General features: G+C 51.7%; 2 protein-coding genes, 2 long non-coding RNA genes and 1 other non-coding gene across 7 annotated transcripts; 1 reads left to right on the plus strand and 4 right to left on the minus strand.

Moving 5' to 3' along the window:
* Window positions 1-1,508: 1,508 nt before the first annotated feature.
* USP2 (ubiquitin specific peptidase 2) lies at window positions 1,509-63,521 on the minus strand. 2 transcript variants are annotated; one of them, XM_077305616.1, is made up of 16 exons: window positions 63,382-63,521; window positions 59,914-60,045; window positions 59,161-59,259; window positions 54,889-54,972; window positions 41,627-42,402; window positions 17,239-17,289; window positions 13,394-13,517; window positions 10,776-10,887; window positions 9,627-9,737; window positions 8,201-8,265; window positions 7,558-7,661; window positions 6,691-6,771; window positions 5,616-5,694; window positions 4,933-5,040; window positions 4,493-4,613; window positions 1,509-3,886 (listed from the first exon to the last, which is right to left on the minus strand). In XM_077305616.1, the coding sequence occupies exons 5-16, from the start codon at window positions 42,359-42,361 to the stop codon at window positions 3,799-3,801; spliced, it is 1,779 nt and encodes a 592-aa protein (XP_077161731.1). In that variant the 5' UTR covers window positions 42,362-42,402; window positions 54,889-54,972; window positions 59,161-59,259; window positions 59,914-60,045; window positions 63,382-63,521; the 3' UTR covers window positions 1,509-3,798. The 2 variants fall into 2 exon arrangements, with proteins under 2 accessions (XP_077161731.1, XP_077161732.1); XM_077305617.1 differs by lacking the exons at window positions 41,627-42,402; window positions 54,889-54,972; window positions 59,161-59,259; window positions 59,914-60,045; window positions 63,382-63,521 and adding an exon at window positions 24,375-24,793.
* LOC143821528 (uncharacterized) lies at window positions 45,099-47,456 on the plus strand. Its single transcript, XR_013225831.1, has 2 exons — window positions 45,099-45,780; window positions 46,610-47,456. It is a non-coding gene; the product is annotated as an uncharacterized LOC143821528 (long non-coding RNA).
* Window positions 63,522-65,265: 1,744 nt separating the features above from the next.
* THY1 (Thy-1 cell surface antigen) lies at window positions 65,266-77,300 on the minus strand. Of its 2 annotated transcripts, XR_013225790.1 has the most exons (5): window positions 77,151-77,300; window positions 71,493-71,576; window positions 70,349-70,687; window positions 65,750-69,042; window positions 65,266-65,627 (listed from the first exon to the last, which is right to left on the minus strand). XR_013225790.1 is itself a non-coding variant. In XM_077305299.1 (4 exons), the coding sequence occupies exons 2-4, from the start codon at window positions 71,527-71,529 to the stop codon at window positions 68,930-68,932; spliced, it is 489 nt and encodes a 162-aa protein (XP_077161414.1). In that variant the 5' UTR covers window positions 71,530-71,576; window positions 77,151-77,299; the 3' UTR covers window positions 66,311-68,929. The 2 variants fall into 2 exon arrangements, 1 of the variants encoding a protein (XP_077161414.1); XM_077305299.1 differs by lacking the exon at window positions 65,266-65,627 and having other exon boundaries at window positions 66,311-69,042; window positions 77,151-77,299.
* A 2,233-nt stretch (window positions 77,301-79,533) lies between these two features.
* Window positions 79,534-105,292, minus strand: LOC143821871 (uncharacterized). The gene is made up of 4 exons (XR_013225945.1): window positions 105,203-105,292; window positions 105,064-105,118; window positions 104,629-104,774; window positions 79,534-79,643 (listed from the first exon to the last, which is right to left on the minus strand). It is a non-coding gene; the product is annotated as an uncharacterized LOC143821871 (long non-coding RNA).
* A 448-nt stretch (window positions 105,293-105,740) lies between these two features.
* On the minus strand, window positions 105,741-105,844 carry LOC143822253 (U6 spliceosomal RNA). The gene has a single exon (XR_013226107.1). It is a non-coding gene; the product is annotated as a U6 spliceosomal RNA (small nuclear RNA).
* Between the last annotated feature and the right edge of the window lie 34,743 nt (window positions 105,845-140,587).

The raw sequence follows: 140,587 nt of genomic DNA on the forward strand, positions 1-140,587 counted from the left end.
CTGGGAGAGGTTTTGGAGGGATTATTTGGGAGATCCGTGGCTCGTTCCCTCGGGGTCTGAGGAACTGCCCTGCACTTGGGCTAAAGGACCACCTATTAGTAGGGTCGCCAGAACAAAGCTAAAGAGGGAGCTCTCAGAGAAAGTATCGGCAACACCGACTATAAAATGCAAAATACTGAGAGTAAATATAGTTGTGGTGAGCATGCTTTAATATGACTCTCGTGCAAGGCTCAAGTGTGTTGGGAAGAACACATCTCTATGTAGCTTCCCTGTGACTAATAGAAAAAGAAACTAGGTGCTGACTTTTTTTTCAGGGGTGTCTGTCACCAGGGGCAGGTCAAACTTGGGCTGAATAGAATGCTTCCGTTCTACCACAGGGCCAGGTGGACCTTTCTTGTAAGGGTTATGCTCAAGCATCCGTCCTACAGTGCAACTCCATGTCCCGAGCATTTCAGCACATCTATGCTCTTTGTAGAGCCTCTTGTGGCGCAGAGTGGTAAGGCAGCAGACATGCAGTCTGAAAGCTCTGCCCATGAGGCTGGGAGTTCAATCCCAGCAGCCGGCTCAAGGTTGACTCAGCCTTCCATCCTTCCGAGGTCGGTAAAATGAGTACCCAGCTTGCTGGGGGGTAAATGGTAATGACTGGGGAAGGCACTGGCAAACCACCCCGTATTGAGTCTGCCATGAAAACGCTAGAGGGCGTCATCTCAAGGGTCAGACATGACTCGGTGCTTGCACAGGGGATACCTTTACCTTTTATGCTCTTTGTACTGCTCCTCTTCTAATATTGATTCCCTTTATGGAACCAGGAATGACTGCCTGTTGAGAGCACCTTTTATATAATGGCATTATTGTGGAGTTCATGCTATTATTGTATTGATTCTAGTATGTTATTGATATTTGTGTCATCCTTAATTACCACATACATGGAATCGATGGCAAAAGAAAGGAGAAAAGAACTTATCTGAAGAACTAAGTTCTGACTCACAAAACCTTGCGCAAAAATAAATTTTGTTCGTCTTTAAGGTGTCTGTCTCTGGACTTCTATTTTATTATTACCATTGGCCGAAATGGCCACGTTTGCCCATCTCCCCCTCAACTTCTGTTCTGCCCCTGTGTGGGTGTTTACACCTGCCATGTGGGGCTAGCACTTCTTGCATTTGACAAAGTGAGAATTCACTGACTATGGAGGATTCTTTCTACAACTTGTGGGCCAATAAAACCACGCATCCCTTATCTCAGGGGTAGTCAACCTGTGGTCTTCCAGATGTCCATGGACTACAATCCCCATGAGCCCCTGCCTGATATTTTAACAAGGATCATTTGAAGTCCACTTTCCTTGGGGGAACGCACTCAAGAGGGATATCTTGTCTTCTATCTGAAATAAATGGGCATGTATCTTGTCATCTAACTCTATTTCTGTATTTCCCCCCCTTTATTTCTGAAAATAAATGTTCAGCAGTGCTTCGAAGGCACGTAACACAGGAACGCAAGTGGTACCCAGCGAGTTTGTGGAGCTATTTTATTTATGTACAAGTCTCCCTTCTGAACATCAGGAGTCTCTCCCCAATCCTTGCTTACACAGTAAACAAGCCCTTCAAATCAAAGGGGAAAAGCCCACCGAGACGGGCCCCCTCTCCTCTCGCAAACCCTGGACATCTTGCACGACCCTCTCTGTTCACCCTGGGAGGGGGGAGGTTCTCTCTAGCCCCCCCCTCCCCAGCTACCCTGAAAGTGGAGTGGAAGCAGGGAAGTCTGGCCAAAAGGAGCTGTTCCCTTTGACGTCACTTCCCGTGGGTGGGTTTCGTAGGGAAAGGACACAGGAGGGGATGGGGCCTTTAATTTATGGGGAATATATGGGAGGGGTGGACAAGGAAGATGGCCAGGAACAAGCGGATCCAAAGTTGCCCCTATGGGCAACCTGCGGAGGGGAAGCAAGCACTGGCTCAGGTTTTTGCGTCCTTTCCCATTCTGGAGGACTTTTGCAGTCACCGCAGGTAGCGACCATAGTCGAACAGTACGCTCACTGAGGCGTCCGCCTTTTTTGAGACTGAGGGGGTCATTTTGCCTCCTTGGTTTCCAGAGTGGGACTCTGCGTGGTCAGCAGTTTCATAACGGGGTGGGGGATTATTTGCCCTTGCGGATCGTTCCCCCTTCCTGCTTCCATCTCAGTTCAGGGAAATGTAGCAATGAGGAAAACGTCCACATCCGGTGAACTACTGCCTGTCACAAGAGAGTTTGTGGTCCTGTACGGGGTTTCGGCCTGCCAAGTCACAGCCCGGACAGGCGCCCTAAGGCTCTACCATGTCTGCAGGATGGAAGCTGCTGGGAGGCAAAGGGGAAATAAGGCAATGGACGTTCATCAGCTGACTGGGAGTGAGACGGCTCCTTCTCCTCCGCCCTGGGCGTGGGGATGGCAGGAGAAGTCACTGCCACCCCTACCCCACGTGGCCTGGAGATGGGGTGACCCCTTGGCCCACCACCGACCACTGGACACTTTGCGGAAGGGTCTGGCCCTGCCCCCCCCCCAGCAGCGAGGGACACCTGAACGCCGGTCTGTGAGGGAAGTGGGAAATGCATTTGCAAGCTTGCACTTCAGCCCTCCTTCAAAGCACAATTTTGCCCATTTCGAAAAACATGTTCTTCAGAGGGTTTAAGGCACGGTTGTGAAAGGAGGCAGTTAAAATATCCACCCAACCCCCCCTCCCCCCCTCCCCAATGTCCGCTTCATCAGAGTCCCTCAATCCCCGTCAGAAGTTGTCATGGTTTAGGACAAAGTTAGTTGAAAACCAAAACCCAAACAGGAAATGTCCCTTCAAACACAAAAGGGCCACGTGAGAACTGTCCTTCTGGATCCTGTTTCAGTCAGAAGTCACACAGGTGCACCCTTGGGTGGGTTCATGACGCAGGGACAAAGCTGCCCTCGAAGCTGCTTTCTGGGAGACGCATGCCAGCCCCGCAGGCAAGGACAGCCAAAGCCGAGACTGTGTCCTCTTGCTCTCCGGGTGCCCACGCAGCAGTCTGTGCAGAAATGCTGACCCAGAATCAGTAGTGCAATTTTTTTCCTTCCAGTTTCAAAGCTGCCGAGGTTAGCGGCCCCCTGCAGGCGGCCTCGCTGGAGGCGGAGAAAAAAAGATGGCTGTCCAAAATCGGGAAGAAGGCGACTCCCATTTCACGGAAGCGCAGCTCCAACCCCTTCTTGACAGGCCTGTGGCCAGGGGGCAGTTTTTGGAAGAGTAAGGGTTGTGCCGATAAAACGGGACAGACAGGTTCCTGCCCCGGAAGAGCGGCTGTTCATGGTTTATTACACGCTAAAAGGAAGGAGAGTTTTAAATAAAGAATGCGCGCGCAAGAGAATGAAACGACACAGGATAAGAGAGAAAGAGAGAGGGAGAAAGAAAGGAAAAAAAACAAAACAATGCAAAGCTCTCCCCCCAACAGCCGTAGGAGATTTGGGGGAGCCGAGAGCTGCCCTGTCGGTGGATCCGTCTCCCCGGAGTCTGCAAAGCCACGCTGCCGGACGGAGCGACTCTTCGGCCTAAGCCCTAAGGAGGAGAAAGGCCTTCCCGTAAAAGTCGGCATCATAAGTCAATGCTTTATTAGGACTCTCTTTCTCCCCCTTTTTCCCCCTGGTTTTTGTTTTTGTAGTTTTTTTTTTAAGAAAAAAAAAAAGAAGAAAAAAACCCAGCTTAGAAAAATCCATCAAGAATCGCCATTGTCCCGGGTGTCTCCTTCAAAGAGCTGCTGCCCTGCTCCCTTCCCTCCGCCGGGACAGGGTGGAGGGAGGGTGTGCGGAAGCTACATGCGTGAAGACGGGCTGGCCAGCTCGTAGAAAAGCAGGTAGGCATCGCTGCTCCGGACGTGGCTGGAAGACAGCGGCGTGACTCTGCCGGGAGAAGAGAGAGGTTGTTGGAGAGGCCTGTTCTGGCAGTGACAGCAAGGGTGCCAACTCCAGGTTGAGAAAATCCTGGAGAATGGGGGGGGGGGCTGCTGAGGGCAGAGTTTGGGGAGAGAAGCGATGCACAATATCTGGCATGGGCATGTTAAGCTAGCACTGTGTGTGCAGGATCCTTAAGCCAGAGATGCCGGGCCTGGAACCAGGGACCTTCTGCCTACCAAGCAAGGGCTCTAGCAGTGGGCCATGCAGAAGGTCCCCGGTTCACTCCCTGGCATCTCCAGCTTGAAAGGACCTGGCAGCAGGGGATGATGTGAAAGACCTCTCCCTGCCTGGGACCCTGGAGAGCAGCTGCCAGTCTGAGCAAGCAATATTGACTTCGATGGACCAAAGTCCACTGAAAGGCATATTCATGCGTTCCTATATTCAGGCTACTGCCCCTGAACATGGAGGATCTATTTAATCCAACTGTCACCGGTAGACCCATCCTTTGTGAAGCTGTCTAGTCCCCCTTCTAAAGCCACCATGGCCACCCCATCCTGCACATGGTCCATCGCTCCTGGATGGAAAAGGTTCTTCCTCCCCGACCAGCCTTACCGGGAGTCGTTGAACGCGTGCCATTCCCCGGACACGGGGTTCTTGCAGTAGGCGGTGTAGTGGCCCCCCATGGTGGTCCCGCTGTGGTTGGAGACAGCGTACAGGTTGTAAATTGCGTGATCTGCAAAGGAAGGGGGTGAGAAGGTATCAGATGCATCCTGTCCCTGTCTGATGTCTGGACTCACTTGGTTTGTTTTTCATGCCACAAAAGAAACAGGAGCAGATTGCTGTTTTTCAGCAAAGTGAAGTTGGGTCAGTTGCCTCCAAATTTCCAACTGTTCCTGGGAGGGGGCCCATGTGGTTGCTCATGCAGCAAAAGGAGCCACACCAGTTGTGCTCCACTAAGGCCCTGTGAATCCTTAAATGGGCTTTGGTGCTCTGAGCCCCGCAAATCCTTAAACTGGGACTGCTCCCACGGCACACCATCTGGGAACACTCACTGCAGCTTTGGGAAGCAAACTCCCTCAGGTCTAGATCCTTGAGCGGGAAGTTTACGAAAGTGGTGAGCTTGCTGGATCGCATCCTGGCTTCGGAGAAACGCTTCAAATCTGAGGAATGAAGTTAAGGAAGACGGGGAGCTACAAGGGCAGGCGCATGGGATGGAAAACAGACATTCGGAGGCTCATCTTGACTTTTTCTCTCTCTGTGGCAGCCAAAGTCTGTTCCTGATTTCTGCTCTGCCAAAACGGTTCACTTTGCTTTGTGGAAATGGGCTGGTCTACCAGCTCTGGACAGAGGTCCAGCTGCACATTAAATCAAAATGCCAAGAAAAGCCGCCCTGCGTAAATGATCCACGCAAAGTCAATTTGCTTCTTTTGAATAAAATCTGCTAAACTCTGGGCAAGGATTCCCCACCTGCCACCCCATTCCCAGACTCTGGCTCACATACTTTGGCGCCTCCTTGATTCGGTGTGGACTAGAAACTTGCTTATCTGTATAAAAGAAATGCCTTCGGAATAACAGGCCATTTGGCAATATCTGTTTCTGTGCTTCAGGGGTGCTTGGGCGGAAGGCCAGAATACATTTATTTATTTATTTATTTTATTTATTTATTTAGATTTATATACATGCCTCCCTGCCTGCTATTCCTGAGAACGAGGCCAGAGGGTGGGCCAAAGGATACGCAGCACGAGGATCTTGGGGAACCGCTGGATGCTGAACTTCTTCGTGCACTTCGTCCTGGCCTTGCAGCGGCAGCAGGTCTGGAGAGAGAAACAGGGTCACCATCAGGGGGAAGGTGCCGTACATACGGATGGTGGGAAGAGACACTAGCTGTGGGACTGCCTCTACCCAGATGTTCCCCCCCTGCGAGAGTTTTCAGATCTGTCCACCAAAATCTGTGCAGGATCCTTGGTCCCCGAGGAGAACAAACTGCCTCAACCAGGGCCAGGGACTTTTTCGGCCCCAGCTCCTGTTTGGTGGGACGCAACGCAGAATGAGATCAGAGCCCTGCGGGACTGTAAATAATTCCAGAAGGCCTGTGGTTGAGGCCGATAGAACATCTGGAAGCACTGGCCTCCCTGCCATGAATCCACCAAATGAAATGCAAACCAAATTTCATCAGCCGAAATGTCTCATGACCCTCCCTCTGCCCTTCCCTGCACGAGAGAGAAAAGCAGGCAACTGGGAGTCGCTGATTTTAATAGTTTAATGGTTTACACTAATTAATTTAAGAAGAAGAGTTGGTTTTCATACCCGGCTTTTCACTACTCTAAGGAGTTTCAAAAGCAGCTTCCAATCGCCTTCCCTTCCTTTCCCCACAACAGACACCCTGTGAGGTAGGTGGGGCTGAGAGAGCCCTGACAGCTCTGCGAGAGCTCTGTGAGAACAGTTCTATCAGGGCTGTGATTAGCCCAAGGTCACCCAGCTGGCTGCATGTGGAGTGGGGAATCAAACCCGGCTCACCAAATTAGAAGCCGCCACTCTTAACCCTGACACCAATACAGGATGTGGCCCCTTCCTGCTCTTGCCGTCCAGATGTTGATTTTTGAGGGTTACCAACTCCAGAATGGGATTTCCTGGAGGTTTTGGCAGCATGGGGTGGGAGCTCAGTGGAGTATAATGCCATGTAATTGATGGTCCCAGAGCAGCCATTTTTCCTGGGGGAACCAATCTCTAGCCTGAACATCAGTTGCAACTCCAGGAGACTTCCAGGTCCCACCTGGAGGTTGGCAGCCCCACCTCAAGCCATTCCTTACCGGCTTCTCATCTCCGTCCAGCACGTCCTCCTTGGTGAAGAGCCTCATGCAGTCAATCAAGTTCACCTCCCCGTAGCTCTTCTGCGAAACAAGAAAGCCGGGCTTAGAGAGGTGCTGAGAGGGAGATCTGGGGGTGAGAAGTGCAGGAACTCAGAAGGCACCAGGGCTAGTCAAGAGCCAGAAGGAGCTTCCAGGGCCTCCTCAGGGGTGGCCAAACTGTGGCTCTCCAAACACCCAAGGACTACAATTCCCATGAGCCCCTGCCTGTGCTGGCAGGGGCTAATGGGAATTGTAGTCCTTGGGCGTCTGGAGAGCCACAGTTTGGCTACCCTGACTTAGTCCAACCCCCTGCCCAATGCAGGAAATCCAGAACTCAAGCATTCCTGAAAGACACCCATGAAGGATCAACTGAAATGCCTCCTGCTTACCCACCCCTAGGGAGCTGGTTTTCCTACTGAACCACTCCTACCATTAGACAATTCCTCCGGCCGGTCATCTGGAAACTATGCTCCTGTGACTTACGCCTGACAGACCTTTGCCCTCTCCTACTCAACAGACCTTCAAGTAGTCCAAGAGTGTGGCCACCTGTCCTCTCTCCTCTTCTCCAGGCTAAACATAACCGTTCCTTCAAACCTTTTCAATAGGACTTATTTCCCAGCATCCCGCCCTTCTTAAACAGCTCTCTTTGGAAACCCTCCCAACCTGCCTACGTCTTACTCAACAGATGGGCACCCGAAATGACACAGGACTCCAGAGGAGGTCCACCCAGCACAGAATAAGGCAGAACTTTCTTCCTCTCGTGGCCCAGGAGATGACGCTTCTGCCTAACAGCGCAACCTAACTTTGGAGTGTCCTAGGGGGGATTACCTTGGCGATGGGCAACGAGAGGTCCCAGAAGGGGTCAAAGGCCGTAGAGCAGTATCGGCAGGCCCCGCAGGTCAGAGAGCTCTTCAGCTGCCCCACAAAGAGATCTGGGGAGGGAAAGAGAACAATGAGGAGGAAACCAGGCCCAGCCATTCGATTCATAGACAGTCCCAAGGAGCTGTTGAAATCCAACCTCTTTCCCCTTAAACGGAAGCAACAACCAAGTTTTGGATCTACGCCAGCGATGGTCTCCTGGCACCCTTCAGGCCGAATCCATCCCAGAAAGCAATCATAGCTGGCTGCATGAGGAGGAGGAGGAGGAGCGGGGAATCAAACCCGGTTCTCCAGATTAGAGAACCACGACACCACGCTGGCTCTCACTACATTGGTCCCAGTCTGTCCAGTTCCATTTTGAACTCATACCCAAGGCAGCTGACTTCTAAGGACTATAGTGAGGGTTCATTCTCCTCAACTGGTGTAATTACTTGGAAGGAGCGTCTTCTCTGAGCAGGGTCCCTTCTGGGGAGGAGGCTTTCAAAGGCCTCTGAACTCCTTCAGGTCCCCCACTCTCTGTGTCTTGGCCCCTGCCCCCCACCATCCCAAATCTCCTATCTATTGTTGTTGTGTCTTCCTGGCAGGCACTCACCCCCAATCCGGCTGTCTTCTCTGTCCAGGTATTTCATCCACATCTGCCTCCCTTTTTCATCATCGCTGCAAGAAAGGCAGAGATTGGAAGAAGATCAGACACTGGCCCCTTGGCCCCTTTCCAGGACTGCAGGGCGCCCCTGATTCTGATTTCTCAGCCTCACAGATTTCTGTCTCCCCTCCCTGTTGGGTGGCCACTGAAGATGCAAACACAATTATGAGGGCATTCTGCAATGAAACTTAGCAGAGAGCCACAACACTTTAAGTTCTAATATGCACTGACTATATTTCCCCCCAATAAGAGCCTCTTGTGGCGCAGAGTGGTAAGGCAGCCGTCTGAAAGCTTTGCCCATAAGGCTGGGAGTTCAATCCCAGAAGCCGGCTCAAGGTTGACTCAGCCTTCCATCCTTCCGAGGTCGGTAAAATGAGTACCCAGCTTGCTTGCTGGGGGGTAAACGGTACTGACTGGGGAAGGCACTGGCAAACCACCTCGTATTGAGTCTGCCATGAAAACGCTAGAGGGCGTCACCCCAAGGGTCAGACATGACTCGGTGCTTGCACAGGGGATACCTTTACCTTTACCTTTATATTTCCCCCCAAAAGTCTTAAACTCAGATACAAGTTATCTATGGCAGGAAAAAAAAATCTTTGGGTGTAACACGGGGAAATCTCTTCTTTTCTGTCCTTTGCTACTTGTGTTATGATACAGAGGTGGAAACTCTTCTAGCCTGTCTACACCGTCGATTTATATTCCTCTTTATGATTATGATTTTAACAGACATGGATCATTCCCTGCCCCAAGAAACTGGAGCACTGGAATCTGGCACAATCCTAAGAGGAAATCAATGTCCAACCAGATTAAGTCTGTGGTGTGACTCTCCGGGAACCGGTGTCCTTGCAAGAAAGATGACCCGCGCAAACATTTTCGGCAAAGAGTGCAATGAAGCACAGTCATATAATTTCAAACTGTACCATGGAGCGCGGATCAATAAACCCACAAAATAGATGCAGGGACTGGAAGGGATGATTTCTCGGCAAACCTGCAGGAAACCCCAGGTTTGCAGAAAAATGTAAAATCTAAAAGGAAAAGAGAAGAAAAAGAAAAGCACAACTGGGCCAATGTGCAACTGGGCCCCATAAGGCCAGCAGGTGGCAGGCACTGTCCAGCCAGCCAGAAGGAGGGAAAACTGATGAGGGGGGACCAGATAAAGGAGGGTGGCTGGGGAGTGGGAAGGAAAGAAGGAAGTGGAAGAAGAGGACACACTATGGCAGATGCCAGGGAAGGGAAATAGGAAATAGTGCGGGGGAAGATGCAGGGGGAAATTAGATGCCTCTTTGCAAGTCCATGCAGGCACCCTGCTTGCTATGGCCTTTCCCCTTTGCCTGCCTTGGTTTGCCCTGGTTTGCCGCATTCTGCCACAACTCACGGGAGATGGTCCAGGTTGTCGGTGCTGGCCTTGGGGCGCACCAAGACCCGGTTCACTTCGTTGTGGAGTCCGTCGAGGAGGAACCGCAAGAATTCCTGAGCATCTTGCTGGCTACAAAGAGCAGAAAGGGCAGGGGTCAGGATCCACGTGTCTCCTGAGAGACAATCAGGTCCCACCAATGGGCTGGCGGGAAAATGCACTCAGGCAGCAAATGATGCGTGTGAAAATCCCGCGTCTTTCCGCCACTCTTATATTAGCCACCCACTCGCCATCACCCCTGTGGTTATGCTGGGCTTGCGTCTTCCCTATGACTGAGGGGCTCATGGTAATTGTAACCATGTTTTCTCACTTGTCCCTTGTACTGAATCAGATCACTGGTCTATCAGAGTGGGCTAGGACAGGGTGGAATAAAAGTCTAAAGCAGGGGTAGTCAAACTATGGCCCTCCATATGTCCTTGGACTACAATTTCCATGAGCCCCTGCCAGCGGTCGCTGGCAGGGGCTCATGGAATTTGTAGTCCAGGGACATCTGGAGGGCCGCAGTTTGACTACCTCTGGTCTAAAGAATACACAAACGAACGAACAAGGATGTGCACTGTTTACTCAGACTGGCAGCAGCTCTTTAGGGTCTCAGACAGAGTTCTTTCCCATAACCAACCAGATGATCTTTTTAACTGGAAATGCCGTGGCTTGAACCTGGGACCTTCTGCATGCCAAGCCCCTGAGCCACAGCTCCTCCCCCAAATATTGGCTAGGTGGGGTATTTAGGATTGAGAAAACAACAGGGTGGGGAAAGCTAGCCTTTGCCTCCACCCTACAAGTGGTTCTGATCCAAATTAGGGTATCCCGTAAGTAATGCATACAAAGGGAACGCATGCAGGAGACCCAACTGGGAATCTTCCAAGCACCTGATCTTCTTTGATCGCTTACGCTGCAATCCTAAATAGACTTTTTCTGACAGTATATTCCACTGAATAGACCTGAGTGGCAATTTGAGTAGACCTACTTAGAATTTCAGTCTTAGTCACTGTGGAAGGACACGCTGCAGCTCCTGTTTATGGCTGATGCCCTGATGGCTCCTCCCCTCCTCAAATTGGATCCCAGCCATGTGGGGAGGGGGACAATGGACTAGACGCGAAGACCACCTACTTGTAGCCAACAAAGCGAGGGGCGTATCTCTGGATCTGGGTCTTGAATTCGGAAGGACTCACAGATTCGTTCGGAGAGGACGTCCACAACATTTGGATGAGCTTGGCAAATTCTGCAGCGCAATGGGGAAGAAGGAAAGAATTCATTTCTCGTAGGGTCATTTTGTTAGGAGAGACCAATTATTTTTCCTGACCCTGTTAAAAAATGTATATTATTTTATAGGCTGCCTTTCTCACTGGGAACCAGGGCAACTAATTCAGTGAGTTCATCTAATCAACAGCTCTAGGTTATTGATAAACAATCCGAAATGATTACGGAGTGCCTCTTCTTTTATCCTCCCCCAAGGGCATTAAGACTGAGTCAGCAATATTTGCTCAGGGACCCAGGAGCCAGGGAAATTAAACCGGCCTCAACCAAGAGCAGGGCCTTCTTGGCCCTTGCCCCAGCCTGGGGGAACCAAGAGAGATCAGAACCCTGCAGGACCACGGACAGTTCCGCAGGGCTTGCCAATTACAGCTGTTCCCCCAGGCCTAGCGTTGAGGCCTAATAAGCCACCAAGCAAAACTGCCTCCCTGTCAAAGCCAAATTCACTCCACCTGGGCCCATAAAACGTCTCTGCCTTCTCCCCCTCCTGCCACTGAAAGACCAGGCACAGGGAATGAAAGGCGGGTGGGCCTTTACACAGCTCTGCTTCCCAGCCATATTCTGCACAACTGCACAACTTCAGGGGTTTCTCTAAACCTGAAGAATGTTTCCGGGGTTTCTCAAGGGTAAAAAAGTTGAGAGAGGCTGCTTTAAGGATATATCTCAAGAGACTACATGTCCTCTTTTTAGAGGACACGTCCCTCTTTGTTTGGTGCTCTCCTTTTAAAAAATGATGAAAAATCTGGGTTTGGAAGGTGAGGAATATTAGTAGGGGGATTTCAAATGAGATTTGTCCTACTGATCATTTGTTTGAAGTAGTCAGCTGGGAAATAGATCCTCTTTTTTTGCTTTTCCAAAACCCTCACTTTAGAAAAACCACAAAAACCTCCTATACTTTCCGTTCATTGCACGTTAAATTCGCCTTGGAAATTTTCACAGGTCAGCTTGAAATCCAGGGACAAAACAACATGTGACATTCAGATTGGGGGGCCATATTGGAAGGGGGGCCAGCTAACCCTTCCTTCCCCCATGTTTTTTCAAGTGAAACTGATGCGTCCTGCTATTATTGAATTTGGAAAGAAAGAAAGAAAGAAAGAAAGAAAGAAAGAAAGAAAGAAAGAAAGAAAGAAAGAAAGAAAGAAAGAAAGAAAGAAAGAAAGAAAGAAAGAAAGAAAGATCCCTTTTCCCCTATCAGGGTTAGCAACACCTTGGTGCCACTAGTTTCAATTAACAAAAGCAGCAGGGAGCAGAACTAGGCTTGCCAACCTCCAGGTGACACCTGGAAATCTCCAGTTATTAAGTGTTGATCTCCAGGTGACACTTTTCCTCTGGAGAAAATGGCTGCTTTTGAGGGTGGACTCTGTAGCATTTTAATTCTGCTGAAGCCCCCCCCTCCTAAAGACCTCCTCCCCAGGCTCCACCCCCAAAATCTCCACATATTTCCCAACCCAGAGCTGGCAACCCTTGATGGAACATTAATCCCCCCCCACTGTCTCTGCAGCCCAGCCCACCCGGGGGGCCTGCATGCTTACAATGCCTCTTTAATCGCTGCTGGGGAAATTCATCCGCAGACCCCCTAGTGTCCCTGTTGGGGAAGAGGGGGGCTCCAAGGAATCCCACCCCGCTAAGGGGAGAAAGCTGGCTTTTCTCCTTGCCCCACCAAACAAAAATGCCTTCCGATAGGACTCTAGCGTGCAGAGTAACCTGCCCCAGCTGTGTGCAGAAGAGAGACCTCTTTGGCAGTCCTACACGAGCCGCAAATGCCCAGAGGTTTAGGAAGCTCCTGGCGAGCGACCAGGCATGGATGGTGGAGGCCGTTCTGCCTGGTGGGCCGCAGCTTGGGTGGGCTGCTTGCCACAAAGGAAGCAGCTGTGGCAACCAAGGAAAATGCCCTTTCCACTTCATTGTCTCTGAAGCAGTGTTTGTGCGCACAAAGGCTCATACCTTGAATGAAACTTTTGGGGCCTTAAAGATTCCATGGGACCCACGCTTTCTTTGTTTGCTCTGCGAGGGACCCAAACGGGAATGCCTCATGCTCCTGTCAGCCCTCACTTGGGTGACTTCTGGAGAGATGGAGACAGGGCCCTGGACGGTGGAAGTTGGGGAGGGGAAGGAAGCCCGGTGGGCTTGCAACCTTCTAAAACTCCCTTTTCCTGCAGCGCAAGTGATTTCGGTACTACCTGCCATTTCCCTTGTGTCGTTAAATCTGCCCCTGCAAATGCCAGCAAGAGGGCACGGCAGATTAGGGTGGCCAAGTTTGATTTGGGAATTGAACCTGGAGGTTTTGAGAGTGGAGCCCGGGGAAGGAGACGGGACAGACCTCATGGGCAGGTAAGGCCGCCCTCCGACACAGCGGTTTTCTCCAAGAGAACTGATCTCTGGAGATCCCCTGTGATTCTGGAGATCGGCTGTCATCCCAAGAGATCTCCAGGGCCCTCCTGGAGGCTGGAAAACCCAGGTGGGCAAACCCTTACCTGCCATGAGAGCCATCTGCATGCGGCTGTTGTTATTAAGGTCTCGGAGGTGCTGGTTTTGCAGGCAATAATCCCGAAGCTCTTTGGTGTTGCTCAGACACTGAAGGATTGAGTTCATAAAACACTGCCGGAGGGGGAGAAAGAGAGTTAAGCACAGCCCTTGCAAGTCCCAGACCAGAAAGAAGAAGAAGAGTTGTGTCCCCCCCCCGCCTTTCACTGCCCAAGGGAGTCTCAAAGCGGCTTACAATATCCTTCCTTTCCTCTCCCCACAACAGACACCCGTGAGGCAGGTGGGGCTGAGAGAGCTCTGGCAGGACTGCTCTGTGAGAACAGCACTATCAAGGCTGTGATGAGCCCAAGGCCACCCAGCCACTTGCATGTGGGGGAGCGGGGAATCAAAGCCGGCTTGCCAGATTAGAAGCTGCCTCTCGTAACCACTACACCACACTGGGGACAATGGTGTGCACATGGGTCAAAGCTGCCCCCCAAGAGATGAACCTCTTTGTCCCCCCTATGAGTTAACAGCCATATTTTTACTCAGTTTGGGAAAAACTGGAGAACATGAGCATGAGCAGACAGCCTTCCCTTTAATGCAAAGATACAAATGTTATTTTCAAGCAGTCCTGTCTTTGTCAGTGGCTCTGCAGGGGGGGTAATGCAGAAAGACCCCCCCTAAGCTGAGTTCCCAGAGATCTCTGTAACAGGAGGCACAGGGAACTGAGCCCTGACCTGGACAGCCCAGGCTAGCCTGCTCTCATCAAGATCTTGGCAGCTAAGCAGGGTCGTATTTGGATGGGAGACCTCGGAGGAAATGCGGGGATGCTGCACAGAGACAGGCAGTGGAAAAGCACCTCTGCTCCTCTCTTGCCACGAACATCCATCTGCGCTCCCTGACTCACGACACACGTTCTTCTTTCCTGCCCCCTCCCTCTCCAGCGTGTGTGCCTGCACGCATCTCCCTCGACTCCTTCCTGTTGAGCATCGGCTGCAGGGGAAGATCCGAGCCAGAAGCTATTTTTGAAACTTTAAACGCAATTCCTCTTGACTTGCCCACCTCCTCAGCTAGTCTCAGGCAAAGGACAGCTCATCTGGCCCGGGGCGGTGGAGCCTGGCCCCCACGTAGTGTTGCCGGGAGCAGGAGGAGCGCCTCGCCCTCAGGTGGGCTCAAAGCTGGCTGGGCCACAATTCGAGACAGGTATGTCCGAAGCGTTTTGAGAGCGCGTGAGTCGGCCCCCGTGGGCCGACTTCTGAGAGGCGTTCGAGGGAGGTGGGAAAAGCACACGTCATCTAATGGTGAGTAATGGACAGAGTGAACCAAACACGGATCACATGACAACTCTCTCCCCCCCCCCCCTTATTGACTGGCCTGATCATTCCAGCCAGTAGAGGGTCATGTTCACACGTCAGATGAGGATGTGGGAAATCCATGTCTAAATCCCTACTTTGTGCCATAGAACAGGGGTAGTCAACCTGTGGTCCTCCAGATGTTCATGGACTACAATTCCCATGAGCCCCTGCCAGCAACGCTGGCAGGGGCTCATGGGAATCGTAGTCCATGAACATCTGGAGGACCACAGGTTGACTACCCCTGCCATAGAAGCTTGCTGGACATCCTTGGGCCAGACGTACGCTCCCGGCATGACCTCCCTCACAGGCTTGTTGTGAGGATAAAACGGGGGAGAGGAAACATAAAAGAAAACCTAGATTTGAATCTGGAAAACCTAGATTCGAATCTACATTTTGCTATGGAGGTTTGGGCAGGGTGACCTTGGGCCATTGACACCTCAACCCAACCTACCCTGCAGGGTGGTTGTGAGGATGAAATGGAGAAGAGAATAACGTAACATTACAACTTGTTTGCCTAAATAATTCTCCGTTACCTCACCAAATGACAACCTGCAGCGTTAAAATACCAAACCAGTGAGTAGGGTCAGAGACAGAACCCTGATCACAATGTGGGGTTAACATCAGACCATTGTCTTCCTTCTCCGCTTTGCCAGGCTCAAAACACCCGGTTTGTTGAAAACATGCAGAACAGACAGGTAGCATACCTGACAGGTAGCATACCTGACAGGTTGGCATCCTTATGCCACCAGAGTTCAACTGATATAAAACAGACAAAGGTTTGCAGAAAAAAGCCCACAGGGTTGAGAAAAAGTTCAGGTTTCACTAGGGATGTGGGATGCCGGATGTGAGATAAAACCACCCACGCCTCAAGCGCAACGGTGCACCGCAGATTTTGCATTCCATGCTCTGTGAGTCCAGCCCACCATCCCCACCTTGCAAGGGTAACGATGAGCAGTATATGAGAACACCACCACAACGTGGCATGCGATTTTTGCTTATGTCTCTCTGCTCTGTGCTCCATCCCCTCTGTGGAGGATGTCCCTCATGCGCAGCCCCCGACACCCTTTAGCCACCACATGGAGGTCCGACATGCTCCTCAGGGACCTGACAGACTTGGCCTAAGCCTCTCTGTCAGTGCAGACTTGTCTTCCGGGAGGGCAGAAGTGGAACTGGGTGGTGGTGGGTGAGAAGGGAGGCTCCCTCACCACTGTTTCCTGAGGCGGTTTCACAACCCCCTCCAGCACTTAGCGTGTACTGAGGCAGGGGATTCCCAGAACGAAAGAGGAACTCAGAGGCTGAGGAAAGACCTGTCAAAATTTCCTCAGCATGCATCACAAAGCCACTGGGCAGAGGAAGGCCCACAGATCCTTTGCCATTGCCCGGACTTGTTTGTGAGAAAACTGGAACACAATGATTCTAATTTCTTCACATCCTTTAATGCTGGTAAACAAGTAGAAGACTTGCCAGAGCGTCCCCCGGTTCTAGAAACGCTCTCAGAAAACAATTTCATCAGAGACAAGGATTACCTCAAAAGGAGCTGCAGTCCTAGTGCAAATTATTCTGTCCTTTAGGAAACGTCAGCTCTAGCCACGATCCACGGCCTTCCACGTTTTTGTTCTACCTTTATGGAAACTTTTGTCCTTTGTTTCAAGGACAGAACAATTTGCACCAGGATTGTGGCTCCTTTTGAGGGCTGTTATAAAAGGGATCCTTGTCGCTGAAGAAAATGTTTTCTGAAAGTGTTTCTAGAACCGGGAAACACTCTGGCAAGTCCTCTTACCTTTTTACTAGCATTAAAGGACATGAAGAAATTCTACCAGTACAGTTTTTTTTCTCTAATCAGTGTAGCTTCTATGCTGGACAGTCTCCCTTTGTGTAACTGGGCTAACTGGGCCATGACCCTCAGGGACTTACGTGGCTCGGCCACAGTTGGTGAATGGGGAGGGGAATTATCCATAATACACACATCTTGTCACCCAGGATCTCCAGAAAGGTGACCGGAGAGCACCTGAGGTGTTTTATTCACATCAACCGTCTCTTCAAGATGGCCGCCGTCTCGCCTAAAGGGCTAACTGGAAGGTCCTGGAAACCAAACCCAGTGGCCCGCAAGAGAAGGCTTGACAGGCAAATGCCAACTATGCTTTGTTTTGTACCTCTTTAATGGCCACAGCTGCCCGCAGGGTATCCTGGGACCTGTAGTCCCGTGAGCATATAGAAGATCTCCTTTAGCCCGCCCTCCTATGTAGCAATACAACACCCAGAGTTTGCTGCCTGATGGTTAATCCAATTTGAAGTTCATATCCTAGATCAGGGGTAGTCAAACTGCGGCCCTCCAGATGTCCATGGACCACAATTCCCAGAAGCCCCTGCCAGCGAATGCTGGCAGGGGCTTCTGGGAATTGTAGTCCATGGACATCTGGAGGGCCGCAGTTTGACTACCCCTGTCCTAGATACACTCAAGCGGTGTGGCGGGAGAGGAAGGACCAGAAGGGACTCACCGTGTTGCCGAGGTTACGGAGGCCGGTCAGACCCTGAACTGCCTTGGAATTCTGCAAGGAAAGAAGAACTGGGGTGAGAATTACAGCTCTTGGCTCTGAGGTGCAAACAAATTCAAGGGCGAGGCGGGACCTCCACCATTCCCTTTTTACACTTTTAGCTCAAGTCTGCTCAGACCACCTTCCAAACCAAAGTTTGCGGGGCTGGAAGCAAGCGAGGGATTTTGCACCTTCCCCCCCTTACAGCCTCCCTTTCAATATCCTGTTTAGTCCCAACCCAATTTTGCAGTGACAATTTAAAGGTTGCCAACTCCAGGTTCGGGATTCCCTGGGGAGTGGAGGGCAGAGTGGAGCCTGTGAGAACAGGGAGGGACCTTGTCCTGCCATGAAGTCGCTCTTCCAGAGCGGCCATTTCCCCCAAGAAAAGTGGAGACATGTTTTAAATACATACATACAAGCATACAGAAACGCACAAGTGATAAACGTCATCTGGAGACCAGTCAGCAACTCTGACGTCAAAATTGGCAAACTTGGGATGGGCACCAAACAGGAAATGCAAAGCTAAGTTTCACCATGACGGCAGATAAATTGGTTTCTGGACTCTCCAGGATTGGAGATTGCTGCAGGGTGATGGTCAGGTTTACCAGCAGGAGTTCTGTGGCAAATTAAAGCTACTTACAGAACTGGGGGAACTCAGCCTCTTCAGGCTTTGCACCCCAGAATTTGTATGCAATGCCAGGATCAAGAAGGCACGGAAACCAAAGAGTTCTTCCTCTAGAAGAGCAAGGAAAGGCAATCTGACCCAGGAGGAGGAAGTAGAGTTGGTTCTCATATGCCGCATTTCTCTACCCAAAGGAGTCTCAAAGGGGCTTACAGTCGCCTTCCCTTTCCCCTCCCCACAACAAACCCCCTTGTGAGGGAAGGGAGGCTGAGAGAGCCCTGATATTACTGAAGAAGGGGGGGAGACTAAGGATTTCCAGGCAGGCCTGTACCCCAGCACCTCTTCTTGGAGAAACCAAGACCTCTTGGAAGGAAAAGATGCTTCTTACAAGAAGCATACTAAGTGCTTTCGTTAACTGGCTTGGGAACCCCTGGCTTGGGAACCCCACTCAGGAACCAGAGTAGCACAATGGCCACAAAATTACGCTGTCTGGGGTTCTGATCTCACCCCTGCTGCAAACTCACCCAGCGGCCTTAGACAAGCTCGGACAGGGCCCTTAGCTCATTCCACCAGACAGGGGCTAGGCCAGAAAGGCCCTGGCTCATGTCTTGGCCAAATTCCTGTGGGCCCGGGATCTGTTCTCTCAGTTCTACAATGCCAGTTCCCTTTGCCGCCTTCTGTAAAGTTGCTTTTCCAGTAACTGTTCTTTGCTGCCCTTAATCTGTCACTTTTTCCTCCATGCGGCAGGCAGTTCAAAAAGCCCCAAGCAATCAAGAAACTAAGCCGTCAAAGGGAGCAAGAGGGAGAGAGATCAAAAGCAAGAAGGCAAGAAGACAATGGTCCCCCCCCCAGAAGCCTGCAGCTGGCTAAACAAATTCCTCCAAAGCCGGCTCCAGGGGCCTTGTAGCTTCTCAGATAAGCTACCTGGGAAAGCCACTGGACAAGAATTCCCACCCCTTCCAGGTCTCCTTGGGGAGAGCTGCAAAGTACAGTCTGTTCCCAAAGGGCTTTATTAACTCTTTGTTCTGCTGAAGCAAAGTACAAGAATCCCGGGAAAGACCTGAGGGGAGGCAAAGTCCGATTTCCCAATGCACGTGCCGGTCCAGGGCTCAGCCGCCTCGGGAAACCGAATCCAGCAAGCCCCCGGCGGCCAGCGTGCAAAAAGCACAGTCTCGACCAGCCAGCTCTAGGGATGAACCCAGCTGACAGCTGCCCAAGGAGCGAAGGTCCGGGTGGCCTTGCCCAGTCTGCTGGGGAGAGGTGGGAGGGGACCGGGAAGGTGACGGCCCAGCTACAACCCAGCGCTTCATCCAGAAGGAATCTGGGACTTTGCATCTTGGGCAATCGGGATGAACTCCTCTGGGCAAGCTTCCAAGTGTGCCAGCGGTGAGCCTGACATTGCCTTGCTGAGTTTCTGCTTGGCACGTGGCTTTAAGGGCCCTGGCATCAGAAGCTGGAAGCAGCTCTGAGCGTTGGCAGGCCAGCTTGGTTCGGAAGCATCTGTTGGGGGCTGTCTGTAGAAAGTTCAGTCTCTGGCAGCCACCTTTCAAAGGATCTCACGCAACACACAACAGAGCGGGAGGAGGCTGCTTCACTAGGTTTCTGCCCAGGGTCTGTAGCTCAGCCATTTACGGGCAGAAGGGTCGAGGGTTGACCCCGAGACTCTCCGGTTAAAAGGAGACGTTTCCATGGGTGGGAAAAGTCACTCTACAGCAAGATGCGGATGCTTGTTAGTGATCAGAAACGTACTGAACAAGCAGAGGCTTTACGGAGCGACTGGGGCCTGCTGGCAGAGCATCTGCTTGGCATGCAGAAGGTCCTCAGTTCAGAACCAGAATCACACAATCAGAAACACAATTAGAACAATAGCAGCACCCAAAACGGGAAACAGCAAACCCCCAGCATCTCCTGTTAAAGGGATCAGACAGGAGGTGATGGGAAAGACCTCTGTGCCCAAGACTCTGAAAAGTTACTGCAAATCTGGCTCCGTAGAAGGCAGCTCCATGTTCTGGTGCGTGCCAGCTTATTTCTGGGTGGGCTGCAAGCAGCCGGCAGTGAAAGCCCCCAGTGGGCTAAAGGGCCAGGTGTTTCCATACTAACCCACCCATCTTCTAAAGCAGGGGTGGTCAACCTGTGGTCCTCCAGATGTCCATTCCCACGAGCCCCTGCCAGCATTCGCTGGACATCTGGAGGACCACAGGTTGACGACCCCTGTTCTAAAGTCTAACACAGCGGTTTGCCCTGCATGCCTCTACCTTTAGAGTACCAGCAAAGGCAATCCTTTCTCTCTCTCTCTCTTTCCCCCCACTGTGAGTGAATAAAATGGGGAATCTGCCGCCAGGTTTTTGCCTCTATTTACCTTCCTGCTGGGGTCACAATAAAGAGCTGAAACCAACAATGAGCCCACGGATCCAAGAGCCACGGCCACTAACCAAGCCTCCGATTCTTGCAGGCTGGGGTGGTCTCTCTCTACTCGTCACCCTCCCAGGCTGGCCGGCGGGGAAGGCAGAACCTCGACCGAGGAGGTCTAACTCAGCACAGGCAGGTCTTTGAGCCTAGGGGAGGCAGCCTTCTGGACGGGGGGATGAGGCTGGGCTATGCCGTTCACTGCCTGCTGTTGGTCAACTGCTTTTGTAAGCTATTAGCCACCCCTGGCGCCCCGGAAAGTGAGGGGGGGGGCCTGCCTTGCTATGCCAGTGGTTCCAAAATAGCAGCACTTGGCGTGCCTGTGTAGGAGGAAGGCAGCGCTCCCTCCTGTTCCTGACAACAGCTCAAAATAGACGGACTCCAACGGCACACGCCTTGCTCTGACAACAGAAGGCCACAGCACATGGGGAAGGAGCAAGTGAACCCCGGCCCTCAGCCTCCGCACAAGGGGACGGCAGGGTGGAACGGGTGAGCAGACAGGCCGTGGCCCCTGAGCGGGGCGGGGATGATGTTTTTACTCCGAAACCTCTCTGGAGAGCATCCGGTGCTCTTGACACTTGAAGCAGCGTTCGGGAGAGCTTGTCATTCTAACAACTCGATTCCAGCCCGGTGGCCCCTTAGCGGCCATCAAGATTTCTTTCGTTTTTGGGGGGGGGGCGGGGGCATGACCTTCCAAGAGTCAAAGTCGGACTGAGGGCCGGGCCACCTCTTCCTTTAACCTGCCCAGGCGAGCCCTGCCCTCCTCGAGATGCACCTTTCCCGGGAGATCGTCCAAGGAAGGAAGAGGACAAGGAACCGAGAGTGTCGGAGGGAACTGCCCGTCACAGGGCCGGGCAGGACGAGCCGGCCCACATTCCTCCCCGCTTGGCAGGGCTACTCACTCGGATCTGGCGAAAGAGGGCTAGGCTGATGGAAAGTCACCTCCTTCCCTAGAAAAAGGAGGGCCTCTGCCTTGCCCTGAAGGAGCCATATCTCGTCCTAGGAATGAGTGATGGGAGCAGCTAGGAAATCCTTCACGGTCCGACCTCTTGCGCAGCGCAGAAACTCTTGCACAGAGAGAAACGGGCGCAAAGAATGCAGGAGGTATTCCTCACAAGGCAGAGCTTCACGCCTGATTCCCCCCCCCCCCCCCCGGTCCATTTAGAGCAGGGGTAGTCAAACTGCGGCCCTCCGGATGTCCATGGACTACAATTCCCAGGAGCCCCCTGCCAGCGTTCGCTGGCAGGGGGCTCCTGGGAATTGTAGTCCATGGACATCCGGAGGGCTGCAGTTTGACTACCCCTGATTTAGAGCGTGCACTGTACAACCTGACAGCCATCTCTTCTCATCCCAGGAAGGAGGGAGGTGACTGAGGGAAAGGGATTTCTGTGCATGCTCAGAGGCATGCTTTTTCATTCCATGGTATGCCTGCATGGCTACCACCAGAATGGCTGGGGAAGGATGCATGCACAGCCAATATGGTGCAGTGGCAGACGTGTTGGGCCAGGATGTGGGAGGCCTGGGTTCGAATGCCACACTTTGCTACGGGTGACCTCGCGCCAGTCCCTGTTTCTCTCAGCCTAACGTGCCTCACAGGGCTGTTGTGAGGATAAAATGGGGGAGGCAAGAATTATATCAGTCGCCTTGGGCCCCTGTGGTGGAAAAAGGCAGGGTGTCAAAGAAGCAAATACAAGAAAGAAAGAAATAAAATACAGATGCCTTGCTCATGTGGATCGGGTAGACAGTGAGAGATTCTGACTCTTCAGATGGTGCGGCACACCCTGCTTTGGGACTCCCCGGCTCAGTCAGCAATGTGGATGGATTTGTTTTGCAAGGCGATGTTTGATCCTGCATATGGTTCCTTGTGTCACAAGCAGTTTGCTACATGCCACCAAATCCTTTAGCAAGGTCCATCCAGGAGCTGGATACAGGCAATTGGGGGGCGGGGGGGGGGGCTAGAGACACAAAGGGCCAGCACATGTCCTTTTACAAGACCACCCCCCAGTCTTATTCCTGGACAGAGGAAACCTTCTCCTTTATGAACTTGCCTGGCCACTACTGTCACCTGCAGAAGGTCCTGATTCGGGGCCTTCTAGGGAGAGGGCCTTTTTGGTCGTGGCACCAAAGCTCTGGCACTCTTTCCCTAGGGAGATTTGTCCGCACACTTTGTTTTGTTCCACTTGCCTTTCCCGCAGGGCTCCTTCCTTCCTACCTAACCTTTCCAGTGCAATTTTTTAATGTTTTGGAAGTATTTTAATTCTGCTTTCGAATCATTTTAATAATGCGCATCTGGGGAGGTTGGTTTTCAACAGAATTAAAATGTGGTTTGATCATTTATGTTTTAAGTCTTGCGAAGGTTCTTGCGAAGGGCAGAAAAGCAAGACACAACTTTTGCAAATGAAAAACAGTCATTTTGCAAATAAAAAAATAATCATTTTCTTTTATTTCAAGGAGGTGCTTTGGTGAGTCACGGCTCCCTTCCTCAGATATGTCTTCTTGGGAAGAAGAAGTGAGCCGTGACTCATGGAAGCTCCGCCCCTGCTTCAAATTTTGTTAGCCTTTAAGGTGCTGATGGGCTCTTGGTCTTCTCTCCTGAGACAGACTGCCTAGTGCAGCTTGAATTTTCTCTTAGCCATCTGTTTTTTCCTTGATTTCTGATATCCATTGACTGCCCTTCCCACAGGGGCTCTCACAGGGAGAGTCAATGCTGTCCAGAAAATGGGGCATCCCATAACAACGGAGGCATTAGGAATTTGGGTGATAAGAGCAATCATCTAAATTAGTCTCTAAATAATTGTTCTCTAAGCTATTTAGATAACAAATAGTGATCCGCTGGGGCAGAGTGGAGGAAGCAAAGATCCCCCATTGGTCTGCTGCCCATTGCAAGACCCCCTCCCCATTTTTAACAGGCACCTCTTCTTTCCTGCCTGCCTGGATCTGGAGCTCTAGCAAGCCTAGTGCCAAGGAGGCCGAGAGCTCCCTGCAGGGCAGGCGAGAGGAAGCAGCGGCGGCGGCTCTTACATAACAGCCCTGACTCCTCTGTTCGCAGGGCGGGCAAAGGAGCTGACCTGCCCGGAGGCTCCACAGGTGTTGCCGCCTCTGCTCCAGGGAGCCCATTATGTAATGGAACAAGAGCACTGACCCAGGTCAGCAAGATTCTGGCTGCCTCTGCAGGAGGAGCACAGAGAGAGAGACGCCCTGGCACACAGCCAGCTTGCTCTTCCCCTGCTGCCTGAGACCCCAGCCTAATGCTCCCCTTTCAGCTCATCTGCATTAACTCCCCGGCAATGCATGGTGACCGCCCTCCAATGAATCTGTATTGGCCACCCTTCCGAACATTCAAAGGTAGAACGCCCCCCTCCCCCCTCCCCGTCACCTGTAAGCGTGCACGAAAGGTGACTTTCCCTACTTGCAGAATGGCCAAAGCCCTTAAAGGGATCACTGCCCTGGGAGAGGGATACCTTGATCAAAGGAGGGGGGCCTCCCCCTTTCCAAAGAGGGGAGAGGAGCAGAACTTCAGTGTCCTGATGCCAAGGTACACCCCCCCCCCGGAAATGTGCCCCTGCACGGAATGTTCCAGGACTCGGTGGAAGCGACTGGAGGTCGGCCGCGGGAAGGAGGCGACTGCTCCGGGGTTCTTTTCCCAGGCAGGCGCGCCGCTGCTCTTGCAAACTCCAACCCACGGGGAAGGCGGGTCTCCCTGACCTATGAGTTACCTGCGGGACCTTTTCCAGCGCCGGTGCCCACACAGGTGATGGGGGGGGGAGTGGGAAGAGCTGCCCTCGCCCCCCCCCCTTCGACAGACTTCCTTTCGGCGTGGACCTCCCCCGACCCCCTTCCCGAATGCGCAGGGCCACCGTGGGGATCGCGAGCAAGGAAGGAATCAGGAAGGGCCGCCTGCCGGGCTCTCTGCCCCTGGACGGCACCCGGAGCACCAGCCGGGGTCAGACCCTGTCCCGAGGCAACCGGGCGAAATCGGAAGGCCAGACCAGGGTCTCCCCGGCGCCCCGACGAGACATGCCGCCCTCTCGCCCCCCGCCGCCGCCGTCTGGGCGAGCCCTCCCCGCGGTACCTTGGCCTTGTGCAGCACGAGCCCCACGAAGGTGGAGACGAGCAGGGAGCCGGGCACGGGCATCTTGGCGCGCAGCTCCTTGGGCACGCCGGGGAAGGGCGAGGCGGGCGGCTCCTCGGGGAGCGTGACCGTGTAGGAGTTCCGCATGCTGCACGCCGGTCCCCCCCGACGCCGACGCCCCTCTGCTCCGGGGGCCTCCCCAAGGACGGGGCTCCCCGCGCCCAAGTGCGCCTGCCCCGGACGGCCGCCTCTGCCTCTGCCTCTGCCCCTGGTCTGGCGGCTGCGGCTTGGCTCTGGGCAGCAGGAGCAGCGGCAGCAGCGGCGGCCGGGCGGATGGGGGCCGCTCCCGCGTGCAAGTGCCGCTGCCTCCTGCGCCCTCCGCCTCCCGCCCGGCGAGCTGCTGCCGGCGGCACCTGAAGCGCTCCTCTGACATCAAGCCCGGGGCGGGGGGCGGGGCCTGCGGGAAAGGGGGCGGGGGCGGGTGCAGGGGGGGGGAGGAGCGCACGAGGCAGTCCGGGCGCGGGGCCAACCCCCGCCGCTGCCATGGCAACCGGGCCAAACAGGTCCCGCGAAGGCAGAGCCGCCGCCACGCAGCCCGGGACCGGCTGCTGGGGGGGGGGGGGGGAGTTGGGGGAAGGGGGCGTGGCAGCCCCAGGCGGGCGTCAGGCAGGAGTGCTCAGGGTGTAGCCGGGGCCTGCCGGGGGGGGGGGGGGGAAGAGGGCCAGCCAAAGCGCGCTCGCTCTTTAGATTTTGCAAGCAGCGGGCTGTGCTGACTTGGCCGGCCCGCGCAATGAGTGAGGGCCGGCGCTTGGGGAGGGGACCGAGCAGGATCCTGCAGCCCCCCCCAACCCCTCCAGCACTCAAGCCCTTCGGCGTCTGCTGGGGCAGAGCAAAGGGGAAGGGGGTCGGGGTCGGGCCCTTCCATCCATCCCCCACGGGGAGGAAGCTCACAGGGGGGGGGTAACGTGCCAACTTGCAGGCATGGGACAGGAAGTGCCGCGGCGTCACAGGCCGGTCCTGGGAGGGTCATGAGGGACCCCTCCACTGCCACTGGTTTAAGTCATTTCTACCCTACCTCTCTCCATAACAGGGACCCAAACACAGTTCTCCTCGCCTTTGTTTTTATCCACACAACAACCCTGTGAGGTAGGCTAGGATGGGAGTAGGAAGCTGGACAAGGTCACCCACAGCACGGTATTCCAACCTGGGTCAGATCCTAGTCCGACCACAACACCACACCACATAGAATCCTAGAATCACAGAGTGGGAAGGGACCTCCAGGGTCATCTAGTCCAACCCCCTGCAGAATGCAGGAAATTCACAATTACCTGCCCACCCACACTTACCCCGATTCCATGCCTAGATGACCTCCCCCCCCCCAAAGAAAACATCCAGAGTCCCTGGCCAGTCTGGCCTGAAGGAAATTCGCCTCCCGATCCCAACGTGGCGATGAGCATTTCCCTGGCCCATACAATCCATCTCGCTCAGTGGTGAACCAGTTCACTGAAGTGCCAACAGGGCACAGAGGCCAAAGTTTCCTCCTGATAAGAATGCCAGAAGATCTCTGCAGGATAAGACCAATAGTCCAACTATTCTTGCACCATATCTGGCCAACCTGTTCCTTCGGAAGTCCTAGAAGGAGGAGGAGGAAGAGGAGGAACTGGTTCTTATATGCCGCTTTTCTCTACTTGAAGGAGTCTCAAAGCGGCTTTCAGTCGCCTTCCCTTTCCTCTCCCCACAACAGACCCCCTGTGAGGGAGATGAGGCTGAGAGAGCCCTGAGATTACTGAAGAAGAAGAAGAGTTGGTTCTTATATGCCGCTTTTCTCTACCCAAAGGAGTCTCATAGCAGCTTCCAGTCGCCTTCCCTTTCCTCTCCCCACAACAGACACCCTGTGAAAGAGGGGAGGCTGAGAGAACTCTGACAGAACTGATCGTTCAGAACAGCTTTATCAGTACTGTGGCGAGCCCAAGGTCACCCAGTTGGTTGCTTGTAGAGGAGGAGTGGGGAATCAAACCCGGCTTGCCAGATTAGAAATCTGCGCTCCTAACCATTACACCAAGCTGGCTCTCCAGCAGAGAGTCCAAGCCCTTCCCCTGATGTTGCCTCTTGCCACTGGCATTCAAAGGCTCACTGCCTCTGAACGCGGAGGTTCCCTTTAGTCACCTTGGCCAGTAGCCACAGACAGATCTCTACGACTCTTTCTGATCCCCCTTAGAAGCCATCTGTGTCTCTGGCCATCGCCAGATCCTCTGGTTCATCCGGGCATTCATTCGACCACAGTCCAGGGCCCAGCGGGCGTGCTGGAAGCAGAGAGCCAGAAAAAGATGTCTGGCATGCTCTTGTGCCTTTGTGCTGGTGAATCTTCTGTGCCAACGTGCCACCCTTGGCCACTCTATGAGCCAGTTTGCCTGGGCTTCTACCTTGTCTGCACAGGTGTGAGAACTCCTGCTAGAAAGACCTTTCAGCCCAATTTAATTTGACTCAAGGGATAAGCTTCTGTGGGCAAGATGCAGAAGGGACAGGAAAAGTGCACCTGCCAAGGAAGCTTACCCCTGCAATAAAACCTTGTGGGTCTTAACGGTGCCCCCGGACGCACACTCTGTTCTCAGGCCTCTTGGCGAAGGACGTGGTGTGTAACAAGCTGGGAAGCACCGGCTCAAGGATGAACGTGGGCATCTGCTGGCAAGCAGGCCTCCCCGCAACAGCCGCTCCGGGGTTGGCATTTTGGTTACTTGCGCAGAACGCTGCGCGTTGCACCCATGTCAGCATTCTACGTGGGGGGGATAGCAGGATGCCAAATTCAGCGCCAGCTTGAATTTCAGTGCCAAGCGCTTCCCGGGCATTGAGGTAAGCTCTCTGAAAGGATGCCCTCTGTCCAGCGAGAGAATGTCCGGGAGAGTAACTGAGGCACAGGCATGGGATTAGTGAAGGAGCGGGCAGGTCCATAGCCTTGCTTGGGCTCCTGGCCTTCTCTGTCAAACCGGCCCTTCATTTCTCTCGGGGCTTTCCTCCACTGCAGAAGCACAGGTGGCATGCACGGGTTTCCCATTGGGCCACTGGCCAGCCCCTGACCGGCTTTGGCTTCAGCCAGTCATGTGCCTCCAGACCCATCTCCCGAAACGATTGCAACAGACTGCTTCTTGGCTGGCCGCTTAAAATTCCCGAGAGCCTATAAATTCCAGGTGACAGATCTAATCATTCCCCAGTAAATTTCCACTGCTTGCTTCAGGGAGCCCTCAACATTTCTGGCTGGTGTTTCGGAAAACGGATTCTGGTCCGGGCTGGACCCACGGGCCCCTCTCTCTCTCTTTGCTTGGAAAATACAGAAGAGCCTTCCTGAGAGTCTGGTCCGTTTCGGATAGTTTTGCAAGGACGCTGATCCGATCTGGGTGCGCGCATGACCAGGCATCAGGCAATTTTTGCTTCTCGTGACTGGGTTCGATTTAGACACACCCATCCCGGTTTGAACCCATGCCACCAAGCCTCCGGCAGAAGATTTCTAAACGGGATAGCCACGGTTGCTGCAGCAAAACGGGAACAGGCTGGATCTGCATGTAAACGCAGGCTATTTGGGGCAAGCGGTAAGGATCTGAAAGCCTGCAAAAGTCTCTCCAGAAGGGGCTGTGCCCCATTGAGGTGTTGCTTCAGGGGTAGTCCAACTGCGGCCCTCCAGATGTCCATGGACTACAATTCCCAGGAGCCCCTGCCAGTGAATGCTGGCAGGGGCTCCTGGGAATTGTAGTCCATGGACATCTGGAGGGCCGCAGTTTGGCTACCTCTGTTCAAGGCTATCACAAGTCACTGGATTGCTGGGATTTTTTGCTCTTCAATTTGAAGCCATCTAGTTCAACCTGAAGCTGGTCTGTCTACACCCGTCTGGGAGGAAGCTCCAGAACCAGACAAGAGTGTGGGCAGATGCTTGGAAAGTTCTCCCCTGGTTCTGTTTGAGGTTGCAAAAATTATGGGGGGTGGAGGGCTTGATCCTCAGAATGGCACAACGGGGTGGGGAGGGGAGGGGAGGGGAGGGGAGAAGCTGCTGTTTCCAATTAAATACCCAGGAGATCTGAGTCTTCCTCCCGTTTGGCCTTTCACTGTGAACCTCTGAACATCACAAAAGAAGTTGATTCCATTTCCAGCCAGCAATGATCGCCATCTTCTCATCGACATCTCCAACTTGGGATCAGAGCTCCAGCCCACGTTGCATCTTGCCTTCTCTCTGCCCCATTCCGTTTCCCCAGGAAAAAAATATCTCCCTGTACCCTAACCTGAATTGCTACTAGCCCGGGAAGGGCAGCCCCACACTCCACCCCTCTTCCACACTGATCTAATTCATCCATTCCAGAGCTGCTGCTTTTTGAGATTGCTAAATGTCAGAAGAGCTTGAGACCAGCTCCGCAGAGCTTGTACGGTTTGGCGCTCGTGGAAATGCAGTCCCCCAAATCCACAAGCTGGACAGCAAGGAAAACAGAAGTGAGCCGTGACTCCTGGAAGCTCCTGCCCTGTAAGCTACAGACGGATTAACGTGGCTGCCCGTCCTGTTGTATCTTAAGAAGGGAGCAGTGACTCCCAAAAGCGCTTGGTCAATCACGAAAACTGATGGGGAGGAAGCGGATCCCTTTGAAATGTGGCATCGGAGGAGAGTTTTACGGGTATCAAAAAAGACGGGTGAGTGGGTTCTAGATCAAATCAAACTGGAACTTGCCCTGGAAAGTAAAATGACCAAACAGAGGCTTTTTGGGTCATGTTACGAGAAGACAAGACTTGCTGGAAAAGACAGGCCAGGAAAAGGGGAAAGGGGAAAAAAAGGAAGACCCAGCATGCGATGGTCTGATTTAATAGGGGAAGCCTCAGGCCTTCGTTTGCGAACCTCAGCAAAGCTGTTAAAGATTGGATGTTTTGGACATAATTCATTCATGAGCCCAGAGCGACTGGGCAGCGCTTCTCTCTCTCTCTCACACACACACACACACACACGCCCCAAGTGTCATAAAGCTCGGCATCGTAGGCTACTCCTGCATGCAGAAAGAGTTCCCCTGAGCATGTACACTCCCCTTATTACAGCCACCTTCCGGATGACAAACAAGCAAGCAGCACGGCAGCAGGAAACAGAGACCCCCCCCTCTGCTCTTCCGTTGGCATCAGGCTGCTGTTCTTCAGAGCTACCGTCCCAACCTTCAGCCAAGTCTCTTTGTGCAGACGCTGCGGGGAAACTAACTTTAGCTTGGATGAGGTAGGGCTATTTTTGGCAGCGCTAAAAATAGATCCCAGCAGGTTCCCACCCACCCCCCTTTTCTTTTTCAGAGTGTTATTTATCTACAGGGATTTTAAGCCCCTCGTCAACACACCCGGCGTCCCTGCGGAGAAGGCAGCCAGGCAAAAGCAGGGAAGGGCGGATTGGACCTGCTGACCGAGGAGGCGAAGGCACACGCAAACGCTCACAGGCGCACGCAGACCAGAGCTGTGCGCATGGGGCATTGTTAGGAGTGGACACACCGACAGAAGTGGCATGCCAAAAATACAATGCGGTGATGCGGCAGTGCGCACGCTCTTCTGCTCCGTGCCCAAGGGTGGTCATCATGCACACAGCTGGCCCACAACCCACACACACAGATTTGTGAGTCTGCGAACAAGCACTTCTCACCCAGGTAGCATTCAAAGATGCAAGACTCAGACAAATATTTCTTGCTTGTTTTGGTAGCACTAAATGGAAGCAATATACTTGAAAGTATCTTTTTTGACCACTTCCAAACTGGCCTTTCTCCAAGAAGCTCAGGACGGCGTACAGGATTTTATCCTCATCACAACAACCCTGTGAGGTAGGGTTAGCTACGGTCTACGGCCATCCAGCCAGCTTCCTGGCAGAGTGGAGACTTGAACCCGGGTCTCCTAGGTCCTTAGGTCTAAGCACTACAACATTTCAAGAGACTTTGGTTGAAGAACTTTCTGGCTTGTTCAGAGCTCTGACAGAAATGCACGATCACCCATGAAGCTGCCTTATACTGAGTCAGTCCAACAGGATTCTAGTCTGGCACTCTAGCCCTGACACCACATGGCAAAAGGAACGGTGTCCATTTTTTAAACGAGAGTCTGATCAGGGTCTAAGTTAGCACCTTGTCCTGTAGTATATACTATTGGAAGGTATGCAGGGCAGGACCTGTTTGGTGGTGGCCCCCAAATTTGTGGCATTCTCAAAAGAGGTTGCTACCCTTCATGAACCAACTGCAATTTCAAAAATCCCAGTTTTTGACCTTCACGATCATCTTATTTTCCATGACCGTATTAATGAAATTTGGTCGCATGCTTGCCACCTAGAGGGTTAGATACTAATTGTGCAGGAATGGCATAAAAGAAACAAACCAACCAGGAAACGGGTGAGACGAAAGGGAACAATAGGCAACAAACAAAAGCAAAAAGGCATGGGGAAATGGCACATCTGAACATCTACAGCATGCCCTGCCTTAAGAAATCTACCTGCTTGACACCAACATATGAAAACAATTTGATTCCAGACAGATGCCACGTCCGAGAATTCGGATTTCCCTGAGGCTGTTTGATACTTCAGACCCCAGCACCGAGAACTCATTTTACAACATGTCTACCGCTGTTTAAAAATCACTGCTGCTGTTTGCAGTTTTTCAGCTTCCCCTGCTAGCTGCAAAGCAAAGGGTGTTTGGGTGGAACACAATAAGATTGCAGTTAAACTTGGAAAGAGCTTCACCAAACATCAGACACCGTGCTGGATCTCACAGTGGCGTGGGGAATCTCTCGGAAAGGAAGCTGAAATCCAGTTCACTTAAGCACTTACATCTCCCGATAACCTTTGAGGACCAGATGCTAAATGGGTGGTACATTTCCATATGAGAAATACAGCATCTGAGCTGACTGAAGCACACACCACTTTGTCTGTGGTGTAAACTTGATGGTGGATTCCCTTGACACTGCTGTTGGGAACTGCAGGTCATCCTCAAAAAAGGAGACCAATCAGGGCTTAACCAGTCCTGGAAAGTTTGGGCTGGGGAAAAGTGTACGCGTGCACATACACATAGGAGCCAAAACCCGTTGGACAAGGACAATTTGGAAGACGAAGCATCAAGAATCTGCCAGCACTGGCTTATCTGGTCAGCCTGAGGGAAGCTCATTTCTCCATGCTGAGGCAACGCATTCCACCTGGAGGAATCTCAGGTACTGGACATGGAACGCACATCAATGGACCATTGGGGGTCTCTATTCACCTCTGATGGAAGGGTGCTTCTGTTTTGATACAGGAGACATCCAGCTGGCTACTGACAATGATGCAAACAGGAAAATTCTGCTCTAGGGAGGGCACCTGTGCATGACAGGGCCTTTCCAGGGTTGGCACCGACTTTGGGAAACTTCCTCCCAAGGAAAACTTCCTCCCGGGTTCATCTGCTGTGAGATTTTACACGGCAGGCTTGTTCTTCTGCTGCTACCTTCAGGAGGCTGCTGTTTTCTGGCATTTTAAAGTTTTCAAAGAGTAAACAGCCTTGCTGGTCATCATAAAGAAATGAGAGGGGCTCTGCCACTGAGCCACAGGACCCCCCCCCCCCCCGTCCCACGGCATATTCATCCCCAAATCCTGTAGTCCTTGCAGCAAAGCCTGAACCCAGGAACTTGTGCCTGCCATGCAGGTGTGCCTCCTCCTGGGCCTCCCTTGCCCAGGGAAGCTTATCAGCAATGCACCTCTGTCCCCAGGGAACCTTGTCCATCTTCTCCAGTTGCCCAATGAAGGAGCAGTTTTTCGAGGGACCCCAGGGCGTTGAAGAATACGGCTGGAAGCCCGCCGTCCCTTGCTTGGGAGAATGCAACATTCAATTTGGCTATTTTCCACTCCTAAGAGCAAGCAGGTATTGCAACATTCAATCACCTGCCAGAGATTACAATCCTATTTTGCCTTGATATAAGAGTGAAGGAGGATGCAAACACAGAGAGGACACCCTCGGCTTTTCTCCTCTCCTGAAGCAGCTGCCTTAGTCTCTTCTTCATACAATGCAGTCAACTGGTGGAACTCACTGCCACAAGAAGATCGGCCAAGACCAAGTTGGAGGTGAAGGCCTGTGAACGGCTTGCTGCTTCACTCGGGCTGCCTCCATCTAACCCCCCCCCCGCCCAACTTTTAGCTCTGCTTGCTTTCAGTTATGAATAGAATTTGCTACCTCCGCAGCCATGAGCCGGGGGCTGGGTCCAGTTTTTGCCAGGAGAGTGGGCTAAATGAACAAATAAATAAAACCAAGTTTGAGTCCAGTGACACCTTTGTGAGTCAGTGCAGGGTAGTGGTTAAGAGCAGCAACCTGTGATATGGAGAGCTGGGCTTGATTCCCCACTCCGCCTCCACATGCAGCCACCTGGGTGACCTTCGGCCGGTCACAGTTCTCTCAGAGCTCTCTCAGCCTCACCTCCGTCAGAGAGTGTCTGCTAGGGGTTGAAGAAGGGAACGGTGTCCGTAAGACACTTAAGACACTCCTTCAAGTCGAGAGAAGCAGCGTATGAAAGACCAGCTCTCTCTTCTTCAACGTTCTATTCAAGGGATAAGCTTTTGCGGGCTTGCACACTAAAGCATAAACCTTTGTTGGTCTTCAAGGTGTCCGTGGCCTCAAACTTTGTTCTGCTGCTTCAGACCATCAGGGCAGCCCTACTGGAAAAAAAAGGAACGTGGCAACATTGACCTGCCCTTTCTTCCGTGCCAGTTTTTAATTAATGTACAGAGCACAGCCTGACACTCTAACCACTGCCCCACGTTGCCCCAGTTTCCCAGTTAAACAGAAACACCGAACGAGGTGGACTTTGTGACCGATTGTTCTGTCTTCCAGTCACTCTTTCCTGAGTATCCCAGGGCCATAAAGGCCAAACAGAGAACATGGTTCACGCAAAGTACTGCTGGGCCCGTGCCAATCTTAGGAGGAATTCTGCTTTCTGGCTGGGAACGCCAAAGCCAAAACTGGGGAGAGAGCAGGAAGGAATGTGAAAACGGCCAGCGGATCACCCTCTAAGCCCCCCCCCCCGAAGAGGGGCCATCTCTGATTACTGAACGGCTCTCTTGACAAGGCCACGGAAGGATTCGGCCTGAGCCACCCCAACCCCAAATGACCTGGAAGAAATGTGCCAAGGAGCAACGATTATATTAAGCCCTGCAAGGAGATGGGAGCCCAGCCATGTGCCAGTCAGCATGTGCCAAAAATGGGATCTCTATGCAGGGGGGTCAGTTTGCCCGCATTCTATAGTGCAGGGGTAGCCAAACTGGCTCTCCAGATGTCCATGGACTACAGCTGTTCAGAAGAGGGACCTGCCGGCTGAGGGAGAGCAAGGAGGGAGGGAATCCCCCCTGTATGCCCGGCCCACTTAGTTCCATCTCCAATGCAGCCCCCGGGTGGATGGGGCGGGTTCCCGTCCAGGGACTGCGTGGAGCGGCCCGTGAAGTCCTCCGTTTCTGCTGCTTCTTCCTCAGCCTTCTGCCAGATGGAGCCAGGCGGCCTGCGTGGCCATGTGAGGGGGGTGTGTGTGAGCCCTGCCAACAGGGAGAGGCGGGGCTGCAGGCTGGCATCTCCCCCTCCCTCCTGGGGCCACTCCCCCCTTGCACCGCACAGCCAAACATCATGCCTGTTCAGCCGGAGAGGAGGGTGCAAAGGACAAAACGGGAGAGTTTTGCCTTGTTCAAACCGGGCTGCAATTCCGCCAGGGCCCGGGGCATGGAAGGCGGGGATGGAAAAGGCTGCCCAAGACGGAAGGTCCTGAAACGGTTCAAAGCAGGTACAAAGAGTCCGGGTGGTGCAGGGATGCCAACTAGGGCCAGGCAATTCCTGGAGATCTGGGGGCAGTGCTGAGGGAAGGGCTGCGAATGTAGAAGTAGATCATCTGCTTGGCAGGCAGAAAGTTCCCAGGTTCATTCCTCGGCATCTCCAATTAACAAGAGATGGGAAAGACTTGGATGGACTGAGGGTCTGCTTCAGTAGAAGGGGGGATTTCGGGAGCGATTTTACTGAGCATCTTTAGTACAGAATTAAATCCCTGAGGCTGCCATGGTCTCCTGGGAATGGAGCTTTACAGTCTGAAGAGCAGCTGCAATCCCAGGAGAAATCCAGGACCCGCCTGCAGGCTGGCCACTCGAGGGTGGTGCAGTGGTGACCATGCCGGACTGTGACTGGGGGGGGGCATGGGTTTGAAGTCTGCCTGGGGTCAGTCGCTCGCTCTGGGCCTCACCTGCCTCATAGGTAGGATGGTAACAGGGGAAGGGAACAACCTCCTTTGCCGCTCGAGAGGCAGAAGAAAATATGCAGAGAGAGGGAGAGAGAGAGAGAGAGAGAATCTGGTTTGTGCTGGACAGACCTCAAGGCTCTGTTTAAAGCAAACACAAGATTCGATCTGCAAGCTCCCTGCAGGCCCTGGATCAGTTGCAGGGCAATAATAGGGGACATCCAGAGCCCAGAGCTTGTGGGTCTTTCCCTGCTCTGTGCTCCGCCCCGTCCATGGGGGGCAACAGGCACCCTCTACCAAGCACAGCTGCATCTCTCTTTCCCTGGTGGCAGAGACACACAAGATCGAAGGTGCAGACCTCCGATGGGGGCGGCCCGCATGCCTCCTCTTGCATTAGAGATTCTCTCGGGGCCAAATTCCACTGTAGGCCAGAGAATCCCTGATGGGTTTCCCAATGCCCTCTCCTCTGGGGCCAAAGGCAAAGGGCTGTTCAGTCCTCCCCTGCACTCACAATCAGGTTTTCCCACAGGCTTTTTGCTTCGGGGGGAGGGCATCAGGCCAGCGGAGAAGCTCTTCCCAAGCCACTGGTTTGGCTGTCCGCCTGACCGGCGCACAATGAGGTCACTGGAGTGGAGGTGAAAGGGGGGGGTGCGTGCTGCGGAGGGGGGGCACATGAATCATGCAAGAAACGCTAGGAAGAACACATTGGAGAGGACAGACACTGCGGAAGAGTGGCTGACAGTTGTGGGGGAAGAGGATGTCGTTGGGTGCTGATATGCTTCTGGGGAGGGGGGGAGGGGGAGAGGGGCTATATCTTTGGCAGAGGCCCTGATATTCCTGACAGAAGGGCTTTGCAAGGAGGCCGGGGTGGAAAGCTACCAGTTTGTGAGACAGCCTGTGGACACGAAGACCCAACCCAAATCCTTCTGCCGCCACCGCCTCTAGTCCACGCACTGAGCCACGGGGGTTTCTGGCCACAACCCCCCCCCCAACAAAAAGAATGGCTAAATTTGAGCAACCGTTCTGCAGGGCTGTGACTCTGAAGCCTCTGTGACCTGCCCAGACCAAACAGCATCCCTGAGCATGTGCCAAGTGCTTCCTTGAACATGGTTTTTCATGACCCGCACACCACAAAAAGCCAGAATTCTTTCAGATGCTGAAATCTTCAAAGAGTGCATAGCCTTGGTGATGCCCTTCAGCCCTCCACAAGCGAGGCCTAGCTGCATCTAGCAGTCAAGGGAAAGGCATTCTGCGCATGCTCAGTGGTCCTCTTGATTCACATAATTTCAGTATCACCTTTCACCGACCAGAAACTGATTCTAGGGATCAAACACCGGCCCAAAAGTCACCGTTGGCAGGCACTTTCCATGGGAACGCTACGCTGCAGATGGTCAGCTAAACGCAGCCCTCAGCTGGACGGCCTGACTAGGACGATCTTTTCTAAGACCTCGGAAAGTACGAAGCACAATTTGAATTTCTGGCTAAAACCTGAATGGGAGACCTCTGAGGAAGCCTGGGGTTGCTAGACAGAGGCAGGCAATGGCAAATCACCTCTGACCATCTCTTGCATTGACCCCCCCCCCAAAGGGTCACCTGGAGTTGGTTGTAATTTGACAGCATGGACCTGGGCGGCCTTGTCTCACCAGCTCTCGGTTGCATAGTACTTGGATGGGAGGCCAGAGGCAAGCGACAGCAAGCCACCTTTGAGCTTTTCTTCCCATGAGCTGGTGATGACTTGAGGGCTCTTCCCACCCCTGCTGCCACCTAGATGGGAACAAGCCCCCCCCCAGGGTACCTGAGGAGGGGGGAAGGCCCTTCCAACCCCCTGGGTGCCGCTCTCTGCTCCCGGCATCCCTAGCTGGAGAGAGGAGCCATCTTGGGCCGTCTCTGGCAACAGCGTGTGCCGCCCAGCCTCGGTTATGTCATCCTGCCGTGTTCCCAAATCCACGGAGGCGGCTGAGCACTGAATGTACCAACGGCCCGGCGTAGCTTGTTCTGCCGCTTTGTTTCTTCACGCCCCTGGCGGAACTCTTTTGTTCCGTCGCCGCCAGGGCTGCCAGCTAGTCAGGCAAAGCTGAATCCAGGAACGCAATGGGGGGGGGGAGAGCATGGGGGAGGTGGGTTCTGCTCCCTCCCTTTTGCTCTGCCCACCTACCCCCCCCCAAATGTGCTCCAGTCCCCACCCGAACCCATTCAAGCCCCAACGAGCTATTGCAATCCTGTGCGCTGAATACCAGAGTGAGCCATGGGCATCTTGTGTTTGCAGTTCTCCAGATAAAAGCTCCCTCCTGCTCTCTTTGTTGCCTCCAGGTTGACCCCGGCAGGAAGACACGGCAGGCAGCGCTGCACATGGGAAGCATTTGGGACTCAGGGCTTGACTTTCACAGGGCCAAGGTTGCTGACCTCCAGGTGCTGCCTGGAGATCTCCCAGAATTCAAACTGATCTCCAGATTACTCTAAGTGGTTTCCCAAGCAAAAATGGCTTCATTCTGTGTGGAATCTGTGACATTACTCCCAGCTGAGGTCCCCCCTCCCCAAACTCAGCCCTTCCCAGGCTCCACCCTGAGAATCTCCAGGAATTTCCCAATCTGGAGTTGGCAACCCTTTGCATGCAGAAACCCCCAGTCTCGGAGCTCAGCACATCAGAAATGAGGATCTCAGATGGATCCCTGGAGATCCCTGGGTAGGCAGATGTTGGGGGCGGGGGGGAGAATCCCTTTTGCCCAGGAAAAGAGACATGCTGGCAAAATAGCAATGCACTTTGCATATGCCCAGAGGCAAGCACTTTACCACCTTCTCCAGGCCTGTCGTGCAAGAATCCGAACCAGGACTTTGCCCAACACCCGTCCAACGGGAGCGTGAAGAGGAATTTGCACTGGCGCCTTCACGTGGGGCCGGCCGGGTAAGAAGAAAAGTGTGGGACAATGTCTCTTTTTGGGAGATGTGCGTCTGGGGGAGGTGTGACTTTAAAAAAAAAATCTGCATTTGAAACTCTAGACGGGCAGCTGCGTCAGTCTGTCACCGCAAAAAGAACAAAGAGTCTTGTGGCACATGAAAGACTAAACAAATTATGCAGCGTTGGGTTTTGGGAGCCGGAGACCGCATTATGCTCCCTGGCTCACAAAACGCTGGTTCGGCTCCATGATTCTTTCTTGTTACATCCCGTGCTGGCTGGTCCCCCTTCCACATATCTATCTGTAGCCCTTGGACCCTGCGGAGTAGCTGCATTTCGCCTCCTGCACAGGGATCAAACCTCAATTCCTGGTGCAAATGGCGCGGTGTGTGGTGTATCCACTTTGGCCATCCCTACGCACAACAGGCGTGCTGCATTAGAACATGGCAGACCTAAAGCCCAAACCCGATTCTGCTCCAAAGCTGGCTGGGAAAGTCACCCTCTGCCTAACCAACACTGCAGAGTTGTTGTGCTGATAAATAACAAAGGCTCAAAAAAAAACAAACAACTGCCATCCTGAAGTTGAACTCCTTGCAGGAAAGCGGGGTGGGATAGAGAAATGGACCAAATAAACAGATCGGTGATGCAGAGAGAGGGAAACGCAACCTGCAGCGGCTGGTCCCAAGGACGCGAGCTCTGGGATCGAGTTCTGAAGAACCAGAGTCCGAACTGTGCAACAGCGGCCCCTTATGTTCCTATCCGGGAAGACGGGCAACCTTTGCTTCTGCCAGCAGTGAAAGGGTGAGGCCTTTGCAGTCCTCAGAGCTTCTAATTCTGTCTCTCCCTCCCTGGCTCCAGTCCCCAGAGATTATATAACAGGTATAATTGCTTAATACCCGCTTGAGAACACAGACACAAGTCAACAGGCCCGGAGGAGGACATTAGGGACGGCTGGGGGCTGGCCCAGCGGGAGATCTTCAAGCGGAGCGTCAGGGCTGCAATTGGCAGCCTCAGCACACTGGCATGTGTGTGTCTATGGGGGTGCGCACCGCAGCCTCAGGGGTGACGGAAGGCAAACTCCTTGATGCAAATGCAATTGCTCCTTGATGGCCCGAGGCAGAGGGTATTTACTGCACCCCAGTCCTGCTTCCACGCAGGGTGCATGTGTCCTTCCACTCATTTGGCCCCCACAACACCCCTGCGAGGTAGGCTCCAGGTGGCCGGAGCTTGTTCATTGCCAAGCACAATAAATCACTGCAGCATGCTGGATCAATCTCTGTCAAATCCTCAGATCATAGAATCATAGAGTTGGAAGGGACCTCCAGGGTCATCTAGTCCAGCCCCCTGCGGAGTGCAGAATGTAATTGTCTAATAGTCAAGCGAGGCCCCACCTGTGGCTACATGAAGCATCAGCGGTGGGAAGTGCTGTCCAGTTTAAGTCAAGTTGGGATGAGCCCTCATGTGGCCTAGTCAGCCTGTGGTCCTCCAGATGTCCATGGACTACAATTCCCATGAGCCACTGCCATCGATCGCTGGCAGTGGCTCATGGGAATTGTAGTCCATGGACATCTGGAGGACCACAGGTTGACTATGGCAACCCTGGACTTCCCTGGAGATCTCTCATCTAAGTGCGAACCAGGGCCGACCCTGCTTAGCTTCCAAAATCTGGCTCATCAAGAAAAAGTAAGGGCCTCTTTCCTTTCACCTCCTGGTCACTCCTTCCACAGAACCAGAACCTGACCAATATGGACCAGGGCTGGATGGATGAGCCAACAAGGAGGAACAACGGAGGGCTATTCGTTTAAAGAATATTTTGACTTTATAAACAAGGGATGGAGATGCGTGTAGAGAACTGTCCCTAGCCTGTGCATGGGGAGGGGCAGGATATCCAAACCAATAAATAATAATCATATCCTGGTCAGTATTGAAGACTTCCTTGTAGGTCTCCCATCCAACTGCTAACCAGGGCAGACCCTGATTAGCTTCTGAGATCAGATAACACCAGGCCACCTGGGCCATCCAGAGCAGGGCAAGAAAATATCAGAGGTGTCTTGCCATTGCATATCTGTGCATGGAGACTGGACTTCCTTGGCGGTCTCCCATCTGGTCAGTAATCAGGACCTTGGCTTCCGGGGTGTGATGAGATTGGGCTAACCTGGGGCATGGCACGCAAGACGTCACGTCCTCTCTTCTCCTGACCTGCTGCTGACAGGCCTCCTGAGCACAGGAACGCAAAGAGCCCCAGGCAAAGGCTGGGCCCGAGAACAGGTGACCTCACCTGACATTGACACAGCGAGCGCAGGCCACCGTGCCATGTCCTCCCAGCTGGGGAGGAGTGTGGCCGGCGTATTTACCCTAAACTTCCACAGCAAATGTCCTGGCACCCAGCGGCTGTTTTTCTTTCGACTATTTGTTCAACACATCAGTCACTGTAGTGGTCTGAAAGGGGAAGGCACACAAATACACGCAGCCTTCCCAAAAGCTTCCAAAGGTCCCCTCTCCTGCTTGGAAGAGTCACTGATTTGACCCGAACGCTCAGGGGACGAGCTGCATTCAACCCTGAAGGGAGCCGAAGTCCGCCTTTCCCCAAACCAGAAGAAATGCTGATGCTTCTGCAAATCCTGTGATACTTGCCTGCAAAGGGAAGCACACCAGGGCTTGCTCTGGAATGGCCGTGTGGATGCGATTTGTGAGAATCCGATTGGCAGAATCCGATTGGCAGCTTTACTCAAACTGAGCGATGCTCTGAAGAAATCAAACCTTCAGAACATAACTGAAGCCATGTTGGGTCAGGCCAACGGCCCACCCAGTCCAAGACTCAGTGGCTTCCAGTTGCATTCCAGGTCAGGTTATGGCGCCGGTTTTAACCTTTAAGGCCATTTGCCACCCGGGCCCTGTGTACGTAGGGGACCGCCTCTCCAAATACATCCACAGAATAGCCCTGCACTCAGCCAGTACGAATTAGCTAGTGATCCCCAGCACCAAAGACTTTCGGCTGGCCGCAAGCAGAGCCAGGGCCTTCTAGGCCTGGTGGAATGAGCTTCCGGGTCTTGTGGGAACTCACGGACTTCCGCGGGGGCCTACAAAACAGAGCTCTTCCACCAGGCCTACGGTTGAGGCCGGAAAAACAAGCAATGTCATCCACACCTAACAGCCTCCCTTGTGTCTCAGACCCCCCTCCCCCTGGGTTCTGGTTCAACACCCACGGGCAGATTTTAGAATTGATTTTAGAACTGTTAGCTGTGATTTTAATGTATCATTGCACACTTTATGCCTGCTGGCCCCATTGTGAGGCTGTCTGCAGGCTGGCCAATCTGTTAAGGGACGGTTAAATGATGCAATTACTGAGGGTAGTTTTGGAGCATATTGTATTTTATATCAGGGGTAGTCAACCTGTGGCCCTACAGATGTTCATGGACTATAATTCCCATGAGCCCGTGCCAGCATCTGGAGGACCACAGGTTGACTACCCCTGTTTTATATTATATCAGAGTGTGAACTGCCCTGAGCCGCAAGGGAGGATGAAATAAAAATGTAATATAATTTTTTTTAAAGGTGTTCATCACCCCGAATCCACTCGAGCAGAGAGAACAGCCTATAAATAAATTTAAAGAAATAAGAATAAAATAGTAGTGTGGGGTTGCAGCTTGAGTGAAAGACCCAGGTTCGAATCCTCATTGTGCCAAGGAAGCTCACTAGGTGACCTCGGGCCAGGCCCACATGGTCAGTCCGACCTACCTCAGAGGGTTATTGTGAGGATATAGCAGAGGTGAAGAAAAGGCTGTTTGCCACCTTAGGCCCCACTAAGAGGAACACCAGAGTATAAAAGACATAAATAATCTAGTGACAGCTGTGCCATGGGATCACCAAGAGCTGGACATGACTGAATGGCTGACAACAACAACAACCACAACCACAACAAATCTAGCATAGTAATACATACTCAGATTGCCACTGACTCTTTGAGCTTTTGGGCAGATTATTGGCTGGCTCTAAGATGTCGAGCCGGAGATGCCAGGGATTGAACCGGAATATTTCCGGCATTCAAAACTGGCGTGCTGCCCCTGAGCCACAACCCGTCGCCCAAGAGATCTGCCCCGTCCCCCAGATGCTCCACCTCAGCCCCAATTCTACAACTGCATCTTACCGAAGACTCCCTGGCCAGGATGTCCGTCCGACTGTCTGTCCGGTCCCACTGCTGAAGGGAGCAATTGCTGATGGGCCGCAAGGTGGGGGTGATAACCTCGGGGTTGTTGCCGTGAAGGCTGGCCGGGGAGCGCCCCCCCTTGCGGTTGCATGTCTCGAAATAATCCTTGACGTAATCGGAGTGCCTGGCGGCTTGCTGGTAGAACCCCTGCAAGGTGCACAGCTCCTGCCGGTTCCGGGCAATCAGGGGGCCGCGGGTGGCGGAGTACGAGTCGGACAGGTGCATGCCGGACAAGTTCTGCGCCAGGTCCGAATGGCTGCTGGATTTTTTGCGGCCCAGCGTGGTGCCGTAGCTGGTGGAGGGGGTGTTGCCAAAGGAGTAGCTGGCCCCGCCGCTCAGGCCTCCGCTGCCAGGGGGCCTCACCGGGACCCGGCCGTAACTGGGGCTCAGCCTGGTGCCGGAATCGGGGCGCTGGAGCAGGCGCCCGCCCCCGTCGTAGTTCAGGGAAGAGGAGGAGGAGGTGGTCACCCCCGAAGTCCTCAAGTGACTGGAGGTCAAGTAGCTGGAGGTCGTGCCGGGCTTGTAGCCGATTTTCTCCTTGTCCGGGTATGAGGAGGACAGATTGGAGGTGTAGGAGGAGTAGGGGCCATAGCTGGAGGGGGCGTTGCCGTAGGAGCTATCCGAGTAGCGGGACGAGCCGACGTAACGCTTCAAGGTGGAGGACAGCTGGGACATCCTGAGGGGTGGGGCGTCGGAGGCCGCGCTGGTGGCATCGACTGCAGGGACAGGAAGAAAGAAAAGCAGGACATAAAGGGACCGTCAGGGCAGGAACAGCTCATACGGACAGCCGGCGGGGATGTGGCCGGGCGTCTCAACTCTTCCAGCCAGTCTTCAAAACTCCCCTTTAGGTTTTGCTACTCGCTTGTACCAATTGACCCTGCCACTCTCCACTGTCCGTACCCCTTTCTGCATCAGCATGCCAATTTCCCCCCTCTTAAATGCATGCAATTGTTGTCATCTCAGCACCATTCTGAGATGTGCTGCTAGAGGATGCTCTTTCAAGCCACTTTCTATGTACTTAAGCGACCGTCTGCAGGTGGGTTTTGCCGTTTCACACGACAAAATCCAGTCTCCAAGGGGATCGAGAGGGCATTACTCAGCACTTGTGAAAGTAAATGGTGTCCAAGAGACACATGGATCGGGACCAACAGCGGCAAAGCGAAAAAGCCGACCGACGACACCATTCAGGAATTGAACAGCATGTGAAAAGCAGCTGGCTTGTACGACGCATTCACCAAAGGCTAGTCCCGCACAGGACTGTCTTCCCTCGAAACTTTGAGTTCTACGTAATTAGAATCACAAAATATTTATCTGCATTTCCAATATGGAGGAAAAACACTTTGACGGGGGAGTGTTTTAAAGGCAAAATGGGTTTCCTGAAATCCAGAACAGGTTTCCAAACTGAAGGACGAAATACAGGCATGGACAAGAGCAACTGAGGACCGATTCACATGTTATGCCGTATCATTTTTATCTGTCCTGGAGTTCCGCAACGGAAATTCAGTTCCCAGGTGTACTGAGGCCTCATTTGCACTGGGACTGCAGTGCATGGGGAGAAGCCCCCCCCCCAATGTCATAATTCCCAACCTCAATCACTCCTCAGACATCATTTTGTGTGCCGGCACTCGAAAGCTCACACCTAGAATAAAACGGTGTTGGTCTTAAAGGTGCCACTGGACTCACATTTTGTTCTGCTACTTCAGACCAGCACGGCTACACACCTGAAAGAAGGGCTGATTTTTTTTGTACCCAAAGGAGTCTCAAAAGCGGCTTACAATCCCCTCCCCTTCCTCCGCCCCACAACAGACACCCTGCAAAGTAGGTGGGGCAGAGATCCCTTTGAGAGGACTGGGACTGGCCCAAGGTCATCTGATCCCGGGTGGGGATTTGAACTGGCACCTCCTAGATCCCCAGCCCATCCCTGGCATTACGGACACTCACGAGAGCTTGCAAGAGGCTTGGCAAAGCGGAGGGTCACGCATGCCCTAGGATTGTTGTGATGAAATCTGCTCCAGGCTGCTACAGAAATAAATACCGGGCAGCCGTCATCTGGAGCCAGGCATAAACAGAAACTGGGCACCCCAATTTTGTTTACAGGCAATCGCTAGAGATGCCAGGAGAGCCAGCGCCTCCTGCTGAGCAAAGGGCATTGTTTGCAGGAGGGATCTTTGCATGTGACCCATGAGCCTCGCTTCTGGACCTGGACGGCCTCCGCTAGCCCCCTCTCGTCAGATCTCTAAGCAGGGTCAGCCCTGGCGAGGACTTGGATGGGAGACCACACAGGAAGCCGAGGGACACTAGGCAGAAGAAGAAAATGGAAACCCACCTCTGCCCCTCACTTTCCCCCGAAAACCCTACAAGGTTGTTGTAAGTCAGATGGGACACAGCATGCCTTCCAGCCTTTGCCTTTAAGTATCGGAGAAATGGGCAGCTTTTCCCATCTATTTAGTACTGCAGTGGGAGAATCCCATCCGGCAAACTTCTCCCTCCTGGGCAGCTTCATATCACCCTTCTAAACTGGTTCAAAGCATCCCCTATAATACCAAGGAAACCTGGGAACTGTAGTCCCATGAGAGAGAGAGAGAGAGAGACAGACAGACAGACACGCACAAGCAGAGAATTCTTATCTCCCTGTCTTTTCTCTAAACTAAAAAGCTCAATTGAAGTGGAAGGAGAACTAAAAGAGGTTTATTTTTAAAAAATACACAGAGAGGCTAAATGGAAACATTTTCACTCTCTCCCATAAGATCAGGATTTGGAGACAACCTTTGAAGTTGCTAGGATGGACAGGAGGCAGTATTAACGCTTAACTTGTGGGACTCCCTGCCGCTGGATGGACTGGGGGTCCCTGGCTTAGGTGGCCTTAACAGGGAATTAGACAAATTTATATTGAGTTGGTCCTTTAATGGCTATAAGCTATCGTGGCTAAGTGGAACCTCCCTATTCAGAGGCACTATACCTCTGAACACATGCAGAGGAGGCAGCAACAGGGACAGGCCATAAATCCCATGCTTGGTTTGGGGGCTTCCTGGAGTCATCGGGTTCCACTCTTGGAATCAGGATGTCGAAGTAAACGGACTCTAGCAGGCCTGAGCCAGCTGGGCTCTTCCTAGGGTTGTTCTTTCTTCTGAGATTTTCTAACCCCCACATGACGCTGGGGATCCATGACTGGAAGTCATGGCCGGTGGGATGGTGGTCGTGGTCACAGCCCCTGTCCCTCCCATCCTGAGGCCTCTGAGAAGCCCCACTTGTGAAGGCAACAGCCCATCCCTGCTGCTTTGCTCCCAGCAACTGGTATGCAGAGATACACATCATCTGCACATGGAGGTTCTACTCCCCTGTTACAGCGAATGGCCACCGATCCTTTTGCCTGCCATGAATCAAAGTCTTTTAAAGCCAGTGTGACCATATCCAGAAGCACGCAGTTCCGTAAGGTAACTGTGCCAAGCTACAGCATGGCCTTTCTGCATCAGAGAGAGGCAGGGGGAATCAAATTTAAGAAAAGTTATCCCTAACGGCAGGGAGAATAAATCCCCACAGGCAGGAGATGCAAAACCACTTTGTTCCCTTGCTGCGAATGCTAAATTTCCATCAGAAGGAGGAACAGTCGCTCTGTCCAATCTCAGATCCTCCAAGACGGCTCATCACCCCCCATGTGACCCGCTGGGTGGAATTACGACACTCCGGGTGGAATCACGAGGGAGGAAAGCAAACAAGTTGCAACAGCACATTCCGTGCATGACTTAAGCCACACACGCGGTCTCTGACGGCAGCCTCCCAGGCCGGCCGGCCGACTCTGCAGAGGTGGAAGAGTGCCCCACAGAGGGCGTGGGCATCAGCACCACAAATCCCGGCCCTTTAATCGCTTCCCTGAAAGGACAAACCGAGGCCGGACCACTGCACCCCTTCCCACGTGGGGAGGCCACAAAGCACAGCAACAAACAGCACTTGGCTCTTTCCAATGAAATACTCCAGGAGTCTTCCCTTCCTCTCAAAGCAAACAGAGGCCTTGCAGCGCATGGAAGCATCTTGAACACATGATGCTGCCTCATACTGAATCACTTCTTTAGCCTCTTGCTCTGCACACGTCCAAGGTAAGAACCAGGGTGGCATCAGGTTCGGACCTGGGGGGGGGTGGTGGTGGGGGTTCCAATCCCCGTTCTGCCATGAAGACACGGGGTGACCTTGGACCTGCTTTCTTGGTCTGTCCTGCCTCAAAAGGTCGTTGTCAAGGTACAATGCAGAGCCCTGAGCTTCGCGGAGGAAAGGTAGGAGAAAAGCTGATGATTCTCCACACCACACAAGCTGATGATTCTCCATCCGGTGTTGGGTCCAGTCCTGGCTCTCAGGGGCTTGGAAGATAAAGGAGTTCTGAAACTTGGCTTTGTCTCATTCAGACATTGTGAGGGATAGGCTCGAGGGGGGAGATAATGTGCACAAGAGGCCCTTGGCCAGCACTAACCCCCCCCCCCCGCCGTTTTCTATTTGGCTTGACCCTCATCCCACCGACTTTCTTGGGACGTTGGGGCTTCCGAATGACCCATCAGAAACAGGGTGGTGGCTGGGGTGGACGTGCACAGCAAGGCCATTCTCTCGGGGGATGACTCAACCCTGTGGCTGACCTGGTCATGCACTGCTTGTGCGTCCCATTCAGAGCTATGAGAAGCTCCCCCTCCACACACCAGCTGGTGACTCAGAGGGATTGTCATTCTTCTTACTGTCCTGAGCATGCGGCTTGGCTTGCTGGCTCGAGTCACGCTGCACTACCGTATTCTTCTAGCACCTTTCTTCAGTGCAGTTCCCGACAGCACACTGAAGCCCTAATTTGCAGTGTCTCTCCTCCTTTCTCAGCTGCTCTAAACAGCGGCTTCCCTGTCAGTCAATCAATATCTCAGATATGTCTTTCTTGCCCTTCCTTCCAAGGTGTTCATGGCTACAGCGTGGATCTCCCTTCCATAGTTCACCCTTGCAACAACCCTGCGGAGTGGACTAGGCTGAGAGAGAGGGACTTGTTTCCAAGGTCCTCCATCATCCCTTTGCTCCATCATCCCATTGCTTCAGAGGCAAGTGGAAATTTGAACTCAGCTCCGAGCCTGACGCTCTGATCACGATCCCTCTTGCTCCATCAGGGTGATTTTAAAAGAGCAAGAAAACAAGCCCTGATGAAGATGGCCTGAAAGCCATCCTGAAAGCTAAGCAGCGTCAGCCCTGGTTAGGATTTGGATGGGAGACCCCCAAGAAAGTTGCAGTGCAGAGGTAGGCCATGGCAAACCGCCTCTGAATATCTCTTGCCCTGGGGTTGCCATAAGTTGACTTGCAACTTGACCACCCGGAGAAGCAAAGAGGAGAAATAATGATATAGACATGTAGGCCTCTGCCCCAGGGGGCTTCCAATCCAAACTGCAACACAGCAAAGAGGACAGAGAACAGGATGGAAGGAATGGCAAAATTAAGGCTAAAAGAACCAATGACACATCTAAAGAGAAGGTGAAACACAAAGAAATTCAACCAAAGTACATTCAAGAACTCTTTTGTTACAAACTGGGTTTTCTTTTGGACGGGGCTTCAGGATTCGGTGGCAAGACGAATATCAGGCTGGGTTGATTTCAATCAAAGTAATTAGCGCAATGAAGGATGAAGAAGGATAAAGACCAATTTAAATTAGGTTTTCCTTAATGCCATTTCAGTTATCTCCTACAAAACAATACGCGCTAACTGGTTTTTCTTAACCCCTGAAAAATGTTAATTAAAAATGTTTTGGAAGTTCTAATTCTTTTCAGTCTCCTTGATTTCGGTCTTCATTTCAACCCTTTTGGTCTATTTTTATCGCGCCCCCTCCCTTGAAAGAGCTCAGAGCAGTATCTGCAATTCTCCCCCATTTTCTCCCCAGAACAACCCTGAGAGGTGGATGAAGCTGCAAGCAGATCCCTGGCCAAGGTCAATCTTCCTGGCAGACTGGGGGCTCAAACCCAGACCCAGGAGACCACACAGGCTCCCTTGCCTTGAATGTAGAGCTCCCCTCCCACCTCGCTGTACCCTGGGAAAGAAAAATGTCCCCCACATCCAAACCTTTTGGCCTGCTGCAAACGTCATTTCTTTGCTTGACTTGGGGACGAGGCAAGATCTTTCCAGAAGCGAGGCCTGAGAGCTCGCTATTGTACTGAGCAATTTGAAGCAATTGTCAGCAATTATATTCCCCAGGGAGGATTAAAAAAAGTAAAATCAAAAAAGAAAGCGAGAGAGAGGGAGAGAGAGTGAGGGAGGGAGAGATGGCTGAACCTGCAATTGTAGATCAGCATGGGATATTAAATTCTTTCCCTTTTTCATTCTTTTCCAGCAGGTTCAGCTGTTTTAACCCCCTCGGGTAAACTTTCAAAGTATGGGGTGAAAGCAGCTTGGAGGGAGGATTTCCAGCCAAGGTTGCCAGCTCCAGGTTGGGAAACTCCTGCAGATTTTGCAGGTGTGGTTTGGGAGGGACTTCAGCAGATATAATGCTAGAGAATCCACGTCCCAAAGCAGCCACCTTCTCCGGGAAACTGATCTCTGTCACCGAGAGGGGAGTTGAAATTCCAAGAGGTCTCCAGCTACCACCTGGAGCTTGGCAACCCTCGCATGAGTTGGGGGGAGGGACTTTGGTGGGATTGCCATAATGCCCCAGAGTCTAAAGCAGCCATTTCCTCTAGGGAAAGAAGCCACGCGGCATAACAGAGAACGATTAATTGTCTGGCCCATCTGCGGTAGCAAAAGACAGTAAAAGGCCAGCCATATGGATTAAATATTAAACTTAATATTAAGTTTAATCTGCTCTTTTGGGGGGTGGTTGCTCCATATTGCGAGCTAGGGTTGCCAACTACCAGGCAGTGGCTGGAGATCTCCTGATATTCCAACTCACTTCCAGGCAACAGAGAACTGCAGGTCCCCTGGAGGGAAAACGGCTGTTTTGGAGGGGGGATTCTCTTGTCAACCTCCGCCGTGGCCTGGAGATCTCCCGGAATTACACCTGATCTCTTGAGGACAGAGACCAATGTCCCTGGAGAAAACAACTGTTTTGTACAATATTTCCTGCTGTGGCCCCCTCCCACTCCAAACCTTGCCTCCCCTGGCTCTGCCCCCTCAAATCTCCAGCAAATTCTCAATCTAGAGCTGACAATCTTGTTTCCCATGTGTGCACACAAACGAGTATTTCCAAAAAGCAGAGAGAGAGAGAGAGAGAAGATGGATGGCTAAGCTCTGCCACATTCAAGGCACTTAATTTTAAGCACTGTTTTATGGAGGGAAAAATATTTAATGTTTTAACATCTAAAAATCCAGTTTCTTTACCTGGAACAGGGCTAGGGCTAAGGCCGGGGCACTCAGGAGAGAGTAAAAGAAAAGAGCAGACAGAGATATGGTGGCCAACATCTTATCGAGCTTTGCTGGATCTGGCCATAAGAAGGTAGGAGCAGCCCTGGTGGATCAGGCCAGGGAGGGTCCATCTAGTCCAGCCTCCTGTCCCCCGCATGGGCCAGCCAGTTCCTCTGGAGGTCCAGCAACAGGGCAGGGAGGCCGAGGACTTCTCCTGATTCTGCCTCCTGGCTCTGGGATCCAGAGACTGTCTTTGAACATGGAGGCTTCCTTTAGTTTAGCCGCGAGTAGCCACAAATCTCTCAAATCCCCTACTACAGGCAATAAGAACATAAGAAGAACAGGGAAGGGGAGTACTGTAAAACTGTGGGAATTTGGGGGCAGGGGGAGAGGAGGATGGGAGCCAATTCACAACCCCTTGGGCGGCCCGGCAGCTCAGCTGTCCTGCTGACGCCGCACATGAGCTGCTTTCCCATCAATAATTCAGATCCACCGACTGACTCCAGGTAGATGCAAACGGGGAAGGAGAAAGAGTCAGCCCTGCTTTGTGTGGAAGCAGCTCTGATGTTAGAAGGAGGTACCTCCACCCCACCCCCCTCCCCAGCCATGCCCACACTGTCTTGCCGGTTCTGGAGAGAAACGTGGGGAGGTGGAAGGCATTTTAGGGGCACAAGTGACTGGCCCCAGAGCCCAGGCCCTCCGTTAACACAGGCAGATGCCTCTGAGCACAGACGAGGGATGTGTTTTTAGTCTGCCAAGCAGAAAGCTAAGCATCGGTGGGCTGCGTTGCAGATCCCATGGCTCATGGGGTAGCCCTGGATTTCAAGTGCAAGGAACTGCTCCTTGTTTCTATGCAGCTTAAAACGGCTTGCACAATTTTTGCTGGTATGCGGCTGGACTAGTCTCATCAGCTCTCGGGAGCTAAAAACAGCCTTAAGAGAACTGGGGCTGGGCCCAAGGCCCCAAGTTGGCTTCATGGGGAGGAGTGGGGAATCGAAGCCTCCACACCACGCTGGCTCTCGAGGGTTTTCATATCCTGATTAACGCAAAAGTCATAAAATATGGTTTGTGCACTTTTCAACAAAGTGACATATATGGGGGGGGGGAATCTATGACACATGAAACAACCCTCATTTTTTAAAAAGGGGGAATACGGATAACCTGCTTTATAAAGTCTGTCAGGAAGAATATTTTGCAAGCTTAAAAAAAGAAACCCTACCTGAATCACAACTGAGTGATGGGGGGGGGGGCGTTTAGGGTAGTGTGGGAAGGAGAAAAGATTGCTCATTTGGAAGAGGGCATGCAATTCCTGACCATCCTTGGCAAGGAGTCAGAGGGAGAATCACATGGACCTCACCTGATCACCAGATGGGACTCTGTTCTGATTTGGAACAGGCCTCGTAACTTGGGGAAGCTGACAAGTATTCCTGAGCATGTGCAGAGGACCTTTCCCTCTCCATTTACAAGTAGCCACCCTCCCCGGCAATGGAGCTGTCGTTTTCCGAAATGGCGATACAACCTTGGAGTAGATTTAATTCTGGTGACCTGGAGGCAGGCCACGGCAAACCACCTGTCTCTCCTCTGGAACACCCTCTGGGGTCACCATACGTCAGCTGGGCTTTGCAGCCCACCAACGCCCCGTTCTCTGTTACGTCCCTTTCTATCAAAGCAGCGCACCAGAAGAAGAAGAAGAAGAAGAAGAAGAAGAAGAAGAAGAAGAAGAAGAAGAAGAAGAAGAAGAAGAAGAAGAAGAAGAAGAAGAAGAAGAAGAAGAAGAAGAAGAGCTGGTTCTTATATGCCGCTTTCCCCTACCTGAAGGAGGCTCAAAGCGGCTCAAAGGCACATTTGTAAAACCTTTGCCAGCATCCCTACCCCAAGACCTCAGGCCCAGGCCCAGGAGGAAGCTCTTCTCCAACTCTACCCACCTCGGTTCAGTTTTGGCCGTCAGGGGAAGAAGCCTTGCCCGCCATAGTTTGGAAAGAAAGTTCCCAGACTGGCCTGGCGTGGGACTGCTCCGGCGTACAGCTCAAGTCCCGAAATGCCAAGTAGTGCTGAAGAATGCATGCAGCCCCCCCGGACCTGGTGCGCATGGAGTTCTGGAGTGTCGGGATGCTGGCTGGACGGCCATCTCCCTCCCACACCGGCTTCCCTTGACTTTCAAGTCGGCTGCCGGCATGGCTGAGAGTCCCTGGTTGCTAGGGAAACAGCCTCGTTTCGGAGCCCTTTCAAGATGCCGGTGTCAACTCCGGCCTGGCTGGCCTCCCTGGCCGGCAGCCAGCTGCGCTTTGGCATGCACCGGGGAAACAAGTGGCGCGGGCAGAGAAAGGGCCCTGGCTTAAGTTGGCTCTTTTGGGCCTGCCTTTGGAGTCACAGGGAAGGAGTCCTTGGTGGTGTAAATGTTTTCCCCCAGAATAAAGGAACGTGGCTGCTTGCCTGGACCTTCACCCTGCAAAGCACGACGGGAGCAACAGGGGCTTGTCTCCCTTGCAATCCTTGCTCTACACAGCACAACAGTCAAGCTTAGCAAGATTTAAGAACATCAGAAGAGCCCTGCTGGACCAGATGGGTGGTCCGTCTAGCCCAGCCTCCTGTCTCAGACAGTGGCCAACCAGTCCCTTTGGAGGGCCAGCAACAGGGCAGAGAGGCCAGCGCCTTCCCCTGATAAGAACATCAGAAGAGCCCTGCTGGACCAGATGGGTCTAGCCCAGCCTCCTGTCTCAGACAGTGGCCAACCAGTTCCTTTGGAGGGCCAGCAACAGGGCACAGAGGCCAATGAGAAAATCAGATGAGCTCTGCTGGATCAGACCAATATTCCACCTAGCCCAGCATCCTGTCTCACCAGTTGCCAACCAGTTCCTCTGGAGGGCCATCAGCAGGGCATAGAGGCCAAGATGATCATAAGAATATCAGAAGAGCCCTGCTGGATCAGACTGGTGATCCACCTCACCCTGGGGCCAACCCATTCCTCTGGACGGTCAACAATGGGGCACAGAGGCAATGGGGCACAGAGGCCCATGATGTTGCCTCAGAGACTTCGTGCCTTTGAATGCGGCGGTAACTAATAGCCACGGAGAGACTGATCTTCCATGAATCTATCTAATCCCCTTTTAAAGTTGTTTGTTCATCTGACCTTCATTACATCTTCTGGCAGCAAATCCATCTGTGTATATTAGTATTTCCTTTTGTCTGTCCTGAACCTACTGCCCATTAGATTCATTGGAGGCCCTCAAGAGGGAGAACATTTTTTCATGGCCGTTCCTCTCCACCCTTTGCATAATTGAATAGACCACTATCATGTGTCCCCCCCCCTTTGTTGTATCTTCAGCCTTTCCTCCGAGGGAAGGTGCTCCAACTCCTGGATCAACTTGGTCGCCCTCCTCTGCATTGTTTCCAACTGTGCAAGTTGTGCCCTTGGAGATGCAGTGGCCAGAACTGGACACAGTATCCCCAATGAGGCCACATTACAGACCCACACAGAGGCATGACAATATCGGCCATTTTATTCCCAAAAATCCTTGACGTGGAGTTTGCCTTTCTCACCACTGCAGGGTCGAGAATTTCATTGAGCTCTTGGCTACGACCCTTAGATTTCCCCCCCTCTCCATCTCAGCACGTACAGACCCCATACTGGAACAATGCGCCACCCAAGCAGGGAAGGGGGCACAGTCATAGAGTGCAGCATCACCCACAATGTGCAAAGATCCTTCTCTGCTCCCGGACAAAGGAAAGGCGGAGAACCTGGAGGGCAAGGTCCGAAGGCACAGCACTGTAATGGTGAGACCCCAACCAGGTTATAGCAAGAAGGGCGGACCCAAGAGAATCGAGTCATCCTGCATTTGCTTGAGATATTGCCGATTGGTGGGAATGAACCGTGCGGGTGTTCAAGCCGAGCACAGGCAGTGCAGTCTGGTAGTTGCAGTGTCAGACTAGAATCTGGGAGGACTGAGTTCAAATCCTGCCTTGTGGAGCTTGTTATTGAGAGAGGATAAAACAGAGTGGGACAACCGTGTCTCCTGTTTGAAGCTCCTTGATGGGAGGGTGAGATAAAAACAGACTATGCAGGGAGGGTTTTATCTGAATTTGAGCTGTGTCTTCAGACCTGAACCTTTGCCAATTCTGGGTGCAGAGATTTGAGGATACAACTTGGCAAGGAGGCTGTGGGGAGGTGTGGACCCTCTGTGGGGCGTTTTACCATACAGCTCACCTTCCAGAGCAGCCAGGGAAATTGGAATGAATGTTTCAAAACAAATAAATAAACAAGCAATCCATGTAGTCTAGAGATCAGTTGTAATTCCAGAGAATCTCCAGCCCTCACCTAGGGGTTGGCAAACCTATCTCAATGGCATGCCAATGAATATGAACCAGGGTAGATTCTCTCCCAAAACTGCGTTTTTAAAAAGAAACAAACCCTAGCATCGCCACAGGCAAAGGAGACGTCGAATTCTTGAACATCCCAGAAACGTGCAGACAAATAAAATTGGCGCCACAGCTGAAAAGAACTGCAACAGCACAGCCATATCAGAAGAGCCCACAAAACCACACAACTCAACACAGATCCAGGCCACGATGAGAGCACCAGGCACAGAGGCTCAGAGGGCTGGTGCAGAGCCACAAAACATTGCCTGGGAGAGGCTCCCCCGGCCTTATGCCCTGTCGTCTCCACATCAACCTGAAAAGAGGGGAGGGGGCACCAATGGCACGACCGAGGCAGAGGCTTTTGGAAGCAGGACTGCAGCAGGACGGATCCTCCAGCGCAGAGGCCCAGGCAGGTCCACCCAAAGTCCAGCCCTACTGCTCTGTAGCTCACTAATTGCTCCTTACGAAATCACCTTTCTAGCTTCTTGCCTTGAAAGGCAGCCTGCTGGGAAACTGTCTATTCCTATTTCGTCCAAGAGACCCCAACACCCTTTATCTGCCCCCCCCCCCCCGCCCAGGGCTGTCCTCTCACAGCCAAACCGGTCGGCCCTGGTGAAAAGGAAGGCTGGAAATACCTTTTTGGTCCCTGGGGGTCATGTCTGGCTTTCTAGCTCCGGGAGGCTGCTCCTTCTGGGGAGGAACGCGGCTCTAACCGATGGTTAGAAGGAGAAGGCCAAGGAGTTTTGCAAGGGAAATTGGCACGGCAGGATATAATTAAGCCTGGTGGAATTTGGCTGGGGCAATCAAGCCGCCACCTCACGGGCGTGATGCTAGCGTGTCACTGGGCAGGCGATTCCAACAAGACAGCTCCTTGTACTGCAGCCTGGGATCCCAAAGCCCTTTCCCAGGGCGTGAGGGAGAGCCTGGGGTGGCAGCGCTTGTTTTGGGAAGAGCGGAAGAGCCACTCAGGGCTAAATCCAAGGGAAGACCTCCCCCTCCCCCATGGGCATGCTGTATGCCTAGCAGGCAAAGGCTCTCCCCCAGACCCCACAAGGACCAGAAGGCCTATCAAAGTCAGTCTGGTCTGTCGGGCCCAGCAATGCCCTGCCCCCCCAGGTTCCCAGGCAGAGGTCTTTTCACATGGCCTACCCCCTGGTCTTTTTTCAGTGGAGATGCGGGATTTGAACCTGGGACCCTCTGCATGCCCAGCAGAAGCCGTGAAGCTGCCTGATCCTGAACCAGAACCTGTCAGGGTCAGCCTTGTCTACTCTGGCCATGCCTCTCCAGGGCCTCAGGCTGAGGTCTTCCGCATCAGCTGCCGCTTGGTGCTTTTTGAAACGGGAGATGCTGGGAATTGAACCCGGGACTTCCTGTGTGCCGAGCAGAGGCTCCTCCACGGAGCCACGCCCCCTCCCCAAGTCCACGCTTGATGGTTCCACCGAGAAAGGAAAGCCCGGTCCGGCAGCCCTTACGGATCCCCAGGGAAACCCCAGCCGGCTTACCGTCTGTGACTGCCACTTCTAGCCGAGTTTTGTTCCTCGTGGTGTTAGGAGCCACTTCGCATCATCTCATCCTGACTGCTCGGGCTGCAGGGGAGAGAAAGAGCAAGTGCACCAGGTGAGTGGAGCACGTGGCCCGCGGGGACTCAGGTGCAAGCAGGTGAGTGCTGCTCCGAGTGCGGAAAAAGCCTCTGGGTGGCCTCCCGCGTGCGGCTCCCTGCCCTCGGCGCGGCTTCGCTCTGAAGCGTCACCGGGATAATGATGCCTGCTGCATTTTTGGAATGCTGCCTCATCTAATAGCTTCAAAGGGCTGGGGAGGTGCTGCGATTCGCGCTGACTTAGCCAGGTACGCTGTCCTCGTTCCCAGGACTCAGGCTGGGACACCGGGGCGTGCCAGAGGGGGAGCACCTGATCGGAAAGTGGGCAGGCGAAGAGTATGAGGCAGCAAACCCGTAACCAACCCTTTTCTTTATTGTTTTAAACTTTTAGCTGTCTTTGTAGGAAGCTGCCCGATACGGGAACAGATCCTTGGTCCCTCCGGTTTGTATTCTCTGCTCAGACTGTCCTCTGGAAGAACTCTTTCGCCTCCCCTCCTGCCTGGCCCTTCCAACTGGAGATTCCGGGGACTGGACCCGAGACCTTCTGCGTGCTTCTGCCACCCAGCCACGCTCCCTCTCCACTCCAGGCCTGGCTACTCAGAGTGTGTGTTTATGTCTTTTCGAGAAAACTCCTATCAAAACATTTTTGAGAGTGAGCTTAGGGCACCCGGTCTAATCTCTACTGTTTAAAAATTCTCAGCAATACGTTTGAATGGCTTGCTTGAGTGGAGCGGGGGGTTAAGTCTGGGGAGGGTGGAATTTGGGGAAACTATAGTATACCTAGAGTGGTTAACTCCAGACATGGACATTCTTGGGAGATTTGGGGACGGAACTGGGGTGAGGTATAATTTAAGGGAAAGAGGGAGTTCTGGGGGTATCCAATGCGAGGGAGTCCCTCTTCCAAAGCAGCCATTTGATCCAGGTGGAAGTCACCACGGAATAATAGAGTGGGAAGGGACCTCCAGGGTCATCTAGTCCAGCCCCCCTGCAGGAAACTCACAACTACCTGCCCACACACAGGGACCCCCAGTTCCATGCCCAGATGATGCCTCCCCACCCAAAAAAACCCAGAATCCCTGGCCAGTCTGGCCTGGAAGAAATCCTGACCCCAAATGGTGTCTCTTGACCCAAATGGTCCTGGATCAGCATTTCCCTTGGCCTGCAAGAAAGGGCCACAAGAGCCAAGCTCAGACACAATCTCTTCTGCCCACCCACTCACCATCTGTCTGGAGGTCAGTTGTACGTTCTAGACTGCCAGGCCCCACCTGGAGATTGGCAACCCCACTAATATGCCTATCATTACTAATGTGGTCAGCTAAAATCAGCTGTAAAGGGTTCTTCGTTCTTGTTTGTTTATTCTCGGATAGGATCCAACCAGAACGGTTTCTAGATTTGCCCCATTTTCAAATGGAAATTTTCCTCCATGGTTGTCCTCTGAATGTAAATGTCATGAATATCCAAATTATGAAATTCAACCTCTATTGAATAATATAGCATATATATCGGCCTTTGGCTCTTCGATATGGGGGTGCTAATAGTACCACCTGCTCCCCAGGTGGTGGCTGAAGATCACCCAGAATTCCAGCCGATCTCCAGACACACAGAGATAATTTACGCATTATTTATTTTGTTAAACCATTTATTCCTCCTGGAGAATATGGCTGCTTTGGAAGGTCGTTGCCCCCCCTAACCCCCCCCCTCAAACATCCAGCTCTTTCCAAACTTGGAGTTGGCAACTAATTCCAGCTCCCCCTCCCACCCTGGAGGTTGGCAGCCCTAGCCCATGCACCGGCTCTAGCCTTTCTGCTTTGCTCTCTCCCGATGGTTCTTCAGATAATGGGCACTTTGTTCCCTGCCTTGAACTCGCCTCCCCCCCCCCCCCACATACCTGTTTTTCAACACGCTTTCCCCAGTGACATCCCTAGAAGACAGACCAGCTTCTCTGAGAGAGTCCAGGGCCTATTTTCAAACGTGGCCTCTGGCAATTCTACCTCTCCTTGGTGATGTACACAAAAACAAGAAACACATCCAGTCCCGCCTCCCCCCCCCCCCCCCCCCGGCTTGCTAAGGTCATCAGAATGCAAGAAAACACGGCCAAATTCAGCACCACGATGGAGCTGACAAATGCCGGCCAAGAGTTGCCAGCTCCATGCTGGGAAATATTTGGAGATTCTGGGCTGGTGGACTTTGGGGAAGGCAAGGGGGTTCGGCAGATGCTGTATTTAATTTATTTATCGCATGGTGTTGGTGTGTGTAGCGGAGACAGGAGATCCTATGACTGCAGGATCATCTAGCAGCCAGGCAAAAGGCTGTCAGGGGGGGGGGGGTTGCCATTGCCATTGCCTGCCTCGTGACCCTTGTGTTCCTCGGAGGTCTACCCATCCAAATATTAACCAAGACTGACTCTTCAAACAAGAAGGGTTGTGCCTGGGCCATCTTGTTCAGCAGAGGCACAATGCTACAGAGTCCGCTTTGCCAAGCTGCTGGTTCCTCCAGGGGAACTGAGCTCTGCCATCTGGACATGAATTATTATTCCAGGGGGATTCACGGCCCCACCTGGAGGCTGGCAACCCTGTCTCCTGCACCCACCCCTCTGACATGCGAGGCCGAACAGAACTTCCTACGGAAGCTTTTGCAATATTCAGGCATTGCTAAGGAAGGGAAGATCTAATTGGACAGGCACCATGGCTGATAATCCAAGAGCTGAGATACTTGAAGATTTTTTGGGGAGCAGAAGCCTGAGGAGGGCAGAGCTTCAGGAGGGAGGGAGAATTCCAAAAGGTAGAATGCCCTAGTGTCCACCCTTCAAAGGGGCCATTTTATTTATTTATTACATTTGTATACCACTGATCTCTGTCACCTGGAGATCTCATCTTATCACCTCAAAAGATCTTCAGCTGAAGTCAGGAAGCTAGCCCTACTAAGCATTTTCAGTGCCCAGAAAAATGAAAACCTCCCTTCTGCTGTGTTCCGAGCAACTAACATGGGCGAAAGAGTCAGAAAATAACAATTGAGAGCCAGTAACTGGTTGAACATTTATACCCCACCTTTCTCCACAACAGGAGCCCCGAGTGGCTCGCAATATACTCTCTGTCTCCATGTTGTCCTCACAACAGCCCTGCGAGGCAGGTGAGCCTGAGAGAGTGACTGACTCAAAGCCACCTGGCCAGCTACCATGGCAGAGTGGTGATTTGAACCTGGATCTCCTGAATCCTAGCCCAACCCTCTAACCCAGGGGTAGTCAAACTGTGGCCCTCCAGATGTCTATGGACTACAATTCCCATGAGCCCCTGCCAGCAGCCCTGTCATGCGGTTCAGCCAGACCGTTTGCTTCTGACCTTAGCTCAACCGCGAGTACGGAGGGAGAGAACGCATGCCAGAAACACAGCCCATTCCTTAGCGACAGTCCCCTGTGATTAGCCACCCCAGCAGCGATGGTCAACAACCAAACAGGCCAGGAAGACAGACAACACTTGAAAAAAACCCAGCAAGACCTTTGCAATCTTCTGTGAAGCTATGACCTGACTTATCTGTTTCTTGGGCATTCTGTCTCCCCAGGAATTCGAGGGTTGCCAGCTCTGGGCTGGAAAATGCCTGGAGACTTTGGGGGTGGAGCTGGGAATGGGCAGGATTTCAGGTAGGGAGCAACCTCAGAGGAGTATTTATCTATTTATCTATTTATTTAGACCAGGGGTAGGCAGACTGTGGCCCTCCAGATGTCCATGGAATACAATTCCCATGAGCCCCTGCCAGCTGGCAGGGGCTCATGGGAATTGTAGTCCATGGACATCTGGAGGGCCATAGTTTGCCTACCCCTCCAAAGCAGGCATGTTCTCCAGAGGAACTGGAGATGAGCTATAATTTCAGTAGATCCCCTGGGGCTTCGCCCGGGGATTGGCATCCCTAAGGCATTCCGTAAGACCTGAATTTTGGAAAACTCCTACAAAGTCCGTCTAAGAGGTTTGTTCTAAGAAAACAAAACAATGTACAACACTCTTTACAACACTTACTAAGAGACGCCCTAGAATCTAAAAATGGTCATACGATACAACAGCCCTTCCCCCTCCGCACAAAGTTTCCCAAGCCCACAAATTTCCCCTCTCCCCTTTTCATAACTTCAAATTCTCCAGGGTCTCACAAAGCAGCCCCTTGTGTCTCTGTAGGGCTTTGTACACACCTGCGCATGGACGACAGGCCCGGAGTGGAGTGGATTGGCATAGAGGAGGTGATCCGGTTGTGCGGAAAGGCTCAGGTCTCTACCAGTGAGGTGCTTTTTCTGAAGGGGGGGGGGACAGGGAGAAGAGAGAGTGAGAGAAGAGGAAGAAGAAGAAGAGGAAGAAGAAGAAGAGGAAGAAGGAAAGAAAAACTAATTATTAAGAACAAGGCGGCACTAACCTATTTGCAAGTCTGAAAGGAGCGACTCCCCCAGTCCAGAACGAATCCGAAGGCTGGAACGGATCGCAGTGTAACCCAGGGCAGAAATTCACAGCTCAGGTTACCCGCTAGATAAATATAGCGTCTTATCTGACCTCACAGGATGGCTGGAGAATTCTCACATTCCAGCAACGAGGGAGACTTAAAGGGCCAGCCCGTGGGGGCCCAGGCCGAGAGTTCAAAAGAAGGGGGGGGCCTGCCCAGCAGCCGAACGGGAGAAGCTCTGGGGCAAGGAGCGAAAAGAACAGCCGAAATATGATCCCACTGGGGTCGCAGCTTATCTTGCCGTAAGGACTAGAACCCGTTTTTTTTTCAAAAATTAAAACAGAAATCCAAGCTCAAAGCATCATCCCCTATTGACACGTTGATCAGTTTTTGCCTTTTTAAAAAATGGATTTTAAGCAGGTCACGCAACAGCAGGAAAGCAAAATACGAGACCATTCTCCTTGTCTGTACGATCCCCACAACATATTTAGAAATATAATCATCACCATACCAGACACGAAGGTTGCGCACGGAGAGCGTGGAAAGCATGCGTGCACCACAGCCTTAGGCACCGATTCTATCTCTCTGCCTCAGTTTGTCGTCTGTAAAATGGGATTATTAGCCAGCTGCCTCCCTGTTGGCGCTACCATTAAGGAACAAGGAAAGTGTGTCACCCGCCCTGAACATCCAAGGCAAATATCCATGGCACGAAAATAAGATCTGCCTACTTAATCCTAGCCTTCCTCCCAGAATAGCGCACGGCAGCATATGTGGTTTCCCTGTGTCTAGTTTGTCCTCACAACAACCCTGCAAGGGTAGGTTGGGCTATGAGAAGAAGACTGACTCAGGGTCATTCAGTGAGGTTCATAAAAGAGGTGTGTTTAGAACTCAGGTCTCACAAATCTGAGATTAATACCTGAGCCATTATAGCTTTGTGGGTTGGGATGCAGCCAAGCATTCCAAGGGCAAACCGGACAGACAGAGGAGGACGTCCTTATGCCCCCCTCTGCACTCAGATTCCACCCCCCCACCACACACACAATAACCCCCTCCCTGTTCTTCAGGAACAGCATTTTGGGCTGTAGCTGGACTCAAGAAAGCCACCTGCCAACCTCCAGGTAAGCTGGGTTTTTTTACCATGTAGCCAACCTATTTCCCCTTCTAACCTCCAGGTAAGGCCTGATGTTCTCCTGGAATTATTTGATCTCCAGATGCAGAGATCAGTTCCTCTGGAGGAAAGAGTGGCTTTTGAGAGCAGACTCTATGGTATACTACAGGGTCGAGGGAAAACAAGTCTGAGACCCATATCACATCCCCACAGAGCCTTGTCACAAAGGTGGCACATGAGGTATTTTACGAATGTGGCACACCAGACATTTCCCCATCAGCTCCGGGTGAAGCTACTAGCACCCTATCTGGCACCGGGAGACCTAGCCACTGTGATCCATGCAGTGGTCACCTCCATGTTGGATCACAGTACCTAACTCTATGCAGGGCTACCCTTGGCCTTGACTAGAAATTACAGCTCAGATTCGACCTGCCCTCCAGCAGCTGCGTGGGCTACCAGTCAGGTTCAGGAGTTTGGTATTGACCTTCAAGGTCCTACTGCACACCTGAGAGACTGGTTCCTGGAGGGCTCTGTACTCTGCAAATACCCAAATGCTGGTCATTCCTGGCCCCACAGACAATTCACCTCCTTCACTTTGGTTCCCCCCTTGTTTTAGATCCTCCAGTCTGATTAGCCCAGTGGAAGGTATCTCATGAGGGGGCAGGGAAAAGGTTTTATCTGTACTGAGGCTCTGAGCCTCCTTCACAGGGATGAGCAGTATATAAATCCAATGAATAAATAAATTGGTCCTTCCCAAATGTCATCCTCCTCAACAGGGATTTCGCTAACTAGAATTAGCAACACAACAAAACAAAATCAGAGTCCAGTGGCACCTTTAAGACCAACAAAGATTTATTCAAGGTGTGAGCTTTGCTTGCACTCACGCCTTGAATAAATCTCTGTTGGCCTTAAAGGTGCCACTGGACTCTGGTTTTGTTTTGTTGTGCTGCTTCAGACCAACCTGGCCACCCACTTGAATCTAGAATTAGCAACCTCATACTAGAAGGGCAGAAATCCTCCCATCCACAGGCACAGATCCAACTCTGAGCATCTCTTTTTCTGCCCCACTCCTTTTCCGTCGTGGAATCTGCAATTTTGAAAAGGAGACTCCTTCGGAGAGCCCTTTTAAATTCCTCTGGCGCTTTTCGAGCCGGGATGGGGTGGAAGTTTCTTCCTGGAACTCCCTGAGCCAGGAGAACACCCAGGACGCACTATGAGCACATAGCAAGAATTGCTGGGGTGTTGGGATGGCTGAGCCAGTCGCTGCCCTCTGCATATATTCGGCAGTGACTCAGCCGGCCAGAAAGGGCGGGTACAAGGAAAATCCTGTGGCGAGGGCAAGCCCTCCCTTGCCTCCTTCTTATCATACAACAGCCAGCTCGCTTCAGATCTGATGGAGAAGAGGGCTCGGAAAAGTTAAGAGCAGGGGTAATCAAACTGTGGCCCTCCAGATGTCCATGGACTACAATTCCCATGAGCCCCTGCCAGCTGGCAGGGTCTCATGGGAATTGTAGTCCATGGACATCTGGAGGGCCGCAGTTTGACTACCCCTGGTTAAGAGAGGACGTGCATCAGGTTGCGGGGATCAAGAGAGAGACCTTATTCCCCCTGGAAGGGTAGAAGTCTCAAGGGATCCTGCGGGCAACAGAGGTACCAAAGAAGGTGCCTCTTCATCTGCTGGCACTCTGAAGACAAAGGACAGGAAACCGGATTAAAATGGCCTTTTAGTCTTCGGGGTCAAGGCCAGCCTGAACTCTCCCTAGATTCCCAGAAGCTAAAATGACTAAACTGAGGCTAGGAAAAGTTGCGGGCAGCAAGAAAAGAAGAAGACCCAACAGGAGACGGGTGGACTCCATCAGGGAAGCCACAGTGGCCCTCCGTTTGCAAGGACAGGACATTTGGGAGGACTTTAATTCCCAGGGTCACCGTAAATTGGGGGTGACTCAAGGGCACTTTACATACACAGTCTAGATCCCTGCGTATTTCCACTGTGGAACTCACTGCCGCAGGATGCAGCAGCTACAAGTTTAGCCGGCTTTGGGGTCTCCCTGCTCAGCTTCTGAGATCTGAGGAGATCCGGCCAGCCTCGGCTGTCCAGGGGGTCAAGCTCTCTTTGGACTAGGCCTGGCCAATCTAGAGGCATGACCTTGCCTGCCAGTTAGGGCTGCCAACCTTCAGGTGCTGGCTGGAGATCTCCCACTATTGCAACTGATCTCCAGATTCCCCTGGAGAAAATGGCTATTTTGGAAGTTGATCTCTATGGGATCCTGCCCTCCTCAGGCTCCACCCCCAAATATCCCGGCAACCTTAGGACCAATCAAAAGTGCTGGTGCTACAAAGCCCTCCCCAAGGCATTTGGAGCTGTGATGAAGGATGCCAACCTCCCGGCCGAGGGCTCCAGGTGTGTCTTTAAAAGCCACCTGGCTTGCAGAGGAACAAGGTGACCTCCCCGTTGCAGGCATAGCGGGCTCATGGGGGAAGGCTACAGGGCCATCCCAGCAGGCAGAACTCACCAGGTGGGGCCTGGAGATCTCCCAGCATGTTAACTCCTCTCCAGATTAAGCAGACCAGTTCCACTGGAGGGGGAGGCTGGGTGGAATCGGATACTCCATTGAAGTCTCTGCCCCCCCCCCAATCTTCTCAGACTTCATCCCCGTCTCCAGGAATTTTCAGACCGGGAGCTGGCAACCGATGCTGGCTAGAGGCCGGGACCTCTTTCCCGTGAAGAGGGGGGGGGGGCTTCCCCAGTCCCCTGGCCTCCACCCCCTCCCTCCCGACCGCCGCTCCCCCGCAAGAGTCGGGGAGGGAAGACGCGTGTCACGGCGGGAAGAGCGTGTGAATGCGAGCCGCGCCCGACCCGGCAATACCTACCCGGCCGCGAGAAAGCGGGCTCGGCTCCTCTCCACGCCGGGCGGCGGCGGCGGCGGCGGCAGCGGCTCTACCCCGGGGAAGGGCAGCGCCTCCCCGCGGTTAGGGGTGGGGATCGGGGCGCGCCCCGCACTCACCTGGCTCTCTCCGGGGGGAGGGGACCAGCCGAACCCGGCCGGCTCCATGGAGCCGCTTGGCCCGCCGGCCGCCCGCCGCTGATGTCACAATCCGGCCGCAGGTGACGCTCCGCCGCTCGGATCGGGGCGACGAAGGGCCAATCCGCACCGGACTGCGCGGGGGCAGAGGGCGCCCTGACTCCCGAGGAAGCTTGCGGAGAACTGCGGCCGCGAGTGCTCCAGCTGGATCGCAGCGGCAGCCGAGGAACAGGGACGCGCTTTGCACACGCCCAGAGGCAGCCGCAGCTGCTTCGCTTGCTCTGCTCTGGTGGCGAGGGGACTCCGAGGCCCTACAGTTGACCTGCGTGTTCACCTGGCTGTCCTGGCCTCAGCCACAGGCCTGGCGGAAGAGCTCTGTTTGGCAGATCCTGCTGAACTAGGGCTCCCTCAGGGGCTGCATCTCTGCTGGCCGGGATCCAACCCGGCTGCGGACAGGGCTGAAGAGGCCGGGGACCACCAGCATGGGGGGGGGGGTGTATATGGGGAGAGGCCCAGACAGCACAAGGCCTTGCAGGTTAGAACCAACACCTGGAACCTGCTCTGGAATTCAGCTGGCAGCCAATGCTCCTGCCACGGCGTCCTAGTGAGGACCTGCACAGCCGCGGGCGGCTCGCCAAAGATTAAAATGCGGCACACAATTCATAATGGAATGAATAATATAAATTTAAAATCCAGTTCAGCGTTAGTTAAAACAAACAGCAGCACCGGTGCCAGCAGGCTTTAGATGTCGTCTTCAGGCCTCGACTGAAGGCCTGGTGGAGGGAAGAGCTCCGTCTTGCAAGCCCTGCGGAAGTCCTTACGGTCCTGCAGGGCGCTGATCTTATTCCGCAGTTTTCCACCTGGCCGGGGCCAGGACCAAGAAGGCTCTAGTTGAGGCGAGTTTTATTTCCTTGGGTCCGGAGATTCTAAGTTTTGGGCACTAGACTGTAATGCTCCGGGGGGGGGGGGGATTGCTCGGAGGTGGCACCCCCAAGGGCAGAACAGGGGCAGAAGTTGCCCCTCCTCTAGAGAAAGTCACCACAAAAGTGAGCCAGCATAGTGCAGTGGTTAAAGTTAGGGACCATGTTCTGAGAAACCTGGGTTCGAATCCCAACTCTGTAGGGGAAACTTGCTGGGGGACCTTGGCCGAGGCATACTCCCTCAGCCTAGCCTACCTCACAGGATGGTTGTGAGGAAGAAAATGGGGAAGATAACGCTGTAATCTGCTTTGGGTCCCCATGGGGGATATAAATAAAAAAAATATTTTTTTAATGACCCTCCCCTCCCCCATTCCTTCACCCGATTCCTTCAGAGTAGACTGCTTACAATTGCACCGTGATTTCTTTGCACATCTGCTTGTCATTCAATGCACAGGAGCAAGGGCCAGGGAAAAAGGTGGAAACCCCACCAACCAGTGGAACACCAGCAGCCTTCTGATGCCCCTGGACCCCAGCCCATTCTAAGCACGCCAGCCTCCAGGTGGGGGCTGGGGACCCCCCCCCCCCGAATTATAGCTCCTCTCCAGACTACAGAGCTTGTTTCCCTTGGCAAACAAATGGAAGATGTTCTCTGTGGCCTGGAGCCTGACTGAGCCCCCCCTCCCCCCCAGCCCCCACCCTGGATCTGGCAACCCAGCCCCTCCGGGGAGGGGGGGGGTGCCGCTGAAGAAACCTGGCAACCGCGGCTGCTCCTGAGAATCCCCGGAAAGAAAAAGGCTCCATCCAGGCCAGCATTTCAACAAACAATCTAAGGATTTATTGTGCGCAATGAAATAATATTTTTTGTCTTTTTTAATAACAGAATTTTTTTTTCCTTTTTACCACAAGCTGTGTGTGGGGGGAAAAATCACTCCACAAGCATTCACAAAACAAGACTGAGACACAGCGTGCGGCGGTTTGCGGCTGGGCTTGGCCTCCCCCCGCCCCCCCGAATTCACCGTCGAAACCAAGAGCGAGGAGATGCAATGGAGGCGGCAGAGGCTACGCCAATACCTGAGCCCTATATTCCGGGGGGGGGGGAGAGGGAGCCAAGGAGACCCGAAGGGCAGCGAGGAGGTGGCGGTACCAGGTGCCTCGTAGCCCAGGGGTAGTCAACCTGTGGCCCTCCCGATGTTCATGGACTACAATTCCCATGAGCCCCTGCCAGCGGCAGGGGCTCATGGGAATTGTAGTCCATGGACATCGGGAGGGCCACAGGTTGACTACCCCTGTCGTAGCCTAAAACGCAGCTCAGCAAGGCAGGACAGGGCCGAGCTAGACAGGAGGAAGACCCCAACGTCGCCCTCAAGAACATGATCTGCTCTGAGAGGACGGCTGGCTGTGAATGCAGTTAACCATAATAAGAATCCCACACAGCATGGCCCTAAGAAATGCTCGTCTGCTATGGCTCTAAAGAAGGTCTCCTTTTGTCCCTGAAGGAGATCCTGGAACACTTCAAAGGGATCCACAATGGGAATCTGCTTCTGTGGGCACCTGCCAGACAAAATCCTACCTGACTTCTGGGGTTTCAAGCAACACCCTTTGGCTGGTCCCTGGACATCCTCCCCACCCAATTTTAAGCCCACCCCATCCAATCTAGCCTCCTTACTACAAGAGACTGAAGCCTACGTTTTACGCTGACTCAGCCCTAATGCAAATGGGCGACCTCCGAACATGCCTGCTTTCTTTGTGACCCCACAAAAAGCGCTGCTCCTTTCAAACAGCCTTAGGACGGCGGTCGGCAGTAGCCAGGAAGTCGTGCTGACGGAGCAATTAGCACAGCAACGGTGCACAACCTGATTAAGGAATAGATCAAGGTTTATTTAGGAAATAACAAACTTGACATGCAAGAGGAAGGACGAGGATAAGTTCCTAACGACACCTCTAGCTGAGAGGGAGGGGAAGATGGAGTCAGGACTTCTGAGAAGGGGGAAATGTCTCTAAGAGGAACAATCCAGGAGACAGGCGAGCAATAACGCTTGACAGGAGAAAGAAGGAACTGTCCTCACTATCCTATTTAATTTTCTTCTTGCTGCCCCTTGCAGGTTCTTTGTACACCAGGCGTTGCCTTTTCTGACAAATCATTCCCTTAACTGAAGTTATTGCTAAAATGTGAAGCCAGAAAACCAGTATTCCAGAGATGCGGAGACGGCCTCGCAAACATCCCGGAATACTAAGCCACAAACAGGATCACGAAACGGTCTGGATGAACAGCACTCTAAGAGGAGGTTGGTTTCTCTGGTCGCCTGGAGGCAGTCTCCGTTTGCCTCAGATTATCCGGGCAATTTACAGATCTGTCCAGGAACACAAGCTGCCGTTTCTTTATTATTTTTTAAAATAGTGCCGTCAAAGGGAAACGCTTCCTGGAATTGGGAACAGGGTTTTTTTCCCCTGAGATAACTGGTTGAGAAAAAGGCATGACATGGATTTCCTTATTCATCAGCCAAGTCAAGGCACCATTTCCACGACAAGCCCCCAATTTCTGTGGAGGAGGGCTTAGAGGCCCAGTTTCAAAGCCCTGCTCGGCCAGGATGCCTGCCTGATGAAGTTGGGCCTCTCAGCCAGTCCAGGATGCCTCACAGGGTTGTTGTGATGATAAAATGAAGGGGGAAAAAAACCAATGAGATCACTCTGAGATCTTTGGTGGAAACACACGGGGAAAAAGCTCTATAGAAATAACTCCATATCTTTGTTCATTGAGAAAAGCAACTAGAGAAAAGAATCACCACAAAATACTTGCACAGGGTTGAATCCACGGTGGGAACCCGTATGGAGGACCTCAACCACTTTGGGGGGGGGGGTGCCTCTGTCAAAATTCACAGGGATTTTCAGTTCATCTCCAAAACACAAGGCTGCAGGGGCAGGATGATCTTGCATTTGATCTCTTCCTCTTTCCTTGAAAGCCAGGCCCTACAGCTAGAAGTTATGGGGGAGGCTTATGGGCCTTGTGTTGTGTGTGCACGCACACACAATATCATTTGTTCAAACAACAAAACAGGAGCCAAGTGGTCATCTGAAGGCGAGCGCGATTTATTCCAGCAGATGTGGCAGAGCGTGTGGCCTCGTGGAACCTCATGCTACAAGATCTGGTAGTCTTCAGGGTACCACTTGCTCCCTTGTTTGAACAGATGTTTAAGCAACCTTGGATCTGACTGCACTTTTAATCGAATAACAAAGGGCTTGAGTCCTTGTGAAACCTTTGTGCTCGCTGGTTAGAAATGGCGCCCCCTCCCTTGAGGGAAAAGGATAAAGGCATTCTTTTTTTTAAATTGCAAATCTAGCGATATGCCCGATTGCCTTCCCCTTTGCCTACGGCCGAGTAGAGAGCATATTTTGGTGGGTGGCCTCCAAGGCATGAACCATACGGAGAGAGCTGGAAACCACGAAAGGAGCAGTCAGTTTGGAAACATCACCTAGAAAATAACTAGTCCTCAAACAGGTGACTGGCTGGCCTGGCCTTGAAATATCAGAGCGAGCCATCGGGGGCCAAGGACAAAAGGCAGCTCCCTTCCCTCGTCATCTCTTCTGCTCGCCCTATTTGCAGTTAGGCTAAAACAAACTACGACCGTTTGGTTTGCGCAGGGTTAATCTCAGAATGCCGGTGTCCCCAAAAGGGAGCCACTTGCAAAGAAGGGCCTGTTCTAAAAGTCTAAGATGCATTGATGGGCTAAGATAATGAACCCTGCTCCTGGAAGGGACCTCATGGGTCATCTAGTCAAACCCCAGCCTGATGCCAGCACATCCAGAAAAGCCCCCGGTGCCCAGATGTGCCCGTCTGCCATGCACCTGTAAATGCCGTGTGCCCCCTTTCTTCTTAGGTGGCCCAGTTTCTGTCCATCCCTCCCCACGCCGCCAAGTTTGCTCTGGGCCTCTTGGAGCCGCCCTTCCCAAGAACCGTCTCTTGGCCTTGAACCGCAAATCCCAGAAACTCCTTTACGCTTGGAAGACATCAATGGAACAAGGCGAGCCGGCCTCTGTCCGCACAGCTCCTCCACTGCCTTGCTCACGGGGGGGGGGGGGGTCAGGGGAGAGAAGCAACCCAAAACTGAAGGAGTTAGCAAGGGGGCAGAAAAGCAGTGCCACAGAAAAAATGCCATCATGCTTGCACGGGACCCCCCCTTGCCTGCCACCCCCCCGGCAATGCATTGCTCATAGGCGATGCTGCAGTGCTGGTGGTTAGCAATGTAGCTAGATATAGAGAGAGATATAGAGAGAGATAATATGGAGATACAATGGGAGGGTGGAAGGTTTCAAACCAGCATCCCTCTTGGCTGACTCCCACGAAAGGGGCCACGCTCCGGTGGTGGGTGTCGGTTCATGTGCTGCTTTGCTGTTTCCTCTTCCTTCCATCCTCTTCCTTCCTTCCTCCTCCGCCTCCTCTCAACCCCACCCCCGTTTCGCTTGCTTCTCATTCCTTCTTCAGAGGGACACAAAATCCACGGCTTGTAGAAGAGGCAAGGAGAGCAGCAAGAGGAGAAGCCACGAAGTATTCTGGATCAGGAGGCTGATGCCGGAGCATTTTGCCAGCTTGTCTGCAAGGAAGCAACGGGAGGGGAAGGAGAGAGACCGTCAGGGCGGGAAGGGAAAGGCCAGGGGCAGGAGGGGGAATCGGCCTCGGGGGCAGGCATTTTGACAGTCCTCCCCCTCCCCAGGAAGGCCTGGTTGTCGTTGCTGTTCGGCCTAATCGAGATATTGTTCACCTGCGAGAAAATGAGCTCTAAGCACGGATGGCAGAACCGCAGGGCTCAGTTTTTTGAAAATATTTTTAAAAATATTTTGAAAAACAATTGAAAATTTTTTTGAAAAAAGAGTTGAACTTCCTGGTTTACTTTACTGAGACCAGGGATGCCACCCTCCAAGGGATGAAAATACAAATATTTCCATTATTTAACTGTGTTTATACTTTGTTGACCTTCCAGGGGGCACCCGCCCTTCTCCTGGCCAAGATCAGTTCCCTTGGGGAAAATGGTTGCTAGGAAGAGGGGGCAGAGGCCTACTGCTCTCAGGACACACCTTACCCCCCCCCCCACAACTCTCCCAGCCTGGAACAACATTGCTTTTTAATTCAACGTGCTGAGTTTGTTTATTATTACTTATTAGATTAGATTTATAGACCACACTTCCAAAGCCACATCAGCATTCAGGGGCTGTGATGCTCTGGTTTTTGGGCAAAACTCTATGGTTTGAAGCAAATTCTACCATAGAGTTTTGCCCCAAAGCCAGAGTGATTCCCCCCCCCCCCTCCATCTCATCACTTCCAGGTAATTGTGAATTTCCTGCATTATGCACTACATCTCTATCTGAGGCTAAGGAATTTGACTGTGACAAGAGGCTTCTGCCTGGGCCCAGGAGCCTGCAAGGCAGCAGACGTGCTAGAACACCAGGACCGGCCACTTGACAAGGAATCTGCAGCTCCCTGGCGCCATCTCCTGCCCACATCTTGCTTCCCTGAGCAGATAACGTCATTGCTCTGGGCTTGTCCTGGTGTCTAATGGTAAAAAGCTTGCCTGACCTTGTCAGATCTCAGAAGCTAAGCAGAGTTGCCCCTGGTTAAAATTAGGATGTAAGACCAGGGTTGCTATGCAGAGGCAGGCAAAGAGCAAACCACTTCCATTCCTCTCTTGCTTTGACCTGGAACGCTCCGGCTAGCCTGATCTCATCAGATCTTGAGAGCCAAGCCGGGTGGGCCCTGGGAGTCTGTGACGGGAGATTACCAAAGGAGCCCAGGGTCTCTACACTGAGGCAACCAATGGCCAACCACCTCGGAAAGGCAATTTCCACTACGGGTCTGGCCCCATCAGGCTTCCATCACGTTGTCGATTTGTGCTGCTGCCTCACCTTTGAAGACAGTGACGTTCAAGGCCTGGGGGCCAGGTAAGTCATTGGTGATCTTCAACAAGCACAGGTATGTGCCTTCATCGGCTGCGGTGAACCCATAGACGTGGAGGTACAAGAGGTTCCTTTGGATGGTGACGTTGGCGCGGTTCCTGAAAGCGGCATCGGGCACACCGGTATTGCTGGCGACCATCCTCGTCGCCCGGGAATCCTTGGTCATGCGGAATTCGTAACTCAGTGGGTTGTCTGTCTTATTGTCGTAGCGGCAGTCCAAGCGCAAGTTCTGGCCGCTGAGGCAGGCCTTCAGCTCCCGGACGTTCTGGCACTGGGCAATGTGAAGGACTGCAGAAGGCAAGACGGGCACACGGTCACCATACGGCAGCAGCCTAGGCCTAGGCAGGCAACAAGCCCGAGGCAGACAGGAACTGTCACAGGGGACTGGGAACCTCAGTGGCTGCGGATGGACCAAGAGCCAAGTGGCATATTATGTCTCCACAAGGGAGCTCCATAAAAGGTGGACTGCATGACTTCATGCCCCACTCACGTCCTTCATGTCCCCAAACCCCAGCTTTCTCAGGCTCCACCCCCCAATCCCAGGCATTTCCCAACACGGAATTGGCAACCCTAGCCAGGTCTCAAACTGGGTGCTTTCCTAGGGCAATGGTTGGTCAGAGACCTTGCGTGGCCTAGGGGCTTGAAGTATCGGTTTCTGCCACCAGGAGGCAGTATAAAGCCTCAGGATTAGCCAGAGCAAAATTGTTTGAAGGGAAGCAAATGAAGCGACCCCTGCCCAACAATCTGTCCTACATGCCGAAAATTAGGTGACGCTTCTTTCGTGGCTTTGACTCCAGGCCATGAGAAGGTTTGCCTGTTAGATTTCTGCCTCGCAGGTGGCTGCAAGATGGGGGAATTTAAAAAAAATCCCAAAAGGGTGCCGGTCTGATTGAGAAGTGGAGCAGGACAGGCTGTGGTCTCTCACAGGCCCCTTCCTCATGCAAAAGCCCCTCCCTGGGACAGCAGCAACCACACGCAAGAGATTTAAGAATCTTGAACCACAGATCGGCTGGGAGTCAATATCAGCCATGCAGATGCCTCTGATAGCCACTAGGCGGCGCGCACACCCCTCCACCCCGGCAATGCCCTTTACCTGTCACCAGGACAGCAACGCCGATAGTGGACTTCATCTTCTCTTTCTTTGTGCCCTGGAAGACAGTGCTGGGGTGGAAGAAACCTAGGAAAGAAAAGCAACGTTGGGTTGGCTGAGAGGAGACTGAAAAGGGATCGGCGAGTCTAAAGCTTGAGTCTGTGCAACCGGGAACGCTCGCTGCCTTATTCGCACCCAGGGGATGCGAGTTTCCCAATGAAGCCAAATGCAATAGCTACATTAATGGGCCTCCCTGCTCTCCACACACACCTCACCGCATCAGCTGTGCAGAGGGGTTATTCTGACAGGGTTAGGGCCCTCTCTGTGGAGGTTGTGAAGAACTCTGATGGGGAAAGACCCAGATTCGAATCCCTCCCATGGTTTTGCTGCTCAGTGGGTGACTTGACTCACTGACCTTTCTCTGCTTAAACTGCTCAAAAGGGCTGCCAGGTGGGGAGGGAATGTCCCATAAACCTGAGCCCCATGGCAGAGGAATCGATGCGCTTAAATGTTCTCTGATCTAGCTAATCTGAAACACATGTCCTGCCGTTTGCCCCCAGGGAGTAGCTCCTTTTATAACTTTTGGTGGATGAACGGGAAATAAGTGCTGACTTTGCTACCAATAGATCTTCCACCCTTTTCATTTGTTCCTGTCAGGGGCCCTTGTGTTCCGACCGGGGCACATTCCTGCTGATTTGGCCCTTTCCGGAAAAAGCGACAGCTGCCTGCTGCTCCTCCTCTGAGCAACCCGAGATCTTCCTGCACCAAAATGCCCTCGAATGTCCCCCTGGGGCCAAGGGATGTCTGATCCCAGGACAACAGAGATCCATTCCCTTGGTGGATATGGCTGCTTTGGAGGTTGGACTCTGGCGTTTTGAGGTCCCCCCCCCCCAAATCTCTAAGAATGACCCAAACTCGAGCTGGCAACTCCTTGCCCTTACTGGCAGCCAAACAGAGCACAGCTCTAGTGACTCAAGAGAGCCTCCACCTTCAGAGGCAGTCCAGCTTTCAATCCCAGGGCCACAAGACAACGTCAAGAGACAGTCTCAGGTTCTATGCCCTCTTGTTGGCTCGCCCAAGGAACACTGAATAAAAGGTAATGGTGCCACTGGACCCAAACTTTGTTCTGAGATGAACTGACTGGCCACTGTGGCCCGTGGGATGCTGAACGAGTTGGACCCCTGATCTGATCCAGCATACACAATTTGATGTTCTTATGAAGGCCGCGGCCTCTTTGCCCTATAGTTATAGCCCTGTGTGAGACAGGAGGCTAGACTAGATGGACCACTGGTCAAATCCAGCAGGACTCTTCTGGTGTGCATTTGAAGGCCTCGGCCTCTCTGCCCTGTTGTGGGCCCTGCAGAGGAATTGGTTGGCCCCTGTGTGAGACAGGAGGCTGGACTGGATGGACCCGTGGCCTGATCCAGCAGGGCTCTCCTGATGTCCTTAGGAAGGCCTCGGCCTCTCTGCCCTGTTGCTGGCCCTCCAGAGGAACTGGCTGGCCCCTGTGTGAGACAGGATGCTGGCCTGGATGGACCCCTGGTCTGATCCAGCAGGGCTCTCCTGATGTCCTTAGGAAGGCCTTGGCCTCTCTGCCCTGTTGCTGGCCCTCCAGAGGAACTGGCTGGCCCCTGTGTGAGACAGGAGGCTGGACTGGAGGGACCCCTGGTCTGATCCAGCAGGGCTCTCCTGATGTCCTTAGGAAGGCCTTGGCCTCTCTACCCTGTTGCTGGCCCTCCAGAGGAACTGGCTGGCCCCTGGGTGAGACAGGAGGCTGGACTGGAGGGACCCCTGGTCTGATCCAGCAGGGCTCTCCTGATGTCCTTAGGAAGGCCTTGGCCTCTCTACCCTGTTGCTGGCCCTCCAGAGGAACTGGCTGGCCCCTGGGTGAGATGGGAGGCTGGACTGGATGGGCCCTCCCTGGTCTCACCCAGCAGGGCTCTCCTGATGTCCTTAGGAAGGCCTCGGCCTCTCTGCCCTGTTGTTGGCCCTCCAGAGGAACTGGCTGGCCCCTGTGTGAGACAGGAGGCTGGACTGGACAGACCTAGCTGCCGTCTTTGTGGGTTCTTAGATAAGTAGATTTTATGTACTACCCACCCTTGAACGTAAAGCCAAGACAGAAAGGTCACATAAGATGAATGCCAATTTCCAAACGGCCATGGGACCACTTGGTCAACTTGCAGGCTGCTGGTCCCTGTGCCACCAACTGCTTCTCCCTCCCGGCTATATCTGCTCACCAAAATGGTTTCCAGCACTCAGGAAGAGAAGGTTACCAGGTGGCCATAGAGACCCAGCGCCAGGCTGACCATTATATTTGTACCCTGTTGTTTTTTTTTTTACCTGCACCCTCTCCCCATAAGTGGGCAGCCATGTTGGTCGGAATCCAGGGGCACCTTTAAGACCCACAAAGTTTCATTCTGGGCATTCTGGGTGCATGCACCTCCCCCCCCCATCACTCCCGTGGCATTTGCCAGCTGAGACTGAACCCCTTTCCCTCACAAGCACCCCTTTCCCTCACAAGCACCCTTCTCAGTTTAAATCCCCCCCCCCAATTATTGAACAGACAGTTGAGAAGAAATGTAGGTGGTGAGAACAGCTTGAGGAACATGATTTTTCATCTACCAAAATTAAAACTTCTTAAAATGAGAAGCCAAAGGGCAAAACCCAGAAACAATCTTTAAGTCACCCGACAAGAGAGTTTTTCTCTCTCCGTAACGCTGCAGGGAGGCTAGTGTTAGTGACACCCGACCCGTTCTCTCCGAATGGCTTGCATCATCCTCCGCCTTCATTTCAATCTCCAACATACCTGCGAGGTAGGTCAAGCTGAGAGTGTGTGACTCTGGAAGCATCTAAGGCAGAGACGGGATTTGAACCTGGGTTGCCCAGATCCTCATCTATTGATCTAACCACTACACCATGCTGGGCTGAACCAGGAAGAAAGTCATGAGGGGGCCATACGATGCCCACCTCCCTTCTCCAGGGTTCACCCCCTGACAGAGGGGAGGTCCTTGGTAGGTTACGCCGTGCATTTCAAGGGAATAGCAGATTGTCCTGTCAGGGTAGAAGAGCCTCTAGCAGCAGCAGAAGTGCAGCTGCAGGGAAAATTCAGCAGTTTGTGAGCCAGTCCCAGGCCAGAGCCAAGCATTTCCCAAAGACAATACAGAACAGAGAGACAATGGAAAATCAAAAATCGACTTGTATTGGGGACACCGCTAAGATGCCAGTGCTTCCTTGGCACCTGTCCTTGGCCTGAATTGCATTTGTGCAGAAATAGGCATTGGGTTGGAAAAGGCACTCTACACATGATCAGAAGTTCTTTGTTCTCACTTCACCTTTTAGAATGAAGTTCCCTCTCCTGCTCTACACCACAGGACAGATGGTATGTGTGTGTGTGGGGGGGGGGGGAGTGGGAGGAAAAAAGAGGTTCTGACTGCAGATTTCCTGGTTTCTCTGTCTCATCTAGGCTGACCTTCAAAATGAGAGCGAAGACAGGCAGAAGGTGCCCTTCCAGAACATCTGTGCCAGGCTGCGCCATCCCATAATGCTGAGGGAGGGGAGAAAGAGGATCAAATGTTTGAATCTGTGCCAAAACTAGCTGGTCAGAAAAACCCGGCTGCTCACAAACCCCTCAAAGCCAAGACCGGCATGCTTGGGCTAGTGGTAGTGGTGGAGAGTGGCAGCCTCTAACCGGGAGAACCGGGATTGATTCCCGAACTCTTGCACTTCAAGCCAGCTGACTGAACTTCAGCTAGTCACAGTTCTCTCAGAGCTCTCTCAGCCCCACCTACCTCATAGGGTGTCTGTTGTGGGGAGAGGAGGGGAAAGGTGTTGGTAAGCTGCTCTGGGGCTCCTTCAGGTAGGGAAAAGTGGGGGCTAGAACCCAGCACTTCTTCTTCCGATGCCTTTAGCTGCAGCCGTGCCTGCAGAAATCAGCCGATGAAACGGCTCACGGAAGGAAACTCAGCAGCTCTATGCGAACCTTCTCCTTGACAAGCCCCCCTCCCCCAAGGGAGCTTATATTTTATCTCCATGCCAGAAACGGTCTCTGATCCTGCTTGTGGGAGACGGTCTGTACCCTTTTTATGCGGCTAGCGATGCTCAGTTCTTCCGTTTTGGATGCGCTGTTCTGTCCCCCCCTCCCCCCCCAGCTCTGAAGTGGAAAACAAAACCGGGATGAGTCATAACAGAGGAGAATGGAAAAAGGGTGGGAGATCCCCTCCCCATTCCGGAGGAGAGGAGTTCATCAGCTGCCCTGGCAAAGCAGCCAAGAATTCTGCCCCTCAAGAGCCTTCTTCGTCTTCACATGTTGAGGCCCATCAAGGTGCAGCTCTTGGAAGGAGCTGAGGACTGGGAAGATGAGCCCGAGTTCAAATCACTCCTGAAACGGGAGCGAGTGGCCTTGAGCCAAGTGTTCTTAGATCCTGGCCTGCCACCCAAGACTGCTGTGAGGTCCCGGTGAGGCCAAGCAGTGAGCCAAGCGGAGGAGAAGGAGCGGGATGGAGCCGGTCCCTTTCCACCCCCTGCCCCAGGGCTCCCTCCCTCGCCCACCTGCACTCACGTAAACCTGCGATTTTGCTGGGGGCTTCTTGGGGTCAGAGGATGCAACAGGGATCGCTTCTGGCAAAGTACCAGAGCAATAGCTCTCCTGAGCATGGCCAAAGAGCATTCTTCCCCCTTGCACATCTGCAGGATGCTGGAATTCCCTGCTTGGCCTTCAAAATGACAATTATTCGACTGGTGAAGAAGGAGGAGGTGTCAATACAGCCAAAAAGGTGGGGGAAGGAGAGATCCCTTTAATGTAAGAGGCTCCATTCCCGGGGGGAGGGGGATGCTCTTGACGGACAAACAGCAACCATATCAGTCCTCTTTCGGCCTCGATTAGCCCAGCATTGGGGGAGGGGGGGGAGCAGAAGAGGTCTTTAAGGGAGCCGTCGGATTTCGCGCTCGCAACCGCGTCGGATTCGGCGCAACGCTGCGCGGGGGGCGACTGCGGGTCCGCCCGACGGCGGAGAGGGCTTCTGCAACTGCGGCCCTGCAGTCTGCCGCGCCTCCCCCCCCCCCCCCCGACGTGCCCGGACTGCAGCGCCGCCGCCACAGAGCCGCCCGCGAGACCCGCAGCGTCGGCAGCCCCGACCACCGGGCGGCCTGCCGGGGAGGGAGCCGTCTGCCCGTCCTTCCGCCGGCCCCGCCCCGGCTTCAGTGCGGCAACCGCGGCCCGAACGGGCGGTCCCCTCCGCAGCCGTCCAGGGTCCAGCCGGCGGGTGCAGCAGCCGGCTCCGCTGCAGCGCGCCCCGTGGCGGGAGGGGGGATGGAAGACCCCCCCCAACCTTCGGAGGGGCGCAGCGGCCTCCCCGGGTCGTCCCCTCGGGGCTCTGCGGCCGAAGCTCTCCACCCGGCCGGCCGCCGACTGCCGACTGCCAAAGGGCTCCGTCGAGCCCCAGAGACGCGACCGCCCTCCGCAGCGCCCATTGCCCAAGTCCCGCCGCAGCCCGCAGGGCAGCCCCTCTCCGACCTCCCTTCCCTGCTTGCCCTCGACGGCGCGGCCCTTGCCCGGCTCCCCTCGGGCCCGCCGCCGCCCCTTCTCCTGCTGCAGTGCACCGCAAGGTCCCGCCGAGGAGGAGGCGGCAGCAGCAGCAGCAGCAGCAGCGAGCCCCGAGTTACCTGCCAGCAGCCCCGCCGTCGGCCCGCTCCCGTCGACTGCTGCGCCCGGCGGCTGCTGCTTGGCCAAGGGGCGGGCCGAGGCGAGGCTCCGCCCCCGGGCCCACCCCCTGCGGTACTGGCCGGCTCTTCTGCAGGGCCGTCGATGCCGCAGTTTAGGAGGCGCCGCCCCTTTCTCCAGGGTACGTGGACTGGAAAGCAACCCCCAAAGGACGGGGTGTGTGTGTGGCGGGGGGGATGCACCGCCCTCCTCTCTTCTTTGCAGCGCCCCTTTTCAGGACTGGCAACTCGGGGAGGGGGTGCTCGGGATTAGGGGTGGCTGGGTGGGGGTTAGGCATCGTGGCGCGCAGAGGCGAGCTGCGGGGAACGGGGAGGGGGTAGCTCCCCACGTCTGAAGACAGGGCCGGGGAGGGGGAGATGCGCCATGCCTGTCATTCTGCAAGGAAAGAAGACGGCGGCTCATTGGCTGCCTGGCGCTTTAGCGCCCCCTCCCTCCCCCCCCACCCCCCTCCTCTGCGCCTGGACCCCGCGAAGGCTGGGAAGATGTTTTGCAGAAAAGTCTGACTCAGGCTTGCCTGCGAGGGCTGCCAGGGGTCCCACAGCTCTAGGAATGAGCGCCATGTGCAGCAGCCTCCCTTCCCGCCCTGGGGAGAGGCATCCGGGCAGGGTGCTGGAGGGAGCGCTGGAGCGTCTGGTTCAGAGGGGCAGCCGGGATGCACACCGGAGAGAGAGGCACATCGGCCAGGTGTGCCTGCCAAGCCTGTCCTGGTGCATTGCACTCTGTATTGGTCTATGGGAAGGGCTGTCAGGCAGCCCCTGACTTTTGGGGAGCCCAAGGCAAGCGGCTTGTGTTCCCTGGCTGATCAGCCCTGGATTTCTGGGCTGGTTTCCCCTCCGAGCGCTAGCCGGGGAGGCCGAGGGAGGAATGGGGGCAAAGGCAACATAGAGCATCACAAAACCTGAATCCCCCCTCCGTTCAAGCACAATAGCGGCCTTGCAAAACTTCCCGCTCCCCCCACCCGCTACACAGAACCCTGAAATGAAGGGTTCTCCATTCAGCAGTCACACTTGAGCTTTAAATCGTGGGCTTTAAGATTCAGTTATTTTAATCATTGGATATACATTCGCCAAAACAATTCCCTTATGAAATATCCAGGCAGTCTGAAATGCAACTGTACCACATGTCTAAAAGCAGTTTGTGGATCTGAAGGAATAACAGCTTAAAGAGAAACAGTCCCGGATGAACATTTTCCTGCCCTTCCTTCCCTTTCTTAGCCATCTTTGGAGGTATAAAATTATCAGTTTGCTTGTCACTAATCAAGATTTCCACCAGCGTTGTGTCTTCAAACCGCATAGATAGCTCTCAAGGAAGTGTGGTGTTTATGCTTGGGGAGATAATGGAAAGCAAGACAACCAGATTTTGACAAACAGTTTTCTAAAAGCATTTATAATTCTGCATACTTGTTTCATGTCATGCTCTTCAATAAGTGGGGGAAATCTAATCTTTTGTACTTACTCGGGGCTTTTCCCAGTGCTGGATCCTGCAACTTGGCATAGATCTTCCACAAACAATATGTTTACAGTTTATAACACGTTTATTGCAAGACTTCCTTGTACACAAAAATACCACAGCATAGAAAATCTCAGCCCTGGGAGTAAGATCGCTGGGAGAGGCCTGCCTGGCTGTCCCAGGAACCAAAGAAGCTCATTTGGTGGTTACATGAAAAAAGGGCCTTTTCAGCGGCAGCCCCACACTTGTGGAACAATCTCCTCTGGGTTGTACACCCGAATCTCCCGCTTTTGGTCCTTACTAAGCTGCTGTCAGCTTTACTTAGGATTGCATCGGATTAAAGTAGTCCTACATTGTGATTTTAAAATTTGTTTTTGCATGTATTTTATGTGATATATTTTATGTATTTTCTTTATCCCATTCGTTCTGGTCCGTCCCTCTGGGGCAAGGGAGAACAACTCTGCTCCATCCTCTCCATGGCAGCCTTTTAAAGACTTGAAGATGGCTCTCAGATCCCCTCTCAGTCGTCTCCTCTCCAGGCTAAACAGACCCAGCTCCCCCATTTCCTTTCTCTTGAGAGCCAGCGTGGTGTCGTGGTGAAGGAGTGATGGACTCTAATCTGGAGAACTGGGTTCGGTCCCGCACTCCTCCTCCACATGCATCCGAGCTGGGTGACTTTGGACCAGTCCCAGAACTCTTAGAGCTGTTCTTGAAGAGCAGTTCTCTCAGAGCTCTCTCACCCCCACTGACCTCATAGGGTGCCTGTTGTGGAGAGAGGAAGGGAAAGGGATTCGGAGGGAGCTCCTTTGGATAGTGAAAGGTGGGGCATAAAAAACCATTCTCCTTTGCCTCCTTCAGCTACTTCATGGACCTTACCTCTCAAGGTTGTCGTAAAGAGGTGGGGGGAGGGGAGCGAATGTGCACAAAACCAGCCAGTCTTCTCTCTTCCTGAGTCACTTGGATTCCTCTCTTCCCACCGCAGACATCTGGAAAAAGAAACAAACCATAACATTTTCTTTTGGAAAGGCCTTTCGGCATTTAGAATGGAAACAGCGGTCCTGGCAGAAATACCGAAGCATTTGGGAAGCCTTAGAGGTCCTGGGCTTAAGCAGACAAGGCAGCCATGCCATGCCACTCCACCGAGGCCACGGCTGCCTGTTCCGGCTGGCTGGCAGGCAGCCCCTCTCCAGGGCCTTAAGTAGAGCAAACCCTTTCCTGCCACCCCGGATCCTTTACGTGGAGCTCCAGAGAATTGAACAGGAAATCTTCTGCAAGCAAAATCACGGAGTCACTGACGGGCTGTGAGGGGAAGGGGAGCGCCGAAGATGTCGGCTGCATGACTGTGCATTTGGACGTGGGCATCGTCTCTGTCTCTCCACTGCACATGTGCAATCTGCAGGAACAATTGTATTTGCACCTCTGGGCAGAATGTCAGGGGTGTCAGCTGGCCAACCTTTCCCCAATGGGGCGCCCAGTCCTCCTGCCTCAGCCCTCTGTGGATTTCCAGACAGTGCTGGAATGCTTGTTTAATGTATCCTGGCTGCACATGGATGTGCGCACATGCACACCCACAAAGGGTGGATTTCCGTGCTTGATCGGAGGAGGCAAGAAGACATCCCTTGAATAGACACCTCCCAGGACCACTGAAGTTTTGGGCTGTCATTGGGCACGTGGATCTAGAAGGATCGCTCTTGCCACCTTGACTTATGGTTCCCAATTTCCAGGTGGAGCCTGGAGATTTCCTGGAATCGCAACTGATTTCGAGACCACAGAGATCAGTTTCCCTGAAGAAAACGACTGCTTGGGAGGGTGGGCTCCAGGCCATGCCAGCTGGAGACGATCCATGCCAGTCTCGCGTCTTTAAACCAGCTCATAAGCTACCCGTTTGTCCGAGGACGGTGCCAATTCTGCAGGCCCAGCAGCTCCTGGCGTGACACTGGCAGCGTCAAGCGCTCTGCTACCCCCGCTGGCTTGCAGGGGCTCAGGCCTGCGGCTCTCCCATTGCCGACCACATTTGAAAACAGAATGAAACAAGTCGAGCCGGCCGGTGGAATATTGTATCAACGCGCTTCCCAAAAGAGGCATCGCGGTCCGCGCCTGCCATCTCGTGGCCATTGTCGTGAATAGCAGGCCACTCCTTTTTTGTTCCGACCCAACACAGCGATGGGGCAGAACTGCGAGGCCCGCATGCTCTGCAGCCTTCCTGGTTCATCGCAGGAACAGAAGACGAAGATGCGGGTGCCATGTCCCGCCTGGCCTTCGGCGAGGGATTGAGGGCGGGGAGGGTTGCAGATATAACTCCTGGAGAGTTGGAGGCGGAGCCTGGGAGGACAAGGACTTCAATGGGAACTATTGGCAATGTTGCCAGGAACTCGGGCAGAGACACACCATTCCCAGGGCCTGCTCCCTCATGGGTCATGTCAGGGATTGAATCTGGGATACTCAGCATGCCCACCAGGTGTTCTGCGGTAGCTCCTCCAAGGACACCTTTAGTTGGCCTGCTGGAAGGTGGAGGGACTCAGAAAAAGAACACCAGCCCTCTCCTGGAGGTTGGCAACCCTAATTGGAGGGTTTATGTTGCATTTGTTTGGTAATCTGTGCAGTTATTTAAATATATTGATTAATGCTCTGCCTTTTAGCTGATCAATCCACTAAAAGCTTTAATTGCTTGGGTGTTCTCTCTATATATTTACATCATACAATCATAGACTTTGAAGGGATCTCATGGGTCATCTAGTCCAACCCCCTGCACTATGGATGACACTCACATCCCAATTGCTAATCTATTGTAACCTGCCACCCCTTTGCCTTCACAGAATCAGCCTCTCCATCAGATGGCTATCCAGCCTCTGTTTAAAAATTTCCAAAGATGGAGAACCCACCACCTCCCAGGGAAGCCTGTTCCGCTGAGAAACCACTCTGTCAGGAACTTCATCCAGATGTTTAGACGGAATTTCTTTTGAATTAATTTCATCCCATTCATTCTGGTCTGTCCCTCTGGGGCAAGAGTGAACAATTCTGCTCCATCCTCCATTAAATACTTGAAGATGGTTCTCAGATCCCCTCTCAGTCATCTCCTCTCCAGGCAGACCAAGCTCCCCCAACCTTTCCTCATACGTCTTGGTCTCCAAACCCCTCACCATCTTTGTTGCCCTCCTCTGGACACGTTCCAGTTTGTCAATATCCTGCCAATCATCTTGTCCTCACAACAACCCTGCAAGGTAGGTTAGGCGGTGACTGGCTCAAAGGCCACCCAGTGAGTTTCGATGGCAGAGTAGAAATTCAAATCTTATTCTCCCAGATCCTACGCCAGCCCATCACACCACACAGGAATGCAATGTGGAACATCCCAAATCGTATATACGGTAGTTGGAGAAGTCTGATTTCAAATGTGAAAAGGGATGTGGGTGAGAGACTTATAAGCTTATTCCCGTCCTGTTTTCCATGTGACGATTGTTCTTATTATGCTTTGATTTTGTTATGCTTTGGTGTGGGGGCAGGAGGCAGATGCATGTGTCAGAATATATCAACGTGTCTGAGCGTTGTCAAGAAAGCTCCCCACACAGTGACCATTAGATCCGTGGGCTCATCGCCCTGGGCAATGGGAGTTCATTTCAGCTCTTTATTGTGACCCCAGAATGATTGTACAAGAACCAAAACTGAACCAAAGAAACCCTCAACTTATATACAAAAGCCCCACAACAGATCTTCCGGCCAGTGCGAGCCATTGGTCAATCACCGTGCAGGATTACAATGGTGCCTTGGGTCTCAAACGTGGTCCTCGGCAGAACTTCGGACACAACAGTGGCCATGTTCTCGTATCTGTGGCCTTGCCTGTATTCACCCAGGGAAAGATCTGCTTCAGGGATCCCCAGTCTTTCGAAACCTGACACAGTATGGCGGCTGCCACCACAAAATGGCTGCTGCAGGGGGTGGAGCCAGCCACAAAATGGCTTCACAGTCAATCAAATCTCCAGCAGCCAATCAGAAGCCTGGCTAGGCAAATGCCCCATCTGGCCCCACCCACTTCCTACAAAACATTGTGCCGGTGGCAGGAAATGGGCTGGAAGGTGCCCACGGGCACCGCTTTGGGGACCTCTGAATTATGCTTGCATTTGCCACTTTCCCATGTTCCAGTTTGCAGGGAGGGGGTCGTCTAACAAAAAGACCCGGAAGTGAGCAGTTCGGTGAGTTTTGAGAAACTGTCTATAAACACAGGAAGAAAAGGAAGCAAAGAGAGGAAAGGCAGCTTGTGTCCCCCGTCCCCCCCCTGCAACTTAATGAAAAGGAGATTTATGAAATATTTGCTGGAGTGTAATCTGCCTTTTGCAGCAGTAATATTTAACATACGCCGCTCTGGACAATTTAAATGCAGCGATTCCCCTGCTCTGAGGCCCCATTTGCAAAAATACATTTGAGATAAATCAAGAACAGAGGCATTAAAGGCTACCAAAGATCTGCAAACAGGGATTAAATCAAGTGTGGAAATGCCATAAATACTTCAAAGCATCCTGAACTTTCCTTCCCCGCCCCCATGCAATGTTTGAGGGACGGGGGAGGGGGAGGGAGCTCCAAACAGGCTTTGTCCAATGTAGAGCTATTTTAATTGCTTTTGCCTCTCTGTAAACGGAGTTAGATCGAGATGGGAAGCCATGCTCATCCGTTTGTAGCAGGAGCAAAGTGCCAGAGTCCAGGCACACCTGAAAGACTCACAAAATTGGCGGCTGGGGAGGAGCTTCCCTGCGTCACGGCTCATTTCTTCAGATCCTCACAAAAGCTCCTCCCCAGCCACAAATTTGGTTCATTGTTCAGGTGCTCCTGGACTCTCACTCCTTCCTACTGTGAACTGAGAACTGAAGAAATTAGGAGGAGCCGTTTTGGAGGCCAGATCTCTGGTCTGCTGCACCAGGCAAAACTGGATCCCACCTGGCGACACCGTCCTTTCACTGGCGCATTGCTGAAATTTGTCATCTGGCCAGCCAAGCAGTGCAGGGCCCTGTTTGCTTCATGGCAAAAAGATCTCCAGAATTTCACCTGGGCTGATTCTGCACTTGCTTTGTTTTTTCCATTGTGGATCCTAGTGAATTCAGATTGATTTGAACTCGGGTCTTCCTCTGACCCCCCCCCCCCCTCCCATGAAACAGCCGTCTTCTATGGGGAACTGTAATCTGGAGATCAGCCTTCACTCCGGCAGGTCTGCAGGATCCCTTGGGGAGATGGGAACTCTAGCTAGACCCTGCCAGGCACTTGGCCATCCAGTGCATTTTCCGACGGTGTGTTCCTTGGCAGCTTTTTTGGCAGTGATCCAAGCAGTAGCCCATGCTGTTTTCATCTGAAAGACACAGGATGAGCTCCTCAAAAGTTGGAATAACTGACCTATTTTTTAAAGCTGATTTGCGCCACTTGTAAACTCAGTCTGTGAGGGTAAGGGGCAACTCTTTCTCGACAGAGAGGTCTCAGATTGTGCCTGCTGTTCCCAGAATGTCACAGACCAGGGTTCCCCAACACGGTGCCCATGGGCACCCAGGGCACTCACCTGTGTCTTTTAGAATCATAGAATCCTAGAGTTGGAAGGGGCCATACAGGCCATCTAGTCCAACCCCCTGCTCAACGCAGGATCAGCCCATAGAATCACAGAATCCTAGAGTTGGAAGGGGCCATACAGGCCATCTAGTCCAACCCCCTGCTCAACGCAGGATCAGCCCATAGAATCACAGAATCCTAGAGTTGGAAGGGGCCATACAGGCCATCTAGTCCAACCCCCTGCTCAACGCAGGATCAGCCCATAGAATCACAGAATCCTAGAGTTGGAAGGGGCCATACAGGCCATCTAGTCCAACCCCCTGCTCAACGCAGGATCAGCCCATAGAATCACAGAATCATAGAGTTGGAAGGGGCCATACAGGCCATCTAGTCCAACCCCCTGCTCAACGCAGGATCAGCCCATAGAATCACAGAATCCTAGAGTTGGAAGGGGCCATACAGGCCATCTAGTCCAACCCCCTGCTCAACGCAGGATCAGCCCATAGAATCACAGAATCCTAGAGTTGGAAGGGGCCATACAGGCCATCTAGTCCAACCCCCTGCTCAACGCAGGATCAGCCCATAGAATCACAGAATCCTAGAGTTGGAAGGGGCCATACAGGCCATCTAGTCCAACCCCCTGCTCAACGCAGGATCAGCCCATAGAATCACAGAATCCTAGAGTTGGAAGGGGCCATACAGGCCATCTAGTCCAACCCCCTGCTCAACGCAGGATCAGCCCATAGAATCACAGAATCCTAGAGTTGGAAGGGGCCATACAGGCCATCTAGTCCAACCCCCTGCTCAACGCAGGATCAGCCCATAGAATCACAGAATCCTAGAGTTGGAAGGGGCCATACAGGCCATCTAGTCCAACCCCCTGCTCAACGCAGGATCAGCCCATAGAATCACAGAATCCTAGAGTTGGAAGGGGCCATACAGGCCATCTAGTCCAACCCCCTGCTCAACGCAGGATCAGCCCATAGAATCACAGAATCCTAGAGTTGGAAGGGGCCATACAGGCCATCTAGTCCAACCCCCTGCTCAACGCAGGATCAGCCCATAGAATCACAGAATCATAGAGTTGGAAGGGGCCATACAGGCCATCTAGTCCAACCCCCTGCTCAACGCAGGATCAGCCCATAGAATCACAGAATCCTAGAGTTGGAAGGGGCCATACAGGCCATCTAGTCCAACCCCCTGCTCAACGCAGGATCAGCCCATAGAATCACAGAATCCTAGAGTTGGAAGGGGCCATACAGGCCATCTAGTCCAACCCCCTGCTCAACGCAGGATCAGCCCATAGAATCACAGAATCCTAGAGTTGGAAGGGGCCATACAGGCCATCTAGTCCAACCCCCTGCTCAACGCAGGATCAGCCCATAGAATCACAGAATCCTAGAGTTGGAAGGGGCCATACAGGCCATCTAGTCCAACCCCCTGCTCAACGCAGGATCAGCCCATAGAATCACAGAATCATAGAGTTGGAAGGGGCCATACAGGCCATCTAGTCCAACCCCCTGCTCAACGCAGGATCAGCCCATAGAATCACAGAATCATAGAGTTGGAAGGGGCCATACAGGCCATCTAGTCCAACCCCCTGCTCAACGCAGGATCAGCCCATAGAATCACAGAATCATAGAGTTGGAAGGGGCCATACAGGCCATCTAGTCCAACCCCCTGCTCAACGCAGGATCATAGAATCATAGAATCCTAGAGTTGGAAGGGGCCATACAGGCCATCTAGTCCAACCCCCTGCTCAACGCAGGATCAGCCCATAGAATCACAGAATCATAGAGTTGGAAGGGGCCATACAGGCCATCTAGTCCAACCCCCTGCTCAACGCAGGATCAGCCCAAAGCTGCCAAGTACTTCTAGAAAGTGGGCCCAGCAAGGTATGGCTTTTGTCCAGCTGGATTTCCGATGGGCCGTTGGAGAGACGACTGACTAAATTATGGTGTTTTTTTAAAAGTTGCTTAAGCAGCAGCTGTTGCCACAACAGAAGGATTTTCAGCGCATGACTGAAGGTACGCTGGGCGTCTGCAAGAAAAATATTGTAAAACAATATGTTCATTTAAGAAAGGCATCCTGCTCAACAGAGATTCGTTCTGAAATGGGGAAGAGTTGTGGTTAGAATCAGGCATGAATTCACTTCCTAATTGTTGGAATCAGCAAGATCTGTCGTGCGCATTCTTCTACAGCACGTGGAGAATATTTTACAAGGGGCTTCTGAGGAGAAGAGATGTGTGATTAGCATATTTAGATTAGGAACTTCCTGGTGTTTTGTTCTAATAATCTCCTCCTGACTGGTTCGCTTGGCGTCTTCCTGCCCCTTTGAACACATTCCCTCCCTGAACAGTTAATCAGTCAGGCTGTTGGGACAATCACTCTCCTCTCTTCTTTGCAAGGCCGTTTCTCTTCTCAAGAAAACCATTCATTCTTCTAGTGGCTGGTGCTTTGCTCCCCCTTTGCACATGTAAACTCTGTGTTTGGCCCCGCCTTTTGGGGCAGCCATTTTGGGGTTGAGTCCACCACCCTGTTTCAGAATTCCAAAGAGGCGCACAGGATGACAAAGATGGGGGACACCTGCTGTAGACAACTTCGCTGTTTCCCCAGAAAAGGTGACCAGCCAGGCATCTAAGGCTCCTGCAGATCCAACCGTTGCGATAGGTTTTAAATTGCGTAACCCTGTCAACACTTTTGCTCCAAGGACGGCGAAACTCCGCAGACATCTGCAGTGCATCTCGCGTTGCATTAGGGCAGTGATGCAAAAGGAGTTCTCCATGTTAGAGGACACGTAGAGCCAGTGGTGCTGCGGTGCAGGTCGCAGAGGAGGTCAACACAATACAGGCCAGAAAGCTTGAGGAGTGAACAAGGTCACCAGAGGAGGAGGGGGTGTCTTTCTGCCAGCTGCCGCCAGAGGTCCCTGTTGCTCTTTGCTAAAACACAAAGGGCAGAACAGAGAAGATGTCTCGAAAAATGGGCACGACCCGGACGGGCAGTCCCTGTCCTCCCGTGGGGCAGCATGTGGGTGTCGGTTGCTGGCCTTCCTTGCACTCCAGCCACAATGGGGTTAAAAGGGCCTCTTGAACTGCATTCGATTGGTTTGTGTTTTTTGTCCCCAAGCTGAAATGCTTTTCCCTCTCCCTGTAAGGAAAATGCTCCAATTCCTTGCACATTTCCCTGGCCTTTCCCTGCACCTTCCCCAGCATTCTTTTCTGGGAGGGGTTCAGACGGAGAACCCAGAACCAGACCCCATTTTCCCAATGAGGCCACCCCACAAACGGCCATTTCTCTGCCCAGCGTTTTGTGTCAACTGCACATCGGCCCAACTTCCTGGGCCAATGTCAATCTTTCCGCTGCCAAACGCAAAGCACATTCCCACCGTAAAACCTTCAGCATGCCTGATGGGTGGGGAGGGTTGGGGGGTGGGGGGCGGGCCAGGTTTCTCTGGGTCTCCCCCTTCTAGGGGCTGCGGCCCCCCCTTCCCCTGATCCTGCAGGAGCCTGAAGCGAGCGAGGGAGTGTTAATCAGGCCTCATTTGTGAGGACGATGAACTCTCCCGTTTCATGGCCTGCATCCTAAAAACCTGCATCCAAATTCCCCACAGGAGTGAGATTTACACTTTCAATTTTATGTCTACTTGGTTAATGGTCCATTACTGTCAGAAGGATCAGTAGCTGCAAGTTAAAGCCGGCTTGATTTATGATCGAGGGAGAGCCAAAGACTCCGACAGAAAACAAGGAGAGCCCAAGGTAACCCGAGGAGGGCCCTCTCGTCCTCTCCTTAGGAAAAGGATGTGTTTTGAGAGCTCTGGAACAAACCAAGCCGGTCGGGTTGCCAGCCCTGGCAGGGGACATTCCTGCACATTTGGGGAACGGAGGGGGATGGAGAGGAGAGGGGCCTCCGCAGGTGGACTGCCATGGAATCCGGGCTCCGAAGCTGCCGTTTTCTTCAAGGGAACTGATCTTTGCTGGACAGCCGTAGAATCTCCTGGCTGCATCACACACGGGCCATTCGATAAAAGACAAAGAAACATTCCCCTGCTCCAGCTCTGAAGTCAGTCCCATGCACGTCCCCCTTGCCCCATTCTCTGCCTGCTCACCAAGGGCCCAAAGGGAGGAGGGGCTTTTCTTGGGATGGTCAGAATGGGGGGGGGGGGTCGGATAGGCAAATGCCCCTGCCAGCCTTTGCCTCTTTGCTGCACCAGAAGATGAGGAAACGAGCCGGAGAGGCGGCCTCTTTTGGAATCTCTTCAACAGAGGGGGAACCCCGCGGATGGCTCCGTTGCCAGGAAATGCAGATTTGCATCCAAATGCCGATTTCACAAGGAAGCGGATCGACTTCCTCGGGGGGCTGACGAATATTTTGCATCGCCTGCTGCTCTCTGAGAGCCACCCACAATCCCTGGCCAGCTCCCGCAGCCGCTTTTGCGATCAACAAGTTAGTTTTGTGAGAAAGGTGCTGGGGGGCGGGGGGGGGGGCGGGGGAAGAACAGCCTGGGTGGAAGAAGGGAGTCGGGTGAGGCAACAATAAGTCCCAACCTGTAAGCGGTGAGTCATGGAGTTTCTCGACTGAAGACTCCGGCAAGTCCCGAGGTGCAGTTCGGAGTGGAAGCGGCCCACTGAGTCGCCATGAGTAACTGTTCTTGCAATAAACACGGTGACTCACACAGAAGCCAAGGGGGGGCTCCTTCCAAGAGCCAGCGATCCCCCCCCCTTGACATTTCAGGAGGGGAAAAAAGTTTTCAGGAGGACGCAAGAGCAAAGCACGGAACTGCTCTTAAAGAGAACGTGTGTGAATGACTTATCCACCTCCTGGGAAATTGCTGCTGCCCATCGATAGAGCAGCACTGATCAAAACAGTCAGGGGAAGAACACCTGGAGCTTGGGGGGGGGACACCCAGAAGGCCTTTGGTCGGCACCCACAGTGAGAAGAGAAGAGAAGAGAAGAGAAGAGGAGAGCAGAGGAGAGCAGAGCAGAGGAGAGAAGAGAAGAGAAGAGAAGAGGAGAGCAGAGGAGAGCAGAGCAGAGGAGAGAAGAGAAGAGAAGAGAAGAGAAGAGAAGAGGAGAGGAGAGGAGAGGAGAGGAGAGCAGTTCAAAAATTGCCATTCGCACGGCAGCATGACGTCACTTCCGGCCTTACCTGGGAGACCATCAGTACCTTGAAAGGACTGGGAGGGAAGACCTGAATCTGCTTCCCTCCCCCCACTGGCTCCTCCCATTTCCCTCCCCTCAGAATTTCTGCTCAGAGCCCCACTGGGGGCAGCTGTGGCAAGCAAAGGGATCCAGATATCCCAGCAGGAGAGGACTGTGCCAGGGCCACAGAGTCTACCCTCCAGAGCAGCCCTTTTCTCCAGGGGAACTGAGCTCTGCACACGCATGCACAACCTGGACAAGGATTCCTTTCTTCCCAGGTTCCCCCTTGCCCTGGGAGCCATTTCCGACCCTAGGAAAAGATATTCCCAGGTCAACCTCCTGGAGGTGCCTGGAGGTCTCTCAAAGATGCAAGTGATCTCCCAATCACCCCGATCATTTTCCCCCAAGGAGAATGGGCATTTTATTGGGGTTTTATTGTTTTAGAATTCCGTGTGTAAACCGCCGCGAGGCTACGACAAGCAGCGGTATAGAAATCGAATAATCAATAAATAAAAATAAACTTCTGCTTTGCATGGTGGGCTTTACGACATCCTATGAGCTTTCCTGGAGGGACGGGGATTTGAACTCAGGTCTCCCGAATCCTAGTCGGACGCCGGCTCTCTAGCTCTCCATCCCTGGAGCATGACTGCACTTGTTTCCCGAGCAACTTAGTAGGACATGACAGGGCCGAGACCATCCATCTTCCGAAAAGTCTCGCTTCTATTTGATCGAAAGTGTCTCCCAGCCCCGAAGATCTGTCAAACCGGGGAGGCATTTGGGGTATGTGATCAAACACAGAGACCCTGTTGGCTTTGCTGTTTTAGGATGCAGAAGGCCTCGCGTCTTGTATCAATAACTCCCCGGAACGGAACCGGGGAACCCGGAGAGGCCTCCAGTCTGACAAGACAAACCCGCGAAAAGCCGTCGCCGCGTCAGGAAGACGAATGAGCCCCGCTTGGATAAATGTGTTCAAGTGGGTGACAAACAGCTTGGGCGGGTGGCAGGTGCTATATTTATCCTATGCAAATAATATTCGGCACTCATGTATTTAATTACCAGAGACTCGGGAGGGGGGGGGGGACACGGCGATGCCACAGAACTCGGGAAGAGTGAAAACGGCCTGTCAGACTTTCCCGTACAGAACACAGGACGTCTCTCTTGGAAAATGGGCACAACTTTTTAAGCACCTGATTTGATTTCTGTGTGTCGGCAGAACAGGGGAGGTTTCTGGTCTGGACTGCTGAGACTCGTGCTGCAAATTGAAGCTGCCTTCATTCCTGATCCAATCTGTTTCTGCAGCTTTAGGACTTCCTCTCTCCAAGGTGGGCAGGCAGAACTACCGTACACCATAAGCGTCCCTCTGTCCATCTAGTTCAGTATCATCTCTCGAGACTGGTGGGAGTTCTAGGGTTGCCACTCTCCAGGTGGGGCCTGGAGATCTCCTGGAACTTCAACTGATCCTCAACGAGGCCAATTTCCCTGGAGAAAATTATTGCCTTGGAGCACGGACTCTACGGTGTTATACTCTGCTGAGGCCCCTCTCCTCCCCCAAACTCCCTCTTGGAATACAAATAGAACGCAGAGAAGATGGGAGCTATCTTCTCAACCAAAAGCAGAAAATTCAAGAATTTCTCAACTTCATGAATATGAAGGAACTTAAGCCAGCGCCAACTCCAATTTGCTATGCTAACAAAAGGGTTATGGGCCCAGCACTCCCCTCTCCCCCAAATCTCCAGGACTTTGGCAACTCAGAGTTGGCAACTCTTAAGTCTCAGGCAGGGAAAGGCCTTGCCCGACACCATACAAAGTCAGGTTGCCCCTCCCCCTTTTTAGGATGCTTGAGTGGATGGCCTTTTTGCAGAAGGATCGTTAAGTGTGTTTGGAAGGGTTGTGGCTCAGTGGCAGAGCCTCTGCTTGGCATGCAGAAGGCCCCAAGTTCAATCCCCGGCATCTCCAGTTAAAAGGGGTGTGAAAGAACTCTCTCTGCCTGAGCCCCTGGAGATCTGCTGCCTGCCCGAGTAGGCAATACTGACGGACCACAGGTCCGATTCAGGAGAAAGCAGCCTCCTGTGTTCTCCTACAGAGGAAGTGGTGTTATGTTCTTGGAAGCTTGTGGGGCATAGGGTGGTATCACGAGTCTTGAGACCCGTGGGAAATCTATGGGAGGGGGGAGGCAAGATGTTTAATTAAGTCTGTTGACAAAGAAATGCTTCCGAATCCAGGCGGCCAACTGAGCATCGTCGGCACAGGACGCCGTTTGACAAAGCCACCAGCTGGCAAGCTGGAAGAATTGTCACAGCGCTGAATAATTAGAGGCTTGCTCACAAGGAAAAACTGCGGCCCTCTCGGTCGCACGGTTCCGCCTGCCTGCCTGCCTCAAATGCTCATGGACGGTTTCACAAGTAGGCGGCTGGGTGTTGTCGCCCTGCATCATGGACTGTGTTGTTATCTGTCGGGGGTGGAAAGGAGAGAGTGGTGTCTGGCAGTGCTCTGAGTTTGGGTGAAGATGGTCATGGGCTGGGTGGGAAACACTCAGAGATGTGGGGACAGCAGCCTGGGGAAGGAGGGGCTCGAGAAGGGGAAGGACCTCAAGGGAATATGATGCTACAGAGTCCACCATCCCAAACAATCATTTTCTCTCCAGGTTTAGCCTGGAGAGGAGACGACTGAGAGGGGACCTGATAACTATCATGTATTTAAAAGGCTGCCATGGAGAGGATGGAGCATGGACCAGAACCAATGGGATGAAATTAATGCAAAAGAATTTTCGTCTAAATGTCCGGAAGAAGTTCCTGACAGTCAGAGCGGTTCCTCAGTGGAACAGGCTTCCTTGGGAGGTGGTGGGTTCTCCATCTTTGGAGATTTTTAAACAGAGGCTGGAGAGCCATCTGACGGAGAGGCTGATTCTGTGAAGGTTCAAGGGGGTGGCAGGTGACAGTGGATGACCGATAGGGTTGGGAGTGTCCTGCACAGTGAAGAGGGTTGGACTAGATGACTCAGGAGGTCCCTTCCAACTCTATGATTCTAGGCGAACTGGTCTCTGTTGTCGAAAGATTCTGAGGGATCTCCAGGTGTAACATATTCTGTGAGGATCTGAGAAGTTCTGTGTACCTGGACCGATCTGTGAACCAGTGATTGCAGGCTCATATGGGTGGGTGAGGCATTGTGCGGGAGGGTGTTTGGGGTGACTGCCAGTGCTCGGGGGGCCAGGGCCCTCCGGTGTGTCTCTCTGCAGACCTCAGGCCTTCCCTTTCCCTGCTGTTTGCCTTTGTTCTCCCGCCTCAGCTGGCCGGGGCTGGGCTTTATTGGGCTCTGGGGCCTGTTCAGGCAAGCAGAGAGTGTTGTGCTTCCATTAATTAATTTGCTGCTCTCCGCCATTTGCCGGCCCATCTTTTATTCATGACTGCGCGGCGCAGATGCGAGAACGCCGCCATAACAGAATGCGACATTAATCTGTAATCCCCAAACCCGCTCGGACCAACCAGCCCTGGTGTCCGAGGGAGTCGTTGGGACTTGGGAACGTTCGGCCTCGGCCGCTGCTCCTCCTGAATCTCCGCCAGCCAATCAAGGCCAAGCGGAGAGGCGCTCTGGCCACGGTGTTCATGCGGGGAGCATCGTGGCCCAACCGCCAGGCCAGGCTGCGCACCACACAGTCCCCCAGTGCTCTTGTGCATTAGTTTACATGCGTGGGCGTGATAGGTGAGCCGCACTCACCCTCACCCGTTCCCCACCTCTAGAGAGCTGGGGCAGGGAGCGGATACCTGAGAAGCCCAGTGCTTGAGCTAGGGTTGCCAGCTCCAAGTTGGGGGGAAACCGGCGACTTTGGGGGTCGAGCCTGCAGAGGACGGCTTTTTGGGAGGGGAGGGACTTCAGTGGACTCTAATGTCATATGGACCACCCTCTAAGCCAGGGGTAGTCAAACTGCGGCCCTCCAGATGTTCATGGACTACAATTCCCAGGAGCCCCTGCCAGCGAATGCTGGCAGGGGCTCCTGGGAATTGTAGTCCATGGACATCTGGAGGGCCACAGTTTGACTACCCCTGCTCTAAGCAGTCATTTTCTCCAAGGGAACTGATCTCTCTTGCCAGGAGGACAGCTGGAATTCCAGAGCATCCCCAGGTCCTGCCTGGAGGCTGGCATCCCCAGCTTGAGCTTCTTTGATTTATAGAAGACTCCCCTCCCAATCTCCGCGTCAGGCAAGAGAGAGAACCAGTGGGGTGGAGTCATTGGAACGATAGACTAGGATCTGGGAGACCCCCGAATCCAAATCCTCTGCTCTGTCGTGCGATCTTGCTTGGGGATCCTGGGCCAGTCTCACACTCTCCGCCTGACCTACCTCACAGGGCTGCTGTGAGGCTAAAATGGAGGAGAGGAGAATGATGTCAGCTGCTTTGGGTCACTATTGGGGGGGAAAAGAAAGGGGGTAAATGCAGTGAAATGAAAAACAGGAGCAAAAGGCTGTCAGGGAGCACCATAAGGAGGGCAGGACTGTCGGGTGGGTGGGTGGGTGGATACAGTGATTTCTAGTTCAAATCAAGCCTGAATGCTTTCTGGAAGCTGAAATGAATAAACGGAGCCTTGGAAGCATCATGAGAAGACAAGAGTCACCAAAAAAAGACAATAACACTAAGAAAAACTGAAGGCAGCAGGAGAAGCGGAAGAGCCAACCAGAGATGGAGGGACTCAGTCAAGGAAGCCACTGGCAAGACCTGAGCAAGGCTGCTAAGGAAGGGGTTTTTTGCCCAACATTAATTCAGAGGTCCAAGTCGGAGTCCAGGGGCACCTTTAAGGCCAACAAAGTTTTGTTCAAGATGTCAGCGTTTGTGTGCAAGCACATAAAATGCATATATCTATTTGCGCTCTTCTCTTTCCCCGTGGCCTTCCACAAGCCTCTGCAGGTCTCTCCCACTCCCACATCCCTTGTGCTGCCGGACAAGCTGGCCCTTTGCGATTGGGACAGTCTCCTTTAGACCTGGCGTCTCTCTCCCCTTTCCACTGCAACTTGGATGTTGGACCGACCTGAATTAATGCAAGTTTACTTTTTCTGCAGTATATTTCCTGGGAGATTTATTTTCTGCACTCAGTATCAGGCATCTACGACTGGGCATGACGCTGCTGTATTCGCCAAACCTCCCAACGTAGAATTCTGTGCGAACGGATGAAATTCATCTTCGAAGACAAGCAGGTTCCGCTGAGCTAGCCAAACGCTGGCAGGGGCTCATGGGAATTGTAGTCCATGGACATCTGGAGGACCACAGGTTGACTACCCCTGCTTTAAAAAACAACAACTTTCTCCTGCTTGTAGCTGCAGATATGATTATGAAGGTATGCAGGCTGAGTCTACTCAAACCTTAGAAGCTGCAGAGGTAACTGAACCAGAGCCCTGGGTGGGGGGAGTGGAGGGTAGGATCACCCGCTTTGGTTGGGGGATTGGGGGCGGATTCTGGCGATGGAGGGGTTTGAGGAGGGCAGGGACCAAAGTGTGGTATAGTGTCATTGAGCCCACCTCCCAAAGCTGCCCATTTCATCCCAGGGAATTAATCCCTCTAGTTTGAAGAATTGCTACCATTCCGAGAGACCTCCAGGCCCCACCTGGAGGTTGGCACCACCAACGGGGGCTTCAGTGCTCCTGCCATGCAGTGCTCCTGCCGTCCCCAGCCCACCGTGACTAGCAGAGCCAGGTGCAAAGCAAAAAGATCCCTCAGCTTGGCTCCCCTCGCAAGGACGTTAACCTCTCTGGGCAGGGAGCGACGTGACATTTAGCGTGGAGGATGTACGGCCACAGCTATTAGCCTGCTGCGAACACGGAGACAGGCGGTGAGGATCCTTGTTTTGCAGTGCAAGACCCCTTGGCCCGGGAGACACAAAGGGAGAAAGAGCTGACATTTACCATCTGTCGGCTGACCCAGCCACGGCCTGTCTTGTCCCTGCTGTGTTTACAAGAGGCCGGGAGCCTTGGAAAGTGATTGCAGATGGGGTGTGTGTGAGGGAGGGAGGGAGAGAGAGAGAGAGAGAGAGAGAGAGGGAGGGAGGGATGGAGGGAGGGAGGGAGGGAGGGGCAGTGCCTGAAATGTGCTGACCCCCCCCCCCCCACTCCAGTTTCCCAAAGGTAAATCATTCCTTGCCCCAGTTTCCAGAATCTACATTTGGGAGATCTGCTCCACAGAAGGAAACATCCTATGGCTGCTTCCGGAAGGAGAATATTTTCTCTCCAGCAGCTGCTATCAGCTCCGTGTTGGAAAATTCCTGGAGAATTGGGGTAATGTTTGTGGATGGAAGGGTTTGTGGGTGGGAACAGACCTCAGTGGGGTATAAAGCAAGCAACTGGGGAAATGAGCCGTGGGGTCTTTGAGTGGCCAGGACTTCCTTGGCCATGGGTGGGGGATGGGGGTTCTAGGGTTGCCAGCTCCAGGTTGGGCACCCCCTGGAGCCTGGGGAGGGCAGAGACCTCAGCTGGATGCAATGCCACCGAGTTCCCCCCTCCACAGCATCCATTTTCTCCTGGGGAACTGATCTCTGTAGTCTGGCGATGAGCTGTAATTCTGGGGGAATCACCAGGCCCCACCTGGAGGCTGGCATCCCTACGTAGTTTGGAGATCAGCTGTAAATCTAGGAGATCTCCAGGTTTCAACTGGAGGGTGGCAACTGTATGTAAGTAAAGCATGAACATAGAAATTGAAGAATCATGCAGTGCAGATTTATCTAAACTGAATTGTGAATTCAGGGGGGCAACAAACCTCTCAAAGACCCCCCCCCCCATATAAACATGGCAGGGCTCGGGGAGGGGAAGGGAAGGGACCTTGGTGGGGTACAATGCCATAGGGGCTGCCCTCCAAAGCAGCCATTTTGTCCAAGGGACACACGACCTAGCTGCGGCTCTTGTAGCCAGTGTTACAATCCAAACCTGGTGCAACAGCAGCGGACAGAGAAAAGCCCGCAGCAGTGATTGCACTGTCATGGGCTCTGCCTCCTTGTTCGATGTTGGCAGAGTTTGAATATGCAGCCGGGATAAAGAAAGGAGAGAGAGAGAGAAAAATCCTAACTGTCTAACTGTTCTGTTCATTCACTCAGTTCTGGAGGCAAGTGGGCTCCAAGGAGCAGGAAGTCTCCAAGTCCGCCAGTCAGGGCACAGCAGGAGATAATCTGAAAAATATCCGGAAGTTCCTGACCTAACTATGCCAAGGACACATCTCCTCTGATGCCCCCTGCAGGGCTGGCCACATATTTTGTCCAGTCATGCACACGGCGGGTCTTCCACATTCTATCACCCAAGCGAATAGGGAAGCAATTAAACAAGGGATTCTATTTTTGGCGGCTCCATCTGGGAGGGAGAGGTGGACAGAAGGAAGCCGTTGGTGACGGCAGGAAACACGTTGTTCTTCGTATCGCTCCTGGAAGGGGGGAATCGGGGCACGTCAATGCCAAAAAACACGCAAAACAGACTTTATGTGGGGTGTGGGGCGGGGAGAAGGATGAACATGGTGATGGTTTCCGGGCTGTGGGGGCTGTGAAGTCAACGCGACTCCCCACGGGCTCTTGAATGACATCTAAATTAAATGTCAGTTTTGCATATTGGTTTCGTATTTGGGAGGACTATTGCCCAGCCAGGAGAAAGTAAGAAAGGGCAGCAAAGAGTGAGCTAGAGAGCCACACCGGTCAAGGGATGATGGGACCTCATCTTTAGGTTTCTAGGATTTGAGAGGGGGCACATTAACACACATGAAACTGCGCTATACGGAATCAGACCCTTGGTCGGTCAAAGTCAGCATTGCCTGCTCTGACTTGCAGCCTCAAAGGGTTTTCTCACATATGCTGCCTGGTCCTTTTAACTGGAGTTCCTGGGGATTGAACCTGGGACCCTCTGTCCCTCCCCATAACACATGAAACTGCCCTATACAGCATCAGACCCTTGGTCTATCAGGGTAGACAGGCAGTGGCTCTGCAAGGTCTCAGGCAGAGGTCTCTCCCATCCTTTCCTGCCTGGTCCTTTTAACTGGAGACGCCGGGGATTGAACCGGGGACCTTCTCATTGGCTTTTGCACTGAACCACTGCCCTTTCTGCAACTTGGGCATCTTGGGCAGGGGCTGCGGCTCACTTGTGGGGCTCCTGCTTTGCATGCAGTCCCAAGTTTGACACATGGCATTTCCAAATTGACAAAAGTTCCCATGTTACTAATACTGGGAAAGACCCTACTGTTTTGGAGACCTTGGAGAACCTGCTGCCTGCCTGGACAGATTGTATGGAGCTAGACAGACCGCTGGCTTTACTCAGTATACATCCGCTGCTGTATATTCATAAGGCAGAGATCCTAACTGCATACCAACTAATAATTCAATTTTACTCCAGTCTGCATTCTAACAACATAAACCTTCTTTGTACAGGAACATCTGGTGGATAATTTCTCAGAAGCGTAAGCCAACTTCAAAGTGATCTGAAAGCTGAGCCGGCACCTCTGCTCTTCTGAGAGAAACACACTTGGAGTGTGCTCAGAGGCACTCTTGACATTAGATGATCCTGAACCTTGATGCTAAAAAAGGAGCTGTTGGAACTCTAGATCACGGGTAGTCAAACTGCGGCCCTCCAGATGTCCGTGGACTACAATTCCCAGGAGCCCCTGCCAGCACTCGCTGGCAGGGGCTCCTGGGAATTGTAGTCCACGGACATCTGGAGGGCCGCAGTTTGACTACCCCTGCTCTAGATGAACCCTGCATGTATTTAGCTCTTGAGGGTAGTAGCATGGACAACTTTTATAACATTTTATTGCCACTTAAATAAATCACACTTACATGAAATCGTGCTTGTCTGTTCTCATGACACCACCATTGTTGTGCATTGCCAGTTTTTCTCTGTCAAGTCATTTGCATTGGTGAAAAATCTGCCCTCGCTAAAAACCACAGTCTGCCTGCCTCCCAATGTGTGTAGCAATTCCTCTCTTCAGGATAATTTAACCCTCTCACTCCAAACCCCCATCCTTCTCATGAATGAAACATATTGACAAGAACAATTGATTTCCTAAGCAGCCTCAAGACTACCTAACTCAGGATGCAGTGCGACTATGAATGAAGCCTTATTGTGCACAAATATCAGGTGTATTCCCTAAAGACCAGATCAATATTGAACTGGCTGAATAATATTGAACAGCAACTGGAGTTCCATGAAACTCAAACTGGCATCTAGAGTCAGAACTGGGGGACGAATCACAAGATAGAAATTCTCCCGTGGATTTCATATTTTTTAGTTACACACCCAGGGCTACTCCAGAGTAAGCCCCCTGCAATGAATGCCCTTCCTAGGTATCTTCCAGAGGAATTGGTTGGCCGCTGTGTGAGACAGGATGCTGGACTAGCAGAACCCCTGGTCTGACCCAGCAGGGCTCTTCTTATCTTCTTGTGCTCTCTTGGGCATGCACAGAAATGTTTCCACGCTGTCTCTGCAGGCTGCCGGCCATCTTAGAGTAGAAAACACAGAGCGCTTCACCGCCGTCCTTCTTTTGACCAAAGAATGCAAAAACATTGTTGGAAAACGTTTATCCCTCGAGTCTTTCCAACTCCGGTAACTTTTGATTTTCCAAGCTGCGATTTTTTCTCTTAATGACTAAAGCATGGCATGAAAAGAATTGATGCAATTACTTGTTCAACAAGTTCCTCATTACGGCGGGGCCCAAGAGGGATTACAAGCGAGCTCCAGCCCCCAACGCCAATTTGAGGCCCACATTCAGATGAGCGGGAGCAACTTGTGCGACTGGGGGAAGTGCGGCATGGTGGTCGCAGCGCCCAAGCACGGAGCAACATGCTGGGCAACCAGCCAACTCATGCTCAAGATGACCCTTTGGGGGGAGGAACAGTGTTCTTCATGCCTGTGGCACAGCAGTGTACATGGGACATGTTGCCAGGGAAGGGAGCTTCTGCTTTTCCCCTCTGCTGCTTAGCTTCTTGGTGGCATCTGGCCTCTTTTGGATACGGCCATGGCATGGCATCACAGAGACCATGAATCGGCTCCAGCAAAGCCATTCTTGTGAGAAGGTCTGGTTCCCTTCCCATGATGACTGAACATGATCACTGAAACACTTCAATGCTTATTGAATGTCGGAGTGAGTGACTCAGTGTTCCTGGACATTGGGGGTGGGGGGCTCCATAGCACCCTAAGGCGCATAGGAATTGTCTCCTAGAGTGAGATGTGTCTCTTTGTCTTCACCTGGGAGCTGCCCTCTGCCCTCTCCTCTCTCTGTCCCTTAGTCCTCCCCCTCGCTGCCCATGGCCTTCCATGGAGATACATGTCTTGGCAGGTCTCTCCTGTGGAGACAACGGCCTCCTATTCCCACACACGATGCCGGACAAGCTGGGAAAGGCCTCTTTCGATTAAGCCTCTCTCCCTCCTTTCAGCTGCAACCTGCATGTGAACGGGATCTACTTGAGTAAGTCAGTTGACCTTTTCTGCAATGTGCTTTCTGGGGGATTTATTTACTGCTTGCCTCATTATTCTATTTCTACAACTGGGCCCTGCTTTGCTGTCTGAAGCACATCTCCCAGTACTGAAGGGGGCCTTTTTTTCTTGCTTCCCAAGCGAAACCAGTTTCAGGCCAAGAGACCAGAGACCAGGCCAGGGAAATGGTTCCATGTTTGTTTCCTTCCCACGACCACTTAGTCGGGTCAACCCACACGCCAAATTCATGGGCAAAAGAAAGATCTCCAGATGCTGCCCTGGATGAAGAAAGGAGACCACATCTGGCTGGTGGGACCTGGGAGGGGGGGGATGGAGATGCTTTGCACACGGGGGGGGGGGTCAGGAATCTGAACCATGGAGGAATGGCGTCTGGGATGTGCCTCTTTCCAAAACAAGGGCAGGAAAGAGCCCCTTTTGCTCTGCCGGGAGTTCACCTGAGGTGACTTTCCCGCTCAGAGAAACCAGCAGCAGGGAGTTTTACCGAAGGGCTTTTTCCCTCCTGATGTGAAGGAGGGATTTCTCATCGTCAGGAGCCGCTTCTTGAGAGAAGGAGGCCACCAGCGCTGCAGCTGTCCCCGGAGGAGGACAGACACTTTCTCAAAACTCCATTTCTAATGAGAGGTGACAAGATCCTTTTGGCCGTGGAGGACGAAGAGGGGGAGGGCAGCGGGGGTGGGCATTTTTCAAGGCTCTGGATGATTCTGCTGCCTCCTTTTCGAGCGGGAGCCAACTCCTGAAGGACTGACCTTCCTGAGCAAGAGGATTGCCTGCTATTTTGGGAGGGGGGCAGGGTGTTCTCCTCCCTTTTATGAATTGCTTTGGCTTCCATCCTGCATGAGGGGGAAAGCTATAGAAGGAAGTTTGCAGGAATCAGGCTGGAAGTATCTCTTGTCGGGGTATTTAATATGACCGAGTTTTACTTGGTGCAGTGTCTCCATGGAAGAGACCCCCCCCCCAAAAAAAAGTAGCAGGCCTTTTCAACCCCAAACTGCAGTTTTGTTTTACTTCTCCCTCACACTGACCGAACCTTTGATTCCTAAATTTTTGCCAAGCTCAACTTGTGAATTTTGAACTGCTCCCTGCAGTTTTGAAAGAGAGTTTTTACATAAAATGCATGCATTTGTCAGCCTGAATTCACAGCAGCCAGCCAGTCACCCAGCCAAACAAGCAACCAGGCACTACCCTTTGTATGGTGGCCACACTGTGGCTCTCCAGATGTCCATGGAGCAGTTCCTGTTGGCATCAGAGGAGACGACCCACAGGAATGGCTTTAAACGATGTGCAGAACGGCACCAGCTAAATATCATAGAGCAGTTCAGCAGTGGAATGGGCTGCCTAGGGAGGTGGGGAGCTCCCCTTCACTGCTGGTCTTTAAGCAGCATCTGGACAGATCCTTCTGGATGCTTGAGGCTGATCCTGCACTGAGCAGGGGGTTGGCCTGGATGGCCCCTTCCAACCCCATGAGCCTATGATTTTATGAGATCTCCAGACCCCCCCAGGAGGCTGGCAGCTATGGCTGAAGGACTCTGATCCCTGGCTCTTGCAGGTTGGCTCCTTCTGGGACGCTGAAAGGGAAGGACCAGTGGGCTGAGCCATGAAGGCCATGGTCGGGACCGGTGTGGCTAAAGATGTCGTCCTGAGAGGGTTGCATGGCATCTGCTTTGCTATCTCTGAAGCCTGACAGGGGTCAATTGTGCAAGCAATTGGCAGAAAAGAGGAGGGGTACGCAAACCTCACCTCACCTTTCTACCCAGGAAGTTCTTGGGGCCGTCTCCAATCCTTTAGGGAGTATATCTCCCTGGATTATAGGCTGTCAGCGTTCCAGGTCCAGAGGACGACTGCCATTTTCTACCTCGGACTTTCTTTTCTTTCTTTAATCTTAAAGTATCTGCTTCAACCCTACATGATGATTTACCACAAATGAACGCTTTGAACTGAGGGGAGGACTTCGGCTGAGTTCCAAAACATCATTTACTGCAAGTATCTCTCGCTTTTTTTTTCTCCGTCTCTCTTCCTGCATCAAAGCCCTTTGTTTCCCCCCTCCTCTTACTCTGCTCTGCCTGAAGCCACCTCGTTAAGAGGCAGGCTAATTCTCCTAACTAAGCAGAAGAAGGATTCAAATCAACTCGAATTAATTGGCAAAAGCTCTTATTGTAATTGTTTTGGTTTTCGGAGATAGAGATAAGAGCAGTGAATGTGAAAATCTCACGAGAACTTTGTGCCAGTACGAGAATCCCTGCCTTAACCGGCTTCAATACGTCACATGCCTGTGCCGGAACATTAGAGGATAAAACAGAGGACCTCTACTGGCCACTTGTAAAATTGTTTGGGGCCGGGTTTTTTTAAAGTCAAAATCATGTCTATGTTAAAAAGATTGGCTCATCTAATAGAGATACAAACCCAAGATTACAAAGTATTCTTAGATGGATTGATCAAAAATATCTCCAAGGAGATCCAAGATGGCAAGGAAGAAGTCTTCAATAGGAATGATGGATCAATAACAGTGACTGATGACAGCTTTAAACAAGGTGGAAAACCAACAGCAGAAGAGAAATCTGAAATTCATATCTTCAAGGAGATCCAAGATGCCAAGGAAGACGTCTTTAACAGGAATAATGGATCAATAACAGTGGCTGATGACAGCTCTAAACAAGGTGGAAAACCAACAGTAGAAGAGAAATCTGAAATTCTGGAGACGGAAAATGGGATGCCGGAGTTCTGCAGCCCAGATAAGGACACCCTTTTTAAAAAGACATACAGCCATCTCAAAGCAAGAGTGTACAAAAATCAATCAAAAGAAATATGGATCTGCAGTGAAAGTAACCGATTTAAAGGATCTCTCTGGGGAAAAAATTGTATTGATACTGGAGTCCAGGAGGTGCAATGGCCTCAAGATTTATCGATGCATATTTTGCGGGAAAGAGTACAACTGCACTTTCTACGCCAAAGGCCAATGGGACAGAATATAATTTTACGGGAACGACAAGATGTAGCAAGCCTCGAGATGAGACCCCCTTAAGAAGACCGAAAGCTCATATTGTTTTATGTTTAATGTTATACCGTATTCTATATTTCCATTTTTATGAAAAAGGGGAAGCAGTGTCTCTTTCGCTCTTGTTTTTTTTTGTCTCTTTTCTTTTATAGGCATATAGGTAATATAATCATTAGTGCTGAAAATGTAAAATGGGGTTCTCCCCCCTTATTTTTTCTTTCTTCTATTAGTGAATTGTCCTAGGACTAAAGCCTACACTGAGGATGGTTCTTAGAATGGGTCAAGCAAAAATTGTTTTGTAGATGTATTAGAACCAAGGATAGGGAGAAGCTATAGAAGACTGAAAGCTTATATTGTTCTATGTTTAATGTTAAGCATTTAATCTAAACCTGGAAATCTTATTATTCTCTGTATTAACAACATATACTGTATCCTATATTGCTATTTTTATGAAAAAGGGGAAGCAGTGCCTTTTTTCTCTCTTGTTTCTTTTTCTTAGTAGGCATATAGGTAATATAATCGTTAGCGTTGGAAATATAAAATGGGGCTTTCCCCTCTTATTATTTTTTTTATTGGTGTATTGTTATAGGGCCAAAGCTCATATTGATCTGTAGAAAATGCAAAGCTCTCAACTTATACCTGTCAGGATGGCTCTTAGAATGGGCCAAGTATAAATGGTTTGTAGATGTATCTGTATTAAGGATAAGGAGAAATTATGAAATCCTTTTGTAATTTTTTTTCTTTGTACATCTTTAAGGCAAAGCCCTACTTTCCTCTCCCTTTATCAGGGTATTGATACAGGGCCAAAACTAATACTGTGCTATAAGAAATGTTTAATGTTAAGCATCTAACTCAAACCTAGAAATATCTGCTAGGATAGCTCTCAGATTGTATCAAGCAGTTAATGTGAGGTCTACGATCTCTCAAGTAAGTTGATTAATAATAACTTTTCTTTTGTATATCTAAACAGGCTTTTTTTTTTTTTTAATGTAGTGGAAATGTGGATGGCTCTTAGACTCATGGCTCTTAGAGTTTTGGGCAAAAGTTTATATCACTGTGGAGTCAATGTGGGGTCGTATATTCTCAAATGATGACTATATTTCTATCTTTATGAAAATAAAAAAAATCATTATATAAAAAAAAAAAAATAGACCCAATACCTTTATAGTGCTGTATTAGGAGGAGGGAAAGGTACCAGGTTACTGCACTGAAAGGGGCATTGCTTTTACTACTTATACTAAAGTATTATGAGCTTATATACCTGTGATGCACACATCAGCAGTTTTCTCTCTGCATTTTGCCCATTGGCAGAGGGGCTCACATTTAGGAAATCAGATAGTCCACTGACTAGAAGCCTATTGATCAAATAAGGATGTGCCCTTTACCTCATGATTTAGGCAACATTTTAAAAAACATGTTACATAAATGCATAAATTGCTGATAGTCACAGGGCAACTTTCCCACTCACTGGAAAGACCACCTCTAAAATGATCCATTATCACAAAATCTATGACCTTTTCTTCAAAATGTTTATTCATATGCAATGCAGCTGATAAAATCAACTCAATAATAAATGATTAATCAATTTGGATTTATTTATGCAGATGACAGCAGTATCTGCAGAGTTCTTCAAGCTTTGCAAAGTGCATATGAATGCCGTTATCGTCTTCTTCAGCCTCACACTTTAAGACACCATTTAAGAGATTGGGAACCTTCATATATTGGATATATGGGACTAACTTCAGATAAAGTGCAGGACTCTCATCTGTTTCAAGCTACCCTCCTTTGCATAAAGAAGAATCCTACCCAGATGATGCCTCTCAGAAGAAAGACGTGAACCAACTTAACAGCAAACTAAAATGAACTTCCTCACCTCTTCCCAACAGTTCCAAGGAGTATGTAATGTAATCTTTTATCTGAGCCATGAGATAGGAACATTTTAGAGCTGTGGTCAGTATAGACGTAAGAAGAGTCCACCATCCTTCACTGCGGTAATCACACAAGACATAATCTAGGAGCCTGGAAGAAGATTGAGGAAAAGAGAGAGTTTGTTAAAATAAGCCAAATAGATCAAACAGCTATTATAGCAATAATAATATTAACCAAATGGGAAACCAAATAAAAAGTCCCATGATGAGTTAGTGTCTCCTTCAGAGTCCAAAACAAAACAGGTTTAAGAACAAAAATATGTAGCTCATCTGCATAATGTCTGAAGCAAAGCAAACTGCAAAGAGACACTATTCTTGACTATTCACCTACTTGCCAAAGTGTCCGAATTCAATTTTTAAAATGCAGAAATGATACTCACTTCAAAGCTTTGGTGTAATCTTTGGCATAGTAATACTCTTCACCCATCTGCACCACTGCAAGAACAATGGCAGATTATTTCCAATAGTAAAAATAAATTACTAATGTATATAATTAACAATCTGACATTTTCAGCTTACTTAAGTGGCTTTTCATTCGTGGACATTTGTACTTCTTGAACTGGGCTACTGCATTACTCAGCAAGGTGATGATTAATTCCTAATAAATAAAAAGCATTGAAAATAAAAAAAAAAAAAAAAAAAAAAAAGGCCATGGTCGGGGCGGGTGAATGAGCAGAGCCCCAGCTGCGGCTTTCAGGAGGGAGCCTTTTGTGTGCGCCTCAATTCATGCGGTGGAAGAGGCCGCGCTCTCCGTATCCGTCTTTCTGTCAGAAAATCCTTAGCCCTTGAATAGATTCGTTCTCCGATCCCTCCGCTATTTAGCACAAAGCCCGGCTAATGAAAAAGGGAGGCAAATGAGACCGGAGAGTTTATCGGCAGGAGTGAGGAGCCCGATCGCTTTTCATTGACTGGCCTATTTTTGTCCCGAAATGGCCACAGAGAAGGGCCTGAGAGGGCTACTCTGGCTGGCCTGGGCAGAGGGTGGAGGTTGGTGGGGAGCAAGAAGCCCCATGTCGTCCCTACTGGGCTTGGGTTGCCAACCACCAGGTGGTGGCTGGAGACTTCCTGGTATTGCAACTTGTGTGTCATCCTTGCGCAGGGGCCATGCTCATCTTCCTTGTGTTGTTCCAGTTTCAGTATAAGTGCTGTCCAAGCGAGCACCACTTCTCTCCAGGTGGCAGAGATCAGTTCCCCTGAAGAAAATGGCTGCTTTGGAGGGGGGGCTGGCTCTAGAACATTCTGCCCTGCTGAGGTCTCTTCCCTTCTCAAACCCAACCCTCTCCCGGTATGGATGCCAGGCTCCAGGTGGGATCCCGGAATTCTAGCTCATCTCCAGACTAAAGAGCCAGCTTGGTGCAGTGGTTAGGAGGAGCGCGGACTTCAAATTTGGTGAGCTGGATATGATTCTGCGCTCAACCCCCACATGCAGCCAGTTGGGTGACCTTGGGCCAGTCACAGCCCTGATCAAGCTGCTCTTCTTCTTCTTCTTCTTCTTCTTCTTCTTCTTCTTCTTCTTCTTCTTCTTCTTCTTCTTCTTCTTCTTCTTCTTCTTCTTCTTCTTCTTCTTCTCCTTCTCCTTCTCCTTCTCCTTCTCCTTCTTCCCTCATAGTCTCCAGGTATTTCCCGATGCAGCATGGGCCATCCTACCCTCCAGCTCCACCCCCGAAACCTCCTGGCCACCCTAGTCAAGGTAGAGAGGATCCGTGGGATTTCCAGGTGTGCCCAGCCCTTCCACCAAGGCCAGACGAAGAAGTTGCTTCCGTTCACAATCTCCTTGCTCTCCTCTTGATTGAAGCTGGTTTCCTGCTGTCAGCCTCTGTGGGTGCTGCTGCTTAATTGTTCTGCTGGGCTCTTGAGTGTGATTTCTTGTTTTTAATAACCTTAAAGGGTCGTTGGTTGTAAAGGGGCTCCAAAGACATCAAGCGAAGAGCATCAAGGGTTATGAGTTTTCATCATCAAAGGAGACCCTAGCGACGTCTCTGAGCCTGTGCAGTGTTCATTCTTGGCCTCCTTGCCCTCCTCAACCAAGGAGAAATGTTGAGTTTTATAGACTGCTACTTTGGCCATGAATGTTCAAAGCAAGGACCAAACTGCAGAATCAATCAATCAGTCAATCAACCGATCAATCAATGTAGTTCTGTGTCACCTGGGAAGGGCAGGGTATGAATCAAAAAAATAAATAAAATAAAGTCAGCTGACAAATCACAATAAACGTGTTACAATTTAAAATCAATGAAATATCTCCTCCAAATAAATTGTGATTTTACAATTGTGCCCAGGCTGGGGGTAGCCTCTCTAAAACCAGGGGTTTTTGAACAAAAGTACAAAATGTTTATTTAAAAACAAACTCCCTGGATTCTTAGATCCTTGCCAGGTGCCGAAGGAAAACTTATTATTACGTTTACAAAAACACACAAAGACAAGCAGGGAAGGAAGACAGGGGCGTGTGGCAATAGGCTTACAACAGACACAGAACCACCAAGTCTGGAGCAGAACTGGCTCCTCCAGAGCTCTTAATGGCCACTGGGATGGAACCAGCTGGATTCCTCTGGGGAGGCCAGGCTAGGAGGTCTGCCCATTCTTCACTGGGGCTTTGGGGGTGGGGCCTGAGGAGGGAGGGGTTTGGAGAAGGGAGCCCACCCTCCAAAGCAGCCGTTCTTCTCCAGGCGAACGGATCCCTGTGGTCCAGAGGTCAGTTGTAATTACAAGAGAGATTAACACGAAAAAGGCCTTCTTCCCAGTCCCCACCAACTGGGAGATGATCCCAGTGGTTAAGCAGAGCTATCTCGTAAGAATTTTCTTAGTAGAGCTGCAGCTACCTTTAGAACCCTAGAGTGGGAAGGGGCCATGCAGGCCCTCTAGTCCCACCCTCTGCTCAGTGCAGGGTCAGCCTCAAGCACCCAGGAGAAGGATCCATCCAGCCGCTGCTTGAAGACCACCAGTGCTATGACATTGGGTCCCACTGAAGTCCCTGTCCGCCCCAGGCTCCATACCCAAATCTCTAGGATTTTCCCAGTCTGGATCTGGCAACTCTGACTCCACAAGCTTTCCACTCATCTTCCAGAGATCACCGGTTTCTCCGTACACAACAACCCTGTGAGGCAGGCTTAGCAGAAAGAGCAGCAGTCTGGGAGACAGGGCCACATCTGGGTCTCCGCCTGCTTTGGAGGGCTCTGCGTTGGAGGCTGGCTCTTCTGATTTCTGGTGTTGGGGGACTCTTGGGCCGAAGACTCTGTCCAGCTTGACTCTCGCCACTTAGGAGTACCAGAACGGCTAAAATCGCAGGGAAATGTCAACAGCTGCTCAGTCTTGCCCGTTTCTTCCTTTGAGGCTGATCTCCGGGCATGCTTACAGAAACCCCTTCTCCTTCCCCTATGCCAGCAGTTTGGAGAGCTTCCTGTACCATGGCCTCCCCCTCTCCCCCACCCCCCCGGGCCTCGTAGAGGGCTGGCTGTAAAGAAGATGACATTGGTGGAGAGAGGCTGGGGACTCCAGCTCATTAAATGCAACATTAAAATTAAAAATAGGCCAAACTCACTGGGCCGCTGGTCATTAAAAAGCCCGCTTTATTGCTCCTTGTTTATTGCCAGATAAATAATGTTTCAGGTGTGCTGGTGGAAATAATTTCTGGGAAAGAGGAAGATGCAAGAGACAGAAAGGTCTGGGTCCTCTTGGTGAAGCAGACATCCACCCGGCCATCCCCCTTCCCCTGTGCTCAGTTTTGAAAGCCACATTAAGCTAAAATGTGCACCCAGCCTCCGACCCCAGAGGACCCCCAGAGAATTAACTGAGGCCTATTCAAAGTGCTAGTCCACATTGAGTCAGGGCTGGAGATTACAACTGATGTCCAGACACCCAGAAGACCTCAGAGATATTATTATACCGTATTTATTGATTTTGTAACATTGATTCCCCTTCTTTTGGAGAAAATGGCTGCTTTGGGGGGTGAGTTCTGTGGTATGAGACCCAACTACTTTATTGCCTACCCAAGTCCCGGAGGTGGAAAGCAAAATGGTGGCTGAGAGGGAATTCTTGGAGACCTGAGCTGCCCAAAGAACAGGGAGGAGACAAAAAGAGACTTCTTAAAAAAAAATAGATTTTGCTGATTCTCAAGCAGGCTCGGGCAGAGGGAAGGAGGATGCACAGAGTTGCCAACTCTGGGTTGGGAGATTCCAGGAGATTTGGAGGTGCCGCCAGGGGAGTTGAGGGACCTGGGGGGGGGGAAGAGAGACACAGGGTCACAGAGTTTACCCTCTGAAGCAGCCATTTGCTCCAGGGAACTGATCTCGGCAGTCTGGAGACGAGTAGTAACTCGAGCCTGGGATCCCGAAGGCACCGTTAAAACAAGGCCCTGTCCTTGCAGGGTTGCCACGCTCCTGCAACAGGCTGCAAGCGGAATGCAGGCTTCCTCACGGGAAGCTGCCTTGTTGGCTGAAAAGCCAGCCGTGGCAATAAAGCTGTTTAAACACATCCTATGTACGAGTCCCCTGACTCTCGCACGTTTGACGGGGCCGTTATGGAGCCTCTTTTGCAGCGCCTGGCTTGTATATTATGACCGCGACCTTGGAAATGCCCAGATGCTTAATGGTCTCTTTCAAACCTCCCGAAAGTTCAGAAGGGAGATGGAAGTAGCTTGGCGATATATATATATATATATATATATTTCTCTCTCTTTCTCTCTTTATATATATTTTTCTAAATGGCTTGTTTCTGTGTATTGCCACAAAGTAGCCCAAAGTGATGGAAATGCTTAACTGGTCCCTGTCGGTTCTCCACGTAGATGCACAGAAAACCCTCTTCCTTTCTCCGTCAAGGCCTGACCACATTTGGGTGGTGGGTGGGGGTGGGGGCGGGTGGGGGCGGGGGTGGGGGAAAGCTTTCTCATCAGTCGGAAAGACATTTTCCCCTGCCTTAATAAAGCCAGAAGGAGCCCGTGCTTCCCTGTGGGCGAATCTCTTGCTAATGAATGCAGGCGCACATATCTGTTGATGTGGGCTGTCAACCAATTAAAGAACTTTTTTCCCATTAATTAATCAGCTGCTTTAAAACTGATGAATCAATTACATCTAAATGCATTTGCATATTACCCAAACTTCCATCCAGGAGTCTTCTTCTTCTTTTTTGGTGGTGGTGGTGGGGGGGGGGGGGAGGGTTGAGATAACGAGGGAAGCAAAAAGGCCATTTGCAAATGAATCACTGTTCCCTTTCATCCGGAGAAAGGAAGGCCCTCTTGAATGAGATTCTCTCTCGCTGTTTCGTTACAGTCGCAAAATGCTTCTGTGGTTTTTGTTTTTTTTAATTTAAAAAATCCTGTTCTTAATTAGCAGCCTCCCCGATGAATGTTATGTGCCTTCGTGGACTCAAACAAGGCCTTGACGATCAATCGGCTAAAGAGTTCGTTGATTTGTCTGTCGATTCAGCCTACTGACGTCGGTGTCTGTTGAGACATAATGTACCCCTTATGCGCAGGGAGGCACCAGCGATGCTTGTCTTCCTGGGACAATGGCAGCTATGGAATATTCCATATGGAATATTCATTCCATGCCAGTGATGTAGCGAATGCTGGCAGGGGTTCATGGGAATTGTAGTCCATGGACATCTGGAGGGCCGCAGTTTGACTACCCCATGCTGAACACAGAAGAGAGCCAACCCCCAGTTCCAGCACATGAACCCTGAGCTCATTTTCGGTCTGCCTCCAGTGCTAGAATTAATTAATTAATTTGCCAGTGTGGTGCTTTGAAGGTAAATGTCCCAGCAGGCAAGGGAAAAATCCCCACCAATAGTGCAGACTTCAGGAGAAATGGGGGGGGGGATTCAAACTGACCGACCTGCAAAATCAGGGTTGGTTAGGGTTGATCTGGGACTCTGCCTCTTGCTTTCGGGTAGATCCAAATTTGAAAGCTAGGGTTGCCGGCTTTGGTTTGGGAAATACCTGGAGATTTTGGAGATGAAGCCTGAAGCGGGCTGTATTTGTGGAGCGGAGGGATTTCCGTGGCATATAAGGCCCTTTCTCTCCCCACATCACACACCCTACGAAATAGATGGGCTTGAGAAAGCCCTGACAGAACTGCTCTGTGAGAACAGCTCTAACAGGACTGTGACTGGCCCGAGGCCACCCAGCTGCCTGCCTGGGGAGGAGGAGTGGGGAATCAAACCCGGGCCTCCATATTGCAGGCTGCTGCTCTTAACCACGACACCAAGCGCGCTCTCTTGATGTGCCGCTTCCCAGAACCCTCCTGAGATTGCACCGCCGTGCCAGCCGACATCTCCTGCCCCACTCCGTGCCTCGTGGGCTTAGCTTCATCCACTTCTCAGTCGCCGAGGCTTCCAGCTCCTGCTTGTTGCCATAGAGAAAAGCAGCGCAGAGAGAGGCAGAGAAGGACCTTCTGAAACAAAATCGAAAGAAAGCCAACAAGGCAAAAGAAAAAAAAAATACATTTTTCCCTAGGAAAAATAATGCCGATTTCAGAGAGAGACTCCGTTCCCTCCTAGGGAGATTTCGACAGAATAATTGCCAGTTGTGTGGCTCCGTGCCCCCACGTTCCCTGCCGCAAATATCATTATTTTCCTCTGGTTGTCGGAAGGGGGCGAGGGGGCTCCCAGGGCAGCCGGCCGCCTGCACTGTAGGCCAAAGATGTGCCAGCCCTTCTCCTCCGGAGGACGAGGCGCAAATGCGAACTGACGTGGCCAGCTGTGGCAGCAGCAGCCCCTGGTCTAATGGCCCATTGTTACCGGATTTAATTAGCCGCGGTTTGTTCTCTCCGCAGACGCAAATGAGGTTTTAATTTTTTGCTTATGGTTCAAGAGGTGTTTTTTCTTTCACTAATTCCTCCCCCCCCCCTCCAAACAGCATTGTGATCCTGCTTAGGTCTGCTGCGGTGAAAAGCTTCCTTGGACAAAGACCGGAGAGCGAACAATGGATGGAAATGAACAGGGCCCGACCGCTCCGCTGGGGCGGTTTGTACACTGGCACAATGTGGTGGAGTGGGGAAGGGTGCACGGAAGCCGGTTTATCTGTCACAGACACGGTGCTCCTCTGGCACCAGGGGTGGGTGGGTGGGGGCACCCTGAATGCCCCACTTGGCAGTAGCACAAAGGCCTGGATGTTCCTGAGGTGTCCAGAAAGGTAATGTCCCCTCACAAAGAAGGGATTGTCAGGGAATCCCACACCGTGTCTCTGCAGGTTTTCCAAGGAGAACAAACCGCTCAAGAGCCGGCCTTTTGGAATTCAAAGCGGGAAGCTCTACGGGCAAAATCGTCCACCTCTACGGGCAAAATCGTCCACGGGCAAAATCGTCCACCTCTCCAGATGGCATTTAGCCCTCAGCAGCTCCTGGATTGATTGAGCGGGTTGAAAGCCCTACACCATCTCAGTGGAGCAGGCTTCCTCGGGAGGTGGTGGCTTCTCCTTCTTTGGAGCTTTTAAAGCAGAGGTTAGGTCGTCATCTGACAGAAATGCAGATATTATGAACTTAGGCAGATTGTGAGTGGATGGGCAGGTGGGTGTTTGTCTCTTGTGGCCCTTCCTGGCATACCCAGGGAATTGCTGATCGCCACTGTGGGATGGTAGGTTAATTTCCTCCAGGCTAGGCTGGATTGTCGAGATTTTTCAGTGGTGGTGGGGGATTACTTGGGCATGAAATCGGGGTCACTGTGGGTGGGCAGGTAATTGTGAGTTCCTGCATTGTGCAGGGGGTTGGATTAGATGACCCTGGAGGGCCCCTTCCAACTCTATGATTCTAAGCAGGGTTCCCAGCTCTGGGTTGGGAAATACCTGGAGACTTTGGGGGTGGAGCTGGGAGTGGGCAGGATTTGGGGTGTGGATGGACCTCAGTGGAGTAAAATGCTATGGAAATAAACAAACAGGGGTCACATAGTAAACAAAAAGGAGGAAAAACTCTGTGAGTTCAGTAGTAGTTACCGAGATGTCCGTTTTTTTGATAGACATCCAAAAAAAAAAAGGGTTTTAAGTTTACCTTATATAATACAAAACCACTCATAATAAGAAAATGACACATTCTTTAGCGCAAGCTAAAAACATCTGCAAGCGTGTCTGTCATCCAAACAAATACAAATTGAACCGGCAACCTTACAAGCAAACACACACCTCTCCAAGTTTTATACAAACTTAACAAATGACAGCGTAGTCGACTGAAGGCAACGCAACCAGACACAACATGTTCAAGCCTTGTGCATAGATTAACACGGTAGCCAGACACTGTGTGAGCTAAGATGGATCTCTGGTAACTCTCCAATTCATTATCAACACATTGTATTAAGTCTGTTGTTATTCTACTAACAAGAAACTCATTGGGAGATAATTGAAAAAGGGAAAGTTGAAATGGGGCCGTTGGCCTAATAGCAAAACGCATCTGTGACCATTTTTTAAGGACACAAAAAGGCATCAGCAGCGGAGCAAGAATGACCTCATCTAGCTAACCAAAGTCTCCCAGTCTCCCAGTGCCAAATTCAAACTGGAGACCTGTCTCGATAGCCTTCATTCTTCTGGTTCACGGCCGATGGGTCTTCTGCTCCATCTCCCATATCTCCAGCCGTAAAAAAAGGGCAAGAGTCAGGATTCTGTACTTGTGAGCTTTCTTTCTCTGGTTACCATTAGAGTCACCAATTTCGTGAGTCTTCAAGATGCTCCTGGATTCTTTTCTATGGATGAACGCAGCTCTCCATCTGGACCCATCTCCATGGAAGGTCCCACATGTAGCCACAGAGGTATCTGAAGAAGGGAACAGGGACTCAGGAAAGATCCTCCCCTGTGACCAATTTTGTGAGTCTTTCAGGACAAGCATCATTGAATGTTCTGCAAAAAGAGTCCCCCCCCCTCCAAGTGATCTTCCGCTGCCTGGGGGTGATGGGAAATCCCTTTTGGCCGTCAGAAGCTGAAGGGACTGCAAGGCCTGGACTGTCAGCCGTGCCCAGGCCGGTTGCTTGCGGCAAGGTGAATGCAAAACCGAGCCAAATCTCAGCTGGGCAAAAGCAAACAAAGGGATGCAAAACCCGACCTTCCATTCGCGTGGTTCTGGGTGAAAATTGCCTCGGAAGGGCCTCTGTGCGTCTTCCCCACCTGCTTTTGCTTTGCATAAATGAGTCTTACGGTGCAGGTAGTTTGGGCTTGGTGGGTTTGGAGTTTGAGAGTCGGTTCCCTTCAGGCAGAGGGGAACAGATGTGCCAGACGTTAAAGGAGAGCTGGGGGGGGGTCTCCCTGGGATGCACTTAACTTCCCTTCCCTTCCCTGCCGGCAGCCCCCCACCCCTTTGGCCGCAGAGACCTGCCTGCAGCAGATGGTGTTTGCTTCCTTGACTCCAGCCAACGCTTAGCCTCATCTGGAGTTGGATTTTGAACAACGCGCAGGGGAATGCCGTCAAAGCAATGGAGGCAAAGCAGCCTAGCCGGGGAATCTGGAACCTGCTGGACTGCTTTGCCAGTGAGCCGAGGAGCTTCATGGTCCAAGCTGGGACCAGCGAGCAGGAAGAGAACCATGGACCAGTAAGAGAACCATGGACCAATAAGACAGAGGCTCAGGCTGCACAGAGGTCCCAAGAGGTCAGGCAGGGCCTGGAGATGTCCCAGAATTACAACCAATGTCCAGACGTCAGGGATCGATCGCCCTGGAGAAAAAGGATGCTTTTTCCCATGCAGAGATCCATCCTCATCAGGCTCCACAGCAGGGATATGAATGCCACACAGTCTGACCTCCAAAGGCAGGAGTTGGTAGAACATCTTCTTCTGGGCATGCAGAAGGTCCTAGGTTCAATCCCCAGCATCTCCAGCTAAGAGGGCAAAGCAGGAGGTGATGAGGAAACCATTGGTGTTTCATTCACTAGAAGACCCTCCTGGACATCAGGCAGCCCCTCCTTGAGAGGAAGGCTGGGCTATCCCCAGCTTGTATTAGATGAAATGTAAAAACATCATTTGCCTTGGAAGCACCGAAGGTTTATGCGGTATCCCCGATCCTCCACCGTTCCCAAAGGGAACATGCTGTTGAAACCAATGACAAAAGTGATCTGACTCCAATAGTAACCAGAGAAAGAAAGCTCACAAATACAGAAGCACACCTGACACCAAGTATTCATGTGAGTGCATTTCACTGATTGTGAACAGGTTAACTTCCCCAAAGGTTAACTTGCTACAGCTCCAAGCCCAGGTAAAAGAGGCAAAGAGGAGGGGTCCTGTAGAAGACGATAACTTGCAGTATCCAGCATTTTGAAAGTGGCATTAATAGGGGTATCATCTGAGAACCTCTTTCCCATAGATCTCCATGAGAAGATGGTCATGGGACTTTATACTCAGTGTCCATTCTATATCAAAATGGGAATTTTTTAATGCAATGGAGTCCTCTAATGCAGGGGTAGTCAACCTGTGGTCCTCCAGATGTTCATGGACTACAATTCCCATGAGCCCCTGACAGCATTCGCTGGCAGGGGCTCATGGGAATTGTAGTCCGTGGACATCTGGAGGACCACAGGTTGACTACCCGTGCTCTAACGGACTCTGCCACCACTACAGCCTATCTGCCTGACTTGCTAAAATCTGGCCTCAGGCACCCAGCAGAGACTTCTGATCAAAAGTGTGGGGGCAGATCCTTTGCACATTGTTTGATAGCCATTCCTGGACTTTGTGGGTGACTCTTCCTGAATGACTCCATGCCCAAGTTCTCTGCAGGAGCATATTAAAATCCCCGTGGTGCTCCTCCTTGCCGTCCCTTGCTTCTTCTCGACAATCTTGGCTAACCTGAGTGGTTGAACTTATTGAGAGTCCAGGAGCAGCGTAAAGACTGACAAAAAGTATGGTAGGGGATGAGCTTTTGTGAGTCATGGCTCACTTCTTCCATGACATACTAAAGCTTCTTCCCTGCCACTAAATTTTTTACACTTTATGGTGTTAGTAGAATCTTGATTTTTTTTTTTGTCCTGCAGCAGCAGACGGACTAATACGGCTACCCAGCTTGATCTTGGCTAACCTAAGTTTTAGTACTAGTTCGAGAGCCGAAATTCGGCATGAACTTGGGCTGGTTCAGTCCCTGAAGCCCTGTTCGTTGAAGGCACCTTCCCTATTGTCCAGTTTGGTTGGGCTGTTCAGGCCATTTAAACCCAACCGCTGAACAGGGCAGATTCACCCAAAAAGCCGCAGATGGGAGAAAGGGCATCCAAACTGGCCAGTTCAGTTGGGGAAAGTTCTGGCTTGGTTTGGTGTCTGCCCCGAATCCTGAACTGAACCAGAATGTTTAGGTTTGTGCCAATCTCTGCTTAGTGTTATGTATGCAGAATACCCCTTCCTCTGTCCCCCCACCCAGCCTTGTCACTTCTCCTTTTATTCCCCTCTGTCATTATGTTAGTGCATTGTTCCTTTCATTTAGATATAGTTTTGCCAGTCCAAGTAACTAAAAAAATGAATAAACATGGGAACAATCTAAAAATAAAGAAAAATCAAGCACTCCGTGATGTTAAAGCCCATTGGAATGAAACCCCCCCCCCAATAACTCAATTGGTCAAGATGTTGATTTGCATTACAAATCCTTCTTCCCATCCACTTCATTCTCTTTCATGCTTAATGATGCTCAGATGTGAACCCGAATAGAATGCAGAGGGGCCATTTATTCCCTGTATGAACAATCTCTGATGTAGGCTGCAACTCGACTGCATTTTTATTCCTCCCTTAGCAGCAGCAGCAGCAGCAGCAACACGTAGCTATTTCTCCTCCCTTTATCCTCACAACAACCATGCGAGGAAGGCCAGGGTGGGAGAGAATGACAATCCCAGGGCTCTTGAAGAAGATAGATTGAAGTGGGCAGCTGTGTGGGCCTGGGCAAAGTTAGAGTGGCACCTTTAAGAGCAGCAAAAGTTTTATCCTGGGTATAACTTTTCATGCGCACACATGCTTCTTTAGGTATCTGAACAAGGATGCATGCATACACAGCAAGTTATACCCAGAATGAAAGTTTGTTGGTCTTAAAGGTGCCACTGGACTCAAGCTTTGTTTCCCAGGGTTACCCCGTAAGCTGTCCTTGTTCCTTGTTCTCTATCACTTGATTCGATCCTCCCTGGCTGAGACCAATGTCCTGAGCATTATAAGACACTGACTTGCTAACAGTCATTCCTTCCTCCAAAAGCATCCAGAGGGCCATCCCCCTCCCAGATTTCCAAAACTTGGATTTTGAGACGGGAAATCTGCAGAGCCAGATGAAGCCATGTCCTTGAAACCAATCCGCCGCTCCGTCCTGTCCCCAGAGATGCGTCCTCCTCGTTCTCCCTGCCCCATGTGTAAATTGCACCTGGTGGGCTGAGCAGCTGTGGAGAAAGAGGCAATTTTCTGTGGCTTGCCAGCTGTCAATCACAAGAACAATACCTTCCTAATGAAACAGCAATCTTATCTTATTGCTGCTGTGTCTCATGTCCTAATGGGGAGATTGTTAGTGGCTCTCACTGCCCAGAAAAAGAGGGAGGAGGAGGAGGAGGAGGAGGAGGAGGGAATTGTGTTTGTACTATATTTAGGACTCTCGGCTTAATCGTCTGACTCATCCAGAGAGCGGCATCTGGGGCAAAAAGTCCTGCTTTTCCCTTGTTTTATTAGCTTGGTCCTAGCAGGGCACTGTGGCAGAAACTGGCTGCTCACTAGGAGGCCCTGGGTTTAGGCTTGCCAACTTCTGGTTGCGTAATGCCTGGATATTTTAGGGTTGAAGTCGGGGGTGGAAACGCAGTGAGGTATAAGGCCATAGAATCCACCCCCTAAGCTACTGGTCCCATTCCCCCCCCCCCTCCGAGGAGCTGATCTGTGTGGTCTGGTGATTCATTGTATTTCTGAGAGGTCCCCAGGCCTCACCTGGAGGTTGGCGATCCAACCTGCCTTCCAGTCTGGCCTCAGCTGGGCCTTCAGACCTTTCCTTCCCTGGCCCATCGCAGCTGGGGATATGGAATATTGCTAGGAAGAAAGCCGCCTGTACCAGTGACACTAAACAGGGGCAGGGAGGATTACTAGGGGGTCCCAAGGAGCTGGGCAAAGCATGGCTGATAGGCACTTATGCATGGAGAAGGTCCCAGCGACAGCCTCACAGAGACCAGAATGGTGAGTGGTCAGTGAGTGGTCAGTGTTTCTCTCAGTCTCACGGAATGTAGAAGAAGAAGAAGAAGAGTTGGTTCTTATATGCCGCTTTTCCCTACCCGAAGCTCAAGTGCCAAAAAGGAGGCTCAAAGCGGCTTACAGTCGCCTTCCCTTTCCTCTCCCCATAACAGACACCTTGTGGGGTGGGTGAGGCTGAGAGAGCCCTGATATCACTGCTTGGTCAGAACAGTTTTATCAGTGCCATGGCGAGCCCAAGGTCACCCAGCTAGTTGCATGTGGGGGAGCGCAGAATCGAACCTGGCATGCCAGATTAGAAGTCTGCACTCCTAACCACTACACCAAACTGGCTCTATGGTAAGGACATACTGTGCAGGCTAAGAGAAATTGCAGGATACAGCTTCTAATAATGCCTCCCCTCCAGGTGAGCACCATGCATAAGGAAAGGGAAGGGGGAAAGGAAGGGCTGCGTGGTCCTCTATCGATAAGCAATTTTCAAAATATAGAGAAATGTTGCCAGCCCGGCAGACTTTACGGCAGTGACGAGATCAGGTGTAGTTAATGCCCAAGGCCTAAGGCAGAAGCTTTCTCAGGAATATCTGGGGCTTATGCGGATGCCTATCCAGCCTGGCTCTCTCTTTCTTTCTATGCTACGGAGTTTTAAAAGTAGATAGATGGTCTGAAGTCATAGAGTTGTGGGAGGGAGAGGGGAATGTGGGGGCATTTCTACACTTCTGGTTCTTTCCTAGTTTTGGGCTGAGCTGCTAATTTCCCCTCCTTGTACCCATTCCCTCTTTTGTCGGAGAGCCGGCTGGCTGGAAAGCTATTTCTTCCCTCTGCTGTGCTTGCACGCGGGAAAGGTCCATAAAGAATGATCACGGTGCATCCTCCTGCCATCGTTGAAAGATTTTAAATGCACTTTTAGGGAAAGAAAGAGAAAGGAGACTTTTTTCTATATTACAAAAAGAGAAGACGGGGAGAGTGTGGTGGAAAAAGCAATTTTCTCTTTAAACTGCTGGCTGATTCGAAACAGATACATCTGGCAGAGAACGAGAAACCTTGAGAAAGAAAAAAAAATGCCACCAAAAAGAAGAAATGCAATAAAGAGTAGTGGGGTTTTTTTTGGTGGCTCTATCAGCTTTCATCTCCAGTAAAACAATATTCGTTCCATCTCTGGAATGAGGATCTGTAACTTATTGGTTTGTCTGAGTGTAGTATTAAAAATACACAGAAAAGAAACTCAGTCTATCTGGGTTTAAGGTTGTCAACTGACAGGAGGGGGGGGGGGAATTGCCTGACCAGATTTTTGCTCTCAGCCCAAGTGCCAAAAAGAAGAAGAAGAAGTAAAGTTTATCTGCCCCCCACACCCTCGGCTACTTTTGGGAACAGATAGGATAAAGTGACCAGATAAAGTGACCAATATATATATTACAATACTATTTTTCTATTCTATGCATTCTATGTAACTTTTTGTTGTTCCATATAGACCAAATTTTTAATCAGGACCCCCCTCCCCCCGGTCAATGGTGTCCTGCTTTACCAATGTTAAAATCTGGTCACCTTAAGATAGGATCAACAGTAAGTGGAGGAACTGGAGTTCCTTTAGGGTCTCGCTAGCCACTATCCCACTGTGGCTCTCATGTTTTGATTTATTTATTTCACATGTAGCCCATTTTCCTCTTCAATGGGGACTCAAAGCAGCTGGCTCCATTCTCCTCTCCTTTAATTATCCTCACATTAACCCTATGAGGTAGGTGAGGCTGAGGGACTGGGCTGAGGTCACCCACCAGGCTTTCATGACACAAGGGGTCATACTGCTCCAGATACTGCTCCAGCAACCCTCTTAATCTCTCCTCTATAATACGACACAGCCTGGCCATATTTCTCATGGGAGGTCTATACTTACATAAGGGCCATGCCAGAGGTCTGGTGGAGGCTTGCAAGGTGGAAAGGTCTCCTTAAGCACAACGTTCATCCATTCAGAAAGCTAGAACATAATACAGAATGTTCTACTAGAACATGTATGCCTGAGAGAGCCAGCTTGGTGCGGTGGTTAGGAGCGCTGACTTGTAATCTGGCAAGCCAGGTTTGATTCCCTGCTCCTCCTCCACATGCAGCCAGCTGGGTGACCCTGGGCTCGTCACGGCACTGATCGAGCTGTTCTGACTGAGCAGGAATATCAGGGCTCTCTCAGGCTCATTTCCCTCACAGGGTGTCTGTTGTGGGGAGAGGAAAGGGAAGCAAATTGTAAGCCGCTTTGAGACTCCTGGTAGATAAAAGTGGCATATAAGAACCAACTCTTCTTCTCCAGTAATCTCAGGGCTCTCTCAGTCTCCCCTCCCTCACAGGGTATCTGTTGTGGGAAGAGGAAGGGGAAGGCAATTGTAAGCTGCTTTGAGAGTCCTGAAAAGCGGCATATAAGAACCAGCTTCTTCTTTTTCTAGTTGTCTGGACTTCTTGAACAGAGTAGCTTTGAATCCTGAAAGTGTCTGCCTGCTGCCTGAAGCTCAGACACAGGAATATCACGTCAGCCAGAATCCTCCCCCCCCCCCAATTGAAGGTGCCCAGGCAGTGCAGAAGTCTGAAAAAGCAAGAGAGCGTTTTCCTTTTCCTCTCCCTGCACCTTGCCATTCTCCCTGTCCCCAACTCATTTGCTCTCTCCAGCCATGCAGAAAACTAGCTTGGATCCTCCTTGCTGAGGACAAGAATGATGGGCTGAAAAAAGCAGAAACAAAGAAGAGCCGGTAGCCACAAAGCTCTCCCCCCTCCCCACCCCGTGTCTTCCCTCCCCGCTGCGCACCTTGATGGCTTTAGGCCCGCACGTGCAGAAGGTGGCTGCCACCACCAAATGGGGAACTTTAATTATTTTCACAAATGAAAACAAAATAGTTTCATTTAGCTCCGGCTTCCTTGTTGATTGCTTCCGCCTGCGCAGATGCTGAGCGTGCCCTGGAAACCACAGAACGATTAGGCGGTAGTCTAGCGGAGAAGTGGGGAGGGGTCTGGTGGAGAATTTCAGTGCTAGAGAGTTTTTAAAAGATGATATAATCGTACTGGGCTTTTAACGAGAAAGGCGCTGGTGGAGAGATTAATTCTGGGCTGCATAGAGCTATTTTGCAAGTGGCGTTCTGAGAAACCAGAGTGGAGATCAAGGACTGGCTTCAAAACCTCGGGTTACAAAGCTGCCTTTGTTCCCATTAATCTACTCCCCTTCCTCGTCTCCTCGTCCTTTCAGTCCCATAGTCCAAACGCACACGTTGAGTTTAGGAAGACCAGGGATCTTGGTTCGGCCTGTCCTGTGGGGTGGAATGCCACCCACACAGACGTCAATAAAGAATACCATGCGCTTCCAACGCACAACAAAAACAAATCTGTTTATTGGGGAATTTCCGGGCCCTGGTTTTCTTTATGGGGAAAAGGCACTCATTCTGCATCAGCAGCCCCAGCCAACCTGATGTGTAATTACTGAGCACAACTCGCTCCTGGGAGCACCATGCGCTGCACAATTGCGCCGAACTGGCGAAGCACAGCCCCGGTGCCTCTCCCCTGTGGAGATAAACAAGCGAAATGCATCCTAATGGTGCCGCCTGCCACCCTGCCTGTTCAGAGGTTTCCTTTGCCAGAGGACTGCGGAGGGAGAAGGCAGTCGGCAAGCCCGGCTCCCCTGCCCGTTGAGTCCAGCCTCCAGGACGGTGCATCAGCTTGTACCTACTTAGCTGGCTTTAGAAGGCATTAGTGATAATGGCTACACCTTTGCAGGGCACCCTCCCATCATGTCTGCCTTCAGGGGACGCAGCCAGAGCCTGGCGGAGAGCAGAGGCAATTAGAAGAGGGATCCCCTGGAAGAGAGGGGAGTTGTTTGCTTTTAGCCTGAAAAGAGCTGGATTCACTGCCAGCTGTGGCTGTAGCCGCCGTCAGACTAGGAAGATGCCGTTCGGTTTGCTTGTTTGAGCTAACCTAGGGGACTCTCTCGCTCTTTGTGTGTGTGTGTGTGAGAGAGAAAGTCTGGAGTGGAATCTCTAGTTCCCAAATTAAATTTCTGGTCGGAAACGGGGAGTGAGATTCTTCACATGTGCATGTTTGGATACAGAGCCGGATTTAGAGCCGGAGTCCACCAGCTCTTTAAGCCCGGAATCCTGACAAAATGGCTGCCGCAGGAGGCAGAGCCAGCCACAAAATGGCGGCTGCAGCTTCCCTTCCGTCGTCCACCGGAGATCCTTGTGCAGCTGGCAGCTGCTGCCCAAGCAAAATTGTTAAGAATCTGCAGAGCCAATCAAATATCCCATGGACCCTCAGAAGTCTTGCTGGGCAAGAGCCCCCACCTGGCTCCATTCCCTTTCCCAAAAACGCCAGGGGGGGGAGGGGGAGGGGGAAGATCAGGTAAGCCGTCAGGCTGTGCTGTGGTGCCCTTGGGCACCATGTTGGGGACCCCTGATTTAGACTATAGAGCTACATGTTACAATGGTGGGTTCCTGTTCTACTTGGCTATAAGAGCTATAAGAGCACATACGGTAGTTCAAAAGTCAGATGCAATGGAAACAGGGAGCGATCCAAGCCTGTGGTGCAGTGCGACTCTGAGAAGAACATCTGCTTGAAAACATCTGCCCCCTAAGTTTGGTGTCATTAATTAGAAGTACTAGATGGTTGTTCTCTTAGAAATCCTTGCTTCGGCTCACAATGAGATCCTTACAGGGGGAATCTCCTAGTTATGGCACCCCACACCATCTATCTAATAGTCCGGGGTGCCTCCACTGTGTGGATCAAAAATCCACAAGGAGACCTCCAGAGACTAGATGTGTTTTTTTGCAAGGGGGGGGGACTCTGGGTTTTCAGAAGAAAAATAATGAAAAACCTGTGGGCTCCATAATAGCAACAGCCCAATTGGTGCATGCCCAGATAGCACTAGGGACCCCCCCCCCTTAATTTCTGCATATTTGGCTATTCATACAGCATCTTAAGCAGCCCAGGCTAGTTCAAGCTCATTAGAACTCAGAAGCAGAGTGGGGCTGTCCATGAATAGCATTTGGATGGGAGACCACCAAGGAAGACCAGGGTTGCTAGGCAACGGCGAATCACCTCTGCTCATCTGTTGCCAGGAAAACCCTATGGGGTTGTCATAAATCTGTTCTGACTTGACAGCACTTTATTATTATCATCAGAGCTGTCCAAAATGGAGTCTGACAACACAAAGCAAGGAGGCTGGGGGGAGGGGGGAGGGGAGAGAAAGGACGGAGAGAGGGTGGGCGTTTCAAGGAGAGGGGGGGGAGGAGCAGGAAGCCGATGAAATCGAGGGAAAGGGTGGGTGAAACTAGTGGGGTGGGGGAAGGAAAGGCTGGATGGGCAGCAGGAGAGGCCAAACAGAGAGGGAGCCGGTCAGAGGGTGTTTCCTAGGAACCAGGCCCATCCAAACCCATCCAAGTCAGTCCTGTCTGCTCAGACTGGCAGCGGCTCTCCAGGGCCTCAGGCAGAGAAAGGTCTTCCACACCACCTGCTTCGAGATCGTTGAACACTGGAGATGCTGGGACTTGAACCCGGGACCTTCTGCATGGCAGGCGCAAGCTCTACCACTGAGCCTGGATTCTGGAAGCCCACCTTCTCCCAAGGGGCCATGGTTGGGGCCAGTGAAACAGGCCAAGAGTGTTTTACAATACAAGCTCCTTCCGGTAGTTAAAAACCAGCATAATTGCAAATAAGCTGTATGCAGCGGTGCCATTCATTTATTTATGTGGTCACAGACCAGGAGAACCAGTGGGGATGAACTCGACGTTTTACATAACACAGCCTTAGATTTCTTCCTCCATATGGGCACGTGGGGAGGGGGCAGATTTCACTTCCATTGGAAGTCCATCCCAGAGATGTGGAGCCACCACAAGAAAAGCCCTGGAGCTGGTTGCCACAGATAAAAATTCCCGGTTGGAGCAAAGGCCCCAAAGAAGCCTCTAATTTCTCTCTGTCAGGACCTTGGAGAGCTCTCATGGGCAAAACCTGTCCTAAGCAGCAGACCAAAGTCCAGAGTCCCGAGGCCCTCTTAAGCCCAACCAAGTATGAGCTTTCATGTGCATGCAGACACTTGCTGAAGAAGCCCGGCTGCGGTTTTGCTGCCAGCTGTCTTCCATGGTTTATCAGGAACGGGGTCGTGAGGTCTGAGCCTTTGCATGAACCCAAGGCAGGTTTGATTCCGCGCTCCCCCACATGCAGCCAGCTGGGCGACCTTGGGCTCGCCACAGCCCTGATAAAGTTGTTCTGACTGAGCAATAATATCAGGGCTCTCTCAGCCTCCCCTCCGTCACAGGGTATCTGTTGAGGGGAGAGGAAAGGGAAGGCGATTGGAAGCCACTTTAAGAGTCCTTCAGGTAGAGAAAAGCAGCATATAAGAACCAACTCTTCTTCTCCTTCAGTAATCTCAGGGCTGTCTCAGCCTCACCCACCTCACAGGGTGTCTGTTGTGCGGAGAGGAAAGGAACGGTGACTGTAAGCCGCTTTGAGACTCCTTTGGGTAGAGAAAAGCAGCATATAAGAAACAATTCTTCTTCTTCTTCCATTTCAGCCTTTGCAGCCTGTCAGGAGAGCAGTAGGACAGGGATCCGAGGGTCTGCAAACACACACACACATGTCCCCACTCGAGTAACCTTCAGATGTACACATGAACACACCAAGCTGCCTTCTGCTGAATCAGACCCTCGCTCCATCAAGGTTAGTATATTGCCTACTCCGACCAGCAGCTGCTCTCCAGGGTCCCAGACAGAGGTCTTTCCCGTCACGTCCCACCGGATCCTTTCAACTGGACATGCCGGGCCTTCTGCATGCCGATCAGAAGCTTGATCAGAGCCAGAATGTTTTCTCTAAGTCGATTCTTAACCACAATCAGTTTTAGCAGGGTCGGAGGCACACCGCTTGCTTTGTTTAGTCAGAGAGGTTGTCAAAGAGATCTTTACCTGGCTGGGCGACTTATCGTGCCAATTAAAAAGGAAAAAGCAGAAGCATGCACACCAGCATGAATGTAGAGCACACACAAAATGCAATCACGCATACACATGGTTTGCGCATACGGGTGGAATTGTTCGTGCCTTCATTAGCTAAGCACCCTTCTCTTCTTCCCCATCTTTTGTGCAGAAATTAATTATCCTCCAGCAGTCAAAGCCTGGCGATGCAGCTTTGACTGATGGCTGAACTTTATTATTTAAAAAAAAATAAATAAATGCAAATGCTCTGGCACAGAGAAGTCCTTATTTAAGCTCCATCAATGCAAAGAAGATCCACAGATTCCTAAGCTGCCGTCTACATGTGTTTTATTTTTAAACTGGATGTTCATGTTGCTCCTTGGTAAACTGAATCTGTCAGGTTGGTCTGTGGAATCCCAAAAATGGTCAGAAATCTTATTGGGAAATGGCATCCATTTGAAGAGCAACAGATTGTTTTGATCGTAAAAGAAAAGAAGTGCAGAGGAGAATCCTGCAGGTTGATTGTTGTCCATGTTGTGTCTCTGAACATGTGCAGAAGGCCATCCTGTCACCACCAAATAGTTTAATCGGTTTCCTGCTTCATCTGGGGTTGTGGGAATGGTTTCTTGGTTAGAGGAAGAGATGGAGATCCAGGTCTGACCTTCAATGCTTCAGTTCTTATGCCTTCCTGCTGCCTGTCAGAATATTCTTGCGCAGATTGTCCATTCAGAAAAGCCCGTCAATTCACTCTGACTCTTCAGATTGCATCACCATTACACATCTGGAAGGAAAAGTAGCGGCCCTCCCGTGTGCCCCTGGGGGATGTCGGGGAGCAGAGTGACTTTGGGGGGAAAAAACGACTTTGATGACTATATTGGTATCCTGTCTGTCACAAAGAATCTCCAAGACAGCTGGCTGGATATTTAATAAGAGCCACATAGCTAAATTTAGATGGTCCAACAATGAGAGAATTATGCATCAAAGAAATATAGAGCTGGAAGGGACCCCGAGGGTCATCTAGGCCAACCCTCTGCACAATGCAGCAAATTCACAGCTACCCCCCTCCCCTCCTATTCTCCCATTGACCCCTGTTCTGTGCCCAGAGGAAGGCAAAAACGCTCCAGTATCTGGCATGGAGGAACATATTTAAGTCCCTGAAGGACAACTAGGTTCTTGTGGGGAGGTAGCATGGACGTGGGGGTTCAGGTCTTGTCTCCATCAGGAAACAGGGTGATCTTGGCCCAATCATAGCCTAACCCAACTTGCAGGTGCCATGAACAACTCAGCTCACAGAAAGCTGCTTGATTCCAAATCAGACCCTTGGCTCTCAAGGTCAGTATTATCTCCAAATACTGGCAGAAACTCTCCAGGGTGTTAGGCAGAGGTCATTCAATAGAATCATAGAGTTGGACGGGATCTCTGGGTCATCTAGTCCAACCCCCGACAGAATGCAGGAAATTCACAACTACCTGCCCACGCACATTGACCCCAATTTCCTTCTCAGATAATGCCACCCAAACCATCACCACTCCAATCCTTGGACAGTCTGGCCTGGAAGATATTGGCCTCCCAATCCTAAAGTGGTGATGGGCATTTTCCTGGGCATGCAAGAGAGGACCATAAGAGCCAAGCACTGACACAATCCCTTCTGCCCACCCACTCACCATCTGCTTAAATTCACAGAATCAGCATTTTTATCACATGGCTATCTAACCTCTGCTTAAAAACGTCCAAAGAAGGAGAACCCGCTGCCTCCTGAGGAAGCCCGTTCCACTGAGGAACCACTCTGACTGTCAGGAACATCTTCCGGATGTTTAGCTGAAAGTTCTTTTGAATTAATTTCAACCACTGGTTCTGGTCTGACCCTCTGCTGCATCCTCTCTATGTCATTTCTTCAAGTACTTGAAGATGACTATTGTATCACCTCTTGGTCATCTTTTTGCAGGGCTAAACGGACCAAACGCCCTCATGCTCCATCATCTACTGCTGCTTTTTTAAAACTGGAGATGTCAAGGATTGCTGTGAACTGGGAATGCATCTCATTCAGGAATGGCTTCCACCTGAGACGAGCAGAACACCTCCCCATCAGAGTAGATAGGGCTCAGCAAGATGGAACACTGATTTACTTTCCTTTTATATTGCATCGTTTGATTCTCTAAAATCCCCACTGTGGCTAGCAGCAATCAATTTAAACAAACAATACCAATTAAAATGCAAACAAAGGAGACAGAACGCGGCAGCATATTAACTAGACAATCCGACAGGGAGGAGGAGAAGCCAAACATAAGATCCAAAACGCCAGGAACAGCGGCGAGTGAGAAATCACCCTAGCCATCAACCACTTTCCCCTAAGCTCTGCTTTAATCTCCAAATGCCCGAATATTTAGCGGTTTGACTCAGGTTCTGTCCGCTGGTCAGGAGCTGATTTTTCACCCAATGGTCCAGCCTGTTCATGAGTAGCCTGACCCTGCCTGGCAGCTTATTTGTCATGCACGCAATCAGCCATATTTTGCACATACACTGGTGGGAGTCTTAGTGTTCTCTCTCCCCTTCAGACCTGTCACTGCCTCTCGTCACTTGTCAGCCAATTGTATAAACAAACAGCAAGCAAATTAATCAGCCAGCCAGTGATTATAAATAAAAACTTCATTCAAAACAAATCTATGTTGAATTTGTTACTGACGGAAGCGAGGCAGTATGGTATATAGCCAGATCTCAACAGATCTCAGAAGTACTTGGAAGGCAGGCCTGCTTCTCCCTTGCCTTGGAAGCCCCTTGCTGGGGTCACCATAATTTGGAAGCTAAACAGGATCGGTACTTGGAAGGGAGACCACCAAGGAAGGCTCTGCAGAGGAAGGCCATGGCCAACCACCTCTGCTTTTCCCTTGCCTTGGAAGCTGCCTTGCTGGGGTTGACAATACTTTACACACGTTACTAAGGTTCTTTTTTACGCCAGCATGTTTTTGCCCAGTATTATGGGAGTCCCTCCCAAGAATTACTTAAATACCTTATCTCAGGGGTAGTCAACCTGTGGTCCGTTTAGCATTTTGGATCTTATGTTTAGTCAACCCTGCAACCGCTGGCAGGGGCTCATGATAATTGTAGTCCATGAACATCTGGAGGACCACAGGTTGTCTACCCCTGCCTTATCTGACCACCCATGGCCCTGGGGGAAATAAGTTCTGCCTCTTTCACACCTGCAAAAGTGACTTGCAAGAAATGAAACAAAGACCACAGCTACTATACAGACACTAATCACTGTACCACACTGATTGTCACTGAGCCCAAAAGCTTGAACCATAAGGAGAGTTTGAGCTCATTTAACCCTGGTGGATCCAGGGTTTGATGTCCCCCTGCGATTTCAAAGCATGGCATCTTCTCGTTCATGCAGTAGAAAGCAGACCCGTCAGTACTTGTCAAGGTTAAAAGGAACCTGAAAGAATTTCTTGCTGATGGTGGGCTGCTGTTACTTCACATCCTGGAGAAAATCTGGAAGTGATGTCACAGCCTTCTGTGACACTCTAGGAATTCCTCAAATCTTTATGGTATTTTGGCCATATTTTTGGAATCCCTGCTGGGAAGTACATCTGGAAGAGACCGTGGGGTGTGACTCTCTCAGTCTCCTTTATGCTTGACTCCGATCAGGATATTTTGTGACTTTAAGCAAGGCAGACTCTTGTCCGTCACTTCCAGGTCCATGGATAATCATCCACAAAACCCCAAGATGTTCTTTTCTTTTCCCCCCCTTTCTTTCCCATTAAATATATAAATGATTAATTCATTGCGCGGAATCATGGCTCCATGGCAGATTGCATTTTTAATGGGTATTACAATTGCATTCTTTCCTTATGAACACAAAGGGGGTCTGTGGCACCTGGAGGACTAACAGATTTATTGTAGCGTGGATAATTGCCGAATAAATAATTCCTGACTCCAGCTTTAACAATGAGTTTAATTGTGTTAACCGAGCCTTCAATAGACACTGTTGTGGCTGCTGTGGGTCATTCTGATGGCCTCTTACTCTTGAGTGTTGTGTGGATGGGCCATGATGGATACTTCTTGCATTCTAGGACTGCTGCCCCCTCATTTGTGCCATTTTGTCGGCTGATGATGCAGGCTCCAGCAATGACTATTATGCTCAAATGATTCCAGCCCTGCCAGCCTCCAGATGGTACCTGGAGATTTCATGGAATTACAACAAAGATCAGCTCCCCTGGAGAAAATGGCTGCTTTGGAGATTGGACATTATATGGCATTATATACCACGGCTCAGCAGCCGGCTCAGGGTTGACTCAGCCTTCCATCCTTCCGAGGTCGGTAAAATGAGTACCCAGCTTGCTGGGGGCGTAAACAGTAATGACTGGGGAAGGCACTGGCAAACCACCCCATATTGAGTCTGCCATGAAAACGCTAGAGGGCGTCACCCCAAGGGTCAGACATGACCCGGTGCTTGCACAGGGGATACCTTTACCTTTACCTTTTTATATTCCACTGAGGTCCCTCACCAAACCCCGCCCTCTTTAGGCTCTTCTCCCTAAATCTCCAGGTATCTCCCGATCCAGAGTTGGCAACCCTAGTTGGTTTGTAAGGTAACACAAGGCTCCTTTTTTTTTTTTTGCTCTTTCTGCAACAGATTAAATATGGCTGTTTTCTTCTCTGGAACTTGTCTGTGGAATTCATTCATTCATTCATACCCAGTGGCTGTAACTCAGTGTAAGAGCATCTGCTTGGCATGCAGAAGGTTGCCAGTTTGATCCTGGGTAACGGGTGCTGTGAGTTTAGAAGAAAAGTTGTAAAAGACAATGTTGTATTTAACACGTTGCTTTCTCAATAAATTACGCTGTTTTTATCTCCTTGCCTTGTTTTTACAGCTTGTTTTATTATCGATAATTCTTATGTTGTTATTTTCATTATTTTATCGTAATTCTTTTTGCCTCATGAGCTACCTCAAATGAGTCTCTCGAGAGGTGACGTGCAGATTTCCTAAATAAATAATACAAAAGGGCAAGTTTACCAATCAGGTACTACTGTGGGGCATCGTTTCCAGGAGGGAACAAGGAAGTGATTTCATAGCCTTTTTGCTACACTCTAGGAATCCCACAAAACTCTATGGTAGAGTGTCGGAACTCTAGGAATTGCATAAATCTCTATAGTTTATGTCACTTGGTTGTAATTCCAGGTGATTTCCAGCTACTACCTATAGGTTGAGAAAATCCCATGAGAGGCAAACAATAGGAAATAATGTAGATTGTAACATAGTTTATTCTGAAAGACAGCTTGGGCAAGTTGCACATGCCCAATAAGGTGTCTTGAAGTCAAAAGGGTTTGAGAAAAACTATTGGGCCTGCATGACTCGTCCCTCTCTTCTTTGCGAAAATTGTGCCATGCGAAAGAGGCCGTGGGTATGATTTTTCCGGGGTGTGTGCAAAAAAATCCTCAAGCAAGGTCTGGAAGGAATTGAGAGAGTGGCTTCCCACAGGCTGCCGCCTCACCCTCCCTCAGCTTTAAAAATTAAGCACAGCGCTCCTCTTCTTTATGATGTAGTTGGCTGGATAACAGGCAGTGCGGCATGAATTTTGCAGAGCGCAGAGAAAAGTACAGAATGTGGGATGGGGCTGGAGAATCGAGCTGCCTGGAATCTCTGCTGTATTGACAAAGGAAACTGCTTTCTAGTCCCCTTGTCCTGGAAATGTATGTGCACAGTTTGCTTGCTGATGAAAGGACTTCTGCTCTCCATGCAGAAGGCCCCAGGTTCAATCCCCGGAATCTCTAGTTGAAAGGTCCAGGGGACAGTTAAGGGCTCAAGCACCAGAAAGATTGTGGTTCAGGCTTTGTATTTCCAGCATTTCCAGCCGAACAACGTGGCAGTTGGTGACGTGAAAGACCTCATCATCCTTATTCTTGTAGCCCGGTCTTCCCATGAATCTCAGGGTGGCGACATGAACAGTAAAATACAGTTATAAACAAAAATAAAACAGGTTTTAAATTAAATTAAAAACATTTTACAATCCCTGCCTCTGTCAGCTGGTTTAATCCCCGAGGAGGGTGTCTTCCTTTGGGAGGACGGATCAGTTCTTCACATGCTAGCAGATATTTTCCCCAGGGACGACAGCCAATTTGATGCTTTTGGGTGTTATAGTCAGCCACAGGCTTCAGCCACAGGCCTGGCAGAATTGCTCTGGCTTACAGGTTTTGTGGAACTGATTGAGGTCTCACAGGGCCTTGATCTCCATTGGCAAAGTGTGCCACCGAAAAAGCCCTGGCCCAGGTTGAGACCAGATTCACCTCTTTGGAGCCAGTTTATATTGGTAGAACGCAAGGCTCTTCTGGGGACATATTCGGAGAGGCGGTCCCTTAGGTCTGCAGGCCCAGGCTGCGTGTAGCAGCTCTTCTCTAAACTACAGAGATCAGTTCCCCTGAGACAATGGCTGCTCTGGAGGAAGGACTCCTGGAGATACAAGGGTAGGGCCTGGGCAGGACAGGGACCTGCCCAGAGTCATCAAGGCTATGCATCCCATAGCAGGAGATTCTGGTGGCAGAGCCTTTGAAAAGCAGCAAAAACCTGGAAGGGATGTTGCAGCTATCAGATGACATTCTAGGAATTCTTCAAATCTCTATGGTAAAAATGATAGAGATCCAGGGCATCCCTAGAGCGTTATGATATGGCTGTGCTGCCATTTCTTTGTTTGTTTTTGCAGGAGGTGATGTTGTGATGGCTTCTTCCCCCCTCAAATTCTCTTTTGCTGCTCAGACCAAAGTGGCGGGAAGGACACGGCACAAGCAGGTGTCCTCATACCTGCTGATATCAGGTAAGTGGTAACGCTACCTCCAGGAAACGGCTTGACAAGCTGATGTGCTGTGCGCATGGCACATGGTCTTCTGCTTCCCGCACTTGACATTTCAGGCACATGATTTTGGCAAACAGAAAAACCTCAGCTTCACACCCGGCATAACACACAAAGAGATCCCGTCTTGAACCTCTGCTTTTCTAAGGCAACCGAGACTCTGCACAGGTTACAGCTATCGTGTAAAAAAATCTTGCCTTTCTAAATTATTTGTGTTCTGAACTTGTCAAACCCCATAAAGAATAGGGAGATCAAAGCACAGACAGCCGGCGTTATAATTGGCCCCGTAAAAGGAAAGGAAAGAAGCGGACTCCTTCCCCCTTGCTCGGTGTTTAACCCTGTCTAGCCATCAATATGCTAACGGCCTGCTCGCCTGCCCGCCGCAGATCTCAGTCTTGCTCATTATCGAGAACTGTGCTTTGATCTATCTATCACCGGGCGTGTCATCCATCGCCCCCTTTCTCCCCACATCCTCATCTTTCAGTTTATTACACAATACGGTTCAGCCGTCTGCCAGGAAAAGCACACGCTCCGTCTATCACCGAAGCACGCTCGCTCCTTCTTTGTTCATCCATCATGCCACGTTCGGCTCACTTCTAAAGCGTCTCCTGCTGTATCGGCCCCGCTGCTTTGCGCTCCTGAGAGGCCTCCTGCTCAGTGCCTAGGATGCTCCAAGACGTCTCTCGTGCTCAGCATGGGATTGGCAGCTCTGGATTGGGAGATTCCTGGATTTCGGGGGTGGAGCCTCAGAAGGCTGGGGGGAGGGTTGGTCGTGGGAGGGGGGGAGTGGGCCTTAGAACAGATGGCATTCTGTGGAATCCATCCTACAAAGCTGGCATTTCCTCCAGAAGGACTGATCTCAGAAACCTGGAGATTGTTGAAAATCCTGGGAGACCTCCTGGCCTGTGCTGGGGATACACAAAGACACATGGATCCATTCTTCTGTCTTAAATCTGTCTCAGAAAGAGCTTATCCCACAGGATCACTAATTGCTCTTCTGGCAGCTACTAATCTGTTTGATACTATATCAGCCAAAAGATACATCGGAGAGGAGATCAATGATTTTAATATCAGTCTTTGCATACAAATTTGCAATTTGAGATCTGGCCTGCAAACTCTCTGCTCCAGCCAGACTGTAGAAACGTCTTTAAGATGAAACTCCTTCATTGCCATAATTTGCTTGGCAGCAGCCCCCCAAAACACTTCTCGGACCTGTAGCTGAATTTTTACTTATTTATTCTTTCCCCAGGGTACTAAACATCATTTTAAATATTCATTCTGCTGCTGATTCTCTGGGATTGCTGGCATAGTGTGGTGGTTGAGGGTGGTGGCCTCGAATCCGGGGAACCAGATTTGATCCCCCACTCCTCCACATGCAGCCAGCTGGGTGACCGTGGGCTAGTCATAGTTCTCTCAGAGCTCTCTCTCAGCCTCATCTAACTCACAGGGTTTCTCCTATGGGGGGGGGGGAGGAAGAAGGATAGGCGATTTCAAACCACTTTGAGACTCCTTTGGGCAGTAAAAAGCAAGACACACAAACCAAAAAACAGCCCTTCTTATCATCATGCAACGCTGATGAATTCACTGTTATGGATTGGCATTGAAGGGTTTTATTCTTAACCGGAAGCTGCTGTGACGTCTCTCCTGGGAGTGTGGGATATATCTTTAACTGAGATAAAGGGCAAAATGCTTGAGGCTGACGAATCCCCTGCCTGATTGGCTGTCCATGGCATAGCTGTCCAATAGGGAGGTCCACTTGCCCACGGAGGGCCAATCCCGGGCCTGCCCTGCTCAAGCCCTTCCTTCCCAAGCCTGCACCCCAAATATCCAGGAATCTCTCAAACCAGAATCTGCAACTCAGTATCAGGTGCAGAATAGGCCCAGAAACTGCAAGCCACAGTGAGTCGGCTCAGTGCTCCTTGGAGTTCACTTAAGCAGCAAACTTCCCAGCTGAGACGGAATTAGTGACAAGAGCAGTGTTGGTAATAAGGCCCTGCCTTGAGCCGATCCAGTCTCAGGGGAGACCTTTGCCCCCGTTCTGTGCTCCACTTTGCAGGCAGAAATCGCTTTGCATCAGGCTCCAGGCTGGCCTCCGGTGCTGTCCGGTGGACGAGGCATCCCCCTTTCCTCCCTGCTCCGCATCCCCCCCCCCCTGGTCTCCCCGTCCTCCAGCAGCGGAGAGATCCAATTACATGTAATTATTGAACTGTTGTGCTCGGCTTTGGGGGGCTTCAAGAGAGCAGGAGAGCACAGAAGAGACGGCGAAGTGCTGATGGTTTATGAAATTAGAAAGCTCAAAAAGGTGCCAACTTCACAAGCCGGGGAGGGGGGACGACCAACCTCAGCAACATTTTATCAGCAGCTTCGCTCGGGGAGATTGGACTTGAAAGCTTGGCAGTCCGCAAATTGCTATCTTGGCTTCGCACCTTTGCTGCTGTATCCTCCAGAAGGGGTTGGCGCGCCTGCTTTGGTGATATTTTTGTACGCTCAGTGGCTTCTGCCTGCAGAGATCTTTCGCAGCAGTTTGACGGAAGGTAGAGCTCCAGAGAGGCAGGGACGCCTCTTGCTTTCCAAACCGGAACGGGAGAGAGTTTTGGGTGGGCTCTAAGAAGACCCAGGCCTCTCCGGGGGGGGGGGAGCTTGGATCTCCAGAAGGAGAAGGGGGGCGGTCTATTATTCACCAGGCTCCCCATCTGTAGTCCCAGCTTTGAAAGGGCTAGACCCTGGCAGGACGGGGCTGCTCAGAGCAAGCGGAAGACAGAGGATGCAGAGCCGCAACAAAAGATCACACAAAAGCTATTGCGTACTGAATCTGACCCCTTGGTCTATCGAGGTCAGTGCTGTCTGCTCAGCATCTCAGGCAGAGGTCTTTCAGATCACTTGCCCTCTGATCCTTTTGGAGTTGGAAATGCCCTTTTCGAGGGGATTGAACCTGCAACCTTCTGTGGGCCAAGCAGCTGCTCTAGCACTCCGAAAAAGGTTATCTATTTCACAGGTTGACGCTTATCTTTGCCCAGGTTTCTGTTATCTGGTTCAAGCGCCTTTCCTGAGCCTCTGCACTAAGGCCAGTTGTCATGACACCTTTCTTGTGATCCTCTGTCAAATACCATTGCTTCTTCCAGCCTGCAGGGTTTGGCTTCTTCAACAGCTCCGAGGCAGGGCTTGTAGTCGAGGGGTGGCCAGTGCCCATTTTCCTGTAAAGCTTTCTCTTTTCCCAGTCCAAAATAATGATGTCGGTAGGAGAGGGGTTTTGGGTGGACAACCCTTTCCCACACACAGGAAACTCAGAGTCCAGGAGCACCTTTAAGACCAACAAAGATTTAATCAGGGTGTGAGCTTTCGAGTGCAAGCACTCGAAAGCTCACGCCCTGAATAAATCTTTGTTGGTCTTAAAGGTGCTCCTGGACTCTGATTCTATTGTGCTGCTTCAGACCAACACGGCGACCCACTTGAATCAATCCACGCACAGGAAGTTACCTTGTACTGAGTCCGCTGACTGAGCCCCCCAAGTCAGTATTTCCTACTCTGACTGGCAGCAGCTCAGAGGCCTGTTACATCACCTCCTGCCTGGCCCTTTTCCGCTGGAGATTGAGCCCAGGTCCTTCTGCATGCCAAGCACAGGCTCTGCTGAAGATGGTCTGGGATAGCTTGCCGTCGCCTGCCCCTGCAGCCTGACCCCTAGCATTCCTTGGAGGTCTCCCATCCAAATACTAGGCAGAGTTGGCCCTGCTTAGCTTCCGAGATCTGACTAGGTTGGACTTTCCTGGGCTGTCTATGCCGGGTCAACCGAGGGGCTGACTTAGTAGGAATCAGATTGTGCTCCTGTAATTTCCCAGGAGCGCTCTGTCATTCTATCCGTGGGTTTGCAATCCGAAATCTTTCCTCTGCCCCACTCCGGGAGCTGCTTTCCCTTTTTAATTTTATTATTTCCTTTTTGTGCAACGATTATGTTCTGGCACAGCAGCCCTTTCTCATGCAAAGCAGGGACTCTTCACGATGCACGTTGCCGAACTCGGAAGTGTCGGAGAGGAAAGCATCTTTTGCTCTTTAATTGATTCAACTCAGCTCCTTCCCGAGTACTCTTCCCGGTTCCCCTCTTGTGCTTGTGTCGGTTTCAATCCACATCTGCTCCCCGCAGCCCTGCTCCTGGGAGGGAGAGGAGGGTTTTGTGCTCGCCAGGGAAGTGCCGAGGGGAGCCGGGCTGGAGGAGAACTGGAGGCGGATGCAGCCGCACTGCAGAGGCCCACACAGCTTTCGGGTCTCCGAGCTCCTGCCATCAGCTACCTTCTCAAAAGTTATAACCTCCACATTTTACTGGTCTCTGAGGTACTAATGGACGCGGATCTAGTGCTTCCAGCTAAGAGCACAGGAACCGGCTCTGGGTGTCAGGGCCTTTAGAGGCAATTTGTACCTGCAGAGGAGTGAGCGCAGCTTCAAAGAGGACTAGCCTTATCCAAGCTGTTTTCTGTGCCAACGGCCTGGAGAAAAAAGGCTGTATTCCTTTAATTCATTAATGTGTCCAGCGAATGAATATGATGCCATTTACCAGGTGACTAAATCATAGAATCATAGAGTTGGGACCTCCAGGGTCATCTAGTCCAACCCCCTGCACCATGCAGGACACTCACAACCCTCTCGCTCATCCACTGTCACCTGCCACCCCCTTGAACCTTCACAGAATCAGCCTCTCTGGCAGATGGCTCTCCAGCCTCTGTTTAAAAATCTCCAAGATGGAGAACCCTCCCCCCCTCCCCTCCCCCTCCCCCTCCCCCTCCCCCTCCCCCTCCTCCTCCTCCTCCTCCTCCTCCTCCTCCTCCTTCTTCTTCTTCTTCTTCCCTTTGCAGCCTCACCACATCCCCTCCCACAGGTGGACACGACAAGTATTTATCTCCTAAACATTCTGAGACCTGTAATAAAAGGGGGGGGGGTTGGCCTCCCCCTTCTCTTCTCTCAAATCAAGCGCCTGGAGGGAGATGTTGCCGTCTTCCTTGATCAGCTGCCTGCCGAGCCAACAGCCAACCCGTCTGAAGAGGGAGTTCAGGAAAAAAAATCCCTGATCCTAAAATAGAGGCACAGGTGGAGCGAAAGAGCTCTCCCCATTTGCTTCGCGGCCGCATGCTGCACAAAAGCAAGCAGATGTTTGAATGGGTTTGTGCTTTCCAAGGGGTGTTTCATGCTCTTTTCATGTTCTGTCGCCCTTCATCATGTGTGCAGAGAAACAACAACCGCGCACAGAAAGCAAAGCGCTACATGACAGGCCGCGTCGCTGGAGCATCTGCCTGCAGAGCCAAAATAAATGGGCTTCCGCCAGGCAGTTGCAAGGGGTGTGTGTGTGATTTGCTCAACCAGAACCCCTTCCTGGCGTCTCTCATCTGCATAATTTAGCATTTTAAATAACAGCCTTCTGTTTGAAATTTGCAAAGCGCAGCATAATCTTCTGTGGGCTCAGGTTGCAATCATCCCTGCATTCCAACTGAGGGAGGACGGGAGCAGAGGGAAATGATGAAACCAAGTAAACAAAGGTAGGGCTTAGAGGGAGGACTCGGTCCCAGAGAAACCTGCAGCTGGAAGGGACCCCAGATGTCATCTAGTCCAACCCCCTGCTCAGTGCAGTGAATTCATAGCCCCTGTTTTCTGCCCAGAGGAAAGCAAAAACAACAACAACAACAAACAAAACTTATCCAGGGGAGCCCAGTTCACTGCCCAGCATCTCCAGTTCAAAGGACCAGGTAGCAGGTGCTGTGAAAGGACTCTCACCTGAGACCCCAGAGAGCTGCTGCCAGTCTGAGTGCACAATACTGACCGCAGTGGACTGATTCAGTGGGTCTGATTCAGCAGAAGGCTGCTTCTTGTGTGTTCAGGGCTAGAACTTGGCACTTCCTGTCCATCTCTATGTGTTATCGACCCTTGACTCCTCAGTGTATGTCTGGTGATCGTAGGTCAGGGGACACCATGGCTGGATCCTGAGAAGTCAAAGATTCAGCACTTTCAACGTGCTTTTGCAGCCGGGGTTTTCCTGTGTGAAATAGGAAGTGCATTGAAAGTGCATTATCCAACATATGCAAAGTGGGTGGAATAAAATAAAAATGCTCCTATAGGTTGGCTCCCATAGGTTGGCTGAGATGCTTACAACGCTGGTGCGCATGACAATTGCCATTTCAAGACAACCAGTTGCCTAGGAAGGGGTGTCAACTCCAGGGAGGGACATTCCTGGAGATATGGGGTGGAGCCAAGGGAAGGCGGAGTCTCAAGAAGGGAGAAAGCCGAGCAGGGATGTGAAGTAGGGTTACCAGATCCTGGTTAGGAAATACCTGCCTGGAGGTTTTTTTGGGGAGGGGGGTGGTTGAGGAGTGTGGGGCTTGAGGAGGGAAGGGACTTCCATGGGGCACAATGTCACTTCCAAAGTGGCCATTTTCTCTGGGTAAATTGATCTCTGAGGGCTGGGGATCTGTCATCACCAAAGGAGATCTCTAGTCACCATTAGGTTGGCAAGTTGACCCTCTAAAGCAGGGGTAGTCAAACTGCGGCCCTCCAGATGTCCATGGACTACAATTCCCAGGAGCCCCTGTCAGCGAACGCTGGCAGGGGCTCATGGGAATTGTAATCCATGGACATCTGGAGGGCCGCAGTTTGACTACCCCTGCTCTAAAGCATCCTTTCCTCCAGGGGAACTCATCCCGATAGTCTTGAGATCAGTTCTCATTCCGGGACATCTCCAGCCCCCACCTGGAGGCTGGCATCCCACTAAGATGCTGAAGATCGTCAAAAAAGAGAACCAGATTTTGACCCTGCAGACAAGGCCCCCCCCCCCTTCTTAAGGAAGTGCTGATACCATTTTCTGAAAGCCTCGTCTTCCCAATCAGCGGATGACAAGGGGATTTCTGACAGACATTAGGCAGGGGGGAGGCGTAATTAAAACCCGATAAGAGGAGATTGAAAACCGTGCTGGGGGGGGGGGCGGTGCTCTAATCCCAGGCTGCTCGGAGACGCTTCAGCAAGGCAAGCAGGAGGTGCTGGCAAGCCCCCAAAAGGAAATTGTCGGGGCAAAATATACCCCTCCTTGCTGCGTTCCATTGACGTGTTCGTGATAGAGGTTTTTAAGCCCCTAATGAGAAGGATGCTCTTTTGGGGAAGATGCTGATTTAAGTGCAGACAGAAGGGGCACGGCAGGCGATCGCAAGGGGGTTTTAATTACATCAAAGGAACAAGGAGGGCAAGCAGGATGGGGGTGGGCGGGTGCTGCGGCAGCTCATGCCCCCCCACCAGCAGCCAATGACCTTTGCCCTCCCGCTCCCTTTCCCAATATCCCACTGCAAATGTTGCAGGTGCATTTACCGCCGCAGCAAAAACATCAGCCCCCGCCTCCCGGACAACCTGGCAGTGTGCAAAGAAAGACACCCGGAGGCTAAGAGTTTTCTTGGCGAGGGAAAGAAATGCAGGGAACTGTCTCAGCCGGCTGCCATCTTTGAAAGGTGATGCAGAGTCAGGCCAATGGTCCTTTGAGTGAAAACAGAGGAGATAGCTGCTGCCTCATCCCTCCCTGCCCATTCCTGCTGTATTGGTCGCTAGATGAGACCCAGCTCCAAATGCCTCCTCTGCCCTGGAAGATTGCCAGGTGACCTTGGGACAGTCACTGCCTCTAGCCTACCTCGCAAGGCTGTTGTAGGGATGTGAGGCTTGGGGAAGGAGGAGAGACATGCGCCACTTCCTCATCGGATGAAGGTTCTGTGGAGCAGTGGCAGTGGGTAGCCGGAGGTTGGTTGTAATTCCAGGAGAACTCCAGGTCCCACCTGGAAGTTGGCAGCCATATCTCCCCATTCCACAGACTGTAGGAGTCAAATATGGGGAACAGGGAGGAATTTGGGGAAGTGGCAGTAGGGGGAGGGGAGAATTCATCTTCCTATATCCAGGTGTCCCTAAAATTACCCTGTGCTTTGCAGCCGAACAGGTACAGTCACAGGAACAAAAGCAAAAGATGCAACCCTCACTTCGCCTCAAGCGTGGCCCCGTTTAGAAGGCCGCCGTCCACAAACGTCGCTAGAAGTCCATGTTGGGAGATCTGGTTTTTACCGCAGCAGGTTACCCAGTCACAGAAGTATGATGCATTTTGCAAAAAGAGAGGTGCACTTGCATCTATTCCGTTAGGCCCAGCTCACTCTCAGGCTGCAGCCAAAAGGAGAGAGAGAAGCCAAATCTAAAGAGGGATTTCCCAGTCGTGTGTGGGAGCTGAGCTACAGGAGAGACCAGCAGAGACCTGTGTCTCCAGGGAAGGCCATTCGGGGAGAGGGAGAGGACAAAGGAGGCAGTTGGCATCCCTGCTTCCTGGCCACCGTTCTCAGGCCTCAGCCTTACAAGTCTCATTTCACAAATTAATTTGGGAGGAATCAGAAGGAGCCAACCAGCAAGTCGCCGGACGGAAGACCCCGAGGCGGCCTGATGCTCCGATGCCAAGCCAGGGGGAAAGGGAGGCCAGGCTGGGGGCAGAGAGGAAGCGTCCAGGAGAGCAAATGAAAGCCACCCCTGGGTGAAGCCCCACGGAAGCTCCCGGCCACGTGGCTTCTGTCGAGTGCGTCGGGAGGCAACAGCAAAGCACAGTCTAGCCCAAACTGCAGAATCAAATTTTAATTTGTTCTTGACGGAGCAATTAAAGGGAAGGAGGCAGGCTTTGGAACGCCGCCCAAAGGAGAAGCCTGAATATTTCATGCCGTTCCAGGCTTTGAAAATTCCCCAACAAACCCAGCAGAATGGGAGGGGAGAGGGGGGATGGATGACAGCTTTATCTTTATAGCCGGAAAGGAGGACTCCCACACCCCACCGCTGGCGAGGGGAGGGCAGGGGATGGTGAGAAGGGCAGAGCGGCAGGGTGAGCAGGGGAGACGGGGCCAGTGTGAGGCGGTTAGGGTGGCATGGGCATCGTAGCCCCCATGGGACAGAGGAGTTGGGAACACACGGCTCGCTAGGCACCTGGGATGTGTGTGTTTGTGCGCGTGTGGATTTTTGCTGCCGCCGAGTCAATTTAAATAAATGAAGACCTGGCTGAGCATTGC

The sequence above is a fragment of the Paroedura picta genome, chromosome 12 (genome assembly GCF_049243985.1).
Source record: "Paroedura picta isolate Pp20150507F chromosome 12, Ppicta_v3.0, whole genome shotgun sequence".
Classification (NCBI taxonomy): domain Eukaryota; kingdom Metazoa; phylum Chordata; class Lepidosauria; order Squamata; family Gekkonidae; genus Paroedura; species Paroedura picta.

What these genes read in the sequence shown, in the direction of transcription:
- USP2 (XM_077305616.1), bottom strand. Translation starts at nt 42,361, where the DNA reads ATGTCCCAGCTGTCCTCCACCTTGAAGCGTTACGTCGGCTCGTCCCGC. An exon ending in CCTCGCTTTGTTGGCTACAA is followed by an intron (nt 9,738 to 10,775) that starts GTAGGTGGTCTT and finishes TGCTCTTTGTAG; the next exon opens with CCAGCAAGATGCTCAGGAAT. An exon ending in GTTTGCTTCCCAAAGCTGCA is followed by an intron (nt 4,614 to 4,932) that starts GTGAGTGTTCCC and finishes CTTCCTTTGCAG; the next exon opens with ATCACGCAATTTACAACCTG.
- THY1 (XM_077305299.1), bottom strand. Translation starts at nt 71,529, where the DNA reads ATGAAGTCCACTATCGGCGTTGCTGTCCTGGTGACAG. An exon ending in CGTTGCTGTCCTGGTGACAG is followed by an intron (nt 70,688 to 71,492) that starts GTAAAGGGCATT and finishes TGCCTTCTGCAG; the next exon opens with TCCTTCACATTGCCCAGTGC. An exon ending in GAACGTCACTGTCTTCAAAG is followed by an intron (nt 69,043 to 70,348) that starts GTGAGGCAGCAG and finishes GCTTCCTTGCAG; the next exon opens with ACAAGCTGGCAAAATGCTCC.